This window comes from Cibotium barometz, chromosome 8, assembly GCF_041138505.1.
Source record: "Cibotium barometz isolate CiBa-2024 chromosome 8, ASM4113850v1, whole genome shotgun sequence".
NCBI classification, from domain to species: domain Eukaryota; kingdom Viridiplantae; phylum Streptophyta; class Polypodiopsida; order Cyatheales; family Cibotiaceae; genus Cibotium; species Cibotium barometz.
The window spans coordinates 8371632-8515810 of record NC_141053.1 but is presented as its reverse complement, the minus strand read 5'-3'; the positions used below and the strand labels follow the sequence as shown (position 1 = coordinate 8515810).

General features: G+C 42.2%; 1 protein-coding gene across 1 annotated transcript; it reads right to left on the bottom strand.

The window, feature by feature from the left end:
* Positions 1–55714: 55714 nt before the first annotated feature.
* ABCF3 (general control non-repressible 3) lies at positions 55715–133152 on the bottom strand. Its single transcript, XM_086801270.1, has 18 exons — positions 132812–133152; positions 130525–130752; positions 130236–130428; positions 129891–130099; positions 105737–105979; positions 105368–105496; positions 105084–105185; positions 98505–98651; positions 98328–98390; positions 73808–73854; positions 73617–73676; positions 72846–72928; positions 71461–71555; positions 69783–69869; positions 69554–69641; positions 56576–56661; positions 56370–56432; positions 55715–56273 (listed from the first exon to the last, which is right to left on the bottom strand). Exons 1-18 carry the CDS (start codon positions 133034–133036, stop codon positions 56148–56150), a joined length of 2274 nt encoding a protein of 757 aa, XP_086657396.1. The 5' UTR covers positions 133037–133152; the 3' UTR covers positions 55715–56147.
* Between the last annotated feature and the right edge of the window lie 11027 nt (positions 133153–144179).

Genomic DNA, 144179 nt, shown 5'->3' with positions numbered 1-144179 from the left:
CTTTCAGGTAGTTTTGACCGTGACCTAGTAGACTATAGATTTGGCGATCCTATCTGGAGGCTTTTGGCAAGAACATTGCCTTGGAGTGAGTGATGGATTTACTCCCTGGGGTGCACAGTAGTCAGAGCTCTCTAACCTCTCTTCTAGAATTATATCGTAGCCAAAGCCCTCCAACCTCTCCATGAAGTAGCACAGAGTGCATCATCACCCCTTCTCTAGCGAAGCGGGCTCTGCTACTATGATCTTCATTGTAATTGGCTTCACTTCAGCATACAGCAGCCTCTCTTTGCTGCTCATGGTGGCTAATCTCATACAAATCTCTCTAAGGAAAACCTATGTGTGAGGTGAAAAAAAGAAAAAGAACCAATGCCTCTATAGCCCTTCACCTCCCAAACTTGGACACAACAACATGAACAGGGGCACCACCAGCCCACCACCGGCTGGAACACTCTCTCACGGTTCACCACCCACCCACATCATAAGGACAGCTCAAAACCCCAATAAACAGATGATTATCCAGCAAAAAACATACAAAGCACCAACCATGTACAACTCAGCAATTACACCAAAAACCAGGTCTCTGGCTAGGATTTACTGCCAAGGGAATACACCCTTGCATCTGACAACCAAGCCTCTGTCTCCCGGTCTCTACAATCTCCAGAGGGCGCCCCACCAGTAACCCTTCTTCACTTCCTCTATAGTCTGGCTACTCTCTGTCCAGCTGCCACCTGCCAAGTGTCATAGGCGAGCCCCATTGTCTCCAGCCCACACATCAGCACCTCTACTGCAACTAACACACACAAAAAACCAAGGCTCTCTCTCTGGTCAGCATCCACTCTCTGCCTGCAATCGTTGACCACACAAAACCAGCTACTCCTCTCTTCAGAAGGTGCCCACACTAGCTAACCCTCAACTCAGCAGCTCCCACTCTCTGTGTGTCGTGACCAGCAGCTTCGCTAACCACCAGAGCCTTGTAGCTCGTCAGCTCCTCTCGCTCTTCACACTGCAGCTCCCTCTTTCTCTTATATCCAGCCCAAGCCACATCACCCAAGACCCACACCAGCCTATCTCTTTGCCTTTCTCCACTTCCCTGTACACAAGGCGACTACCTTCAGCATCTCCACACTCCTCCTTGTCTCTGCAGCGCCTCTGCGATTACCCTTCTCCACACGGCAACTCCTTGAGATGGCTCCCTAGCGCCTGCAGTAAAACCAGCCACTTACCTTTCACAGCGTTGGCTCTCTCACGATCACACCATGGGGCCCCATGGTCGGCGCCTGTAGCTAGCTTCTACAGTCCACTCAACCCTGCAGCTCTTCGCACCAAGGCGGCCTCTCCTCTTTTCGCGTCCCTCCAAACTCTCAACTGCACCTCAGCAAGGCCGTTTTTCTACCTAGCGGCCCTAGCTCTGGCGACCAACTTCTCCAGCCAGCTCTCTAGCTGCTTAACACGAACCCCTGGCCTCCCTTTGCTTTTACAACTATGCCCAACCACATGTTGCTCGTCACCTGCACAAGGCGGCTTCTCACCTCATCTCGCCTCTCTGCAGCAACTTCACCTAGAGCCGACCCCTCAGCCCAGTCGACCACCGTGAGGTGACCCTCTCCTTCACTACTCGCTGTAGCTTTTGCGCCTGCCGATCTTCTCTTCACGTCAGCCCTGTCTTTTCACAGGCCAGCGTCCCATTTCTACAAGGCGCCTGCTTTCGAATCTTTGCCAGCCTTCTCTTCCTCACGTTGGCGGCCTACAACACCTTCCACGTGGTCATTTGATTGTTGGCCACATAATTAGTGTATATTTTTTTATTTTTTTAAAAGCCTCAAAGCCACAAAATGATGGCCACCACCAATGCCCTCGCATCTCCTTATTTCATCTGATTCACGTGCGGCGCCCATACTTTCCTTCCAAAACAATGCTGCCCCCGGCTTAGAATCATCAGCATGATAACTTACCAAACACATCAATTCCATCGGTGCCATGCATTGCCGATCATCGCCACACGCTAAAAATGGAGTGCCATCTCTGCATCCAGAACCAGCTCCAGATTGACCAACCATCATCACATTCGGAGTTCCTGGCACACTTTCACATGCAGGCATCACATCAGCTCGTAAAAAAAACCATAAAACCACCCACTCTGTACATTTGCCAGGGCATTCAGGGCAAAGTTTATTCGTAAACCACGCAGACCATATATACATAGACCCAAAACACCTTTCAAATTTTTTACTTAACATACTTTGCCCAACCCCTAGCCTGCTGAATCATTTATGATCAGCAGAAAGCATATGACCACGTTTCCCTCCGTCAATCCTTTGAGCATCATACAATGTAACCAACACATCTCTATTCCAAGTGATCCAAGAAACTCTGTCATCTTCCACAAGCATAGTTTGCCATCCCACATCCCACAACATAATATAAGAACTTCTGGAAACAAAGCTCCTGACATACACACCATCCTGCCTCATCTCAAGCCCAAAATCACTGATATGGTCAACACCAATATTGGAGAACCAGTGAAGCAATTCCTGCTGAGGGTAATAACTGATGAAAGCTTCATCAAGAAAAACCTGCTGTGTCATAACATTTTCTTGTCCATCATCATAAGAAGGATCCCCATCAAAGTCAACCACTATAGGCAAAACAAACTCCCCTTCCAAAGGCACCATTGCCAAAGCATCCACCTCAATTCCTGTATGATCATCTTTATCAAGGCCAGTAAGCTCATCTATCACAGCATCCATAAACTCATCCATAGCATCAGCATCATTCATAGTCTTCTGGTGTTGCTCTTCCTTCATAGCATCAATTCTGCTCATGGCTTTCTTAACATTAATGCACATCTGATAATCCAGCTCCAACTCAGGCTCATCATCCTGCAGGCTTTCTATATCCCACTCATCCCACACAGGTTCATTAACCAAAGACTCTAAAGCAGACTCTTTCACATCACATGCATACCTTTGCTCATGATTCACTTGTACCTCCTCGCATTCTTCCTGTATGGCCTCTTCTTGTTGGGCAACCTCATCACCAAGCACTTCCTCATCAATAACCAGGACATCCATCTCTGCATCCTCCTCACTGGGATGAAGTGTCATCTATTCCCTCACTAGTAGTGGTGCTACTAGTCGTATCATCAACACTCAAATCAGCTTCACTTTCCTCTTCATCATGAACAGGCTTTTGATTATCCATATTAAATTGCTTTTTATCCCCTCTCCTATCATACAGAGTAATGACCCCTTTTCTCCAATCTTGAACAGCCTTCACCGCTCTCAGCCATGGCCTTCCCAAAATGATGGGGAATGCACCCATTCCTGCAGGCATAACATGACAATCCACAAGCACCTTTACATCAAAAGCTTGCAGTTCCAACTCCTTAATCATACCTAAGCATTTGACCTTCTGGTGATTGGCCACAACCGAATACGGAAACCAGACGCTTCAATAAAATTAAGACCAAGCCTCTCCACAACTGCTAATGTGATTACACAAATTTGTGCACCACCATCTATGTATGCTTCTCCCAGATTCTTCCCTTTGTACCATACATTCACCACCACAGGACATATGTCAGGCAACTCCTGAACAGATAGAACAGTCACTATCCCTTTGGCCGGCTCCTTCTCTCTCGGGTTCACAAGTCTTTTCCACTGACGCTTCAAATTGGGAGCTAACTCTATCAATTGCCCAAAAGTAATATTAGCTTTGCTTCCAGCCATATCCTCCTGTAAACTGTAGCTATCCGGCCCAACCCCCAGCGGAAAATCAGTCACCTGAAACTTCCTACGAGACTTTCTCTTCTGCTTGATCTTCACATCCCCTCTTTCCTTCATTTTACCTTTCTTCTTGCTAGGCCCTACAGCATCCTTGCTTTCCCTTTCCTGTGGCATCCGTTTCCCCAAAGGCATCACATCAGCTTCTGTTTCCTTCGTCTTCTCAAGGGTGACCACATTTATCACCTTAGTTTTACCTTTCTCCTCATTTGTCAACCCACTGGTCCCTACTTCACCTTTAATTTCAATTCCATAATCATTTGTCCTATTGGGAATCTGAGAGGGTAAGGGATACATATCACCCCCCATTCGCTGAGGTTTATCACAATCTGTACTTAGATGACTCAATTCACCACAATTCCAGCATGTAGGAATAAACCGTCTACCCCTGCCAAAACCACGGCCACTTCCATAGCCTGCTGTTTGACCTTCAACTCCTTCCTGATTATAATTTCTGCCTCGGCCACATCCACCACCTATGTTCTCCATCATCTTCAAGCTCAGATTCTTCATACAATCCACCATCTGCCTCATATCTTGTTGAAGCCTTTCATCAGAAGCTGTAACAGCTGTAGGTACCACCTGTGTCCCCTGTGGTGTGGCATTATTCACCTGAACTTCTGTCGGTTGCACTCTTTCCAGCACGGTTCTCATCTCGGTACCGCTTCTACCCTTCTCATTTCAGGCCTCACTGGCACCACTGGAACCATCCCCAGCTGGTTCATCCGTTGCAATTTCCAATCCTTTGATTTAGCAATCTCCACCGCATCCTCATAAGACCTGGGCTTCTTTAATTCAACCTTCCAGCGAATGCCTCCCTTCAATCCTGCAATAAAACAATCCTTTGATCATCCCCCAAAGCCCTGCGCACAAAGTCTCCCACAGCAAAGAGAATTTCTTCACATAATCATCAATCGGCTCCAATTCACCCTGTGTCAACCCCTGCACCTCATGCCAAACTCTATCTGGATCCTCAATCTTCTTGAACCTATTCAAAAGTGCAGTCTTCAATCCATCCTCGGTCATAGGAATGCATGGTTTAGCATCCTTTAACGACTCCTCATAAGCTCTGGACCATACCCTTGCATCTCCCTTCAAGCAGATATTCAGCAACTGCAATACCTGTGCCGGCTCATTGATGTGGTTGCTTATGCATGCAACCTCCATCCTTTCCAGAAAATCTGCTACATCTTCATTAGGCCCACCAAAAAACTCTGGATACGACATCATTTTTATCCCCAAGCTTCACTTCAAATCCCAAAAGAAACCAGAAACACGTTCCTTCAATCTCTCACTCTGGGGCATACACCCTCGTAAGAGAAATCCCTGAGCTCTCCTCAGTGGGGGCGCCAGAAGAATGTGAGGTGAAAAAAAGAAAAAGAACCAATGCCTCTATAGCCCTTCACCTCTCAAACTTGGACACAACAACACGAACGGGGGCACCGGCTGGAACACTCTCTCACGGTTCACCACCCACCCACACCATAAGGACAGCTCAAAACTCTAATAAACAGATCCAACAAAAAACATACAAAGCACCAACCATGTACAACTCAGCAATTACACCAAAAACCAGGACTCTGGCCAGGATTTACTGCCAAGGGAATACACCCTTGTGTCTGACAACCAAGCCTCTGTCTCCCGGTCTCTGCAATCTCTAGAGGGCGCCCCACCAGCAACCCTTCTTCACTTCCTCTGTAGTCTAGCTGCTACCTGCCAAGTGTCGTAGGTGAGCCCCACTGTCTCCAGCCCACACATCAGCACCTCTATCCAGCTGCTACCTGCCAAGTGTCGTAGGTGAGCCCACACATCAGCACCTCTATCCAGCTGCTCTCTATCGAGCTGCTACCTGCCAAGTGTCGTAGGTGAGCCCCACTGTCTCCAGCCCACACATCAGCACCTCTACTGCAGCCAACACACACAAAAAACCAAGGCTCTCTCTCTGGTCAGCATCCACTCTCTGCCTGCAATCGTCGACCACACAAAACCAGCTACTCCTCTCTTCAGAAGGCGCCCACACTAGCTAGCCCTCAACTCAGCAGCTCCCACTCTCTGTGTCTCGTGACCAGCAGCTTCGCCAACCACCAGAGCCTCGTCAGCTCCTCTCGCTCTTCACACTGCAGCTCCCTCTTTCTCTTATATCCAGCCCAAGCCACATCACCCAAGGCCCACACCAGCCTATCTCTTTGCCTTTCTCCACTTCCCTGTACACAAGGCGGCTACCTTCAGCATCTCCACACTCGTCGTTGTCTCTGCAGCGCCTCTGCTAGGCGATTACCCTTCTCCACACGGCAACTCCTTGAGATGGCTCCCTAGCGCCTGCAGTAAAACCAGCCACTTACCTTTCACAGCGTTGGCTCTCTCATGATCACACCATGGGGCCCCATGGTCGGCGCCTGTATAGCCAGCTTCTACAGTCCACTCAACCCTGTAGCTCTTCGCACCAAGGCGGCCTCTCCTCTTTTCGCGTCCCTCCAGACTCTCGACTGCACCTCAGCAAGGCCGTTTTTCTACCTGGCGGCCCTGGCTCTAGCGACCAACTTCTCTAGCCAGCTCTTTGGCTGCTTAACACGAACCCCTGGCCTCCCTTTGCTTTTTTACAGCTGCACCCAACCACATGTTGCTCGTCACCTGCACAAGGCGGCTTCTCACCTCGTCTCGCCTCTCTGCAGCAACTTCACCTAGAGCTGACCCCTCAGCCCAGTCGACCACCGTGAGGCGACCCTCTCCTTCACTACTCGCTGTAGCTTTTCTCTTCACGTCGGCCCTGTCTTTTCATAGGCCAGTGTCCCATTTCTACAAGGTGCCCGCTTTCGAATCTTCGCCAGCCTTCTCCTCCTCAGGTTGGCGGCCTACAACACCTTCCACGTGGTCATTTGATTGTTGGCCACGTAATTAGTGTATATTTTTTTATTTTTTTAAAAGCCTCAAAGCCACAAAATGATGGCCACCAATGCCCTCGCATCTCCTTATTTCATCTGATTCACGTGCGGCGCCCATACTTTCCTTCCAAAACAATGCTACCCTCGGCTTAGAATCATCAACATGATAACTTACCAAACACATCAATTCCATCGGTGCCATGCACTGCCGATCATTGCCACACGCTTGCTAAAAATGGAGTGCCATCTTTGCATCCAGAACCAGCTCCAGATTGACCAACCATCATCACATTCGGAGTTCCCGGCACACTTTCACATGCAGGCATCACATCAGCTCGTAAAAAAAACCATAAAACCACCCACTCTGTACATTTGCCAGGGCATTCAGGGCAAAGTTTATTCGTAAACCACGCACACCATATATACACAGACCCAAAACACCTTTCAGATTTTTTACCTGACACTATGCAGTAGTAACACGTGCTGATCGGTCTTGGGAAACCCTATAACTATTGTAGAGCATATGACCAAAAGCTACTGCGAAGATCGCACAAAACAACCCACTTCTGTAGGCATTTCTAAGGTGCTTCTCTTGTTCTCTTTCTTCATTTAGGGTTTAGGAGAGTGCTTCATCTCACTAGCAGGCGTTGCTTTGTTCTCTCTCTCTCTCTCTCTCTCTCTCTCTCTCTCTCTCTCTCTCTCTCTCTCTCTCTCTTCGTTTTGCCTCAGAAGTGCTTCCTCGGCAACAGGCATTGCTTCCCAACATTCAAACACACAGGCATTGTCAACAGCATTGCCTTTGCAAAAGCATTTGCAATTAGGCTGAGCGTAAGTAGTAGTTTTTTAGCAGCAGATCGTGATCATTGCCTTTGCTGCTTAGCACTCACAGCAGCAACAAACACAGCGTCGTCAACTGGATTTTCTTTGCAAAAGCGTTGGTAGTTTGAAAATCACCATCATAGTGCAGCATGTCATCATGCAGCATCACTCAGTGTGGAACATCATCAATCAACAAATCGCTTAGTTTACAGCTCATTTAACGCATCTCAATCATAGTGCAGCATTAAGCACGTTCAACCACCTCATTTTTGCTCTCGTGCTAGTAAGTGTGCCTTAGCAAGCGTGTCCAACTGTGCACCTTCCTAATGGCTTAGTAACGCGCCCCTTTCTAAAGGATCAGTTACGTACACACAGCAAACGTCAATTCTCTCTATGCAGCAAGCACATAATTTCAACCAGCAAGCACAGAGCGGGGCAACACTCATCAGTGTCGACACTATTCATTGTGCATAAGATTTGATTAGTTGGCTAGCAAAGAAAAAAACGCAGTGTTCGTTAAGCTTCATCGCCTCAGTCTGAGGCTCACCTTCATCTTTTTTTTTTTACACATGCAAGCCTCAAAGCCTCAATGAGGAGGGAGGAGTTCTCAAGGAGCTCTCAGCCATCCTTGCTCCTCTCAGCCATTACATTAGTAGAGCACCTTGTTGTGGAGCTAAAGCTGCAAAAGGAGGATTTGGGCCGCTTCACACACACACAAACCACTTGGTCTATTGGGGATTTATCATATGTAACAACATAGTTTTGTGTGTTGTGGGTTTCTTTTATTCTCATTTGGAGTGTGGACCATCATTTATGGTGGGATCTAGTGCATTGTGGGAAGCGTTCATACAATTTCGTGCTTTTATTAGTGTTTGTTCACGTGTATTGCTGCATTGTGGACACTTTTTTGGTATTTTTTGGGAGTTTGTACATCCACCTTGTTGTGTAAGGATCCACACATTTGATGGTGTTTGTGAGACTTGGCTATGATCATGGATTTTGATACATCATGGAGATGTTTTGGGTTATGGGCGAGATTTCCTTATGAGTTCACCAGAGGCATGACTTATGATTAGTTTCGACATGGATGGATGATGTGTAGAGATGTTGATGATGTACATGTAGATATGGATGGTACATGGCAACAAATGATGGATCATGATTGTTATTCATCAGGAGCATCCTATGAGTCATGGTGTGACAAGATGGAGTCTTTCCACACATATGTAGTGCATGTTTACACATATGGCACCATCACAGTGGTGTTCGCATGGGCCCAATACCTTCTACGACTCACCCCCAACATCAACTAGCCATCTTCTCATTGATTCTCATTTACTTAGACTAACTCATTCGTTGTATATTATGATGGGGATGATGGATGATGTTGTATTGTACACATACACATATGATGACATTGATGTATCACACACACATGCTCATGATCATAGTGATATACATGCACATGATGTCACTGACACATGCACATGATGATGATATATGTGATAGTGATGTGTGTGAGTCAGACATGATCTCAAGGGTAGAGATGGTAGTGAGCATAGTGAGCATCGAGATTTCTGAACTTATCATCTTCCCTACTGATCATGTAGATACTCTAGTTGATTGTGGTGACATTCTAGATACTCTAGTTGATTGTGGTGACATTCTAGAGGGGATAGTGTACATTTGATTAGTGATGTATCCATTAGCACACTTGAGGTTAGTGATACTCTACATACAAGTGACAGAAACACCTATGAGCATAGACCTGAGTTCCTAGTGTTAGATGCATTAGGCTATTCTTCTAGGATTTCTATTTGTGTAGATATCATTGGTATGACCACTACTCCTAGTATTCATAGCATTCCTGGCATCGTTCGTGTGGTTAAAGTTCATGTATTTGAGCAGTCAGGGATAGTGCATAAGAGTAGTGATGATTTCATTCATGTGAGACATTGTAGTAGGATTATGCATATTGATCATTTCCATAGTGGATCATATGGCATAGATCTTGAGATACTTGCATTTGATCTAGACATCTTCTTAGATCCTATATTGTTGGAGATAGATTTATCATGGGATATAGGTCACATAGGGACATCATTGATGGAGATAGACCATGTTTATGAGGATGACCTTGGGGTCCTTGGGGATGCCATAGTAGATGATGATTTAGGAGATGATACCATTAATCTTTCATGTGAGGATACCTATTCATTTTTTAGTGATGATGCTGATAATTATATTAATATCCCAAATCATCATACACACAGAGGGTTTTTCACATGAGGAGGTAGTGCATGGTTTGGCTCATGCCCACATTAGGACATTTTGGAGGCATTTGTAGGGCCTTGTAAGAAAATGGTCGATTCTTATTTTCTCTCTCTAGAATAAATCTTGAAATATTAAAACAAAGAGAATGTAAAAGTCATAAAAGTGTAGTCTCTGAGCTAGAGAGGTAAATTTTCTCCCAAGCAGCCGTCTTAAAGTTTGTTGTTGGAACCTTCTTTGAAATGATACATTCGAAACTGCAAGAATAAGGTTAGTTCAGGAGGATATTATTGCACGGAAGACAATTTGGAGGGAATTAGAACCTTCATCTCCAATTTCAAAAGACAAATACAAGCCTTCTCTCACCATAACCAATCCTATTCTTTCACTCTACATCATATAGTATACTTACTCATTCCTAGAACACTCCAATGGAGAACAACCTGTACACACTCATTCTATTGAAGAGTCCAATCATGAAAGCATTAAGAGAAAGTACCATCTGCACATTGATCTAGATAGTGCGTATGCGCCCATTTAAAAACGCAGAAGTGGACAACTATTGCTCTCATCAGATGTTAAAGATCATATGAGGTTGTCGAGGAAGCAACACATAGACCTTGGTGTGATGGCTCCATCTATCCTATTGACCCCTATACTGCTTCACATCCTCCCTTTTCTGATAAGAAAACGTGGTGCTCATAATAGATCAAGTGTGTGGAGGAGAGGGACTCACAAAATACAAGAAAAAACTCTTGCTTATTAAGTTGCTTATACATACAACTAGGCCTTGCTCTCATACAAAATGCCTCATGGCCTCACCTTTAAATAGGTGAACAAGTGGACCTCAAGTCCATTCACACTCACACCCTTCTCTCACCCTTCTACATAACCTTAGTCTCTTAATACCCCCCCTCAATACCAACTATGGAAGGATGGAATAGGTGGTATTGGACATAAGATGCCTTTATAACATTAGGCGTACAAGGCTTGAATATAGGTGTGGTTATCTAGGATTTACAAATGTGTTCCTAGAGCCTTAGAGGCTAATACATTGTTGCCATCTAAGTCTTTAATTTGTTGTCGATGAAGATGTACACCTCGATGACGGTGCACCCACTCTTTGTGTTTGCTTGGCTTCTTGTAGATGACATGGTTGAGACATACATGCCATTGCTTCCACCATATGCTTTCCACCTTGACCATTCTCACACAATGATCATGACAAGGCTGCCACCCTTGCTTAAATGGTTTGCTTTTAGATGGTCCTCCAACATGCTTTATGCTTCCTTGAATACCATATCTCCTCCATGGGTAGTGAGGTAGATTTAAATGGGGAAGGGAAAGGGAGGGTCTTACCACTTGCCTTATGCATTGGTCAAGGGCAGTGTCTACTCCACAATTACAATAGCTTTTATGCATGTTAGTTACAAGATACCCATTAGGGTTTGAAGTTACAAGCTTAATGAGTAATTTGTTGAGGTAAATACTCAAACAAATAAGGATTATCATCTTTGACTCAAGAAGGAGAGGACATGGCTCATAGTGTTGCCAATGCCTCTTACAAAAGTAATGCCAAAAAATGCTTAAAATCATGACAACCAATAAGGTAGAGCACTTAGGGATTCTATGCTCATCCTTACGACTCATCTTATACGATGAAAAATCAGAATATGCAGCGGAATGAAGTGCCTTGGGCTTGGGAAACGAGAGCATACGGCTTATGGCTTGCCTATGCCTCTTACAAACAAGGGCCTCAAGGGTAATACACATAAACATTGTAAATGAACACTTAGTGTACATGTGTTCAAGTTTAAAACCCATCAAAAATCTGAGTTTGATGATGAAAAAACCAGAATTCTTCAACCTCTTTAGCTCATGAGATGAAGATAATTGGTTCATGGTTGAACTATTCCTCTTTGGAAGAAGCGGTTGATGATGAAGACTTGAAATGTAGCACTTAATGTGTGTGCCCGGCCTCCATGTTGATGAAGAAGAGCCTCCTTAATGTAGATGACCTCCTTCTTTGATGGTTAAGACCACCTTAGTGTTGAGCAACACTTTAGTTGATGATTAATATCACCATTTGTGTGTATAAAACACAATTAGTGCTAAAAAGCACATTTTTAGTGTAAAATAACACTTATTTTGGTGATTAACTCACCATTAGTGTTTAATAACACTATGAGTGTTTAAAAACACTTTAAGATAACCTCCCTTTGCTGGATTAACAGAGTGATTAGTGTTAAACAATACAATTAGTGCTTAGAAGCACACTTTAATCACTTTGAAAGCTTAAAACTTGATGTCGGTGTTGAAGCTTGACGGGCATGAGGTTTATGGCTACCTCATATGAATGAGAACTCTTCAAGACAAGAGAAGAACTCAGAAACTAAGCATTCACACCACCATTTGAGTGATTAGAGCAAAGGATTAAGATGATTGAGCAAGAAACCAAAAAACTCAAGCTTTAATGGAAGCTTGAGGAAAAGGAAGAAAGAGGCGACTGGTTTTTCGTCGATTCCCGGCGCATGCGTGGATGGTTTGAGCTTATATTTCAGCTGTATAGTCCTCATACATTGGACTACCAAAGCCCTAAGAGCCCATCTCCAATAGTTTCTCACAGGCGCCGTATGGCTGTACGGCCAGCCTGCGCAGCAAAAAACAGCAGAAATCTCCTTCGTGGGCAATGCCGTCGCAGCGCGAGCACAAATCAAGAAATTGACAGTACGTTTAAATTCGCCTAGACCTGCTCTTCATCTTCCATGGGAGGTCGTGGAGAGATGAGCCCTCTACACGACTGTGGAAGGCCTCCAAGGGCAGTATGTTGAGCTCCACACAAAGGAGATGAGCAAAAAGTGGATAATTTTGACCTATTCTCTACACCACAAAAATTGAACTCACCTAGGCTCTAGATACCATGATAAGAAAACGTGGTGCTCATAATAGATCAAGTGTGTGGAGGAGAGGGACTCACAAAATACAAGAAAAAACTCTTGCTTATTAAGTTGCTTATACATACAACTAGGCCTTGCTCTCATACAAAATGCCTCATGGCCTCACCTTTAAATAGGTGAACAAGTGGACCTCAAGTCCATTCACACTCACACCCTTCTCTCACCCTTCTACATAACCTTAGTCTCTTAATATTTTCAAATCCCACAACTCTCTTACGTTTTGTAGGTGATGGCGCCACAGCCTTACTAGGATATTGCAAGTCAATTTCTTACATACAAGAAAGAGAAAGGCATTATTCACAACACTTAGCAAATGAGCTTCTTGGCTTGTGTGGTGAATGCAAGACACAGAATGCTAGATTGGAAAAACAAGAATGTCAAATCAATAAACTAAGAAGTGACCTCTGTAAATATAGAGAAAAAGATACAATCATTGGATGGTGCATACGGAAAAGAAAGCTCAAAAATGTCAAGAACTTGAGGCTCGGTTCTGGAGGCCTGAAGAAGAGAATCCAAGCCATAAGGTAAGATTACATTGAATGCATTCCCATTCACATGTCTTTTATGTTAGCAATTAATATTATTTTATTTGTTGGGCTTCTTTGGGATTTACATGTTCTCTATGTTAGTAATGAGTAGTGCTGTATTTGTAGGGTTGTCATAAATCCTGACAATAAAGAGAATATTAATCCCAATCTCAATACAGCAAAAAGCATCTAAAACCATTCGTGACATCAAGACTAGCACAAGAGAAATGATAAAACAGAAGAAGTTCAAGGTGGTTCAACAAGATATAGTGGATGAATTTTTAACCAACAATACAGTTTCAGTTTGCTGCGGATATTCAGTATGCCATGGATTCAAGTGGAGTCAGTCGTAAGGGTTATAGTGCCATCCAAAAGTCAATGTCATCCCTCCTTGAGGCCAAAGGCATTAAAGCAAAGCTACTTCCAACACCTACAAAAGTTTGGAGACATAGGGAGGAATTAAACATAGAACAGCTTCACTATGTTTTCACTATGTTGGGTCACTCATACCACATTGTAGGAGAGTTTAAGGGAGAAGGTGTGCCCAGCATATTCTACAATGAACACAACAATATATTCATGGACTTGGAGCTCTTGCAAAAGAGAATGGTGGAGTTCTATGATATTACATTTGAGGAGGTAGGAGGTGTACTTCAGTTTGTCATCACGCTTGATGAGTGCGAGATTATCAACAAGGAGAAAAAGACGAAAAGGGTCACAATAACACTTATGAATAGGGCTCTTTGTAATTGTAGTAGGGATGATCCAAAGTATTTTAGTGTGCAGTCCGAGATGAACATCTGGTGGCTAGTTCATTTGAGGTCAAGAAAGAGGACCATGAATCCTTGTTTTGGGTATTTCATCATACACATATCCCCAATCTCATCAAAGAACGGATGAATGCAAATAGGATTCTCCATGTAGAGAAAAGGGGGGAATTTCAAGTCCACTGGCATCTTGCGGAATACTCTCAAGTGCTTATTTAATTGTAGCAAAAGGGCCAATGCAAAGTTTCCATGCCTTTAATGCATGGACTCCACAAGGGTGATGGACTCTAAGTGGTGGAGATGACCACCCAACACACAAATTTTGGATGAGAACTTTAAACCAGTGTTTGAGATTCCTCTTTCCAATGTGCATATATGCACGCTTCATGCTTTGTGTTGTATCATAGAGAAACTGGTATATCTCCACATTGTTTTTGCTTGGAAGATCAAGAATGTAGGAGAGAGGAAAGAAGACATCAGTGCATTGGAGAAGGTGCTTTCAGAAATTGGACTACATGGAGGTAATGTCCAGATTCTGAAGGACACTAAAAAGTCATCAAATGAAAAGGAAATTCCAGTGAACCCTCCATTGGAGGTGTTAAGGCAAGAAGATTTCTTTCCAAGCCAATGAATAATCAGCAACACAAACTTACAAAGTTAGGAAAGCAATATACAACAACCTACACAAATCGAATCCAATACCAACAGTGGAAAAAGCTTCATAACGCAGTGAAAGACCATGAAGGTGCTTCAAGGAATGTCAAAGCAGATGTTTGGCGTTCAATTGTGATACTCTGTTCCAAATGTGTGAGAAAGTCAACTACTCCCAGCAAGACAAAAAGAGCTTTCAAGACAACTTACAAGCGTTCAAAAAGCTGCTTGGACTAACACCAACATTACACACAACATATGGTATGTTTCTAGCTTGCTCTTGTTTCCTAGCCATCGATACTAACTTGCATTGTATGTTTTCTTATGCAGAACATTCTCTACAACCACATGCCTTACTTTATCAACAAGTATGGAGATCCTAGCATTTGGAACACACAAGGAGGACTCAAGAAATCACACTATATGGCCCAAAATGCATATTTCAGGCACACACAACATGGTGGTGGAAAAAGTAAGTCAAACAGCCTACAAGAAGTGTTCCAATGGTTCTATAGAAGGATATTCCAAACAACTACATAAAAAAGAAACCTTGAGGTCATCCAAAATGATGTAGACACTTGGACATATGGAAAGGAAGAGATTGAAGCGTTCTGAAGCATTTACAAACTCAAATTCCATAGAAGCACAAAACAAATGGAGAGAACAAAAGATTTTTATTAATCATCGTTGACAGATAGATGTAACACATAAGTCTTTTACAATATATCTTTCCCATTCTAATGACTTTGGCAATTCCAGTGAATGTGGCTTTCGTTTATACCTTAGCAAACGGTGTTTGCCATACTCTTCTAGTTCCTCTAGGTTCTCTATGCCTAGAGACAACGCTACTGCAGCATATGTATGAAAGTAACCCCTTCAGTTGCTGGAATAACCAGGGTAGCATCCAAAAATTTCTAAGGCACTAGACTTCTCTATCAAAATAATCTTCTCATAACTCTTAGGAATAATCATTGCACCTAGGAATAGGGACAATGTCTTGAATACAAAATTTGTAACTTTCCCTTCCTGGCTCATGGCATTGTGGTAGACTATAACCTTTGTCATAGGCAATCTGCTTAGATAGTGTGAGAGAGCTGCATCTCGGCCAGAATATCGCTTTTATGCCGCTGCAAGAATTTGTCTTTGACTTCAAATGTACTCTGCAAAACAAAATAATTAAGGAAACATAAGTCTACATATCAAATTTACACACACACACACACACACACAACACATACATAAAGAGAGAGAGAGAGAGAGAGAGAGAGAGAGAGAGAGAGAGAGAGAGAGAGAGAGAGAGAGAGAACCTGAGTCTCATCTGTCTCACGAACAGTTGGTCTTAAACTTTGCAAGAAAGCAAACTTGCAGCTCCACTGACAAGTAGAACAAGGGCTAGTTCTAGCCATGCATTGAATATACATCGTGGGGAGTCTGCATTAGCCATGGGTGGTCTCTTTGATTCAGAAGAGCCTTCTTCTTATGAAGAAGCACATGAGAATGAGCATTGGGTGCAAGCTATGCAAGCTAAAATCTCTTCTATCATGAAGAACAATACTGGGATCTTGTGGAATCGCCTAAAGGCAAGCATGTCATTGGAACAAAGTGAATGTACAAAGTCAAAAGGAAGTCTGATGGTACTATTGATAGGTACAAAGCAAGACTTGTGGGCTAAAGGCTACTCCCAAAAAAAGGGAATAGATTATGAGGAGACTTTTGCTCCTACTTCGAGAATGACCACAATAAGATCAGTGATTGCATTGGCTGCACATAAAGGATGGAAAGTGCATCAATTGGACATCAAAACTGCATTCTTAAATGGGGATTTACAGGAGGAAGTATATGTCAATCAGCTCATTGGTTTTGTAGTTCCTGGTGAGGAACATAAAGTATTTAGGTTACACAAAGCATTGTATGGGTTAAAGCAAGCTCCAAGAGCTTGGTATGATAAAATACATGCTCATCTAACCAGCCAAGGTTATGTGAATAGTCCAACTGAAAGCACATTGTATGTGAAGAAAACCGGTGCCAATATTCTCATAGTCATCTTGTATGTAGATGACATGCTCATTACAGGTACTAGCAAAGCACAAATTTCAGATGTTATGCATACAGATGATGGCATTGTTATGCAGCAAACTAAGTACATAAAAAGTTTGCTAAAAAGGTTTCACATGGATGAATGTAAGCCCATTTCTACTCCAGTAGAACTAGGTGTACGACTTACCATGCATGATATTGGAGAGCCTTTTGAGGCCGGCATTTTCAGCCAGGTAGTGGAATTTCTCATTTACTTGTGTAACACGAGGCCAGACATATCTTTTGGGGTGTCTTTGTTGAGGAAATTCATGCACAGCCTAGGCACAAAGCATTGGCAAGCAGTCAAACGCATTTTTTGTTATCTTCAGGGTACCCTGGATCTTGGTTTGTTCTATCTCAGGGGGGCAACTTGCAGCTTTATGCATACGGTGATTCAGATTGGGCTGGTGATTATGATACCAGGCAATCCACTAGTGGGAATTATTTTTTTCTTGGCAGTTCATGCATATCTTGGTTGAGCAAAAAGCAACCCACTATTTTGCCACATCTACTTGTGAGGTTGAGTACAGGGCAGTCAGATTATGTATGGTTGAGGAGATTATTGGCTGATCTTCGTGAGTGTCAGCCCAACAGACACCCGCCACCATTCTCATTGATACCCAAAGTGCTATGGCCGTGGCATGAAATCTAGTATTTCATGCACGTACCAAGCACATTGAGATTCATTATCACTATTTCAGAGAGAGGTTACATGTAGGAGAGATCAGTTTATCTTACTGCCCTACACAAGATAATGTTGCAGATCTATTCACAAAGACTTTACCTCGAGAAAAGTTTGAAGCTTTCCACCACAAAGCTATGGGCTTACTCTCATACAGAGAGTGATCTGCTACCTTGTACAGGTTCACACTTCCATTGCAGGGGAGATTTGTAGGCATATGCTCACTTATGGTAGTGCTATGTGTGAACAGGGCTTAACTAAGGGCACTTTTTCCCATGTGGTTTTTCCCCTTGGATATCAAGTGTGAAAGGACACTCTACATATAATATTTTATACTTCTATATTATATGGATGTGGCACACATGCAAGGGTTGACTTGCATTTTGTGTGGCTACCACACTTTTGGCTCTCTCTCTCTCTCTCTCTCTCTCTCTCTCTCTCTCTCTCTCTCTCTCTCTCTCTCACATTTAAGTGTGAGCTTCTCCATGCTGCACCTAACCCTAATGTGCAGGTTTGTGTGTGTGAGTGTGTGAGTCCAACACCAACATCCTCTTGGGTGAAGAAAGAAGACTATATCATGTGCAATTAACGTATTGTGTGGAGATAACTATAGTTCATTGAGTTTTTGCATGTTTCAATGCGATTTGGGCGTGTTTTAAGCCCCATTTTGACTTTGCAAGTTTTTTGGCAGCCACTCTATAAAGTGTTAATTTTAACTGTATATACCCAATTTTTAGTTTGGTGCAACGTAGTAGTAGAAATTTGGTTACAAGACAGTCTGTGCTGAGAATCTAAGTATCATAGGTGTTGGCGAATGTGTGTGTATATGATTGGTTCACATACAGTGGTATATAATAGGTTTACAGTACTTAGTCATAGATTTGCTACAAGTGCATAATATTTTTTGCAAGCACTGTTTGTAAGTTGCTACAAATAAAGATGTCTGGTAGTCTATCATAAATTATGAGTGAGAAACTAGACAAGAATAACTTCTAGGCATGAAAGTTCAGGATGACCAATTTTCTTATGAGAGAAAAGGATATTGGGAGTACATCCCAGGTGATAAAAAGAAGCCGAAGATTGCTGAAGAAAATTTAACCCCTTAGCAAGTGCAAGCATTAAAGCATGGTATGAAAAAGCCAGAAAGATTATGTCTCGGTTGTCTGTAAGTGTGACACATAAATTCCTAAGGAGGCTTGGGATACTTTGGTGAAGATGTACATCGTGCACATCCAAGCTTAGAAGATACAACTAAAGCAAGAGCTACATAATGTGACTAGAGGAAAGTTGAGTGCAGTTGATTACTCGTCAGTGAAGGTTAAAGGGCTTAGAGATGCCCTTGCTTCTATTAGATCACCCAGTAGATAATGATGATGTGGTATCTGTAACCTTGAATGGTCTTGGCAAAGAATAGAGCTAGTTTTAGACATCCATTGGACTTCGAGAGAACTTTCTTGAATTGATTACTCTTCTCATCCATAAGGAGATGAATATTGGGAGAGGTTCATCCTCTAGAAATTCAAATAAGTAGGCCTTCTACTTAGATACATGTAGAGCTAAAGGGAGATCATCATTTAGAGGCCAAGGTGGAGGCCATTTTGGAAACATAAATCATGGGTAGCAACAATAACAAGATTCAAATGTACAAATAGGTGGAAGAGGCCACTCTAGAGGTGGGGAAATCCAGAGAAGATGAGGTGGTTGGCAAAGAAATTAGAGTACAAATAACATAGAGTGTCATTATTGTGGTAAACCAAGGCACATGTCAAAGGACTACTATAAAAGCTGAATGATTTTAAAAGTGGAGTTGCTGCAAGGCAGCTATGCATCATTGAGTAAATAGGGTGGTAATGAAGTGAGTAGTTGTTTGTGATGTAGCATATGCTTATTTCCACAACAGGAGATGTGTCTGTTGAGATTCAAGCTCGGTGTCAGTGTGTGCCAGCTATGCTATGTGCTGGCATGTTAGGTAGGAACATGTGTGAGACATAAATGACCACGTCCAGTTGGTCATAGTGTGTGGACATTAGCTAGGGTTAGTAGTGTGTGTACACAACACAGTGTGTGAGTTGTGTATTATGGATTATGGCTTTATGCATTGTGTGAGAAGGGAGATTGCTTCCCTCTATGGTTAGGGTTTGTAATATATATTAGGGTTTGCTCCTGTGTGTGTGTGTCTCCTCTCCCTCTACCTGTTTTTCATCATGGTATCAGAGCCTGGTGCTCTCTATTAGGGTTTATGAGTGAGTGAAAGAAGAGGGAGAAGAAGCTGTGAAGCTTAGAGCACATCGATTTTTATCAGATCTGAGAGCTTGGCCTACCAAGTAAGGTCTACTAAATACCCTTGAGCGGATTGCAGATTATTCAAGTAGAAACAAAGCAAATTAGGGTTGCCCAAAGCAAAGGAAAATTTTGGTTTTTTGGAAGCTTTCCATTGGAGCTTGGAAGCGGTGATGTATGGTGAAAATAGATGCAAATCTGGCAAAGAAACATGTATGTGACAAGGATGAATGTATTGGCAACTCATGTGCAAGCCCTACACTGATTTTGGAGCAAATATGATGCATTTGAGAGATTGAAAATCACTGGTTTTGAAGCTCTCACAAAACAGAGAAATAGAGGTCAACTTTTGATGAAATTAGAGCAAGTTTTTGGCAAAAATCAATCCATTGATGGGATGTACACATGCCTAGGAGTGTTGGGCATATAAATACAACATCAATTATCATTTTAATCAACTCAAATTCCCTCTACAACAGGCGACGTAGCCTAGTTATGCAAAAACAAAGCATTTTTTTATACATTTGCTAAGTGGAGGCTACAATTCAACTCTTGTGCTTGATAAATTCCAAAATTGCCTTAGCAATTGATTGATACATGCACCTAAGAAGGAGGCTACATGATTTTTTGGAGCAATTATGCCTTATGGAGCTGGAAATGAGCTGATTAAACAGGCTGTCTACTTCAGTGAAACAGAGTGTGATTAATCGACTAATTACTCTCTCATCTTAAACAGCTGGTCTAATTCCTTTTACATGGAGTTAGTGGACATCATTGCTAAGCTAATTAATGCCTGGTCTCTCAATTTGGACAAGGATTGAAGAAATTAGAGCAATTCTACTACTAGTTTTTTTGGTTTTTCTCAAAACAGAGAAGGAGGTTTGACAAAATTGGTATGTACACACCTTGGTTGGTGTTGATATTCAACATTGAGCTTGTTTAGGTGTCAATGAAAGTTATCCACACTTGATTGAACCACTACATTGCAATTTGGAGCCTTCGAAAGCGCATCAAAGCAGGATATCTTGGACTGCATAAACCAGTTCATTTTGGATGCATACAATTTGATCTTCTACATCAAAATTGAAGTTTGTTGACTACTTTGGAGTATCTAGAACACTCATTAGAGTGTAGTTGAGCTGAGGAAGGCTCGTTTATAGATTTGGACGTGTGTGGAAGGTGTATTTGCATTGAGCAAATATGTCGGATAATCCAGTATAAATTGTGGGTGAAAAATTAGATAGGAAGAACTTCCAGGCATGGAAGTACAGGATCAAAAGTTTTCTGAAGGGAAAAGGTTTTTGGAATCTCATTACAGGTGCTGAGTCAGAGCCGGAACTATCCCGACAACCTACACAGTAGCAAGTTATAGCTCATAAGCAATGGTCAGAAAGAGCATACAAAGTGTTGCATTATCTGTCTATATGTATTTTGGATGCTATACTCATACACATACATGATGCTGAGAATCCCAAGGATGCATGGGATACATTGGTAAAGCTATTTGATACAGACACTAGTGCTCGCAAGTCTTAGTTTTGTGACAACAGATTCATAATGTGAAACGGAATAGAAGGAGCATCCATGATTATGTACAAGAGATAAAGAAGTATGCAGATGCATTGGCAACAAAAATACCCCCATGCCTGATGATTATTTCGTAGACATTACCTTGCATGGTCTTGGCAAGGAGTATAAATCTTTTGATACATCCATCTCAGTTCAGAGTACAGGTTTACCAGATTTTGATGAGTTGGTTTCACTCTTGCTTGTTGAGGAAATCAAACTCAGTGATTCTTTTCATGATGCATCTACTAGCCATGATGATAATGGCAAAAATCAGGCTTTCTATTCACAAAGAGGATTTAGAGGCAGGGGGAGATTTGAATCACGTGGCCGTTGGTAATGGTCATGGATGGCAGGACATGTCACCACAACAGAATTTTTAGCCTACATATGGTGCTAGAGGTGGTCGTGGATATACACCTCAGAGAGGCAGAGGTAATCCTTGTGGTAGAGGACGTTGGCAAGGCTAACAAACATCTATGCAAGATGTGGAATGCCATTACTGTGGGAAATTTGGTCATATGGCACGTGATTGTTTCCGCAAACAAAATGATTTGAGAGGAGGTAGAGCATAATATGGTGGACATTATGCACAACATGGTGGAAATTATGCATCAAGTAGTAATGATGGCAGTGCAAATCACTTGTTTGCCATGAAACATGTTGTGGGATCTATGATGACAAATGCTGAAAATGATGATACTTGGTATATGGACTCTGGAGCATCAAACCATATGACTTGTCATGGCGAATGGTTTGAGCATATGAAGCCTATGGATGTGGAAGCCTATGGATGTGGAAGGCTATGTGGAGACAGGAGATGATACCCAGCATGCCATTACACATGTTGGAAGTGTACCTTTGGTTATGCACAATGGTGAAACAAAATCTATGTCAGATGTATTGTATGTGCCTTCTATTACAAAAAGTTTGGCCTCAGTTGGTCAAATGGTGGAACAGGGATTATAGGTTCATTTCAACGAGCATGGTTGCTTCGTTGAGGAATTCAAAAATGGATGTAGAGTCATTGCTAAAGGCAAGAAAGAAGGCAGGTTATTTAAGCTGGATGCTGGGATTCCTGAGTTGAAATCAGCCATGTTCTCTAAAAGCCGAAATGTGGTACAAGACATTGATATGTGGAATAAGAGGATTGGACATGTGAATATACAAAGGTTAAAGAACATGTAGACAAGAGGCATTGTTAGTGGGCTGCCTAGATTCAAGTATGATGGGAATATGCATGTTTGTGATGCCTGTCAGTTTGGAAAGTAGGCAAGGTTGCCATTTCTTAGAGAAGGCAACATGAGTAGCAGGCCACTTGAGATAATACATAGCGATGTATGGGGTCCTGCACAAAACCCATCCATTAAAGGCAATTTATATTATGTGACATTCATTGATGATTTCAGCAGAATGACTTGGATTTACTTTCTCAGAGAGAAAAGTGAAGTGTTGGGAAAATTTATGGACTTCAAAGCTTTTGCAGAGAAGCGATATGGCTCTTGGATAAAATGTTTGAGGACAGATGGAGGTGGTAAATACACCTCACATGCTTTTGAGCATTTCTTGAGAAAGCATGGCATAAGAAGGCAGTTAACTTGCAGGTATACACCTCAACAAAATGGTGTTGCTGAGAGAAAGAATAGAGTCGTTTTTGTGAAGTGGCCAGGGCGATGCTCAATGAAAAGAGCATGCCAGATTATTATTGGGCAGAAGCATGTGCCACTGCAGTGTATATACTTAATAAGACACCCACAGCACAGCAGCCATACATGGAAGTATGCCAGAGATGCGGCTTACAGGTTTTAGGAGGCTAGACATTGGACACCTCAAAGTGTTTGGGTGCATAGCTTATGTACATGTGCCTAAAGGAGGAAGTTGGATCCTAAGGTAGAAAAGTGTGTGTTTATATGCACAGGATCGTAAAGCATACAAATGTTACAATCCACAAACTAGGCAAGTGGTTATCTCACGAGATGTGGTGTTTGATGAGCTTGCTAGTTGGTACAAAGCAAAGGATGAGGGTGTCATTGATTCTCTCGAAGCTGATGTGCATGTGAACTTGCCACAAGCAAGTTCTATCTCTATGTTTGGGGCCAGCAGAGTCTGAGAGTAGCACTATACATCCATGGTCAGGACGCTTGAGGCATGAGAGTGTGAGCACTGGGAGTAGTGCTATGGATAAAGGAAAAAAGAAAGTTGAAGAAATTGGAATTACAGGTTATGAGTCGTCAAGTTTAGAGAGTTTGGATGAGGAACTTGGCATACCCGTTTTAGGCACACCTGGTGCTAGGCAGGATAGATATGTGCCACCACATGCTAGAGTGACAGGTGTTCAGAGAGTGATCCGCATGCATTGCAGAGATCCCAAAGGGTCAGATATCCAGTTGAAAGGTTGACATATCGTGATTTTGCTATGCATTATGCATATATGACTTCTTTGGTGAAGCATGTGGAACCTACATGCTATACAAAAGCTATTGGAAAGCATGGATCGGAGAAGGCAATGGATGTTGAGATGGTTTCTTTGGTTCATAATGAAACATGGGATTTGGTTGCATTACCATAGGACAAAAATGTTATGAAATGCAAGTCAGATGGTTCCATTGAACGTCATAAAAGGGTTATGCACAGACCCAAGGCTTGGACTATGATGAAACATTTAGTCCAATTGCAAAGATGGGAACAGTGAGAGCAGTCATTACTATGGCTGCAGCAAATGGTTGGGAAATGCATCAAATGGATGTGAAAAATGCATTTCTAAATGGTGATCTACAAGAAGAAGTTTATATGGCACAGCCAGAAGGATATGTACACCCAAAGTATCCCACTCATGTATGCAGATTGAAGAAGGCATTATATGGTCTGAAGCAAGCACCTCGTGCTTGGAGTGATAAGATGAGCAGATATCTAATCTCCCTTGGATTTCAGGTTTCTACAGCAGATTCTTCACTCTATGTGAAGAAAACAGATCATGGGATTGTTTTACTTGTCATCTATATCGATGACTTGATTATCACAGATGATCATGCTACAGATGTTATGCATGTCAAAAAGAAGGCATTGAGTGGGCAGTTTGACATGAAAGACTTGGGCGAATTGAGATACTTTCTTAGAATTGAAGTGATCAAAGACCATGCAGGTACATGGTTAGTGCAACGCCAATATGCATTGGATATGTTGGCAAAATATGGCATGACAGGGCGTAAGCCAATGAGTACACCTTTGGAGCAGAATGTAAAGTTGCAGGCTGATTTTGGTGAAGAGTTAGATGATCCATCTATGTACAGAAAGATGGTTGGTAGTCTCATTTACATGACTATCACATTTACATGACTATCACATGCCCGGATTTGAGTTATGCTGTGGGGCTAGTAAGCCAATTTATGCAGAGCCCCAAAAAACCTCATTTGGATGCAGTGAGACGCATTATGCGATATGTAAAGACCACTGCACATTATGGTCTTCTCTATGAGCATGGTAAAGGCTTGGATATACATGGCTACACAGATGCAGATTGGGCAGGTAGCTCGTATGATAGGAGGTCTACTAGTGGTTATGCCTTTACACTTGGAAGTGCTGTGGAGTAGCAAGAAGCAACCTACTATTACTTTATTTAGTACAGAGTCTGAATACAGGGGTGCAGCCATTACTACATATGAAGGAATATGGTTAAAAAGTCTCTTGGCAGATTTGGGTGAGCCTATTGATGGCAAAGTTGTCATTCATTGTGACAACATGAGCAGCATACAGTTGGCCAAGAATCCAGTGTTTCATGCGCGAACCAAACATATAGAGGTCCATTATCACTTTGTCAGAGAGAAAGTGTTGGATGGTACAGTGGATCTATAGTAAGACTGAAGAGCAGGTGGCTGATATCTTTACAAAGCCACTTAGCAGGGAGAAGTTTGAGTACTTCCGTACTATGTTGGGAGTACGTGGGATGAGCTTGAGGGGGAGTGTTGAGAGCTTTGATAGCCCAAGCTCATCTACATCTTCATCTATGGCAGTACATCATGAGCTTGAGAGGGGCTGTTGTTGAGATTCAAGCTCGATGTCAGCAGTGTGTGCCAGCTATGCTATGTGCTGGCATGTTAGGTAGGAACATGTGTGAGACATAAATGACCGCGTCCATCATCTGGTCATAGTGTGTGGACATTAGCTAGGGTTAGTAGTGTGTGTACACAACACATAGTGTGAGTTGTGTATTATGGATTATGGCTTTATGCATTGTGTGAGAAGGGAGATTGCTTCCCTCTATGGTTAGGGTTTATAATATATATTAGGGTTTGCTCTTGTGTGTGTGTCTCCTCTCCCTCTACCTGTTTTTCATCAATGTCAAGATCTGGAGATGTTTGGAATGTGGATTCTGGCACCTTAACCACATAACTAATCATGGTGAGTGGTTTAGAGACATATAGAAAATTAAAAAATGAGGTTATGTAGCAATAGGTAATGATACTGCACATCTAGTTGCGCATGTTGGTAAAGTGCCATTATCTATGCAGGATGGAAAAATGAAGTACTTGGTCAATATACTTCATGTTCTATATATTTTAAAGAACCTAGTTTTTGTTGGTTGGACAGATGGTTGATCAAGGTATGGAAATAAGGTTTAATACTCAAGGGTGTTTTGTGGAAGTCTTCAAAAATCAATCACTTGGTTACAAAGGGTAATAGAAATCGCAGGATGTTAACATGCATGAGATGAAATCAACCATGTTTGCACATGGGACAAGTGTCCCATGTTTGCACATGGGACAAGTGTCATGCATATATTGACATATGGCACAAGCACATTGGTCATGCAAATATACAACGAAACTGAAGTCTATGTAAGCCCATTATTATAGGTTTGCCAAAGTTTAAGGTTGATGGTATGCATAAAGTATGTGAAGCAGCCAAACATGTTTTCCTATATGAAAAGCATGTTAGTGCAAGGCCATTTGTTGTTATACATTTGGATGTATGGAGACCAACCAAGATTACAATAATTGCAAGCTACAGGTATTATGCTACATTCATTGAAAAGTGGGGGGTTTATTTTATGAAGGAGAAAAGTGAGATGTTTTCTCACTTTCAGAGATTTAGAGCCTTAGTCAAGAAGGAAAAAGGTATATAGATCAAATGTCAAAGATCACATAGTGGGGGAGAGTATTTTTCCAATGAGTTCAGTGATTTCTTGAGAAAGTAAGGAATCAAGAGATAATTTACATATAGGTACACTCTGCAATAGAATGGTGTTGCAAAAAGAAAAGGCACATTGCAGAAGTGCATGTGCCTTGATGTCTAAAAAGTATATGTCATATTATTTTTAGACTGAAGCAGTGGCAACCATTGTGTACATTAGGAACAGGACTCCTATTGTAGCTATTCATGGTATAATGCCTAAAAAGAAGCTAATAGGCATAAAACTAGATGTGTCTCACTTGAAAGTGTTTGGATGTATTATATATGTGTATGTTCCCGATAAAGTGAGAACAATGTCTCACTTGAAAGTGTTTGGATGTATTATATATGTGTATGTTCCCTGACGAAGTGAGAACAAAGCTGGATTCAAATGTAGAGAAATGCATCTTCATTGGTTATGCTTTGGAGCAAAAAGATTATAGTTGTTATAACCCTACCACCACTCATGAGATGCGAGTAAGCAGAGATGTTGTCTTTGATAAGATAAGTAGCTAACTAGTATGCATCAAAAGATGCAAATATAGCAGAAGATGCAGATATAAGAAGTAATGATGATGCCTCACATGTAGAGTAGCAATCGTAGGTGCTTAATGGACCTGGAGAGTCCTCTAATAGAGTGTTAGTCCATGGTCTAGTAGGTTGAGGACATATGTAGGTATGTACACATGTATCATGCAAAGGAAAGGAAAAGGAAGATCAACCTTTTATACGTGATTTGTCAGCAAGTCACTCATATGTGGATGGTGACTCTAGTGGCTCTAAGCAGAGCCTTAATAAGGAGCTTGGCATTCCATCAGTGGGGATACTCCTGGTGTAAGGAAGAACAAGTTGGTTTTTAGGACACCTTGCAGAGTGACCCAGTTGTATACAGGTCTACAAGGGTTAGATACCCTATTGATAGGTTGAGATATGATGGATACACAATCCATAATTATTATGCTTACATGGTCAAATAAATACAAGAGTTAGAGCTCACTTGTTTTCAACACTTGGAAATAAAAAATGGGAAGATGCCGTGAATGAGAAGTGAGGAGATAGCAACATTGGAAACAAATGCAACATGGGAGTTAAAGGCTTTGTCTAAGAAAAAGAAGGCAATTGGATGTATGTGGGTGTATAAGGTCAAGCATAACTCAAATAGATCAATGAGAAGGTATAAGGTCAAAGAAGGCAATTGGATGGACGTGGGTGTATAAGGTTAAGCACAGACCTATGCCCATTGACTCTGAGGAGACGTGTTTAGCCCAATTGCGAGATGAGGATGATAACTGTGAGAGTGGTCATTGCTATGGCTACATGAAGGGTTGTTCTTTACATCATATGGATGTAAAGAATGCTTTCTTGCATGGTGATTTGCAAGAAGAAGTATACATGATGCGGCCACTAGGTTATGAGAGCTGTCCCTTTGCTATGGCTGGTAGCAAAGGGTTGGTCTTTACATTAGTTGAATGAAAAGATTGCTTTCTTGCATGGTGATTTTGTGTGCAAGTTACATAAAGCCTTGTATGGCTTGAAGCATGCACCCAAAGCATGGTCAAACAAACTGGGAGTAGAAACTTTCAACAACATTAGCAGTGTATTAAACTACCTATAAGATGTCAATAGGGACTACACCTTATAATTTGGTCTTTTAATTGGATGTAATTCTCCCTGTGGAATTCATAATCCCAAATTTAAGAGTATCCAAACAAATGAAATAGACATGTCATGAGTTGTTCAAATAACTCATTGAGCTTAACAAACTAGATGAGGCTAGGTTACACTTTGTGTTGGACATACATGTTGCAAAAAAGAGAAGGAAAATATGGTTTTATACGAACATCAAAACCAAGAGGTTCAAAATAGGGGACCCATGTCGACATGGTCGGGTGGTGGCTAACAGGTGGTGGCTAACCCATGGGCCAGATGGAGTTATACATGGTCATTGGATCTCATAAAGGTTTTTGATATGAAAATTAAAGGTTTGGCTAGAGTAGGTAAGTTGATAACATCTTAGACTAACCATAGTTTAATATAAAGAGTCGTGGAGGGATCCTCCTATCAATCTTTATGTTGGTGATTACTTGCTTGCTTAGCCTCGGGAGCCGCTAGAGTAACTAGCCTTCATAGAGTTTATCTTATCACCATTGGATTTCACATATCCAATGCATATTTTTCACTTCATGTGAAAAAGAAAGATACAGGGATCATGCTATTAGTCATTTATGTGGATGAGTTTATTATCACTAGTGATAGTGATCTTAACATAATGCTGTTAGGAGACTTTTAAAGCAGAAGTTTGAGATGAAGGATTTGGGTGAGCTGCACTATTTCTTGGGCATAGAGGTGGTGAGATCAAGTATGGTACTTTGTTATTACAGAGAAAATATGGCTTAGACATGTTGTCCAAGTATGGTATGACATGCTGCAAGTCTATTTCAGTGCCATTGGAGAAAAACACAAAGCTTTCTATAGATATAGGTGTGGGCTTTTAGAGGACCCCACTATGTATAGGCACATAGTGGGTAGCTTGATTTACATTACCATTACTAGACCAAACTTGAGCTATGTTATTGGACTTATGAGTCATTTTATGCAGGCCCTAGGAAGCCACTCTTAGGTGTGGCTAGATAAATTATCAAGTACATAAAGTCCACAGTTGATTATGGACTTTTCTATGAGGCTGGGAGAGAGATACAACTACATGGGTACACAGATGCTGAATTAGGTTAGTAGTGTCATGAGTGACAGGAGATCTACCAATAGCTTTATGTTTTCTCTTCGGAGTGTTGTTGTGAGTTGGAGCAGTAAGAAATAACCGAGAATTTCCTTGTCGAGTATAGAGATGCTACTATGGCAACTTGTGAGAAAGCTTGGTTTTAGAAGCTACTTGGTGATACGAGTAAGCGCGTAGATAGATTTGTTGTCATTTATTATGATAACATGGGTAGCATACAGTTGGCCCAGTAACCCAGTATACCATGCTAGAACGAAGCACATTGAGAAGCATTATCATTTTGTGAGGGAGAAGGTTCTACATATACCATATCTACATCACCTGCTCAGAGTAGGTGATAGAGATGTGGTATATATCAACAAAGTCCTATGATCAAGTGGCTGACATCTTCACAAAGGCATTGGGCATAGAGAAACTCCGCTGGCTTAGGAGCTTACTTGGAGTAGTGTAATGTGTGGAGTTGAGCTTAAGGGGGTGTTAAGATATTGAGCTCAACTAGTGCTACGGACATTAATGACCCATAGCTTTCACACTTAGGCCATTACCATGGTTGATGAGATTATGTGGTTAATATGCCAGTAGTCGTGGATGGCAAGCAGCCACTTCGAAGTACTAGAGTTAGGGCATAATTATAGTGCCAGCTCATATAGTTAGGTTCACACTATGAACAGACCATAGTATATTATAGTAGGAGGGTATTTTCCCATATAGTATGTACTCTAATCTATGGTTGTACAAAAGAGAAGAAGATAGAAGATAATTTAGCCATCCATCTCTCTCTCGTGTCTTTCTCTCTCTTATGTGTGTGTTTGCTTACAAGGAACTCAAGCTCTCCCTCTTCCCTGCATTCGATTTACACATGGCCACTAGCCAATCACCAAGCCTTATCTAAAAAATTAATGGCTTTCCCACCAAGTAGCAAGTCATGATTTATTGTGGTGTGAAATGAGTAATGTTAGTTTCTTTTCTCTCCCTCTCCCTCCTCCTCTTACTTCCAGCTATTGCCCTAGCTATTGTAATTTGCCCACTTTGCATGGACCTCTCTCAATTGGAGATCAGCACGATAATGAGGTCGAAACAAGCTCTCTCTCTCCCTCTCTCTCTCTCTCTCTCTCTCTCTCTCTCTCTCGTGGGAGAAGGTGGGAATCTCTCTCTCTTTCTCTTGAATGCATATATGAAAGTTTGGAATCTCCATCTCTCTCTTGGAATGGTCACACCAATAGCCTGTTTCTCACTCTTCCTCACTTTAACTCTTTCGTACTCTTCCTCCCTTTACCTCTTTCCAACTCTTACTCCCTTTACCTTGGCCACAAGTATCTTGCATGCCTAGATCTATGAGGCACATCCTTTATCTTTCTTCCTTTTCTCTACTTCCACCTTCTCCCACTTATTTATTTTTGTTAATCGAGCATTTTTTCTCATCTTTTGGTTATTATTTATTTAGGGAGATTCTTAGGGGAGCTTCTTTCTCTACAAGAGCAATGGCAATGTCAAAAATTGAGTGTCATTATATATATTATAAATCAAATTTTCCATTCCCTTCTTCAACAAAAGAAATGACCATCTCATTGTCTTTGGCATTATCTTCTTGAATGTTTAAACTCACATGTTGAAAGGTTTGTGAAGGCATATTTTTGTAATGGAAGGTTTTTTAACTTCTTACTACTTTTGTAAATGAAAAGTTTGTCAACTTCTTACTATGTGTAAAGAAATTTTTAACTTTTAATTTATGTTGAAAACTTGAAATTTTACATGTAGAAGGTTTTTGTATTTGTTTGTAGTTTTTTTTTGTTAAAAAATATTATTTTTGTAAACACTTCATGTTAATAGTACACCCCTGAACCTCAACTTAAATACATTAATTATGGCCATGATTTGCTTTAGTAAATGAGTAGTGGTGTAGTTATGTGATGGAAGTTGTTTAAAAAAGGTTAGATTCATGACAATTTCGTTTTGAATTTGTGTGGTATCTATCCATAGATGGCATGATGTGACAAGGATGTGACTAGCATGGGAAGGTCCAAAGCTTTTTCTTGGTGCATCTATCACCTTAAAGTGGGTTGAAGGTGTCCTTAGAAGTCATGTAAGATAACCTAGGAAATGGTTTGGCCAGTGACATTAGATAAGTACACACCTAGTAAAATGAATTTGTGTATTCTAAAGTGCACCTTTAGTCCGGGAAACGGTTGGCCGATGACATTAGATAAGTACACACCTAGTCAAACGAATTTGCGTATTCTAAAGTGCACCTTCAATCGGGAAATTTGTGTATTTTGAGTTTGTTTTCCACATTTATGTATTTTGAATGTTGTTTTCATCCTTACCCCTTATATTTGGGTGTAGAGAGACCTTTTTTGATGGTGTATTAGCCAAACCATGTCCTTCTCCTCCCTAATCCTTACATCTTTACCAAGAATCCAATCATTTAATTATAATTTGCACAATTCCTATTATTGTGGTTTCCAGAGTGAATTTGCTGAGTAGCTTAAGGCACATAGTCACAAAGCTAAGGTGATGTCTTTTTGAGATTAGGAGCATTTGGTATCACCCCTTTATGTTATAGTGGATTGAGACTGATTGCATTTTTTTTGTATTGCTTTATAGCTTTTGACTGATTGAAGAAGGATATGAATTATACTTCTACTCTAGAAACAACCTTGCCCCAAGCTAATAAAATTGGCACTCAGTTAAGCTCTCTCAAAAAACATAAACCAAACACAAGAAAGCAACACACTAAATGAGCAATCAACACAATGCTAATCACAAAGAGACAGCTTCATCAAGGTATAAATCACTTTGATCAAGGCTTAAAAGAAGATATATGAAACATGTATGGAGATAATCTTAACACAAGTATCCCACACAGCTTTTCACTAAGCTTTCATTTTTAAAAAAATTGATCCCTAATCTAGTGCCAGCTAGCATGCTCTTTTGCCACCTATAGATCATATTCTAAATTTCTACCTAGCTTGTTTTAGAATTCACCTCATTTTATTATAACTCTACTATAGTAACATATAAAAAAGCAACCTAAGACTAATCTAGTGTTAACCATAGTAGTTTACTAACCTTTGTATGCACGGATGCACTTTCACATCTCATCTTTTATATCCATGATAAGACGGGGAGAGCTCGGGATGCGCGCACGTTGAAATATTTTATTTCTCTCTTGGCATCAGGAGGGATTACTTCCTTCCCTATAGGGTTGGTGCTTTTGGATCCTAAGCTAGACTTGTTAGGGTCCATATCAGGAACGGATGGCTCCATGTTTGGCCTTTCTAGATGGTGGTCTTTTACTTGCTAGTAGGCGGTTTAAAGATTCTCTAAGTCCCACTCCGTCAGTGGGTCCTTTTATGATAATGTCTCTAATTATGTCTACAAAATTGATTTGGGTGGTTATAGGGGAGTTAGGTACTCCAACTTCTTGGTCCATATAAGACTTTGAAGAATTAGGCTTCCTAGCAAATAAGGCCTTGCTCAAGCTAGCATCTTTGCTATCACTTAAATACTTAGTCACCAGGGTTGCTTAGCTCTTATGAGGTCCCAGGAACTATGAAGCATGAAATGATTCCTCCTAATAAGGTGCTATTAATTCTACGTCATTAAAGGCACTCCCTTCTAGCAGGGGTTGAGTCCAAAATACCTTCTTGATCTTATGTATGTGAAAGGCTGACACAAATGGCATGGTGGCCCTAGAAATTATGGATTCAGTTAGTTCTTTTAAGAACCCTTGACTAACACAAATGGCATGGTGGCCCTAGAAATTATGGATTTAGTTAGTTTTTTTAAGTTTTATCTCTGTTAGACTTACGAACATGCGTTCACAAGTTGAGAAAATCCATTCCCACTTGGATACATGCATGGCCAAGTGAGTTGGAAACATGTGTGTCTAGGTCATGTAGTGGGTGGACTTGTGAACGTGCATTCATCAATGCATTGGGTTTTGCAAACATGCATGGCCAAAAAATATATAAACATGCATGGGCAAGTGTCTGTTTGGATTGAGAACATATGTGTTCATGAATGAGAACATGCATTCTTGCTTTGGTACATGCGTATATAAGTGTGACAAGTCTACCACACATGTGGTTCAATTTTTAGCAATTTTTATCCTTATGGTCATTTATGAAGGGTGGTGGAAGATTGTGCCACACATGATGGTTCAATTTTTAGCAATTTTTATCCTTATGGTCATTTATGAAGGGAATATTTTTTAACCTTTCCTAAGTGAGAATATTCTGTGAATTTTCCTTGTCAAATATAGGAACGTGCATTTGTGCGCCCATTCGAGAACGTACATAGGCAAACTAAAGAGCAGTTTCCATAGTTTTGTTCAAAAAATCCAAGTTTTGCCCTCTAATTCTGGCTTAATTGTGTATGTTTTTGGGTTTTTGATTTGATAGGATGATTAAGATATTCTTAACATATCTAATGATATGCTCAATGTGTGACCTAATGGCATTTCTAAAAGGATTAATGGTGAGATTGATACTAAAATAAATAAAAACTCAACAATTTAGCAAATCTAAGAAAGAAGAGCTTGAATCAAAGGAATTGGAAAAGAGAACTTATTTATAAGCATTTACTTGTAAGTATGCATATTGAGCTTGAAGGGTTTCTCCATGCTCCATTTCACCAAGATAACCAATAAAACCAAAAAACAAACAACAAAACAAGAGCTAAAAACTACCAATAAGTGGATTTGCACTACAACTAGGCTATGTCAATACTCCAAACACAAAGTATAGCAAGGAGTCCTAAGCTAAGGTGCTTCCTCGATGCAGTGTGCAAAAGACTCTCACTGATTTGAGAACACTTGATCCTTACAAGATAGAGAAAAGAAGAGGAACCATGAAAGGGACTTACTTACTTGCACCTCTTGCCACTCTTAGGAGAGTAACCCTCTCTTGCTAGGGTCCTCAACCTTACCTCCCTTATCGTCACTTCAAAGGAGCTTTAAAAAGGGCTGGGAAGAAAATAGAGAAAGAGCTATGGAGAACTCAATCTCTACTGCAATGCCATGGTGAGTGAGAGCATGGCAGAGAAGGGAAGAGAAAGAGAGAGGGAGAAGAGAACTTACATCAACATACCATCACTCACTGACACAATCCTCAAGCATGCATGCAACAAAGGAAAGAAGGTATACAAGCAATCTTTAGTCACAAGAGCAAGAGACTCAAGCCCAATTGTAAGAATGGGATTATGTGTCCTTTCTCATTAGTCAAAATGTCCTATATACAAGACTCATATGTATAATCATGAGCTGCTAAAAGATATTTCATCGTTTCCAAGGCTACTTACTCATAAATCACAAGCATCTAGCCTTGCGTCGGCTTCCTTTGGCTTTACACAAGCTAGATTTCTATGTGTAGTGCTTGGTTAAAGATGACACTCCCAACTTGTGTGTTGGATGACTTTTTAGTATCGTAGGGGACATTAAGTAGCATATGAGGCCATTCCCCCTCTTGGTTCTAGGTCCATCCATAGACCTAGCAATGATGGGTAGTCTCAAGGGTTAGTTGGTGAGAATACTCATGTGTCAAGAGCAATATAACAAGATAGGAGTTGATGGAAAGATAGGATGTCATTGTGATGAGGTTACATATGGAGTTCTCCCAGATCGTGTGCACATGCTTTTGTTGGGAATAAACATCATAAAGCATACATAATGCATGCACTTGAAAGTTACAAGCACCCTTACTTACCTAAATGCACTATAAAAAATAAATGTTAATGCTATGCAAAAAGAGTATAAATAGAGTTATGCTTACCCCTCCAGCACAAGCAACACAAATTTGACTCTTATGTGCTGCTCATTTAGCATGCACAACATAGACTAGAGTAGACTCATGTGAATTGAAAGAATATGTACAATGTTTAAGATAAAAAATACCTAGACCATCTAGGCTATCTGCCTCATTTTTGGCTCAGATCAATGGGAAAATAACCCTAGCTAACTTGGTGGCCACTTTTGGGGTCATAATAAGGGGACCTCATATGAAGGCCTTTTTGAGCTCCTTATAAATAGCAAGTACATGGATATGTAAAGACATAAAAGTGTCAATGAAACAATTTCGCCTTTTTAGTCTAGAATTTAGTCCGAACCCTACCTTCAAAATCTTGCTAATGGCTATATGAGATCCTTCTAAGTGATAGAAGGCCATATGCACCAAATTAGGTCCTTTGTTGAGATCAACGATGAAGTTTTCATTAGACCACTAGAAGATCCTTTCACTGGATAATCCGATATTGATGATGGAAGATCCTTTCATTGGATAAGCAAGCTGAGTATGTATTCTCTAAACTCTCTATACCCCTGATTATTTATAATTAGGGAGGAGAAGGATGAGTATGTATCCCCTAAACTCCCTATACCCCCGATTGTAATTAGGGACAAGGATGAGTATGTATCCCCTAAACTCTCTATACCCCTGATTGTAATTAGGGAGAAGGATGAGCATGTATCTTCTAGAATCTCTATACCCCTAATTGTAATTAAGGGAGAAGGCTGGAAAGTTGTATAGCAACAGTTAGGATCCTACTCTATTGGAGATTGTGGAAGTCCAAGTTTCTCCCTTCTAGGGAGAAGGATGAGCATGTATCTTCTAGAATCTCTATACCCCTAATTGTAATTAAGGGAGAAGGCTGGAAAGTTGTATAGCAACAGTTAGGATCCTACTCTATTGGAGATTGTGGAAGTCCAAGTTTCTCCATCTACTTTTAAGTGCGAAGAAGGTTGGGTTTATCCTTTGTGTTGAAGCCCTACCATAAATTCATGATTAGTATGGATTTTGTAACTAGTATATGCACCACCTTAGTTAAAGACCTCAATCCTCTAAAATAATATCATACCTCCTCGTCATTACTGGTGAGGTGGATGATCGACCCTCCATCATCAGTTCTACATCTTTTGCTATTGTATTCCGAACAACTCTTACTCCCCTTGTTGGCAACATCAATAAAGCAATCTATTTCATATAAGGGAGTCAAACACCTACAATGTAAACTTCTCTCGTCCCCCAAAGTATCCAAGGAACCAACATCCAGTTGGCACATCTTGGTCCAGGCAAGACTTGCATCCTTATCCAAGCTCATTGTCATTGCCAAACAATGAACATTTGTAGTCACATGAACTTACTGGGAAAATGCCAAGATTAACAAAGCTTTGACATGAGAGTGAAGTACCAATTTTTATTTAGACTTCACTTTACCATTTGTGGACATTTCTCGATCATGTGAGCTATTAGAAATGAAAGGACTAGAAGTGGGCCTATTGACATGGTATATACCCATAACTTCTATTTGCTTAATCCATTTTCACCAGTAGAGTTTTAGGTGTCCACCTTTGAGATACTTATGGTGGGTATGTCCATTTCTTACCTCGAGTACATGTCTGTGGTTGTTGTGATTGAGAGTTTATTCAATAAAGAGTAGAAAGAGGTTGTGTATAGTTTTGGTCTCCAAACTTGGACCACTCTCACCTAGTTTGGTGGCTATTAGGATTCATATTTGAAGACCATTGTTTGTGGAGATCTTTTAGAGTCTTCCACCAACCGTGGTGTATGGCTTTCTTTAACCACCTACCATTGGGAGGCAAATGCCTATGGTTATTCAATAGGTTGTCACCATGGTTGGCAACATTTGGATGTGCTTCCTTTTTCATTAGACTCAGGAGGTGACGGCGGGTTGTGGATCGATGCTAGGGTGAAAGGTGATGGTGCTTCCAAAAGTGAACCACCTTGATCCAGGTTGTGGAAAGCCCTTGCACCATAGAAAAAGTACAAAAATAAACCAATGTCATGAGGTGAAATGGAGTGACCATAAGCTAATATTTGGGACAAATCATTGTATTGAGATTAAAATGCAATTAGCAAGATAGCATACACAATGCCTAAGTTTTTTAGCCTTGTAACCTCATCCAAGGGTAAATGCACCAAATCAGGTCCTTTGTTGAGATCAAAGTTGAAGTTTTCATTAGACCACTAGAAGATCCTTTCATCCTTCTCCCTAATTATAATCAGGGGTATAGAGATTTTAGGGGATACATACTCAGCTTCCTTATCCAATGAAAGGATCTTCCATCTCATCAATATCTTTTAGAGTCTTCCAACCTTGGTGTATGGCTTTCTTTAAGCACCCGTCGTTTGGGAGGCAAATGCCTATGGTTATCCACATCACCATGGTTAGGACCATTTGGATGTGCTTCCTTTTTCATTAGACTCAGGAGGTGAAGGGTCATGGATCGATGCTAGGGTGAAAGGTTCTTGTGCTAGAGCTTGGATGAAAGGTGATGGTGCTTTCAATAGTGAACCTTGATCTAGAAAGTTGTGGGAAAATCCCTTGCACCATAGAAAGAGTACAGAAATAAACCAATGTCATGAGGTGAAATGGAATGACCACCATAAGCTAAGATTTGGAACAAATCATTGTGTTGATTAGCAAGATAGCATACACAATGCCTAAGCTATTTAGCCTTTCACTAAAGGATGAAAATAGCCTTCTATAAGCCAAGGTATGGTATCTCTAGGCTTCAATGTACATTCCAAGAATCATATAATCAAAAGTATCAAAAGGTACAAATAAAGATCCATGGGCCCCTTTTATAGTTTAGCCCATGTCCATGCCCTACCTAAAGTTCCTGCTTTATTACAAACCATCCCTTCCCCAATGATTTTGTCCTCAAAATCTACTCAATGTATACTTGGATACATCCTCCACATCAATGGAGAGGATGGTAATGAGCTCATAATAGATTGCAAATGCATCGATCAAGTAGCCAACATTCTCCTCAATGTATACACTCCTCACATGATGACCATTGAAGTCCAATAGCAATGAGAGGAAATCTTCAAATGAACTTCTGAAAAATATGTCTGAAAAATTCCAGTATGTATACTTCCTCATGAAACCCTTGTAAATCCAAAGAAAAGCATGCCACATGGTCAAGAAAAACCCTCCATAGATAAATATTGTTGTTGCAAGTAAGAAAGTGGTTGCCATATGTAGCCTCATCCAAGGGTAAATACTTCCATTTGATGAGGAATTCTTCAATGCCTTTATTCCTCAATTCTCTTATTCTCGTCCCAACAATCCTCTCTAGCTCATATATAATCTCTCCTTTTTCATCCATGGGAGGAAGCTCCTCCATCACTTGGGGTATAGTCCCCACAAATTTTTAAAGATTGGATACATGAAATACATTATGAATTCTTGTAGAAGTGGGAAAATCAAGGTTGTAGGCCAAGTCACCAACCTTCTTGAATACCAAATTATAGCAAGGTAATCATAACTTTTTTGCCTCTCAAAAACCATTAGCTGGAAAGTTAGCGATTCTCTCACTACACTATGGTATAGCCTCCACTTTAAACCATGTAGCATCAGGTAGGTCATTTTCTATTCCAGTTGGTGCTTCACCATTAGGTACATAGATAGATGATTAGCCATGACATGTTTTTTGCTAGGCCGTACCACCACCGTGAAATCAAATTCAAGAAGAATCAACAAACCACCGAGTGATTCTTTCTGTGGAGCATAGTTTGTGGACAAGGTATAGCAAGGCTTGATCAACATAGAAAATAAATTTATTAGCTAGAAGGCAAAGTCAGTTATTCCAAGATAATTTTGATTTCTCAATGTGTGGAAATCCCAATTTTGGACACTATATATCCTAAGATGACTTCGTGTTTAACCCAAAATTGACATTTGCATGGGTTTAGAGATAGGTGAAAAAGTCTGCAGCATTCAAATACCTTTCGTAAATAGGATAAATGCTCCTTCCATGATGAATAAATGCATAAATCATCTAAGAAAGATTCAAGAAATATCTTTAGAAAATCTTTAAAGGAAGTATTAATAAGCCATTAGAATGTTCCCGGTGCATTTGTTAAGCCAAATGGCATAACTCTATAAGCATAAACTCTATGTTCTGTAACAAAAACATTTGTTAAGCCAAGTGGCATAACTCTATAAGCATAAACTCCGTATTCTGACAAAAGCAATTTTTGAGATCCTCTGGAGGAGCAATGAAAATTTGGTTATACCCTTAATACCCATCCAAGAAGCTATATGCTTCTTTACCAACTACTCGTTCAAGTATGTGTTCTGAATACAGCAAGGGGTAATGATCTCGTCTTGTTACTGCATTGACCTTTTTGATATCAACACATAGTCATAATTTTCCATTCTTTTTAGGCACAATCACAAATGGGTGTGACACCCAGTCTGAATGTTCAATTTCATAAATGCATTCACATTGATGAGCTTGTCATTACAAAGTTAGCATACGTTGGATTCATTGGATAAGGTCGCTCTTAGAGGGTTTAGCACGGTTGGTACAAGTTTAGTGGTTGGTACTATGGAGATTGTGTGCAGCACAACCTCAGCAGTTACTTCCTTCATATCATGGTAAGTCCATGCGAAGCAATCCTTATATTCCTTGAGGAGATCAATAAGTTCAGCATCCTCAATTTTGGGGTAAGGTATTTTGTCTGTAAATACTGGCTTAGGATCTTCCCCAGGTTCAGCCAAGTCTACTTCTTTTAGTTTAGTAGGACCATCATAAACTCCTTCTGCCTCACTTGTTGGTTTGTGTGTGGCATTATCAAACACTAATTTGCATTCCCCTATGGTGTATGACTTGTAATGCTCAGGTGCAAGGCACAAGTTAGGTTTTGGCTCTTGATTTTCTTCAGCTGCCAGCTATTTTCTTCACTTGCCTTAGCTATAGCTTCCGCTTCCATCTCTTTTTGGGCCAACTCTTTGTTCTTCTTCCGCCTCGCGGAACGATCAAGCTTTGGTTCATACGACATTGATTTTGGCTATCAACTCAGTGGAAGGAGGTTTGCAATACATAACTTTTTGTAATTCCTCTCCCTAGTTGTCAATAAACTTATGATGTGCATCAAGATGCACATCATAATACATTGGTGCATCAAGATGCACCAATGTATTCCAGCCATTGGATAGTCGTTGTCCTCTCTTATAGCCTTCCATGATGATTGGCTACATAGCGTTTAATGTCTCTACCATCTTTGGAGATTTTCCTTGGTGTTTTGAAGAACTTCATTGCTTTCTTTAGATTGGGAATCCGTATCAAATTCAAAATCTGTATCAAATTCAAAGCTACTCCCTAGAGTTTCTTTTGATGTTGTGAGCTCTATTTTTCTTGTGGTAACCAAGGAGCTTGTGCCACTTTCAATATTTGTTTCAGACGACTCACCACTATTGGTGCTTGAGCTTGAATCATCCCATGTGGAATCAAGTTCACTTTAACCAATCCCCGTGGCATGAGAAGGTAGAGTACATATCTTTCATAGGGACACAACCTTAGGGAACTCCTCACCATCAGGTGTAACCCATGTAGATCCTCTAGCTCCCCAGCTATCCATTATAGCCATCATACGTATCTAGTTTAGATCATCTTTGAGCTACTCAATAGCTTGTTTTTTAGCATCTTTGTAGAGTGGTTCCTTCCCTATGTTGGTCTCTTCTTTGTAAGTATAGTAGTATTGCAAAGGGGTTGAATGGATGGTCCACCACTACCCATTGGATGTACGTGACCAATCAATGAGGTCTACTCTAAGCATTGAGTCATCAAATTATAGGTAGACATGGTTTTTGGACCAATCATGGACCATTTTAGCCTCATTCATAAATGGTCTTCATAAGATCATTTCATAAGAATCAAGTTGCTTGGAAAAGTCCATCACAATGAATGTATGCCTCACTCAATGTTTCAACACCTTGATCTTATGGTTGTGTAACATTCCCATTACTTTGGTAACAGTACCATCAACCCTTAACCACAATGTCTGAGACTTCAAGCCTAGGTTTGGCCATTTTTTCCCAACATTTTTTTTCTGATGATGATTATATTGACTCCTGCACCACCATCTAGGACTCCCAGTACTATGATGCCCTTCCCTTGGTGACTAGTAGTAATGTGTTGGATTCATGTATGTCATGTCATATGTCCACCCCATTATGAGGCATCATGGCTAATGTCTCCATGTATGATATCTATGTCAACCTTGGGATTGGGCTTGGTGTGCCCATATGTATATGGATGTGATGATGTTTTATGTCATGTCTTATGATGATGTCTATGTCATGCCAACCTTTGAGCTTAGTGTGAGTGAGATAAGTTGGAAATTTATAGTTATGTTGATGTATGTTCATGGTGATGTAATCAGCTCTAGCCACCCCAATGATGTAGGCTAAGTGATATATGTATGTGTCTCCATTAGGGAGGGGGGGATGTCATGTCTATGTATGTCACATTACCTTCTTGGGATGAGACCCATTTGGGCACCAAAGGGGGGGTGTCGAAATATGGTGATCGTCATGTCTTTTTTGGGGCACATGTATGTGGAAGCAAGGTAGATGAAGCTTAATATGTCATGAAATTGGAATAGATAAAGGAAAATGTTATTAGAGGATGTGAATGAATGAATATAAAAGGGTGGTCAATGGTCAAAAAGTAGGCACATGGAAGGTGCAAGGGTGCTCAAGACATGTGAGTATTTATGAACACACAGATGGCACAAGGGTGCATGGCGCTTGTGGATGAGAGAGCTATAAATGGATGTAATAAACTCATTCTCTTAATGCAAAAATGTGAGTATGTGATTAGTCCTAATTCATATCTTGATTATCTTCATTAGTGTCAACAATATTCTCTAATTATGTCTTCTTCCATCTTCCATCCACCATAGCTCTAATTTCCTATGTTTATGCACTCATACCATCTTCAAATCCACTTCTATTAACATTTGACATAGTCCATGTGGCTTACCCCCAAGATATCTCTGAGACGAGGAATTCCAAGAACCCTTGAAATTTTATGAGTCTATGAAGCCCACACTTGAAGTCAAGGATAAAGAGCAGAACACCATGGACAATGTCGGGGACAAGGACAGGGGACTGAAGATGATGATACATCTGACAACAAGACCTGTTCAAAAAGAAGGCCCCTCATGAGGTGAAGAAGGTGGTCTTAGTGTCGTTTCCTAGGGCCCTTCACCATCAGGTGGCCCCTCTTCATCTACACCTACTTTGGGCCCCTCATCTAAAGACAAGGAGAAGGAATAAGCCTCGATGCCTTTTCCCCTTAACAAACCTTCTAACTCAGCTACACCTCTCCTCTCCTTCACTTCGAAACCTCCCAATCCTCCCTAGATATCCCCACCTATCTCTCTAGGTCCACCGTCTCACCCCCCTCATCTCCCAAGAAGCCAGCCCCACCACCAAACTCTTTTGGGAACATCCTCAATAGACTCACCAAGGCCTCCACCTCGCAAGCCGACCACCCCTTTCTCCCACCACCACAAGTCTTAGAAGAAGGTGAGATCCTCATACTTGTCGGCGAAGAGCAACAACAGATGCACCCCCGTGAGTGACCGCCCATTCAATTGGTGTGATCCTCATTGCATGATAAATATTGACTGCACCACTTAGAATATTGGACCAAAGGCAATGCTTGGACCCTACCTTGATACCAATAGGATCACTGATTGCCTCGTCGCATCAAGTTTTATTTGGAGCACAATTTCTATTAGTGGTCTTGATCTCATTGCAAGTGGGACAGGGGAGGATATAAGAAACCACATCAACACAACCTCAATTATGCATGATCTTATGGGAGAGCAACTTGTGTGGCACCACCCATATCACTCTGAAGGCTAGATGTTGGAAGTAGTACTAGTATGCCCTACGGTATCTCAAGCTAATATGATATAAATGGGCCTCAATAAAGTAGCTATCAAAGCTATGCTTGTCGATTGAGTAAGTGATTTTGGATTAGCTCTTGGGATTATAGATCGGTTTACAGTGGTTATTTGATCCTATCTAGTAGGGGATCTTTTTGAGAGTAGGAGCTCGAGAAGAATCCAAAGATACAATTTAGCTTCCCATGGATCCCTTCACCTCAACCACACCTTGTCCTCACCAAAGAATGGATACTTTACACTATATGCAAGTTCATCCAAGATTATTATGCTATGTCAGACCTAGATATGGTGGCCCCACCATTTGCTTTTTCAAGCTTATCATTGTACTTTTGTTGATGGAATTCCTCATGAAGGTCAATAGGGCATGGCTTTTAACATTAACAAGGGTCCCACACTTTGCCAAATACTCGGCTTTACTACAAGCAAGTACAATGGATGCAAGGCTTTTAAGGACACGTTCAAAACCGCCTTTTAGACTTCTACACAAAGTCTTCCATCGAACCACCCAGTACATGAAGTCTTGCTTTAGCTTCTACTGGAACTTCAGTGATTCCTACCATGCCTCCCATGGAGCTTCACTATCAATTTTGAGGACAAAACCATGATTAGGGAGGGACGTATGTTAACCACATTGACTAACATTACTCCACAGGTGGCAACTTCTTCAAGCCATATTTTTGTACCGCTTCATGTAACATTAATGATTATGAAAAATCCTCGAGATTACGACTTGTGTAACATTGAAAGATATTCAAACACCAAGCTTATGATTTGTCTAATGCCAGTGATGTACATTTAGGCTAGGAAATTAGCCTAGACTAGCTCATTAGGCCCCCAGACATTAGTTGGGCGGTCAAGCATTGTACAAATGAGTATTATATATAAGACATTTTGACTAATGTGTAATGATATGGGAAGCGCGAGTACATATATTATGTAGAACAAATAATGGGCCGCCATGGACTCAGCATAGGAGCAGCCAAGAGGGCTTAAATGAATGTGAACCCATATGGACCTTGGTATATAGGACATTTGCAATTTTGTTAATCATAATTAATAATACTAATCACATTTATAAGCTTTCAAGCTTCCATGGCCTTCTTAGCTTCTTTTTTTATATTAGGATGGTGATCTACACACCCATGCCTACTCCATGCCATGAGTAGCCAGCCCCTCTCTTGCAATGGTATTATATTAAAGCTGTGCTTTGATCTCTTTCTTTCTATGTTTGGTGTAGGAAAACCCTAATTTCTCTCCCAAAACCTATAAACCCTAATTTTGTGCAACTTTCTCTAAATTTCTTCAAGATCCATGCTCTAGCTGTGTTGAGGAGTGCTCTTGAGCAAAATGCCCTTTGATTTGCGCCACATTTATGATATTTTTAGGTTTTTCCCTTTCGTGAAATTTTTCGTGCACGTTTTTTAGCCTCCTACACAAACCCTAACTTGTCTATATGCCATAGCTTGCTTGGAGAAGGCTAAGGAGAGCATTTCTCAGCATTTTTTTTAAAAGCATATTTGGAGCTAAACAAGTCAAGCAACTTCTCCTTCAAGCAAGGGTTGGGCCGCGATGGTGATTTTCAGCACATTTAGAGCCATGAATCTATGCTGACTGCATACTAGGGTATCGGAAGCAAATGTTTCAACCATTTGGCACTTTGTGAGTGATTTAAGACCATTTAGAAGTAAGTATATACATGAGTCCTTGTGCAATATTTGTGCTATTCTTGCTTGGATGGTTGCAAACCCTAGCTATGGAAAGCTTGCATAAAGGGCTCCACAAACTTAAAAGAAATCCCAAAAGATTTGGTCATAATCTTGTCATTAGTGCTTCAAATGGACTATTTATGAGTTTCTATGCTAGAATCTTATCATTTACATGATTCTTGATGCTTTCTTGATGCACAAACTCTAGCTATGGCTTTCTTGCCTGCATTAAGCAAGCATGCATTTGCCCTAAATCTTGATCAAGCCATTACTCTTTCATGAAAAGCCTAAAGTCCATGAAGCATTGATGCCCTTTCCATACCATTGGTAATTGATTGATGCCATTGGGCTCATTCATAGCTATTTGGGAAGTATTAAATATATCATCACTTGGATGCATACATGGTTTGTGATGTGAAATCTTACCATCCTCACACATGATGGTAGAGATTGATGCTATTGAGAACCATTTTGAGATGCTTATGAGCATGTATGCTCACATTTGAAGCTCATTTGAAGACTTTTGATGAAATTATGCTCATGTATGTCATGGTCTGGACATGGTTTTGGTGTTGTGTTGTTGATGTGATTGGATTGGAGAAGCTACACATTACATGGGGTCATGTTATGGATATGATGATGAGGCATGAGTATATGCCACATGTTGTAAAAATCATGAGTCATGCTTGACTTGTAAGTGGCTTTGTTCCATCTATTTGAAGCTTTTTACGTATCACCTCACCTTGTACTACCTGACATTTCAAAATTCAAAGAATATATAAATGTATGTGAGAGTACCCTTGGCATTGGAGGAAGGGAGAGCATGTTTTGAACTTTTCTTGCGGTGTGATTGCTTTGGGAAAGTAGTAATAAGGAGAGGGATTAGGTACCCACTTGTGAATACTTGGCCTCCACCTTTTCCTTAGACATAAACTTGGTAAGGGGGTGAGAAGGCTAGGTTGGGAAATCAAAAAAGCATTAAAGTGCTTCATCAACTCGGCATCAACTTCTATTGATTGCATTCAGGCAATGGGGCCCAGGTGATTCGACTCATTAGTACAAGCCATGAGAATATATGCCATTGACATGGTTTGATATGCAATGGATGTGGTAAAATTTGACTATTGATGGGATGTATTGTATTATGCATTGGATAGTTGAGATTTGGTACAATATGCAAGATATTGCCAATTTTTTGTCAAGATCCATGAATGGCTGCCTACGAGCTAAACCCTAAATTCAGTCACAAGGGATTTAGTGGTCAAATAAGGGCAATACATCATTGTGAAGTACTCACTACATGCTTCCAATAGAGCTAAAGAGTTCATTGATCTCACATCAGAAGAGCAAATTAGAATTTTATAAAATCACAAAACCCTAATTTAGTATGGACCCGTTCAAGATCTTATCTCAAGGTGAATACATGGCTTCAAAGTACTTCTCTAGGGCTTTCATTTGAACTAAAATGCAACCGATTCCCGACATCATTTACTAGGTCAACCCTAGGTAACTAGTTGACTTTGCCAAAAAAAAAGTCAAAATAGAATATACTTAGCCTTTGATTGAAGCAAAATGGTTTGAAAGGTAGTTAGTACTAAACATTAGCTTTCCAACAAGCCAAAAAGAGGAAAAAATCATCTCAATATTTTAGGTTTTAGGGCCAAAACTTGATTTTTTAGTAGTTTAGTGTATAAACCCTAAAATACAGAATATTAGGGCACCTCCAATTTCTTTTCTTTTTTTGTATTTTCTTAGTTGATAGTATGCACTTAGAGCTTTCCATAGAACCAAGAATTTCCAAATTCTAATAAGTTTTGTGCATTCTTCTACACTCCATTTCCATTTTTAACTTGACATGCCTAAAGGGTGACCACCCAAATAAGCTTTGGTACTTTAAGACTTGAAGGACATGGAGAATGTGGATCATATGGACATGATTGAGGAAGAAGATACTAATCCCAAGGTTGTGAGCTCTAATGCAAATGCAAATCAATAGGCATGTCATGTACAAGGAGGTACAACTTACGTTAATGTTGAAAATCCACAAAGCCATGATGGTGAGTCAAATGCAAATGCAATGCCCGCTATGACAAGTGATATGCCTCAAATGATGATGTTAATGAGAGGAATGATGGAGACCATCATGAGGCCAATGGTGGATGAGATCAAAGGTCTTCACCTTGGAACTAATCCTTGGTGGAAAAAGATTCACATGACTTGGGTGGACATCCTAGTAGATCAAACAATGTTGATGGTTCAAGGCAAGCTAAAGGCATTGTGTTGGTGACATGGATGAAGTTGCATTTAGCTAGGAGAATAACCCAAACTTGCACTCTTGTCTTGGAGCCATGCGCAACTCAATGTATGCTTCCACACCTAATGATGGAAAGGGAAAAGTTCATGCATATCAATCTTCTCAAAATGATGCTTATGTACCCACAAAGGCCATAGTCATCAAGGTTTTTCTTCAAGATTCCATGGGTATGAAGATCATTATGATATATTTGAGGATGACAATGCTCATGTGGATCATCATGTGGATCGAGGAGAATTCAAAGGAGTTAAGGGCAAAATTGTGCTTACCAAATTAAACTAATGAAGCCACTACTAATGAATACTTTGAGGAATGGATTAACAGATGGACTTTTACTTTGAGATGAATCCCTCAAAGTGAAGGGCCAAGGTTTATTATTCTACACTATACTTGGAAGCATATGCTCATGCATGTGGTGGAGGTATCTTCAATCACAAGATTATGACATTACAACGTGGGATTCTTTCAAGGGCGATATGAAGGATGCATTCACTTCTAAGTTACATAAAGATAAGTTGGTTTGTGAGTGGGGTGATCTTCAGCAAACGTATTCTAATGTGAAGGAGTACCTACACCCACAAGTTCCTCAAGCTTTACTTCATGTGAAAGGATTTAGTAAAGAGTTCAAAATTGTGAAGTATACAAAAGGCTTGAAGAAGACTATTGGAGCGGATGTCAAAGCTCAATGGTGGCTGATTACTCTCAAGGAGGCTATAATTTTAGCCAAGATCTATGAAGAGAAATATGCAAATGCATTGTCAAATAAATGGCCAGATTTTGGCTCAAATGTTTCTGTAAGGTAGGCAAAAGATACTCACACTACTCTAAATATGCTCAAGTTTCCTATCGTGTATGATAGTGGTGGGAAACAAAATTTCAAGTTTGGCAACAGTTCTCATAAGCCTTCATCACAAGGGGATGGAAAGCCTTACAATGTGGCTAACAAAAGTAGGTTAGTGAAGAAGGACCACATTAATGAATCGAGAAGTAAAGGTCTATGCTATAAGTGTGGTGAGAAGTGGAATTAGGAGCATGCCAAATCATACACTAGTCTTGTAATTGACCCACTAAAGTGGCTCAAGGTCTCATTTAGGTTAACAAAAGTAGGAATAGGTAACCATATTGAAACTTAGCAAGTAGCACATAGATGAGCTTCCCTAATAGAGTGCATCGTATGCGAATTTTGTTTTACCCAAAAAAAGTAAAATTTTAAAACTAAGACTTTACTAAAAATACTAAAAAGCCACAAAAGTGGCTAAAATATTCAGCAACACACTCTAATCAGAGGGCCAAAAAATGTTGTCAGCTTTGATTCTATCATCATTTTAAGTGAATACATACATTGTGTACATGTTGATACATTTTTCATGGGATCTTTGGCATATGTAAAAATTATTTGATTGGGTTTTAATAAGATATACAAACATTTAGCGCTACTACTTGGTAGGTTCCACCTAGTTTATGACTATTGGAAAATAGTATTTTCGCTTCATTCTTTGCAGCTCTATTTTTTTTTCAACTCTATATGTGTTAAGAAGAGTTTTCTAAGAGGATTTTGTTTGAAACTCAATAACTTAAGATATTTGATTTTTTAAAACCTTCCAAAAGCCACTTTTTTTACAAGACTAGTGTTAACATGATATTCTCGGAAAAGGTGGATGAGGAGAACGATAAAGATGTAGAATCATTTGATGAGTATGTGGATGCCAATAATGACATAGAGCCGGATGGTGAGTTTTACGTAGGCCTTGTGATTATGATGATGGTTTACCCGATACTTTGTGTGCTATAGATTCATGCACACATGATGCTACTCTATGCTCAATCTCCTATGAAGCCTATGCTAGATGCAAGGGGGCAAATTCCTTGAGGCTCAAGTCTATGGTCAATTAGAGTGGCATTCATGTTGGCGGATAGTGGTAGTACCCATAGTTTTGTAACAAGCAATCATTGTGCAATCTTAAATTATATTATCAACAATACATATAGTTCAAGTGCCAAATGGGGATGCTATGGATGATACAATGGTTTCCAATAATGTGGATGTGTTGCTCTCAATGGATTACACTTGTAAAGCAAACTTGCTGGTATTGGACATAGGGCCAATTGACATTGTTTCAGATGCAATCTTTTCAAGCTTTGATGAACAAAGTACTTCAACCATTCCCCTTCAAGTTTGTATTGGTCTTCTTCAATGATATATTAGTGTATATAGCAAGAGTGAAGAGAAGCACTTGGTTCATGTGTACAAGGTTTTGGATGCATTGACAGCCAACCATTTGTATGCCAAAGAAAGAAGTTGAGTACCTTAGTCATATTGTAGGCAAAGATGGCATAAGGGTGGATCCCAATAAGGTGGAATGTGTAAAGAATTGGCTTACTCCCACCAACATCACTCAATTGAGGGGATTCTTGGGTCTATCATCCTTCTATATCGGAGGTTTATTAAGAACATAGCGGCTCCATTGGGAGATAAGTTGAAGAAGATCATTCACAAATAGACTTCTATACTATCTGAAGATCTTCTTGGGTCCATAAGAGCATTGAAGAGCTAAAAAAGATGCTTATCTTGGTGTGTCTTAGATTTTTGCAAGTCTTTCACTACTATAAGAGTAGATGGATGTGGAAGAGGCTTTGGTGCCATGTTGTATCAAGATCATGGGATCGTATTTAAATCTTGTAAGCTTAATGACAAAGAGATGGAGTTGCATGTTTATGACCAAGAGATGATTGTAATTTTGCATGCAATTAAGAAATGGCATCACTATCTCTATGGAAGCAAGTTCTTCATGATGAGAAGTGATCATAGGATACTCGAATACTTCTTATCGCAACCCAGTCTCTCACCTAAGCAAAGAAGGTGGTTGTCTATCCTTCAAATTTATGATTTTGAGATCACTTATAAAAAGGAGAAAGATAATGTGGTGGTGGACTCGCTTTCAATAATGTGGCCATATATTATTGGCCATCACAAAATTTCACAAGGATTGGATTGATGACATCATCCAAGAGAAATACATGCTTAATAAAGAGGCATCACAAATGGTATAGAAACTACAACATGGTACTTGTGGTGATTTACCTCGTTTTTGGTTTCATAATAGATTCCTATACCATAAGGAGAGGGTGTATCTTGTACCTCATTCAGCTTTCAACCAAAAGGTTATGGATGAGGTGCATTCTTATCCCATGGCAGGGCATTTAGGTTTATTCAAAGCCCATGATGCCATAACGAAGAACTTTCATTGGAATGTTCAATGTGGAGAGATGTGAATGAATATGTCTCCAAATGTATGCCATGTCAACTCAGTAAGGATCCCACAAAAAACTTGATGATTTACTTCAGTCCTTATCTATTCAGGATGGTAAGTGGATGCATATTATAATTATTGGCAATTATCACAGATAGATCAACCATGGAGCTATCGAGGGTGAAATCTCTCCATGGTTGTTGTAGAGTGTGAAGAAGAGAGAAGAGAAAGCTTGAGCACACAAAAGAGAGCAAATTGGAAATAACAAAAGGTGCTTATATTATGAATAAGATGAATTGAACCACCGAGTACAATACACTTTCATAGGGACCAAAGCTTGAGCACACAAAAGCTTGAGCACACAAAAGAGAGCAAATTGGAAATAACAAAAGGTGCTTATATTATGAATAAAATGAATTGAACCACCGAGTACAATACACTTTCATAGGGACCAAACCCTATCTTTTGAGTTTAACTAAGAGGTAGTTCACACCAAGTTGGCTATAGACATAATGAACCATATGTCCATATCCCCAATGTCACATGATATTTTGGTGTATTATTATTTTGGTGTATTATTTCAATACCTCCCACAAAAAAAATATCCATAGCTACTACGATGTCAATGCTAGCTCTAGTTATTGTTTACATTGCTATTTATGATGACCATCCAAGTGCCTACTCATGGTGGTTTACAATGCTAGTCAATGATGATAGATGCTAGACATCTAGTTATTATATTTCACTTAGGATAAAGGAGTGAGCACACGTGGGCTGGTCTAGGAAGCCACCTATGCCTTTTATAACGTCAAGGCTATAAAACAAATTATCCTGAAAAGTCCAAAAGATTTAAAATTTGGGGGACGACTTGGGCAGAGAACCCTTGACTTAACATAAAATAGAATTTAAAAATAAAGGGAGAATACCCCCTTGATGACCAATATGTTGATGAAGATGTTCTAGATGTAGCTCGCAATGTCAATGTAGCTCTTGAGCTTCTTTATATTAATGTAGATCTTGATGTAGATGTAGCCCTTGGTCTTCTTCATCCTTGATTTCATTGTGCAATGAAATCCATGTACGCAAAGATGGACCATATTCTCTATGTATTCATAAAGCTTGACATGATGATGATGATGCATATCCCTTTCAGTAATGCTCACCAACTACAAAAGTTCTTGGTGATCTACAAAAAATGTGAAGTGATTAGCAAGGTTGGAATTTCTTTACTACATAAGCCATTATCAAAGCTTCCCTCTTATTTCATGAATTATTATACTTGGAACAATTAATTTACCTTGAGGAGATATATATTTGATATCCCAAGCTATGCTCCTTAGGTTGAGTAAGTATACATCTAATGGGAAATTTAGATACATCAATAGGCATGTGGGATTGCCCCCCCTAGTTAGACAGACTAAAAATAATTACATTGACCAACTCCCTTTTTAATTTGTTGAAATACTCTTCACACTTCTTGATGCATACAAATTCCGTGAGTAATACATACATTGGTCTTACTATTATTGTAAATCCCAAGATGAATCTACAGTAATAGTCCACACAACCCATTTAACTTCTTTGAAATCTAAGGCGGTAGTAAGTGAAAACTTTAGTCTTTGCCTAATGTGTTTTAAGGCCATGTGTTGAAACCACATGTCCAAGGACCACTTTACGTGTGACAACTTGAGGGGATTAACAGAATTTTTATATTATATGTGAATTGATCCAACACCTATTTGATCTTTTCTACATTCTTTGACCATTTAAAATGTATGCAAATATAGTTAAGAGGCTTTCTCAATTTCTTCTTGCATAGTAAAAAAGGTATCACTTTGTATGAATAAATCCCCCACTCTTTTGTGAAAGATGTCTATTGCTACTGTTCAAAGTTGATGAGCATTGTACCCACTAATAACCCATCCAAAAACCTATACACCTTAGAACTTGTAACCGTTTCTTATCAATCTTTGTTAATAGAATCAGATAAGTGTCCTTATTTAAGCCTTGCAACTTTTTCAAGTTGAAGGCTGACATAGATACACAAATTTTTGCTATTTTTGGCACAATCATAATTAGTGACCCTGAATTAATGTGCTCAATGTCATGGATGAAACCTACATCCTTCTACTTTTAAATGTTCTCTTTAGATATTTTGACATAATTTGAATTAGTGTTGTATAGACACAATGAGCTGCTAGCTTTACATCTACTATCACCAAGGTTAAGTACTACTTTGCTACCTTTTGGTGGAACTCTCTTCATATCCTTAGAGCTCTAGGTAAAGTAATTTTTGTACTCTATTACTAAGGCTTAAATAGTAGTCTTGTTTTAAAAAAAGATAACTTTTTTTCCATTGGCATGTACCATCAACTCAAGATGTATATACATTTTGTGTAGTTTTCTTTAAAGGCAAGGATATTGTAATAGTTTATACTATCTTTATAAAAAGTATAAATTTTCTAGGTACATGATTCTTTTTTCCAAAACTTTTACCATGTGTCAATTCTCTAAGAAAATATGACTGATTAATGCTACTAAGCGTACTTAAGTAGTTTGTGAGATTTTGAAGTTATTTTGCTTTTTAATTCTTTAATTTGCAAGATCACCATAGATAGTATCCTTGGCATCTTCATTTTTCCTTTTGGCTCTTAAAAGGGATATTGTGATACTACATCTAGAAACATTTTTAAAATGTAAGAACTATGTGTTCCATATTGTAGATAACTAGAGAGAGAGAGAGAGAGAGAGAGAGAGAGAGAGAGAGAGAGAGAGAGCAAAAAATAAAAAAAGAAAAAGGGGAAGGGAGGGAGACATAGATATTTCAAAAAGTGGGGGATAAGGGGCAAGGACAAGTGGTCCCACCTGGTACAAGTACTCCCACTTTCAAGTTGGCACATCTATAAAGTTTCTTATTCTTCTTTGGCATAATGACAAAATGGGGATATCCAATTAGTATGCTCTTTCTCATAGATAAATCTATATATCTTGGAGCTTCCACATTTTCTCATTAACCATTTCAGGATACTTTACATTAGTCTTGTATGGACCATGAAAGCTACAAGCTTTGCATCTACCACCAGTAGGTATTATATGCAATCCTATATTTCTTGTGCTTACTCTCAACCTTCCAAGTACTTGGTGTGATGTGGTGAAGCTTTATTGCACTCTTCTTTTCAAAAGGAGTTTTTTCACCTCCTTTTCTCTTCATTCTTTATTGCTACTAGTTGTGCTAGGAGATCTTGGTTAGCTACTACTTCTTTACTAGAAAAGAATCCTTATCCATGCTGAAGGATTTGAAACTGCTATTTTCAAAATGTGAGTTGGCCAAAATGAGAGAAGGGTAGAAGGGGAGGGAGATGGATGAGGTGGAAGATACTGAAAATTGATCTAGTATTTCCTTTTGTGGGTGGAGGGGAGTATGTTTTCTTTATATTTGCTTAAAACTTAGAAATTGCTTTCGCGAAAAGTTATTTGTAGCATTGGTGAGTGTGAGTGGATGAAGTAAACTAGATAAAAGGTGAAGTTAATAATTTAAGCATCTCACGTGTCCAAACACTAAGGTTTCCTCATAGGAGGATATTTTACTAGCATTGGTGATATATTTATGCATATTATTTTTGAGACCATGTTTCTCGTCTTTCAATGTGTAGTAGTTACACAAACTGGGGTTTCCCTCAAGTTAGATGAATAGTACCAAATAAAACCATCCTAAAAGATAGAGAAGGTTATACTGTTCAGAATTTTTCACGTTACCTTATTGCCAATTAGTATACCTCATATAACCATCCAACTACACATCCTCCCAAGAGGTGATCGCAAAATTAAAAAAGCATTAATAAAATTGACACACTTCATACGGTAATCCATTGATAAAAACTAAATCGAAGGGCTACGTCTCTCGATGAAGCAAAATTAACCATAACTTTACATTCTTCTTCCTATATGAATAATAGAGGTGTTTTCGAAATATTAATATTCTTATTTCATAATTTCATGTAGAATATGGAGTATCATGAAGTCATGCAATCTCGAGAATCTCATCCCTACTAAGACACCAACTGCAAAAACCTTTGTGGCTTTTATACTCTCGTCCCATTATGAATACTCAAAAATCCATTTCGAAGAGCTATGAAACTTCACTAACCTTTCTTGACTAGAGGACCCAAGGAATGGATTTTGATTTGGTTAGAATAGATTACCTCCAAATACATCGCCTCTCTAAGAATCTCTCTATCTTGACTGATTTCCCAACTACTTGCACATGAGTACATTTATTTATACATCGCATTGACTAAAATGTGTCCTTTGAGATGAAATTTATACTTAGTATTCCCCTCGTATATAAATTCCACACTACTTGTAAATGCACATAACTCTCCCTACTGTAAGAAGAAAATGTATATGAAGTGAAGATAAGGCTCTATGCCTATATGGAGAAAACAAGAGATAATTCTTTATGACAGTTCTCTCTCACAATAGGTGAAGAATGAAGAGGAAGCTCATACAAGAAAACCTTTTGCAATGTTATGAAGAGAAAAATTATAACATTTAATACTGTTATTTTTTTTAAAATTCTCCTAAGTTTATATCATGACACCTTTCCAAATTTGAACAATAATAACTAACTTTACGTGTACACAAGTGATGCCATACATGCATGAAACTATAGATTGCATCATCTTGATTTATTGAGTTTCGTATTATTATTTATATTTTTAATCAATTAAAAATTTTAATTAATTAACACCATTGATGTAAATACAATTCTTTAAGTTAGATAATAGAGATGACTAAAACTAGTTTAAAAAAATTTTGATACATTTAATTTTAGGTGTACGCAATTTATTAACTGATTTTATGCAATGCACGTTATTTATTTTATTTTATACGTTCATATTCATTTATACCATATATATAAGTAACTGGACATATAAAAGCTTACTTATAAACAATAAATTTCATTAGAAAGGTTAATACATATTTACATAATTAACGGTTAACACTTATTTTGAGTAGATAAATATAAAGCAAAGCTATTTTTGCTTGAAATCGACATATTTATAAAAAAGAAGCTATTTTGAACTCCGCAAGCTATTTCAAGTAAATATAATAAAAAATATACCAAGAGAAAACGTGTGCTCACTCATGTAGGGACAAATTGTACTCAATCTTGTGTTGTATGCGAATTTTATACAATGCCATGTTAATTCTTATTTTGTAATTTATTTACATTCTGTCATGAACACAACTCATACCATCCCCAACTCCTCATTCGTGTAAGTTTTTCAAGTTGAATTTATCATAAGAAAGCTTGCTTTTCCACCATCCTAATGTTAGTTTAGCAACAAAGCTCATTAATCTCAACGTGATTGCTTTTCACCCGGTCCTAATGTAAGTTTAGCAAGAAAGGAATTTATCACAAGGAAAATTGCTTCCTAATGTAAGTTTGGGTGGTTAATCTCAACGTGATTGTATATCATTCTCCTGCAGACAAGAAGAAGAAAATAAAAAGGAGGGTGCTACGCAACGCATATATACAGACCAGAAAAATTGAAACCTCCAATATAATATCAAGGGGATAGGAACATGCCCTCAAATAAAATCCTATATGAGGCGCGCACACACACACACACACACACACACCTCAAGTGTGTCCTAGAAGTCATGCCTCTCCTCATATAAAGGTAACACCATATATATTAACACACACGATAGAATGTCTTTCCTCCGTCCGGTCCATTCATGTGTGTTGTGTGTGACTGGAGAACCTCAAATATCGTTTCTGCGCCCAGGTACCACCAGCACATGACAATGATCCACCTTCTCTTAAGGTGGTGCAGTGCTATATACAATGTTGATGATGGCTGTAATAAAAATGATTCTGGAAGTCTGACCAACCAATTCCACCTACTTTCCCCTGGATGCCAAAAGAAGCTGTCTGTGCATGAAAGCCCTTAGAATAATAATCAACCGAGGTCCTCTACTGCAAGGCTTTCAGTGATTTCTTGTAGTCATTAAAGGTTCCATGAAAAGGTGTAGCTTTTCCTTCAGATATTACCCATAACTCGTCAACACTCCCAGATATGAGATGTTCGTCATGGCTTACCTGTGAAAATATGAGATACAAGCAAATAAAGTTTTGTTTGTCCATTTCACTGTCCATAATTTTTGAACTCCCCAACAGGACCACACACAAACATACCATCAGAACTCCTCCCTGGAAAAGCACGAGCCCCTGTATAAGAGCCTCAACAGCATCCAAATCCTACACACCCAAAAACTTGATCACTTCAATTTTCCCATCTGCTGCTATGCAAATCAAAGTTACAATTGTCTGGAGGATCTAACTCATTGGACCAAATGTGAACATTCCACTGTTTGAGACTCAAGTAATGATTAGATCCTCACCAAATGATTGGATGGCTCATCAAGGAGAAGTATATGAGGCTTATTAAAGGTGATTTTTGCGAAGGCAACACGACTCTTCTGACCGCCTGAAAATCCACAACTCAACTCTGTGACTACCCAGATGATATTCATTCTAAACAGGCAAATATCAGACGAGCAACACAACATATTTTAGGGTAAAAACAGGGTGTGTGTAATAGCACGAACACAAGATATGTATTGTTAGCAAGTCCAGAAGAGCTACCAACCCATGACAAATAGTTATAACAGCCTTGGGTTCCATTTCATGGAGGAAGAAGGCTAAGGCCACCCAATGGAGTTTACTGAGACTTAAGTCCAGTACATACATCAAACCACAGGGCTAGAAGTGTTGGCACCTTGGGTGACATGATGAAAACATAGGAAAACGAAACCTAGGTGCATCCTTCTCCACTGGCTAGGTTGAAGTATTAAAGTAGCTCTGTTGGGAAACAGGTTTTCCACTTGGCACTCATGTATCACTTCTGAACCTGCAAACGGATTGTGGCACTTTGTAACTGCACTCTCACCCAGTAATAATTACCAATAAATAGATTCACTGTAGAGTGTTCAGCTGAGCTACGCAACAGCTCCCGTAGTACTCATGAGCCTGCAAGCTGATCATGACAGTCCCTGATTGAAACCTCTTATTAACGCTAACTGTCCTTGATAATTACAGAGCTCCTAGGATCATAACATGGATTGTCCCAGTAAACTTTAGTTTAGCTCAAGATACCACAGATAATTATGAAACTCCTAGGATCATAACATGAATTGTCCGAGTAAACATTAGACTAAGCTCAAGATATCACACATAATTGTGCACAGCAAAACAAGGTAGGTTCAGAACTCTTGCACTTTCTCGAAAGATAATAAAGAGAAGATACTCATTGCCAAAATGCACAGCACCATTCGGAATTAACCGTAAGGAAAAGAACCTTCATTTTAAACATAATGCTAGCCACAATAGCTCAAGGAGATACACCTTGCATTCTAAAATCCTATTGAAGTACGAAGTTTGAAGTCTAAAACCAGTAGGGAATGTTCTATAAAACACAGTATCTCTGTGTTGAACACAGGATTGAGTCTGAGTACTGTATGGAACTATCATCCCTGGTGCCCAAATCTTGCATCTCCTACCTTAACAAAGAATGAGAAGGGTGACGTGGACAATGATGGTATCGCATGGCTTGGCTCTTGCTGCCAAGTGATTCTTAAGGATCAATTGACTTATTCTGTGTCGCTTTCTGTGTTAAGCCTAATAGATGCTATCATGATGCCAAATTCCTCGTGTGCACAACACATTTTTGTAACAGAGACTACAGCTTGAGGTTGCTAGTGCTATTGGTTAGCCTATAACTCTTTTGGGTGATCTTCTTTGACCACTCACTTCTGATTGCACTATGGCTGATAGTGAGGTGGGGATGGCTTGCCTTAATGTGGAGAGAGAGAGAGAGAGAGAGAGAGAGAGAGAGAGATGATGCCCAAGCCTATGCAACCAGTACAAAGTCTAGACCATGAGAAGCCTGTTCAATCTAAATAAAAGAAAAGTTATAAAATAGGACAAACTCTACTACAAAGTCGCGTGATCTCTTCACATCAATCCATGTTTGCATCAGTGTGAAACTGGTCCATAACCTTTTTGAGGTTCTGAACTCTCAAATGAGAGCTCCTTCCTCTGCGCCTGCCAATCGTGCTGCTCTCACTTTCGTTAACTCTACACTCTTATCTGCCTCAGTTGGAATAGTGTAAGCTCCTGCCATCACAATTGGGTGCCATTTCAAGGCCTATGAATCACTCTCCACTTTTCTTTGGATTGTACGATATGAGAGAATCCTTTATTCCTCCCCATGATGGCATCTACAGCACTCACATCCCGGGGTGTGGTGTATTGTGGGTTTGAATTCCAATTTCAGGTTCCCAATTGCAGCTTGAACCATTGCTCACCTAGCCCCTTCTCTAACTTGAAGCACCAATACCTTCCTATGATTGTGTTCCTTAAGCTTTGTGAGGACAACTCCCTTACTGATTGTGATGATGTGTTCCTGCCACAAATCCCTAATTTCTCAAGGTATACAGTGCATGTTAGACCTGGGCATGCGTATGGATCATATCAGAAGTGCTTATATGGAGTCCAAAGGTATGGATATCGGCCCTTTTGTAGGCTAGATGATACCATGCTGCCTATGTGGATTCCAGCCATGTACACATGGTGTACTGAGATGGCACAAGAAAGCAGTTGGGTGATTCTCCAAGTTCTCAAGTGCAGCATATGCATACTTGTGCATGTTTTGACCTTTCTTTTTATCTGTGTGACATTGTTTTGTTGTCTAGACAATCCATGGTATTTCTGCTTGTGATTGTCCATGGGATCAGGGATGCCTCAACACCCCGTGGATGCATGTGCACTACCTATTTGGGGTCTTATGGGTTTCGAATGTGGTAACTGCCCACAAAACTTAATTTACATCTTTTGGTATTTTACTACTAAAGTTTATGGTTGATAGGTTCATATATCATTAGAAGGGGCCGGACAACTTATAGAATGTTCACACCGTTTGGTCCAGTTTTTAATACACGTGGACAATTTATGGCAATGGGACCTGAACAAGTGGACACTAGGCATCGTGGACGCCTGGAATTGTGCATGTAGCACATCTAGACACTCCAAAATTGACGAGTTGTTAAAATTAGAGGTTATGTGCTGCTTTTGGTACTACTGGACTGGGCACCTGTGAGGAGAGTATAGAGCTGGTTGACCATCTCTGGTGCCAGATTTGAGCAACCTGGTGCTCTTCCTGTGTGGGTGGACTTCATACAAGCACTCCCCATGGCTGGTTGACTTCTTTGCAGGCTGCAGATTTTGGTTTACAAGTATTAAGGGCTGTGAACAGGTGTCTGAAGGTTGTTTTGACCTGGCTGTACAGCTCTAGGGCCACCTCCAAGACATTGGGAATATGCAACCGCCTGTTACATTGGTACCACAGCACACTTTTCTCCTTAGTTAGGAAATGATTCCGGGCTTAGAATCTTGTGGACCCAAACCGGCGAGGCCACTAGCACCTATGGCACGAGTTGTTTCTTCTTCATCAAGCTCAACAGGAGGTGGAGCCCCCTCTTCCACTCCTTCCAAAGCTTCTCATGTAGGGCCCTCTACGGTTCCTTCTCATGCTCTCATACCATCAGGCAGGCGAGCCCTGCAGCTACATGGCATCCAGGTATGAAGGCACAGGTAGATGCAACTATTGCTCGTTTCTTTTATAGTTGTGGCATATCTTTCAATGCCGCAAGATCTTCTTATTACAAGGAGATTGTTTAGGAGATCGCAAGGTTTGTTCCCACTTATGAGCCACAAAGCTTTGAGGCTTTGAGGACCAAGCTTTTGCAGGATGAGAAAGCATCCATTGAGCTAGCATTGGGGACTATTCGGGAGGGGTGGCAGAAGCATGGGGTCACTCTCATTGGAGATGGTTCGAGCGACACAAGGTATCACACGGTACACCATACAGGGCATCATTGCATACTCACGGGTAAGTCATACTTTGTGAGTTCCATTGACCAACTCTAAGGGAGGGAAGACTGCAGAGAGACTTGCTGTTATTTGGAGTGAGGCCACTAAGTATGTTGGGGCCTCAAATGTCTTGCAATTTATTGGAGATGGGGAAATGCCAAAAGGGCACCAAGAGCAATCATTGAGGCACGCTATTCCCACATTTGTTTTAAACCATGCATCGCCCATTGTCTTAACAATCTCTTGAAGGACATCGCGAAATTGCCTTACTACTTGCCTATCATTGAGATGGGGAGAGAGGTGGGGACTTCATGGAGGAGGGCTTCATTGCCTTTGGGTCTCACAGTGACGACGACTCAGTTGGTAGTCACAGAGCAGAGGGAAATGCAATTGATGCGGATTCTGCCGATGCCACATATGGAGACCTATCATTCCCATGATTGATCATTGTACTATGTAGTTTTGATTTATCATGTATCATCGATTCATTTTATCGTTTTAACCTCTTGCTTTAAGCTTTGACTCGTCACTCTTGATTGCAGATCATCTATAAATTGACATTGATCATTGATCATTGATCATTGATCATTGATCATTGATGTAATTTGTAATCTCATTTTTGCAAAGGCCTCGGCCTACGAGTCAAGACTTTAAACTTGAAAGTTACAACTCCATTTTCGAGTTATTATGTTTTGTACATCTATAATTTCAATGTATTTTGATTTTTTTAAAAATTCAAAAGTGAAGATATGACATGGCGTTCCTTCGTTCTCCCCATCTGTCACGTAGCTTGTAACAGCACGTGGGAGCTCGACCAGATGCGAAGTCTATATGCCAGAGCACGGACGGCGGGTGCATCCGGGGTCTAGGAGCGAAGGCGCCCAGGTCGGAGCACTTGGGCGGCCGACGGGCAAGCTTATGGGAGGGCAGGCCCCTATAAGTGCCCTGGAGTGTGGTGTTATCCACATTCTCCTCTATGGCTGGGTGGTGACTAGAGCTCTTGGCCCTCTTTGGCTATGGTGGCGATTACGGCGATGTAACATTCGTATCAGAGCATGGTTGGATCGACCGCTCACTTCTCCGAGCATGACCGAGCTTCAGAAGAGAGAAGGATAATCTCAATTTTTATTTTGTTTTTTTCAATGGTTATCAATCTTTCTCATTTTTCCTACTGTACAGCACTGTGAAGATATGGTAGAAGCCTGTGCGATTGTGCCATAGAAGTTGAATGTGTGTGTAGCATGAGGAGAAAATTGTTGAGCACTGCATGCTACAAGGTATATAAGGCAGCATGGGGCTGTTGGCAAGGCACACAGGCGCTGTAGAGTGAAGGCTGGCTGTGAAAAAAAAGCGCAGTCATGGCCACTTGGATGAATCACAGTGTGACTTAACCAGAAAGCTTTGATGAAATCAAAGCAGTCGCCATAGACAAAAACCTTCACAGCCAGTGTGGAGAAATATTTGATTCAATAGCCCTTTTCTATTTGGTTTTACCATACCACAGGCCTTCTTAAGGATTATACGCTTTGGCTCTGCTGAAATTGCAGCTCCAAGGTTGCTCAACATGCAAGTTGTGGTCACTGGAAGAGGGAAGAATTTGCTGCCAAGCTATTCCTTTCCAGCAGAAATAGCACAGAGAGAAGATGGAAGTTAGCCATTCGGCTGTGCACCCAGTGGACGTCCCCCACAGCCGCCAGCCAGAGTTAGGATGAAGGATTACCAGGGAATGTGGAGCTTGGCCGCTCTCTCAGCCCCTTTGACGGGCTGCTATGTGCAGGTTGCAGTAGACGAGATGGCTGCAGTAGACCATGAGAGAGACTCCTTTGCTGCTGCTGCGCGCTGCCTTGAGCTCAAGCGCAAGGAAAAGGGGGGCGGCAGCATTCGTTGCAGAGCACGCAGTCACCAACAACCACCAACAAGATCCCTTCAGTAGAAGGCTGTCCAGCATGGGAGGGGAAGGCCGCTGGCTGCATGAACATTAGCCGCCTCCTCCTAGAGCAACCAGCTGGGGGAGAAGAGAAACCTCTTGCCTTTTTTAGTTTTCTTGATTATTGCTCCCTTATATGGAGCTAAGTTTGTACGGCACGAGGGGGGGGGGTGTACTTAGCCAAAGTATGGCTGTTTTGTTCGATAACTAATAGAAGGATCTATTTCTCAAAAAAAAAAAGAACTCGAAATTTAAAAAAATAATTAATTAGGGATTTTACAAAAAAAGTACTCAAAATAAGAGCATCATGACTTGAGGTCCGTGAAGTCAAGAGTATTGAGTCATTCCCAGACCCACCAATATGTGCGAATTCAAACTTAAATCTCACTTAGCCAAAGCCTTCCGGCAGCACCACTTGACAACCCCATGGTCATCGGCTGCCAAAGGCATATGGCACCCATCAACCTTGGGCCTGACGCTATCCTCTCTGAAAGGATCCTCGATAACGCAAAATCATCTTGGTGGCTTGACTTGCTCAACATCGTCATCGCGAACCGACTCCTCGTCAGTACTGTTGGATGACTTCATGGAAGACTTCACAGAATTATGGCCCACTAACTCCATACATCTATACATCTGCTAACTTGAAGAAAAGCAGTGGCAAAAAGGTAACGGGTTACGGGACAGAAAGAAATGAAAGGTTAGGAGATAAGCTTTTAGGGTGGATGAGAGGGATACGACAAGGTTTTTCGCGGATGTAGAGCAAGAACGTGCAGATGGGGCACGTAGAGCTTGCACAAAACTGTAGATAGGAGCCAGCAAGAAGGGAGAGGGTGAATTTATAAGAGAAGTTAGATAGAAATGCAAGCTTGCTTTAGTTGTGTGTTTTCCGAAAAGCTGGGGTTTTAAAAGAACCCCCTCCTACTATAGTACAAAAAAGCATGCCTTAACTTTTTTTGTTACTCCACAATTTCCTTTTTTAAATTCCACGCCTCTTTTTAGCGCCTTGCTTCCTCACGGCCTCCCCATCTTTGACATGCGCTGCCCTTACTTGAACGGCCAACTGCCCGTGCTCCCAAATCTCTGCCCGCGGTGCTGTGCACCCTGACCACACCGCCCAGCCAGCCATGCGCTTCAGTCCATGCCCCCAAGCCCATTGCCTGGCCTGCTGTGCTCCTTGCACAAGCTGCCCACGCAGTATACAGGCCAACCATGGCCAGCTTTGAGCTTTCCCTAGGAACAAAGCACGTGGTAGCGTAGCCACCACTCCCAAGCTCTCGCTTCTGCCCCCCCTCTTCTCATGGTTAACTCGCATAAATATCAAAGAAACGCTTTTCAGCCCTGAGCCGCAATGGTGTTTCTCGTAGCAATGCTTTTTTCCCCTCATCAGCTGATTGCTTTCACGCGTACAAGCCCATGCCTCCATCGTCCAATTATCCTCTTCACATGGCCTCAGTTATCAGCACATAGCTGCTCATGATGCTGAAATCGTGTTGCAAGTTCCAATAAAGCTGCGAATGCGGTAAGAGCAGCCTTCTTTGCATTTGGAATGAGAGGGCAAAAGTTGATGCCGTGGCCTTTCTCTCCAATGAGATGGGCACAAACTCCATTCTTCTCACTGCAACAATAGCGGCATGTCCACTTCCTTGCTCCTCCCTTGCTGGAAGATTTGCAGCAGCTATCAATCTCCTCCCACCAATTCCAGGCCATGTTGCTTGGAGACAGATAGTGACGAGTGCTGAAGCTTTACTATATAGTGTAGGAGGCTAGGCCCGCTCTCACATGTTCATAGACAAGTTTAATGGCCTTTCCACAATTGGCAAATGAAGATAAAGTTTCATTTGATGAAGAAACATGTGGGGTTTGGTGAACAGCACTACAATTGCAACCGCTTCCTCCAATGTTGATGCTCCGATGCTGACCAGTGAAGAACATCCCAAAACACAACAAGATCTATTTAGGGCAGAGAGGGCATGGGCATATACTATCATTGTTCTTGGCTTGAGTGATGATTATTTGCATCACATTTCTAATCTAGAATCAGTGACCAAAGCTTGGGAAAAACTTGATTTGCTCTTAAGTGCTAGTGCTAATAACTCAAAGCTCTTTGAAAATCACCTTCTTTGAGTTGCAATTGAAGATAGGAGAATCTCTTGCTGCACATGTCAACAAAATAAAGAGTCTCATAACTCCAACTAGCTGCAGTTAAGTCTCCGGTATTTGAAGATGATGCCATGGAAGTGCTTCTCAAAAGCATGCCTAAGGAGTATGACAATTTGGTGACCACCTTAAGAACATTCCTAACCCTAACTTGAAGGGAATCATTAGCTCTTTTAAAGGACGAATAGGTGCATGTACTTCATTGAAGAAATCAAACAAACTATCACATCATTGAGTTGTGTACTCCACTCTCTCTCTAAGAGCTTTGTTCTCTTTATTCTCTCTCTCTTTTTCAACACACACTCCTATGTCATGAAGACCGGATGTCCTATTGGGATTTAGCTCTTGCATGAGAATTGAATTGACAGTAAGCAATTGACGTGAATTAACCAGAAGAAGAGAAGTATGTGTCCCGAAGGGCCTAGGGTTAGGGGGAGGGATGGTGGACTAACCCATGTTAGGGTTAGGGCTTAGCTGGGGTGTGGAGAACTAGAAGGTTCACACATGGGCTAAGGATGCTGGCAGGATGAGGTCTACATTTGCTAAGAGCTTATAATTGCCTAGGGCTCATAATGGCTAAAAGCTCATAAATAAAGCATGAAAGCTTATAAATAAAGAAAGGGTGATTAATAGCCACCTTATTGCTATACAAGTGACCTTGGGAACACAAGTTATGCTACCTAGCGCCATTGCCACCGCCGCCGTCCATCACCGCCCAGAATAAAAAATTCTAGGCAACAAGAGCTACATAGTACTTGAGAAATTCAACGAGGCCAACTTCCCAACATGCGAGATCAAGATTGATGAGAGATAATGATTGGATCGTTACCAATAGAATAGATGTAAAACCAAGCGAAGGATCTGAGAAGATTTGCACCTCGAATGATAAAAATCACAAAGCCATGGCACTGATTGGACTCGGGTTGTCTAACAACCTAATTCATCATGTGGACTTCAACAAGAGCTCAAAAGAGTATGGGACAAGTTAGAGAACTTGTTTGGCAATAAAACCATTCGCTCCAATGAGATTTATAATTGAGAAGCAAATAAAAACCAGATGCTTCATGTCAGGCCAAAAATCATCCTCTTGTCACGTGGTGAAACAAAATTGCCCCAATGTTGCCTTTAAAGTAGGCCAATATGCCCACTCTGGGGTTGCCACAATCTGCTTCATTGCCGGTCTCTGGCTATAGAAACGACGAAGCATAAGAAAGTTATAAGCAAAGCAAGTCTCACAGTATTTGAGAAGCTCTATCTTTGCAAACTTTCAAAACAATCTAAGGAGAATTGTGGCTGCAAACTCGCCTTTGAACTCGGGACATATACTTACTTCATAGGGGCGTCTATTGGTCGCAGAGGTTAACTGACTAGCATAAGCTATGTCTTATTAAGAACCATAGAAGCTAAAGTACGCGTATTTTATCTAAAGTATTGTATGTCACATTTTTTTGAATAAAAAATGTGACCCTTTGTAGTCTTTTAAAAAAAACGATTTGAGAAGGTCTGCATGTGCCATGTGGCTAGGAGTTCGTGTGGCGGCTAGCCGTTGACTTCTCAGTGCACAATCGAGTGAAGCTCCCCACCTCTCTCTCTCTCTCTCTCTCTCTCTCTCTCTCTCTCTCTTCTCCTCCTCTACTTTTCCCCTTCCATTCTCCTCCTCTTTCGTCAATTCCAATTCAGATTTCTCTAATTCCCCCAAAATCCCTGAATTTCAAAATTTTTTGAAATTGGGCCAAATTTCCCAAATTTCCTACCCCCAATTCGTCAATTTTCTGAAATTGGCCCAATTTTCCCAATTGTCCCCAATTTCCCCAAATTTCCTAAATTTTTCCAATTTTTTCGATTTTCCCCAATTTCTTAAGTTCCCCCAATTGTCCCTAATTTCTTTATTTCTCCCAATTTCTCCAATTTTTTATTTTCCCCCACTTCCTCCTAATTTTTCAATTTTTCCCAATTGCCCCAAATTTCCCCCAATTCCTTTCATCATGGGAAGAAAGAAATTCCTTGGCTTTCTTTCTTCCCTGGCTAGAAGGAGGTGATTGAAAACAACGAGGGAAACAAGGTCATTAATTGCAAGCATTGCAACAATGTATACACAGGGATTGCACCAAGAGTGAAAGCCCATCTTCTCAACATTCCCGGACAAGGTGTTCCTTGTTTCATGGCGGATATTCCAGATGATGTAATCTTGAGAATGGGTGGTGATCCAACTATCATCTGTGCTACAAAGAGAGCCCACATTGAGGTAGAGGCGGCGCCACCTTCCATTGGAGATTCCTCCCCAACCTCGCCCCAAGACGAAACTCCATTGGTTGCTACTTCTTCTCGGGCTCATGTCACAACTCATCCACAGAGTGCTTATGGAGGTAATGTTACACATGCATGTCAATCTCCAAGCATTCCAAATGTGTCAAATAGGCCACTACACCAAAGTTGGAGTAAGCTCAAGCATGAAAATGCTAGACGAAGAGTGAGGCAATATTTCTTTGAGTGTAATGTGGCATTTGACCACGCACGAAAGCCTGCCCTCTTGACTATGATGAGTGCCGTGACACATGCAGGGCCCTCTTTTAAGCCTCCATCCTGTGAGACTCTTCGCACTAAGGAGTTGAAGGCGGAGGTAGAAGAGATTGAGAAGGAGCTGGCTCCAATTCGGGCTGCATGGGTGAGGTATGGAGGCACCATACTATGTGATGGATGGTCAGACACCAAACGGCGACCTCTTATCAACATCCTCGTGTCTTGTTGCATAGGCACTACTTTCTTGACTAGCATTGATGGTTCCGCCGCAGAAACTCATACAACTCAATACATTTATGAGCAACTGAAGGCGGTAATTGAGGAGGTGGGAAGCGAGGGAAGCGAAAATGTAGTCACAGTCATCATAGAAAATGCAAGCAATTACAAGGCTGCAGGTACCCTTGTGGAGAGGGATTACCCACACATTTGTTGGGTGCCTTGTGCATCACACTCTCTTGACCTACTCAGAGAATAGAGGATGTGGAAAAGATTGGATGGGTGGCTAAGATAGTCAAGAAGGCAAAGTTTATGGTCAATTTTGTATGTAGAAAGCAACGAGCTCTTGGGATTTTTAGGGCAAATTGTGAGACAAAGCTAGCCAAGCCTTCAAGCACTCGCTTTGCCTACCTCTTCATAATGCTACAAAAGTTAGTGAAATGTCGGCGTGGTTTACGCCGCATGATTACAAATGACACGTGGATTGCATGGGATGGCAGCCGGACTCCAAAAGGAAAGAAGCTTGAGGACATCATTTATGAGGCTGTGTTTTGGCATGATGCTGAGAGCATTGTCGGATTTATGGAGCCTTTGATTGCTGCACTGTGGCTTAGTGACTCAGAGGGGTGCACCATGGGTATCATCTACGAGTTAATGGACAAGGTGGGTGCCGCCTTTGACGCATGCAACCTCTTCAACGATAATAGGTATGTTTTATGCTTGTAGCTATGGAGTTTGTAAATTGTAGTATCTATTTTCAATTTTTATGTGCCATTCATGAGAAATTTACATGCAAGGCCCATGGGCTGCTATACAAAGCTCTATTTTTACTTTAAGCCTTGAATTTTGTTAGGATGGATGCAATCAAGAAGATATGGCAAAGAAGATGGGATTGGTTTCATCGCCCTGATGTTGTCGCCCACATCTTGCATCCGCTTTGGAGGCAAGATAGTCAAAGACATGACCGTGCGCTCAATGGAGGATGGAGAGAATAGGCTACTAGAGTAGGCTACTAGAGTGGAGCCAAATCTTGTGACGCAAGATCTTCTTGAGACTCGGCTTTTACGGTTTCAAAATAGACATGATGTAGACTTTGGCTCAACACGAGCGAGTCTTCGAGATGCACATGTGAAGCCCATCAGTTGGTAGGAAAAGTACGGTGGAGATTGTGCTGAGCTCAGCACATTGCCTTAAGGGTTTTCTCACAAGATTGTTTATCTCGTGCTTGTGAGAGAAATTGGAGTTTGTTTGCAGCCATACACACCAAAAAAAGAAAACGTTTATCTCCTGCACACCTGAAACGCCTAGTGTTTGTGAATTCTAATCTATGGCTCCTTTGAAAGAGGGAACATACAAAATCCATAAATTAGATTGACCCTGATTTCTTCAAGGTTGAGATTCGTATGGAAGAATTGGTGCACCCTACAAATGAAAACGATGAAGTGTGGGCTTTTCTTGCAGCAGAGAGACACAACTTGAACACGAGACTAGGTTGCGGACCAGCACCATAGTCGGAGGCAGAGGCAGAGGCAGAGGATCAACACCAAAGCCAGAGCTTGAGCCAGCGCTAGCTAGCAATTGGAGTGTCAGTGAGGAGGATGAGCATGACCATGGAGAACATGATGATAGCTCAAACTCTGAGGAGTGAAGCCCAAGACTCTGAGGCTCGAGCATCTTTCCAGCTTTTCTAGTCTTAACTCATTTTGTTTTTGGATTTCAAATCTGAATATTTCTCATATTTTGTAATTTCTCAAGAGTTTCTTTTATAGCTCTATCATTTATGTCAATTGAATTAGAGGTTTGGTATTTTAATTCTTGAATGTCAAATCGTGATTCCTGAGACCTGATTATAATTCATGATTTATGAACCATGGATCATGCTTGCTCGAAATCAATGGTGTTACATGTTTAGTGTAATTCTAAGCTTTTTTACTTTGTCATTCAATTTTTCAAATGTCCATTCACAATTTTAATTTTATTGCACTATAGTCTTATGCTGCATGCAATGTGCATAAATACAATTATCAATGTTTACATGACTTCTCTTTGAGGATTGAAGTTCTAAAATCTTTAGTACTATTTTGGCCCTTAGAAGTCAAGATATACTTATCTATGATTTTAATATTTATCATCTATGATCTACTTGACAAGACCATACCCCTAGGCCCTTAAAAATATATTTTAGAAAAATGACGTATTATATTTCAGTCTGTCGTAAAAGACGTCCAGTACACGTATTATGCTTCGACATATTATACATCCCGTTCCATACCTGGCTTCTATGTTAAGAACATCCACCTGGGCAAGAAAACTCCCAGATACATATACTTGATTTTTCCCAATAAGTAGATCCTTCTGTAATGGCAACTTGGGTGCCTGCCCTGATGCGGCAAGGTATCCCACCTGAAGAAAGTACAATTGTGGCCACAAAGCAGCCTGGATGGCAATCGGATGGCAGCGGGGATTTGAACTTGGGACCTCCTCCTTCCGAGTTACAAACCCACACCACTAGGCTACTCGCCCATTGGCTCCCAGATATATATACTTACTCAAGAACTGATGACACTAGAAGACATCCAGTGGAAACCTCTTAATGAATCAAGAAGCAGCATAAGTTATAACCAACCTGAAAGAGTGTACATAGGCTGAAGAGCCATGTTTCCCGTAATCCCAAAAGACCCCAAGTGAGCCCTTAGCTTCTGCTCCATAACTCCCTACAAGTACATTTCAATAATACAACTCTATAAAAAGAAAATAGACTAAACCACACTGAAATCATACAAGAATCCTCGAACTTCTTATGAACTAACTTTCTTGCTTTCAATTTTCTTCGCTTGAGAAAAATCTTTACTTACCGGGAAGCAACGCATCATGTAAAGAAGAGGTGTGGACGAAAGGTCAAGGCCATCAACATGATGCTGACTAAACACTGCCATGCGGACCTGGAAGGAAAAGGGCCAATTAGATTATGAATGTAATCTAACACCTCAGATCAAATTTTCAATATAATATTTGCAAAACCATTAATGAAAGCATGAAAAAGAGAAGATTAAACTATATAAAAACTTTAATGTGTCTAAGCTTCCAAATAGATTTTAAATTAACTACTTCCCTTTTTAAACTGTCAAGTTGCATGTTGCTTGCTTTCTGGATGAGATAGCATCTATAAAAATCGCTAGTGTGAAAATCCCATACATGCATCCCAAACCAAAAGCAGTAGAAAAACAATCGTTTTCCTAAACAAGTACTTAATTAATTATTTGGCTTCAAACAACAATAATTTCCATGGATATGGCATGTTCTGTGAGTGTCGCCTTCCATCTTTCTGGCAAACAACAAATCCCAGCACTGCCTTCAGCTTTGTCTAGATTTTAATGAGGTGCAAAGCAGTGTATTCAGCCATGCACATCAGTAGTTGTCACAACCCATGCATTATAAACTTGACCTTTCTCTTAAACACAACCAATGCCACTCTTGAACTCCAAAAACATCCAGACCAGCCATGCGAATCCACTTTTGGCAAGTCACACTGGCAAAAAAGTCATACTCGGGGTACCATTCTTTCAAATATTTGCCAGTTAAGGCAGTGGACAAGCTGTGGGACAAGCCCCACCAGTGAGCCACTCAGCCAGTTTGAGTGAACAGCTTGGACGGTTGCTAAAAGTACCATGCCTCAGAGATAAAACACAATCTTTGATGTTCAAGAAAGCCGATATCCCTGAGCCCGAACCAAGAAAGCTTAAAAGTTTCCTCCCCCAAAGCAAAGAAACTCCATACTGATGTCAATGCAGCAGCATGCACGTCTCTGAAATCATGCACTATGCACTTCAAATACGAGAATATTGATGATAGTGACTATTTCTAATTAATGTTCACAAGCCCACAAAAGTTTCCGAGAGGTCAAGAATGGATTGACAATGACACCCACTCACCCCCACCCCCCAAACAGTTTCATATGAAGCGGCCCAGCTCTATACTCCAGGGGTCAAAGATGCACACCCTAGACCAAACATGCACACTCACAAGGATAATGCCAGCTGGCAACAATTGCCCACCATCCACTAGCTCACAGAGGTGTACAAGGCAAAAAGCGTAGAGCATGGAAAGGCCTCCCACTCCTGCTGCATGGATGCGCAGAGTTCAGAGGTTGCAGAACTTCAAACCAGGGTCCCCAGATAGAAAAGCAGACAGTCTACCAGATTGCCCGAAGCTATCATTCGCAGGTAAAATATGTCCAAAACAGCCTCCTAGATTCATCAAGCTACGCTTGGACTGTGCTCGAGGAAGCAGACAAAAAAAAAAAACTCACCATCCACAATCAGTGTGTTATAAAGGCCACTAGTCCACCAACTAGCAAAACCCCTTCACTTTCTAATCAAGAACTTCATTAGTAAAGAGCATCTAAAACAATCTAGTAAACAAATGAAAGTAGGCCTTGATAGTGTCACATTACTTGATATCACATATATAAGCAACTCTGAAATTTTTACCACCATATTTTTCAATTGCAAAGACAACAAAGCATCCCCACACCTTTGCAGATCTGAAGACAGTCCCTGAACTAGGCTCTAGCTCTCCTGAGATAAGTTTCAACAATGTTGACTTTCCAATCCCATTTGGCCCAACCACTGCAAAATATCACATTAGCAACCTTAATTCAGAACTACTCCCACAAACTTCAAGCATGTGATAATGGCTACATTGATTGCAATTAAATTGCAAACTTGCTGTTCCTCAAAATTATCACCCCCGACTGGCCTTGGCCCAAGATCCTCCCGTAGTTACCGATTTTTCACCGCCCATAGGCGATGCTGCCGAGGAAGCACCAAGTGGGGTTTTGAACCCAGGACCTCTTGGTCCAAGGCAAACACCTTCACCGCTTCAGCTGTCACCTCATTAGCAACTTTTACCCTTCTTTTGCAAATCCATTTCAATAAAGACTAAGAATGTAAGGAGAAGACTGTTGAAAACGTGTAGTATAGCTACAATATAACCTTTTGAGCTTACAAACTTTCCACGTCTGCATTTACACATGAAAATCCTAAAATACCTCAAACAAAATGAGAAACTTTGCCAGGTTGTAAGCTATAGAGGGAGGTGAAAGAAAACAAACCACTTAGGCAATGAAAACTCTGAAGAAAATAGGAATGCCTCCATTTTACAGACATATTAAGACAAAAAGATCAATAGACGGCATGAAAATTTCACGTAACCGTACACACCCAATCAGCAGCAGCTCCTAGTGAAGGACCAAGCAGTGCTATGAAAAGACCCACCCAGGTCAATGAGCCAACTTATTGACTTTCCAAAGAAAAAAAGGTACCTTGGGAAGCTTCCACGAATTAAACATCGTTCTATAGGGATAAAAATACATAGAAAATAAGCAGCAGGTCAAAGTAAGCTACATAAAGATAGGACCTCACATTAAGAGTAATCATGCCTTGTTAAACAAAAGTTGAAGGGCAGCCATGTAATCTAGTTACTCCGGGGTGACCCCTAGCATCTTCTGCCTCATGTTTGTTTACATTTTCCTCCATCGTCTGCATTGCAGACTTCAAGGCCAACCTAAGTCCGCCAATCAAAAGCAGACCCCATTTTGCAAACATTTTTTTCATCGAAGATTTATGGCAGAGACTCTCGAGCAGCTTCCGTCCCCAGAATTATTAGAACACTTCAACCTTGTATCCCATTTCTCTACTTTCTTCATAATCGTCAAATGGAACAGGCACCACAACATTCTCCCATTACCATGACTCCTATTGCACACCATTACTCTTAAAATTATATTGTGACTCCATGTCCGATGTTCTAGCTCTATAGAAGAGCTTTGTATTTTGGTGTCTTATTGTTGGCTTGTGTGTGAATGTTGATAAGGTCAATTCATAATGCTTCCAGAAATAGAGTATTGTGTGACTTACTTGCCAGGCGGCTGTCAAGATCTATACCAAAGTTCAGATTCTTGAACAAAAGCGTGCCACCAGGGTACCCAAAAGAGGCATCACTGGAGAGCAGGAAACAATAGACAACTTAAAAAGCATTAGTATGTCAAGAAGGTACTTCCAAAGTCATCAGAAAATCACAAGAATTAAACAACTACACTAGAAAACTTCTGGTCAGCTAAACACTTGGACAAAAGTCTTATCATCATCTTCTGCCTGCCCATAAGATTTATTAAGACACTAAAACTGTTCCTCCACTGCGCAAGAGATTAATTAAGACACCAAAACTGTTCCCTCCAAGTTCCCAAGTTAAAATCTACAAGTCTCATTTGTAATCTTTGCATGCGATAGTAAAAAGAAAATGGAAACAACGTACTCCCAGTGTGGCTTCAATACATGGTCAATGTGCTCATAATAAACCTCACTAAAGAACCAATAGAACAAAAAGTACCCCTGTAAACTACTTACTGGCAAAGGTCTGTTCATCTATTATACCAGCTCAGGTTCTTCTTGTGTAATTGTGAATTTTTGAAGGCATTACAACCTTAAATAGCCACACACATATGGTATTCTCATAAACATAGCTCAGCCTGTCTCTGAATACTTAGTTGTTTCCAAAAAGCACCAAAATGGTTCAAACCCTGTGGGCCATAGCCCGAGTAACAATCTGGCCTGCGGACACGCAGGTTCAGCATTCGAACCTGGCATCTAAAGAGAATAATTAATCTCTTAAAAAACAGGAGTGAAAACCTGAAGCTTATGATCGGCGCACTTGGTCTATCTTCAGGAGTAGGAAATTCAAATTTGTAACTGCAGAGGATCCAAAATTAAATAACACAATTCAAAAGTAGGTACAAGTCAATCAAGGGCATGAAACTAGATACTGTATACTTGATAAAAGACAACATACAAATAAACATGAAATTGAAAAAAATACTTACTCTGGATCATTGACTATAGCATCCACATGCCCCACTCGATCTAAAGCCTGAGGCACACAATATAGATTTAGACATCAACACTGAACAATGCCACTAATGACCGAAGGGATGGAAATAAACCATCCGACTTCTGTGTGGGGCCTTAGCAAGAGGAACTTAAAGCCCACCTAACACTAAAAATTAGACAATGTCAGGCCTTCATCTCACACTTTTCAAATTTTTCCACACTCTCCTGGACCTGCCTCGCATCTGGTTATATGTTTTACTCAACATCCTTGATTCATTCATTTTATAGCATCATGCAAAGTTTAAAAAGAAAACGGCTGCCACTAGATTTATTTCCTTAATCTTAAGTTTTCTTGAATTGAAGTGTGTCAGAGACCTGAAATGCAAGTGTATCAACAGACATCGGAAAAAAAAAAAGCAGCCTGGACCTGCCTCACATCTGGTTATATGTTTTACTCAACATCCTTGATTCATTCATTTTATAGCATCATGGAAAGTTTAAAAAGAGAATGTCTGCCATTATATTTATTTCCTTGATCTTCAGGTGTCTTGAATTGAAGTGTGTCTACCTGGAATGCAAGTGTATCTACAGAAATGGAAAGAACAGAGAAAGACTACACTATATTTACATTGTCTGCAACATTGGCTCAAGAAAAACCCTAATCTCTAATATAGCATAATCTCCCTGACAACCCAAGTTGTCATGAGAACCTCTGTCTGCAACCAAACACTGAGCTTGTTAATACCCAAGCACCCTGAACCAGGCTCTTCAGCCCGCTGCCTGTGCAGGACTTCCACCCCCACATGGCTCTCTCCAGCAGCCATCCCTGACAGGCTGCCTGCCTAGAGGCAGGAGTGTGACAATGCCAAATCAGCAGAAGTTATTCCAATTTATCCAACCACTCTACAGGCCTGCCTTCATATTTTCCGAAGTATTATTTGAAAAAAAAGACCAATATTTTTTCTAAGCAACAAAAACCTTTCCAGGTCTTTTCTCCCCCCATGGTGAAAAGAAACAGTTATATCAAACGTCTTCAAAACCCAATGGGTCTATGAGATCAACAGTAATACAAGAGTTCCATGTGATACTGAGGCTTGAGACATGGAAAAAGACTACCGAGACTGAAAGTAGTGATTGCTATGTCCACTCCGGTCAGTTAGGACAGTCAAGCCACTAAAGTTGGCAAAACAGTGGCCGAGCTGTGGGCTCCTAGATGACCACAATGGCTCCGGCATGAAGTAAGAGTCTCAAATATGCCTGCGTCCTGATTTTCATCAGTCCCAAGTGTTTCGACAAGGGAGGCAAGATGATGAGCTGTCCACAGACTCAACGGGTGGCTCACACAACCAATCACAGTCCTTTGGGGCAAGAGCCACTATATCCTTTAGAGACATTCAATGTTTGTGCTTGTGGGTAAAGGTCGAACTATGGATGGACAATTCTTGACCACACTTTGAATGTTCCTGTGACAGCAGCTGGAGACTTAACTCTAGTGAGACCAGTAGTAGCAGGCAATAGCCTGTGCGCAGCCCGTCCAGGAAGGGACCCATGATGTTCCATTAAGAGCGACTCTCTGAGCATAGGTTAGCATGCACCTAACACTGGTAGCAGACAGTAAACACTTGTCATATTGTCCAGCCAGGGTTGTGGAGTCCCAACGACTTCAATCAGTTTTTACACATCCAGGTAAAGCATAGACCACCGTAGTCAAGCAAGCATTTTAGAACTTTAAAAAATCCTCCTACTAAGATGGTTCAACAAGAAGAGGTTCAAAACTCAGAAATAGGTCTCTCACAAACCTCACACTCCAGGCAGTTCCGAACAGGGTTACAAACGTAAAGGCAACTTTAGGTTTAAGAAGCTTCGCAGAATAAAAATCAAACCCAAGAGAATACAATCCCAAGAAAGAGAAGGAAACCCACCAAGGTCTCCAGACTCTCCAAGATGGCAAGTGTTTCATTTGTGGACAGAAGGACCATATAAGAGAAAGTTGTACGCAAGCAAAGAAAGCACCCAAGGCAGCTCATGTGACTAAAGTAAAAGGTAACCCTAAAATTTCTTCCATTTATACTGGAGTTCTAGATCATATTGCATGCATGGTATGTAATATCAACATGTCAGTCTTCGGTCACACAATGAAATCTCTTCCATTTATACTGGAGTTCTAGATCATATTGCATGCATGGTATGTAATATCAACATGTCGGTCTTCGGTCACAATGATCTTATACGGATATATGGATCGGTATTGAGGAAGACTTTGCACATCCTTTTTGACTCTAGTAGTATTCACAACTTTGTTGATGCCAAACTTGTGCAGAAGTTGAGAGTGGAGACGCAACCAAGTGATCATGTTCACAGTGTAAATCTAGCAGCGAGGCATGGACAGGTTTAGGACCGGCGGTTTTGCAAGTTGCTGATCTCAGATTTTGCCGCGGCTGAATTGCCTCATGGTTTTCCGCCCAATAGGTTGGTCAATCATAAGATCGATTTTCTTCCAGGGTCTCAGCCTATAAGTATGCACCTTACCATTGTCGCCTGTGCGCAGTTTTGCGAAGTGGCCGTTTGCGACTGTTTTCGACCGTTTGGATGCCCATTTTGCATGTTTTGGGCCTTATCATATATGATATATCATATATCATATGTCATGGCCCATATGCTATGTAGTACAGCCTCTACTATATAAGGCTCAAGCCTTCAAGCTTTAAGGCTTATGCTCTCAAGCCTTTGAGCTCTAGAGACTAGAGTCTTATTCTAAGCTTTCAAGCTTCAAACCTTCAAGCTCTCTAGCTTCTCTCTCTCTCTCTCTCTCTCTCTCTCTCTCTCTCTCAAGCCTCCCTCTCTATCCTCTATTCCTCTATCTTCAAGGCTCCATAATCCATTGACCAAGCATTAGTTCCGCCCTCCTCCCCCTCTCTCAAGCCGCTCCTCTCTTCATCAGTCACAATGACGAGAGATGAATGAAGCTTTCATATTGCATGCCATCCATGTCTTACAAGCCACCAGAAGATCAAAATGCTATAGGTGGACTTGCAAATATTGTGGCAAGCCTTATGTGAGCAGCCTCACTAGTCGGGAGCACATTGCAAAGGTGGGAGGCAAGTGGCACCATGCAAGGAAGTGCCTCAAAACATCGCCAATGCGATGTTTAGAGCCATTAGGGGTGTCAACCACCCGAGTAGGAACTCAAGTGCCCATGATGAGGTCATTTTCCCGCCGCGAGATACTTCCTCTCCCGCCACTTCCGCCTCCACAAAGAGGACAGAATCCGACCAAGGCACGAGACAATCTACTTTAGCTAAAGCTACCAGGGGTTCCATGGGTCCCTTATCACATCTTCAAGAATGTCAACGTCAAGCGGAGATAGAGATTGCACACACCGTTATTCAGTGCAATCTCTCCTTTAATGTGCTCAAGGTGAAGCAATGCAAGACAATGGTGAAAGTCATTGCAAATGTGGGCCCCACACATGATGGGATGGACCGGCATCTCATACCATGACATGAGCACCAAACGACTTGACAAAGAGAGGGAGAGAATTGATAATTCTCTAGTACCCATGCGAGCAGGATGCCAAGAAGAGGGAATCATCGACTTACTTGTGTCTTCCCCTCTAGGCACATACTTTGTATGAGCGGTGGATTCCGAGAAGAAGGGAAGGAAGACAACAAGTAACTTCATATATCGCCATATCAAGCAAGCCATCATTGAGGTGAGAATCCTAAGATATGCCATACTTTTTTTCTCTTGAAAGTATGATTACATTACTTATTTAAATGTTTTAGCATGTATGATATATATATATATATATATATATATATATATATATATATATATATATATATATATATATATATATATATATATATATTATATATATATATATATACACCTAGATGAATCCAAGAACATGCACAAATTCACCTTTTAGGAACGTGCATGTTATATACTCATGGTAGTCAACCCACAAGACTATATAACTATCAACTCCATTATGCATAGTATGGACTAGATACTACGACATCCCCACTAATGTCATTAGTGCCCAATAGTGGGTGTAGAACTCTGTATCAAGATATGCTCTCACACATGCACTCCACATACACACACACTTTTTTTTTTGGTAATATCCAGTGCAGTATATTTATATGCTCATAAATTTACATGATGGGAGGTCTCCGAAATGGAGAGTATCCCAAAGATCAGAAACATAAAAAGAAAACCTCTATGCAAGAAGCATCCATATCACCCTCATGGCAGGCATCATACAAGGATTGCCGCAATGAGGCTCGGAAAGATTCATATGACTTGTGAATCTCCCGACCCAAGTATGCCAAATTATGCTCACTCCAGATTGTCCAAAGAGCCTAATATCTCACCCAAGAGAGAAATAGTGAGTATTGAGACAAAGACCTCATAAATCTGCCGAAGAGCCAAAAATGTTTCCCAAATCTGTGACTCGGGAAACGAAGCCGAAGATAATCTGAAATTCTCCTGAGGAGGATCCTAGAACACGGGCAGTGCCAAAGCAAATGAAGAACAGTCTCTGAAGGAGCCTGACATCTTAAACATGTGGATGGTGCAATGCGACGTTTAGCAAGTGTGACCCCCACTGACAATGTGCCTATCATACATCTCCAAAGAAAAAGTCTTTGTTTCAATGGCATTTTACACTTCCATAACATCCCGAGATTCTTCCGCCACCATGAGAGGGGCTTCCTTATATGCCACAGAGAATTAGCATGTTGCTGAATCCATGGAGCAGGCTGAAGAAGCCTGTAAGCTTTGATGGAGGTTAAGGCGGGAAGAGGCACAGGATGAGTGCATGTAGCAGAGGGTTGCAATTGCCAATCCGTAAGCCTGTCTGTGTCAGCCACAGGAGGAACATGTAGAAAAGGATGTAATAAATCAACAATTTTCTTCCATATAGACCTGTGATGCATTCCCAATGCATAGGAAGCAGTGGCCTGAGGAAAAGATAAGACATAGCCCTGATTATCTACCACATCATGTATGTATCTAATTCCCAATTTCATGAGATTATATGCCCGAACAGGTTCCTGTAAAGCGAGTGGAATGTCAAAGATGGCACTCCAATGATACTTTCTTTCCTCATTGAGTTTGTCCCCGAGCAATTATCAGGAGCCCATTTGACCTTAGAAAGTACTTGTTTCCAGTCAAGTATCAGAGCAATAGAGAAAGGACAGCCAGGTATCTTCCCTACAAATCTCCCAATGACAACCTCCCAATGATCAGTAATCCAATGACCATAAGCACAAGTCCTCATGTTGACACACATGGATGCTAGCATACAAGTCCATGGCTGTTGTTGGTGGAAAAAAGTATGTAGCATAGTCGCCTTCCTTGCAAGTACATGATATCTTATATTGAGGACATCAAGTCCACCATGCATCCTAGGAGAGCACACCATTTCCATCTTCATCAATCTCAATGTTTTCACAGCAGTTTTTGTCCTCCATAACATCGCCATAGCTTGAGACATAAAGGTTGAAATATCCCTGGAGGACCAATGCAGCAAAGGCAAATAGAACTGGACATAGGACATTACAATGGACTGTACTATTCTGAGCCTGACATGAAGAGGCCAAGTAGAAATCTTCCAGTATTCCAGTTTATGTTGAAGTCTTTGGAAGATCCATTTTAGCTGCTGCTTCCTGGTGATATGCCATCCTATGGGATATCCCAAATGCCTGACTACATCTTTGGAATGCACCACCTGACCCGGCCAAAGAATAGAATGCCAGTATTGTTTCAGGGGAAGTAATTTAGATTTGTCAAAATTGACATGCAATCCCGCTGCCAAGCCATACAATGAAAGAGTGGTCATAAGCATTTGAACTTCCCGGGAAGAATTCTGTGGCATAAAGAAGGAATCATCAGCATATGCTTGTGCCAGAAAAGATGCAGCCCCAGGGATTTTAAGACTAGTCATCTGTCCTGTGTTTGTAAGATGATCAAGATACATTAAAAGGGGATGGGTCGCAATGGCATAGAAGAGAGCACTAAGAGGACAGCGCTGTCTAACTGATCGATCCAATGTCCATGACCGAGACAGATGACCCCCAAGAATGCACTGAGAAGTAGAGCCAGAATAAAGCCAGTAAACTGCATTTGCCATCTTGGGACCAAAGCCCAACTTAGTCATGATTTGAGAGATAAAATCCCATTGAACAGTGTCAAATGCCTTAGCAATATCCACCTGCAATATAAGCACATCTTGATGCGAATACTTAGCATATTCAATTGCAGTCAAGGCATTGGATATATTGTCATGGATTTGTCTTGGCGGCACAAACCCATACTGATGAGGATGAAGTCCCACATCTAGTATCCTATGAAGCCTATGCACAATCATTTTGGTAATGAGTTTGTAAACTACAGGGATCAAAGTAATAGGCCTCCAATCTGACATATGGTCACACACATGTTTTTTGGGCACAAGTTTGACTATGCCATGCTTCCAAGAGTGCGGCAACTGATTTTCTTGCCAGGCAACATTGATCATTTGCAAGAGGACTTCTTTCAAATCATCCCAAAAAGAAATATAAAATTCCACCGTAAGGCCATCCCAGCCAGGGGACTTATATTTGCTGAGGTGGAACAATGCATTATCAAGTTCTGTGTCAGTAAAAGGTCTCTCCAAGGTAAGAGCATCATCCATTTCCACTATTCCAGAAACATATTGGAGAAATTCAGTCCTAGCAAAAGTCATTTGATTTGATGGGGAACTAGGAGCGGAGAATAATTTCTGGAAATAATTCTGGCATTCATCTTGGAGATCAGAGAAAGAGTGCGTCCAAGAGCCATCCAGCTTCCTTACCCTTAGGCATGACTTTTTCTTTCGAGTAGCATGCAAGCCTTGAAAAAAGGCTTTTGATGAGCATCCCTTATCCATGAGGGGCTTCATTCTTGCCCTAATCTGCCATTTGTGCAATTTTCTCTGATCATTAACAGTCATTTAAACTGAGCAAGTGAAAGGGAATCCTTTTCTGAATTAGAGAGAGACCTTAACTGAGAAAATTCAGTCAATTGTTGTGCTGTCCTTTTTGCCCATTTAACCTCATTCCTCCATTCAGTCATATGCCAGTTGCCATACTCCCTAATGACATTCTGCATACGAGAGACAAAGCTGTCCCAAGCATAATTCATGTCCTCCTGGGCATGCAAAGGCAAGGGATGAATTGCAAGTCTGATCATTTGCTGGAAATAGTGATGTCGGAAATAAGCTTGATTAACATGCAATAATCTACTGGGGAGGGGTGGCAAATCATCCAGAGGCATGCCAAGCTGCAAATTCATCCACAATGGGGCATGATCTGACAAGCCCAATGAGAAATCTATAAGGAGATGAGGGCTAAAATCTGCAAATTGTTGAGGGTAAAACAAATACCATCTGTCAAGCCTTGCCCAGTATGGCGCACACACACACACACACACACACACACACACACACGAGCATATATTCACACAAAGCCCTTCATACTGAGTTTCTGTCAAACCTCCGGAGATGCAGGGCAAACTAAGCCATAATGAAGCCTAGCACTAAGGGAAGTAGCAAATAGAAAGAATTAGTACAACAAATAAGAAGTTGATAGGGCAAATGCATCGCTAAAGATAGAAAGAATAAGCACAATATCAACTAGCCGCAACTCGGACGAAAACTTCACAATGTGAAATCTGCATGTCCGCTAATACGGCTTAATTATATACCTAGATGAATCCAGGAACATGCCCAAATTCACCTTTTAGGAACGTGCATGTTATATACTCGTGGTAGTCAACCCACAAGACTATATAACTATCAACTCCATTATGCATAGTATGGACTAGATACTATGACATTCCCACTAACGTCATCAGTGCCCAATAGTGGGTGTAGAACTCTGTATCAATATATGCTCTCACACACGCACTCCACACACACACACACACATAAGAGCATATATTCACACAAAGCCCTTCGTACTGAGTTTTTGTCAAACCTCCAGAGATGCAAGGCAGACTCAGCCATAATGAAGCCTAGCACTAAGGGAAGTAGCAAATAGAAAGAATTAGTTCAAATAGAAAGAATTAGTTCAGCAAATAAGTAGTTGATAGGGCAAATGCACCGCTGAAGATAGAAAGAATAAGCACAATATCAACTGGCCGCAACTCGGACGAAAACTTCACAATGTGAAATCTGCAAGTACGCTAATACGGCTTAATTATATACCTAGATGAATCCAAGAACATGCTCAAATTCACCTTTTAGCGCAAGTAGTAGTAGTAAGTCATACAATGCGAGGCGCTCTAGGCGCAGGTAGTAGTAAGTACAAAAAGTGGTGTACAAAAAATAGAGGCTAGAGGATTGGGGCTGGAATCTAGATTGAGGAGGCTAGATGGAGAAGTGATCATTATCAAAATCAGAGCTCTCGCTAGGATCATCTCCATCAGAAGAGTGCCCATCGGAGCGCTTGCGGAAGCTACCTTTGCTAAGGACGTTGCCCTCGTTATCAAACTCAGGCTCTCTAATGTCCTATGACAAGGCAATCAGAGTGTCATCATTTGCAGGAGCGGAGAAAGAACTACAGAAACCTCGTCATGTGTAGGTTTGCATTGTGCTACTCGACCCGGGATGAAAGGTGCATCCGCGAGTGCCTACTAGCACTCCTCTGCTATACTAGGCCGAGTTGTTGCACGCCCACGACGAGTATGAGAAACTTGTCGATCAATCTCCGCAAAGAGCTCCGCATACAATCTCTTTGTGGGTTTTATGCTGTGTATGCACCCAGAGGAGTGCTAGTGATCATCAGTAGATTACTGGGGCACTTTTTACTTCAGTTAGTGGAGGTTTTTTCCCCCAGTTTAGCTTAGTTTCACTTATATGCAGTTTATAGGTGTTTTGGTCCACCCAGCACATTTTATGGCCGGACATGTGAACACATCTCTTTAGGTCACTTATTATGTGGCTATTGTACTTCACATTTTAATCAGCTGAATACAAAGAAGTCGTGTTCTCTCTCTGTTGCTCTCCACGCCTATTTGCAGCATCTCCAAACCCTAACCCTAACACTCCTTTAGCCTTCATTTGGTATCAGAGCAGTGTTGGCCTGCCATTGCCCAGCTTGTACACAGCCGCCTTCTGTTATTGTCCGTACTGCACTATCCGTACATCTGCCCGTACACTATGCGCCGTCTACAGTACCCGTACACTGTTCGCCTGCAGCTGCCGTACCTGTTCGCCGCCGTCAGTAGGAGTCGTGCATTCCGTACAACCCGTACAGTCAGCGCCGACTGCATCTGTCAGCGCACGTACCTGTCTTACTGCAAGCGCAACCGTACTGTACCTGCCTTACCGCAAGCGCAGCTGTACTGCAACTTCAGAACCTGTCAGGCGCCGCCTTCCTTTCGTACCAGTCAGCGCCGCCTTGTCAGTACCTGCACAGTACCTGCACACAGTAAACATCTGCGGTCGCCTTCAGTTTTGTAAAGTACAAGTCGACTGTACCTGCACAGTACAATCAACTGTACGTGTTCTTTTGGTGGACTGTACCTGCATATGTACCACAACCTGCACAGTCAACTTGTGGTAAGCATTAAAAACTTTGTTTTTGGGCAATACTATTTTCTCTGTGAAAATCTACAGGCACTACAAGCAGACTTTCTAGCAAAGAAGTCTACAGGTTTTTTGCACAGTTTTGGGTGCAGTAAATTTGGGCATTTTTGGGGCATTTTGGCATTGTGTACGCCATTTGCTGCTCTACTCAGTCATTGGTGCATTGAGCTGCACATTTAGAGGATTGAGAGTGCAAGCATATTTGGGTGAACTATATTCAGTGGAGTACAGTTGTTTTCAGGGTTCTTGCTATTGGGTTTTTTGAAACACAGGTACAACATTGTGCGTAGGCATAATGGCAAATCAACAGAAAAGTGATGTATTCACGTATTTGTCTAAGGAAGACAAATTAGACGGCATGAACTACTCCTTGTGGAGTTTTATGCTGAAAAATGTGCTTGTGGCAAAAGGTCTTTGGGATTTTGTTAGTGGTGATGAACCACGTCCAGGTCCATTGGCTCCAGAGACTCCTCCCCAAGGGGGTGCTCGTGGACGAGGACAACAGGTACAGGCTCCAGGGCAGCCATTGCCTGTTCAAAGAACAAATGCTCAAAAGACATGGGATGCCAAGGATGCACAAGCTTTGTCACTCATTGCATTGTCAGTACAGAGGTCTATTATACCTCATATTCGTTCAGCTGGCTCTTCACAGAATGCATGGGTGACTTTGGAGCAGATGTATGCTGCTCGTAATGAAGCTAGAATCTTATTTTTGAAAAGAGAGCTGGAAAATCAGAAAATGAAAGGAGATGATATGTCTAGCCACTTAAACAAGCTGTAGGATTTGAGAGAGCAACTCATCAATGTGGATGAGATTATTCCTGAGACATAGCTTGTGTCCACCATCTTGCACTCTTTGCCAAGATCTTACTTGGCTTTTCATACCTCTTTGAACCTCAGCATGAGGAATGCTGTTGAACCCCTCAAGTATCACGAACTTGTTGCTCTCTTGCTACAAGAAGAGCAAATGAGGAAGAATATGAATATGAACACAAATGCTGAACAAGCATTTACTACAGGTCAAAAGGGGAAAGGAAAAACTCAGCCAAAGAGTTCAAATCAGAATTCAGGTGATGGTGGTTCTTCACAGGATACCAAGAAAGGTGATGGACAGCCCAAGAAGAAGGGCAAATCTCATTACTGTAAGAAGCCAAGTCACTACATCACTGAATGTAGGAAGAGGATTGCCAAAGAGAAGGCAAAGGAAGCTAGGATGTCTGTTAATGATGCTTCTAAAGCTCCTCCAGAGACTGCTTCTTTTGTTGAGGACAGGGATTACTGTTTTTATACATGCAGCTATGATGCCTCTTGGTCTTCACAGGCACTCAGTATGACAGAGCATGCATGTACTTGGTATTTTGATAGTGGTGCCTCAAAGCATATCACATCTCGCAGGGATTTGTTTAGTCATGTTGGCCCTGCCCCTGTTGGCAAAACTGTTCAATGTGCCACCAATGCTTCATATCCAGTTCGTGGCATTGGGGAGATTCAGCTCACAGCCATTGATGGCTCCATTCTCCACCTTACAGATGCCTTATATGTACCAGGGATAAAGAAGAATTTGTTGTCCATTTCTTCTTTAGCACATTGTGGTATGCAAGTCCACTTTGATGATGATAAATGCATGGTCAGAGACAAAGCTAATGCCTTGACCTTGATGCTTACTGGTACGTTATGTCATGAACTTTATCAGTTGGATGCATTTCAGCCAGTGGATCAGTCTGCTTATAATGCATTCACTCTTACTCCAGCTATGGTTGATGCGGAGTTATGGGATGCTCGCATGGGGCATGTAAATTTTGGTAGTCTTATGCTTATGCAGCGACATAACATGTTTACAGATCTACCTCTCATGGAGAAGCCTCCAGATCACATTTGTGAAGGATGTATTTTGGGAAAAATGCATAGGTTTTCCTTCCCACGTGATCAGGCTCTAAGAGCAACTGCAAAGTTGCAGCTTATACACAGTGATCTTTGTGGTCCCATGCAGACGAAGTCATTAGGTGGTTGCTTCTATTTTGCAACATTTATTGATGACTTCTCTCGTATATGCTGGGTCTATCCTTTGACACAGAAATCACAGGTATATGATGCATTTTTGGCCTTTGTAGCACTTGCTGAGACAGAGTCAGGATGCAAGGTCAAGACTCTCCGCCGTTCTAACCGAGGGGGGGAATATATGTCACACATGCTGAATTCCTTTCTTGGGAGTAGAGGTATAAAACATCAGTATACTACTCCTTACACTCCACAGCAGAATGGGGTTGCAAAAAGGAAGAATCGGTCACTCATGGAGATGGCCAGATGTATGCTAAAGGCAAAAAGACTACCACATATCTTTTGGGTGGAAGCTGTCATGTGTGCTTGTCATATTTTCAATCGATGTCCCACAAAGACATTGGTTTCCATTACTCCTTTTGAGGCTTGGCATGGCCGCAAGCCTTCTGTATCGCATTTTTGTATCTTTGGGTGTCTTGCATATGCACACATACCCAAAGAGTTGAAGAGGAAGCTGGATGATAAAGCCACAAAATGCATTTTTGTTGGGTATAGCCGTGAGAGCAAGGGCTACCGGTTATATGACCCACTATCCAGGAAGATATTCACTAGTCGGGATGGGATTCTTGTCACATGCACTCTGCACTCAGTGCATGGTGACAAGATGGCTCATCATCAGAAGTGCAACATTTGTACAGTTTTAGAACCCAGTAGGATGATACTTGTCGTACGCCGTGACCCCATTGTACATCCTCAGTCCATGATAAGTCAGGCACGAGCTACGTAGGTCATTCCTCAGCCTTAGTGGGTCAGTCAGTCAGTCAAGTCCCTTAACCCACTTGGAGAGAATCATTCATGCATGTAGAGTCAGTAGAAGCCTTAGGGTTTGCATCAGAAAGCACTCTGCATCTTGCATAATATGCATTCATATGCCTGTGCATCATTTAGAACATCCCCAAAGCCTTAGGGAATTTATTGGGATTTATCTGGTATTTTTCCCATATTTATTAGTATTTATTTATCATTATTTGCATTATTGGGCATTTATAAATATTAACTTTATTAAATGACCAACCTCCAGTTAGTATAAATAGGCTTGCCTAGAGCCTCTTTTGCTCATTCAGTCTTCATTGTGCTAAGAGCTCTCCTCTCTCTTGCTTTCAGCCTAAGACTAATCCAGCCCTAGTGCCCATAAGCTTTCTTCTCCAGCCCCTTGAGATCCATAGCTTCAGCCCAGCCCTAGGTGCCTGTCCTCAGCCTCTTTCAGCCCTGAATTCAGCATCAGTTCATGCCCCAGATTCAGCCCACAGTTCATCATAGTTTAACGCCAGCAATCAGCCTTCATACCTGCGTTTTGGTGCAGCCGTACAGCAGTTCATCTGCGTTTTGCTCCAGCCGTACAGCAGCAGACCTACAGTCCTCTGTTGCTCATGCGTTTCAGTCCACAGCCCTCTCTAGACACCTGCGTTTCTGTCCACAGCAGATTCCAGCCCTGAAGCAACAGTCTACAGCAGTTTCCAGCCTTGAAACAGTTGTTTGCATCAGTGTCCAGCCTTCTATGCATCATCAACACATTCAGCAGTCATCTGGTGAAGGTAACTCAGCATTCATATGTGTTTTCAGCATTCTAACACTGTGTAGAACAGTCCACCTTCTTCTTCTTTGAGCCTCAGGTGTGCAGCCCTTCCTCATGCCCTTGGGAGGAGTGCATAGGCTCGAGATCAAGTCATCGAGGTGTTTCTACAGCAGTGTACAGATCAGCCATACTCCGATCCTCCGAGATCTTGCGTTTGGCTTATCTACAGTCCAAAGTCATTCTCTCTAAAGTAATAAAGCAAATACTATCTCGTTATCGGGATAGGGGGCCCTTCAGTGGGTAATTCGGGACCCAATCTGGTGTACAGTGTTCATATCTCTCTCTCATCTCTTTAAAGTTTGAAGTAAATGAAATGGATTGCTAAACTCACGAAACTCAGGATACAGAAGACGGTGTGAGCATATTGTGTGACAGGATCAACCAATACAAAGACTTCCGCTGCATATCACATTGGTATCAGATTCAGATAGTCCACACACACTGTATCCTAGCGTGGGGGCATCCTCGGATGGTTAGATTGCGTTCCGGCACGACCACCGACTTCAGCATCATGTCTACAGGAGAGAGTACTCATCAGCCGGAATACGTCTCCTCCGAAGAAGACCTCGTTCTTCCGCCTACAGCAGACACCATAGCTCTTCTTAGAGCTCAGAACCAGCTACTCATGGAGCGTCTCCAACTCTTGGAGGCAGTAGCAGCACGTCCTTCTACACCTCCAGCAGCACCCGACTACATCTCCCTCTTCTTTCATATGGAACAACAAAGGAGAGAGGACGAGGCCCGAAGGAGAAGAGAAAAAGAAGAAAGACGGGACTATGAGGAAGCCCAACGCAGGATCGACAAAGACCGGCGTCAGCCTGAACTCACCGCTCGGGAACACCAACGTGAGCTTGATCGAGAACGTATGTTACTCGAACACCAACGGGAAAAGGAGGCCATACACTTGAGGTCTCAACAGCTCTCCTCAGTCTCCCCAGTCATAGGTGTCACCAGCCAGCATCCCGCAGCAGCATCAACCATCATCATTCACAGTCAACCGAATTTCAGCAAGTATGATGGTAAGTATGATCATTCTTCAGTTAATCAATTTATTCACCACTTTAATGCTCATTTTCCATTAGCTTAGATAACAGACCCACAAGACAAAGTCCACTTAGCAGCTCCCCATCTCACTGGTGAGGCAGTCACTTGGTGGCAGCATTGGTCTAGTATTCATACTGACCAGGCCACAGGTGTCACAGCCTTTGACTGGGACATCTTTGTCCATGACCTGAAGACCAGATTTCTCCCGCCCCAGTACATGACCGGTCTGAAAGACGAGTTCTATGGACTCAGACAGAACGGATCCCCAGTGCTTCAGTTTTCCGGTAAGGTTATTACTTTAGCACAGCAGTTAGGGTTATCTGAGCAGGCCAAGATGGAGCAATTCATTCGTGGATTGGACTCCAACATTCGGTTCACAGTTCGTAACTTTGAACCAAGTACATATGACCGGGCTCTGACTCTCGCTCAGAATGAAGAAATGAAGCTCAACGGGGGCAAGCCCAAGCAGACATCTCAGTCCAGTACCAAACCCCAGCAGAGCAGCAATCAGCTGCACAGACAGGGAACGGTAACGCATCTTATAAAGATGCTAAGAAGGACAGCAGTACTAGCTCCAGTTCAGGGGGTAAGAAGGATAAAGAACCTAAGAAAACCCCTGATGAAAAGGCTAAAGCAGGCATTACTGGAGGTTATCTTCCTCCAGAGGAGCAAAAGAAGTACCAGTCAAAAAATAGATGTTTTTTCTGTCATATTATAGGGCATGGTAAGAAGGATTGCCACAAATGGCAAGCGGCACAAGCTGCCAAAGCTCCTTCTGCCACAGTTGCCACAGCTTCCCCAGCTCCTCCAGCCCCGCCTACTACCTCAAATGCAGTTCAACTTTTACCTTCCATGCATCCTATGCCATTCGTGGTATTTGATGCTAAGCAGGAGGGTGAGAGCGATGCTGCTCAGAAGAGCCTTATCCGAGCTTATGGCTCTGCCCAGGGCCGACAGTTTGTAGTCCTTTTCGATATGGGTAGTTCTCAAGACGCCATCTCTCCCCAGTTGGCTAATAAATTGAACTGCACTTTAGTCCCATATCATCTGGATGTGGACGGGTTTACACCTGGTCTTCACACCCACATTTCCCAAAAGGCACAGCAGTTTGCCTTTGAAGTTCAGAAGGCCTCATTTCAACGAGATTTCATCGTCTCCCCTCTGTTAGGGTGTGACATGATCTTAGGAATTCAGTGGTTCCGTCAGTATGAGCCTATTCCCGATTGGGGACAGGACACTTTTACTATTTGTAAAGGTTTTCCTGAGCCTGTCATGATTCGGGGGGATAGAAGCATTCTTGGCATCCCATTGATTTCACATCTCCAGGCCAGACGAGCTATCCGCAAGGGAGCAGAAGGAGCACTCCTTTATGTTCGTGCTCAAACAGCCCCTCCCTCATTAGTAGCATCCATTACATCTTGAGTCCCTCAGTTATCAGACCTCCTATCCAGACACCAAGAAATTATGCTTAGGGACGATCTCCCGCCCAGTCTCCCACCCTCTCGCCTTGAGGACCATCACATTGATTTAGTCCCTGGATCAGACCCTCCTAGCAGGTTTCCCTATCGTCTTTCCAAGACTTTAGAGGGCGAGTTGGAAAAGCAGTTATCTGAGCTTCTCCGAGCCGGATTCATTCGGCCTTCTTCCTCCCCATTTACTGCACCTATCGTATTTGTCCAAAAGAAGGACACGTCTGCACGCCTTTGTGTAGACTACAGGGCATTAAACAAACTCACTATCAAGAACAAGTTTCCTATGCCCAAGATAGAGTACATTTTGGAGCGTTTAGACGGTGCTAAATTTTTCACTAAGATCGACCTCAAGAGTGGTTACCATCAGGTCCGCATTTTTGAAGCTGACATTCCAAAAACAGCTTTCAGGACAGAGCGTGGTCACTACGAGTTCGTAGTCATGCCTTTTGGGCTTACAAATGCACCCGCAACGTTCAATAAGATGATGTCTAGGATTTTCGCAATCCACATTGGGAAGTGTGTTTTCATATTCCTTGATGACATACTAGTCTTCTCAGCCACTGCGGAGCCGCATGAGAAAGATGTGGAGAAAGTCTTGCAACTTTTGCGAGATAATCAGCTCTACATAAATGCCAAAAAGTCTATCTTTGGTGTTAAGGAAGTTCAGTATTTGGGCTACATCATCGGTTCCGATGGGATTAGACTGGACCCCTCAAAGGTTCAAGAGATCTTAGATTGGGATATTCGTAAGACCGCGCAAGAAATCCGTTCATTCGTAGGTCTTTGTCACGCCTATAGCACACATGTCCATCAGTTTTCCAACCTTGCAGCACCTCTGACCGACTTGCTCAAGGGGGTGAAGACTCGCAAGCAGAAAGTCTCAGTTACAGGTAAGGCACTTGATGCATTCCGTGCACTCCAGAAAGCTGCCTCAGAAGCACCTGTATTAAAGTTAGCATCATGGGACGAACCTTTCGAGGTCATCACCGATGCCAGCAATGTAGCCATAGGTGCAGTCCTCCAGCAGGACAATAGACCCGTGGCTTATTACAGCAGAAAGTTGGATGTCGCCGAAAAGAATTATTCGGTATATGACAAAGAGCTTTTGGGTGTGATCACAGCGCTCAAACATTGGAAGCCTTTTCTTTACGGACAGGCTTTCACAGTGAAAACAGACCACCAAGCACTTAAGTGGCTTCAGACTATGCCAAGTGCCCAATGGAGTGATCGACAGGCCAAGTGGAGTCAAATCTTCCAACAGTTTGGAGGTATGATTGAATACATCCCTGGTAAGCATAACCCAGTAGCAGATGCTCTTAGTCGAAAGTCCAGCATCCAGGCAGTCCAAGAAGCTACCATTCTCGAAATCACGGGGAAGGACTTGGATAGTATGAAAGACCAATATGTCGACTCCCCTGAGTTTGGTACTCAGTATAGTTTGGCCCTCACTTCTGAGCCTGGCCACTATTCAGTACAGAACGGTTGGTTGTTCTACAAGAACCGTCTCTGTGTTACTCGAGAAAAGCGTTCCGCTCTTCTCCACGATGCCCATGACTCCTTAGTTGGAGGACATAGGGGTATCAACAGTACCCTCGAGAAATTAGAACGGTCCTTTTATTGGCCAAAGATGAGGCGTGATGTCTATGCACATGTACAAGCCTGTAAGATTTGTCAAAAAGTCAAGGTTCCCCATTCAAAGAAGGCAGGTTTACTTCAACCTTTGCCTATCCCCGACGGACCTTTTATCGACATATCTATGGACTTTGTAGGGCCTCTACCAGCATCCACTGGATCCCGTAACACTCAGTGTTTTACCATTGTGGATCGCTTTAGCAAGTTCTGCATGCTCATCCCATGCAAGCATACGGCCACAACCGAGGACGTAGCCCGTCTGTTTCTCAAGCATTGGTATCCAGTTTGTGGTTTGCCTAGCACCATAACATCAGACAGAGATTCCAAGTTTACCTCGCATTTCTGGAGGGCATTATTTGAAAACTTTGGAACTAAGTTGCAGTTGTCTAGTGCATTCCATCCCCACACAGATGGCCAGACAGAAATTTATAATCAGTTGGCCTTTGATGTCCTCTAGTCATACTGTCATGACCAGCAGTCCAAATGGGAGCACTATCTTCCGTTGGTCCAAGCTATCTTGAACGACACGCATTCATCCAGTGTCCGACGGACTCCATATGAAGCAGCCTTTGGTCGCCGTTTTTCTTCTCTTTTGACGAGAATGGTGTCTCCATCTTTAGAGACTAATAAAACCACGGAAGCATTTTCCGAGATCATTGAGTCAGTCAAGGACCGCTTGACCAAAGCTCAGGAAGCATATAGCAGACAGGCAAATAAATCCAGACGAGATGTCCACTTCAAGGAAGGGGATTGGGTCTATTTGCGTATCATGAAGCAGAGATTGAAACAAGTGGGCAAACGTTGTCCCAAGCTTTCATTCCGAAGTTTTGGCCCTTTTCCAATAGTTAAGAAGATAAGTGATGTCTCAATGAAGTTAAAGTTGCCTGCCAGTTGGACAATGCATGATGTTTTCCATGTTTCTTGGCTAGAACCATATGTTGGTCCAGAAGTGTTTGATGTTTCAGATGAACAGCAACCAGAAGTGGTAGACGAGGCAGAAGTTATTGAGCCTGAACAGATCCTTCTTCATCGATGGAAGCATGGTTCCGGTCGACGGATTCGTCAGTTCTATACGAAGTTCCGAGATCGAGGCACCCACGAAGCCGTATGGCTCGACGAGGAGTTCTTCCAGGAGTACCCCCAGTTATTGGCGGACTACTTGGAAGCCATGAACCTGCCGCCAAGCTAATCAGGAGGGAATATCACATGCACTCTGCACTCAGTGCATGGTGACAAGATGGCTCATCATCAGAAGTGCAACATTTGTACAGTTTTAGAACCCAGTAGGATGATATTTGTCGTACGCCGTGACCCCATTGTACATCCTCAGTCCATGATAAGTCAGGCACGAGCTACGTAGGTCATTCCTCAGCCTTAGTGGGTCAGTCAGTCAGTCAAGTCCCTTAACCCACTTGGAGAGAATCATTCATGCATGTAGAGTCAGTAGACGCCTTAGGGTTTGCATCAGAAAGCACTCTGCATCTTGCATAATATGCATTCATATGCCTGTGCATCATTTAGAACATCCCCAAAGCCTTAGGGAATTTATTGGGATTTATCTGGTATTTTTCCCATATTTATTAGTATTTATTTATCATTATTTGCATTATTGGGCATTTATAAATATTAACTTTATTAAATGACCAACCTCCAGTTAGTATAAATAGGCTTGCCTAGAGCCTCTTTTGCTCATTCAGTCTTCATTGTGCTAAGAGCTCTCCTCTCTCTTGCTTTCAGCCTAAGACTAATCCAGCCCTAGTGCCCATAAGCTTTCTTCTCCAGCCCCTTGAGATCCATAGCTTCAGCCCAGCCCTAGGTGCCTGTCCTCAGCCTCTTTCAGCCCTGAATTCAGCATCAGTTCATGCCCCAGATTCAGCCCACAGTTCATCATAGTTTAACGCCAGCAATCAGCCTTCATACCTGCGTTTTGGTGCAGCCGTACAGCAGTTCATCTGCGTTTTGCTCCAGCCGTACAGCAGCAGACCTACAGTCCTCTGTTGCTCATGCGTTTCAGTCCACAGCCCTCTCTAGACACCTGCGTTTCTGTCCACAGCAGATTCCAGCCCTGAAGCAACAGTCTACAGCAGTTTCCAGCCTTGAAACAGTTGTTTGCATCAGTGTCCAGCCTTCTATGCATCATCAACACATTCAGCAGTCATCTGGTGAAGGTAACTCAGCATTCATATGTGTTTTCAGCATTCTAACACTGTGTAGAACAGTCCACCTTCTTCTTCTTTGAGCCTCAGGTGTGCAGCCCTTCCTCATGCCCTTGGGGAGGAGTGCATAGGCTCGAGATCAAGTCATCGAGGTGTTTCTACAGCAGTGTACAGATCAGCCATACTCCGATCCTCCGAGATCTTGCGTTTGGCTTATCTACAGTCCAAAGTCATTCTCTCTAAAGTAATAAAGCAAATACTATCTCGTTATCGGGATAGGGGGCCCTTCAGTGGGTAATTCTGGACCCAATCTGGTGTACAGTGTTCATATCTCTCTCTCATCTCTTTAAAGTTTGAAGTAAATGAAATGGATTGCTAAACTCACGAAACTCAGGATACAGAAGACGGTGTGAGCATATTGTGTGACAGGATCAACCAATACAAAGACTTCCGCTGCATATCACATTGGTATCAGATTCAGATAGTCCACACACACTGTATCCTAGCGTGGGGGCATCCTCGGATGGTTAGATTGCGTTCCGGCACGACCACCGACTTCAGCATCATGTCTACAGGAGAGAGTACTCATCAGCCGGAATACGTCTCCTCCGAAGAAGACCTCGTTCTTCCGCCTACAGCAGACACCATAGCTCTTCTTAGAGCTCAGAACCAGCTACTCATGGAGCGTCTCCAACTCTTGGAGGCAGTAGCAGCACGTCCTTCTACACCTCCAGCAGCACCCGACTACATCTCCCTCTTCTTTCATATGGAACAACAAAGGAGAGAGGACGAGGCCCGAAGGAGAAGAGAAAAAGAAGAAAGACGGGACTATGAGGAAGCCCAACGCAGGATCGACAAAGACCGGCGTCAGCCTGAACTCACCGCTCGGGAACACCAACGTGAGCTTGATCGAGAACGTATGTTACTCGAACACCAACGGGAAAAGGAGGCCATACACTTGAGGTCTCAACAGCTCTCCTCAGTCTCCCCAGTCATAGGTGTCACCAGCCAGCATCCCGCAACAGCATCAACCATCATCATTCGCAGTCAACCGAATTTCAGCAAGTATGATGGTAAGTATGATCATTCTTCAGTTAATCAATTTATTCATCACTTTAATGCTCATTTTCCATTAGCTAAGATAACAGACCCACAAGACAAAGTCCACTTAGCAGCTCCCCATCTCACTGGTGAGGCAGTCACTTGGTGGCAGCATTGGTCTAGTATTCATACTGACCAGGCCACAGGTGTCACAGCCTTTGACTGGGACATCTTTGTCCATGACCTGAAGACCAGATTTCTCCCGCCCCAGTACATGACCGGTCTGAAAGACGAGTTCTATGGACTCAGACAGAACGGATCCCCAGTGCTTCAGTTTTCCGGTAAGGTTATTACTTTAGCACAGCAGTTAGGGTTATCTGAGCAGGCCAAGATGGAGCAATTCATTCGTGGATTGGACTCCAACATTCGGTTCACAGTTCGTAACTTTGAACCAAGTACATATGACCGGGCTCTGACTCTCGCTCAGAATGAAGAAATGAAGCTCAACGGGGGCAAGCCCAAGCAGACATCTCAGTCCAGTACCAAACCCCAGCAGCAGCAATCAGCTGCACAGACAGGGAACGGTAATGCATCTTATAAAGATGCTAAGGACAGCAGTACTAGCTCCAGTTCAGGGGGTAAGAAGGATAAAGAACCTAAGAAAACCCCTGATGAAAAGGCTAAAGCAGGCATTACTGGAGGTTATCTTCCTCCAGAGGAGCAAAAGAAGTACCAGTCAGAAAATAGATGTTTTTTCTGTCATATTATAGGGCATGGTAAGAAGGATTACCACAAATGGCAAGCGGCACAAGCTCCCAAAGCTCCTTCTGCCACAGTTGCCGCACGAGATAATGTGCATTGGAACAAAGCCATGCGGGATGAGCTTGATTCTATTAAAAGGAATCAAACATGGGATTTGGTTGATCTGCCCAAAGGCAAGAAAGCAATTGGTACTAAATGGGTCTATAAGTTGAAAAGACATCCAGATGGATCCATTGACAGGTACAAAGCCCGTCTAGTTGCAAAGGGCTATGCACAGAAGAAGGGCATTGATTATGAGGAGACATTTGCTCCTACATCCCGTATGTCGACACTTAGGTGTGTCATTGCATTGGCTGCACATCGTGGTTGGGTTGTTCACCAGTTGGACATAAAGACTGCATTCCTACATGGGGACCTCGAGGAGGAAGTTTATGTATTTCAGCCCATGGTTTTTGCAGAACATGGTCATGAGGGGAAAGTATGCAGGCTGAAAAAGGCTTTGTATGGTTTGAAACAAGCTCCACGAGCTTGGTATGCAAAAATAGATGCTTTCCTACTCACAGGGATTTGTGAACAGTCCATCAGAAGCCACTCTGTATGTAAAGAAAGAAGAGACAGATCTGCTGGTCATCAGTCTTTATGTGGATGATCTCTTGCTCATGGGATCAAATGATGACAAAATTGCAGCTTTTAAAGAGATACTGCAACAAACATTTGACATGTCTGACTTGGGGCTTGTACACTACTATTTGGGCATACAGTTTGTGCAGGATAACAAAGGCATTGGGTTGTTGCAATCACGGTATGTTGCTAAACTTCTGGAGAAGTTTAAATTTCAGGATTGCAAGCCTATTAGTACTCCTATGGAGCATGGGATGAAACTGTCACTACAAGATGACAGTATTTCCTTTGATGCCACTACATATCCTCAGGCTGTTGGGTGCCTTATTTACTTGTGTAATACAAGGCCAGATATTCAGTATGCAGTCTCTCAGTTGAGCAGATTCATGCACAGCCCGCGGTTGTCACATTGGCAAGCTGTGAAGCGTGTATTCCGTTATTTGCAGGGTACCTTGTCTCTTGGATTGCTTTATCCTGAGGGGGGTGACATGCAGTTATACGCTTACAGTGATTCAGATTGGGCTGGTGATTTTGATACCAGACATTCCACTAGTGGAAATTGTTTCTTTCTTGGCTCTTCATGCATTTCTTGGCTAAGCAAGAAACAGACCACAGTGGCCACTTCGTCTTGTGAGGCAGAGTACAGAGCAGCCTACACTACTACTGATGAGTGTGTGGCTGTATGACTGATATGGATATTTTAGTGGAGGAGCCTACACCTATCTATACTGATAGTCAGAGTGCCATTGCTGTGGCCAGGAATCCTGTGTTTCATGCTTGCACGAAACACATTGAGATTCACTATCATTTTGTTCGGGAGAGACTCCAGGCAGGAGATATCAGTCTGATCTACTGTCCTACAGATCAGAATGTGGCAAACATCTTCACCAAGGCATTACCACGTCCGAAATTCGAAGCATTCCGCACTGCTTTGAATTTGTTTCCTTTTGGTGGATGATGTACAGTGATCACATATCACTCCAAGGGGGGTTTGTTGGGTTTTATGCTGTGTATGCACCCAGAGGAGTGCTAGTGATCATCAGTAGATTATTGGGGCACTTTTTACTTCAGTTAGTGAAGGTTTTTTCCCCCAGTTTAGCTTAGTTTCACTTATATGCAGATTATAGGTGTTTTGGTCCACCCGGCACATTTTATGGCCGGACATGTGAACACATCTCTTTAGGTCACTTATTATGTGGCTATTGTACTTCACATTTTAATCAGCTGAATACAAAGAAGTCGTGTTCTCTCTGTTGCTCTCCACGCCTGTTTGCAGCATCTCCAAACCCTAACCCTAACACTCCTTTAGCCTTCAAATCTCTCCTCCTCCTCGTCTACCTCCTTGTGGACACTCTTGAGAGAGTCACTTGTGAGCTTGAACTCATCCACATTGACCTACAAGCGATAATGCACATTCACACACAGTTATTATCAAATAAAACTCAAAAAGCGAGTTTTAACTTTCAAGTGGTCATTAGTTGTAACTTATAAGCTATACCTCTCTAGCTGAGTCCATCTTGTGCATGCCATGCAGCATGCGCAAGTTAGTGCGGCAATACACTATGATTCATCTATGTATGTTTTCAACTTGTTTTAATGGAATTTCGGTTTGTCTCATGTGACAGCTTGTTTTCTCTTTGAAATTGAAAATACCGAAGTTTGAAGTATTTTCTTAAAAGATCGTATTTTACCGTACTACGATAAGAAAAAAATATATATTGTACCGTATTTTTCCGTACGGTATCGTATCGTACGAGCCGTACAGTATCGTACCTGACAACTATGGTAGCAGGATAGAGGAGATCTGGGAGAGTTTGGATTTTTGCTTAGGCTCAACTGCAAGAGCCTTGGATGCAAGCCTTCGAGAGATCAGCCTTTGTGTACATGCCCGGAAACGCCTCAAGATTGGCTTTCCACTGGGTCTGGTATCGCATATACTTGCCTGGAAACGCCTGGTCTTATATGGTTTCATGAACGGAAATTGCTCATGCCAATGCTGCATTGCATAGCATCTTTATGTGCTTGCCTGCAAATGAAATTGCATGCTGTTTTCATGCTTGCATGAACTGGACTAAAAAGTTTTACAATAGTTCCATTAGGTAGCCGGATCATGCACAAAAAAGATTATATTAATGTCTGCAAAAACCCAAAGGTCTATGAGACCAAAAAATGATGCATTGTTGAGAGAGAGAGAGAGCATTGTTGAGAGAGAGAGAGAGAGAGAGAGAGAGAGAAGGGGGGGAGGGAGAGGGAGAGGGAGAGGGAGAGGGGGGGAGGGGAGGAAAAGCTACGAACTACAATTTTCTTACTTTTCGCTAATTTTTTCAAGCGGTACCTGAGCCTCACCCCCCCCCCCTAAAAAATAGAATTTAAAAGAAAAACATGCACAAACTAACAGAGCTTTTAAACATAATGCTTATTTTCACTATTAAAATAGGCATGTATTTGATTTTATAGAAATCATTATTTGCTTTTTTTCAAGAAAAGGTTAAGTAATGAGGCTCATTAATTTGCTAGTACTCACAAAATGAATACCTTAATTCTTGATTGAACGAGTGAAGCTCTCTTAGCATTGTAGCGAAATTTGTCAATGAACGCCTAACAAAATGTAGAAAACAGATAAATCCTTGTTTTTATGGTTCAACTTCGATATAAAACAAACATAGCAAGAAAGAATAGTAAAGATTGCCTAAGAACGTGATTGTAATGAACCTGCATGTGTGCTCTTGTCCTTTCATTTGCCTCAATAGCCTTTTGTTGATTGCGAATACGCTCTGACCTTGTTCTTTCAAAAGTGTCATAATCACCTTTGTAAGTCAACAGCTTTTGTCCATGCAAATGTATTATGTCTGTAACTACCTGCCAAAGGGCACACAAAACATAGCAAGAAGAAAGATTGTTCATGTGTACCCATCGGAGAATTTAGAAGATAAGCAATTGTCTACTTTGAGACAAAATAATCCCATGTATTTACATCACCCAGACCACGTATGCGTTGCATCAAGAACGAAACCAAAGTGACCAGGTCTCATGCATAAGTATTAATAGATTGATATCATTATCATTTGGGCTGCTAGCATACCAAATGAGAATGTACCCTAGAGGCTAGCAGTAAAACGTTATGCTCTCACCTTTAGAGTTATGGATTCCACTTCAACAGGCATCATTGCTTGGGTGCATGAAGAGATGGAATTTTTTTTCCCAAAATAGATGTTAAACAGAATTGCGAAATTGGGAATGCTACAGGACAGTACTGCTTTAGCTTTTTTCTTAATCAAAGGAAGACCTGCCATACAGCAGCTCTTGAATATCGACAGCACGTAGCCAGTGACTTGTAATTTGACCACTAGCTTTCTTGATAATCTTCCAGATTTACATGAGTATGCTGTCATACATGGACAATGCATGAACTAATCACAGAAGAACTCCCACTTTATATGCAGCAAGTAGTTTACCCTCCAAGCTAATATTCAGATAAACTGTGCACCAACCCTCGTTAGTGTTTCTAAAAGTAAAAATGCTACTAGGCTGGCTGCAGATGGCTGCCTATCAAATGCTGCAACGCAGCTGCATCAGCCCTCTTGTAGCTATTCCTACCCTAGACCATGTTATCATTCAATGTCGTCGCATGTAAGGTTCTCATCATAAGAGAAAACCATTTGAGAAGCTAAGAATGGATCCCCAGTTCACAAAATGGAGCCAGACAGATAGCCAATCGCAGAACAGGGCAAATGGGCAAGAGGGGCACATGATGAGGAACATGAGATGGGTCTTACAGTCAAGTTCTGGACCAAATTGGAACTTCAAAAGATTTAGTAATAACTTCCAATTGTGTCAAAAAGAGTATTAGGTGTCACGTTATGTTCACGACGTGCACGCTCCTCTGAGCTCCCCTCCGACCTGCTCGTCGTCTGCACAACCCCCAACCCCCGCACTGCAACTCACCCCTTCCGCCACTGTTGCCCCCCCCCCCTCGCCAGCCTTGCCCTCCTCCCCTTTTTACTTCGCTGCCCTGCTTCCCTTCTCCCTACGTCTGCCCCGCCCCCCCTGCCTCGTCTTTCTGCTGCCCCCCGTCCCCCTCTCACCTCTGCACCTCCCCCCTTTCCCCCTTTTCCGCCTCCCCCCTCCCTTTTTTGTCTCTCCACTCTCCCGACTTCAGTCCATGTCTGTTCCCCTTTTCTCTCTCCTCTCCCTCTTCCCACAAGTTGATTTGTCAGGATCTTCGGGGCATTCTTCATCTCGGCAAGTCTCGGTATTTTCTCATCTTCACCCCCAAGAGGACTTCATGGCAGCTGCTCCGTCATCCCCGACCGTGGCCGCCGTTTCTTGCTTATCCTTTTCCAAAGCAGACCTTCAGATCCTCGCCACGACTTGTAGCATTACAGTCCTCCACCCCGGTTTGCAAAATTGTTGGTAGCCGCCCTGCGCGCGGACAACTCAGAGATCTTTTACAGGGCAGCCTCATTGGTGCCCCTCTTTTAAACGTGCGTGAACACATTAGCTTATAAATATTAAAGTAAGGATTGGGAACAGGTAGCTTAATTCTAGATTAAGCTAAGTGAAAAAGAGGTTGATAAATGAAGAGGCAATTGCCAATTTAAGTGAATGGGTCGCCACTAAGGTAAGTGAGGGTTGAAATAGATGGAAAGGCCGACAATTGTTGTGAAATTAAGCTATGGATAGCAATAAATCTAAGGTTGATGAAGCAGAGTGACATGTTATATCTATCCCATGCCTTCGGGGAGACCCCAACCTTCAACGAGTAGAGTATTCAGGCCTTCCAAGCTAATGTTTCATTTGTAGGCAGATGGGCCATCTAGCAAGAGCTTGCCCTCGGTGTCCAGCTAGGATAACCACCCCCCCCTCCCCCCACAGGGCGGTATCCCGTTCAAATCCTCACCAAGGGGTAGAGACTCGAGAGAGAGGCAAATTCTCAAGCAACGGAGCACCAAGTTCCGGCCACGTGGACGACACAGCTTCCGAAGAGTGGTGGACGGTTTGCCTAAGTCCGGCCATCAACCGACCACCAGGGCTCAGCACCGTCGATGTGCGCGCTAGGCTGGCAGAGCCCAGGAGGATTCTGTACTGTCAGAGAATCGTTTTGCGCATTTATCACAGCACCCACCTGTTCATTACAGGCCCCCTCCAATCACTGAGCAGGCCCCTCCGGCCCCTCTGATTTGGCGACCAAACCCTCATCGAGAGCTTATCCCTAACTCTCAGTGCCCAGTGAGGCCAGTAGACCCCATTGAGCCCCCGGTGAGCCTCTCCCAAAAGCCTTCCTCTCCGATGGATCTCTCCCAGCACCCCTCTCCGGCCCCTCCCCCTCCGCCTCCTCCCCCACCCCCTCCTCCTCCTCCTCCGCCTCCTCCTCCATCCTCGCCCCCATCTGTACCCACAACGGTTCCTTCGGCCCCATCCTCCGCATCGAAGCCCGCACCCCCCCCTTCCGCCTCTCCAGAGCACTCCCCTCGCCCCCCAGCAGCCCCCGACTGAGAGCGGAGGCAGCTGGCGAGTTCCGTTCGCCGCTTGATTCACCATTTCTCTAAGCCGGTTGAGATGACCATCGCCACCTCCTCGGTGAGGACTCTCCAGCTAGAGTCCCCAGGATTTTAGGGTAGCCTTTGGATTATAGCTTCTTCCAATGTCTTGTGGCGGAAGGGACAGATATGTTTGAGGAGACAATAGCACCTATTGGGATATGTGTGGTTTTTCACCACTCCAAACCCCCTCTACACCAGGGAATGGCACAATGATCTTCTCTTTCCCTTTGAGTAGAGCCCCAAGGACGGAGTGGGACTCAAAGTCAGTGATTGCCGCCATCCAAGGTCAGGCAGTTGGGCTCTCTCATCATCTTCACGGTCTTCGCATCACCAACGTACTCACCCATCTATGGCCATAGGCTAGGATGGAGCTTAGAGGCTCAGGCCACAGAGACCAGGACGGGGAGATGGTGGCCTCCAACTTGGAGGTGCTGCTTTTTGTGTTCGTGTGTACTTCTCTCGCAGTACCTCTTCCCCTTCTTACATGTACCTCCATTGTGATCGATGGAGTCCAGAGTATGCATACTCTCGCACTCACATAGAGTGGCTTCACATGGAAGACAGGATCCGTGCCGACTTGGTGCGCCTTCGTTTCCAAGACGGATTGTGATTATTCCCCGTCTAACCCCTCGCCCAAGACTCTTCGGGTGGAGGGCAATTCCGCTAGTTCCACCTCACACAGAGATTGATATGCGGATAGTCTCATGGAACATACAGGGTTTAGGAGAGCCTCAATGCTTTCAGACACGAGGCGTCCTTCAAGGAGAGCTTTAGAGAGCCATAGTGGGGAGACCTATCGACATTTTTTCCCGCCAGGAGTATCACCTCTCTGAGGGGCACACCCGCCGATGCGGGAAGATTTTACAAGGTAGGAGTCATACTTTCTGGTCTCCATCCTTCGGCCCTTCATGGACGCAGGGAGGCATTTGTATTTCTGTCAGTGAGAAACTTTTGCTGACAGTGAGACAAGCTCAGGAGTTATAGTTCCCTAGTGAGCACAGTGGGTTACCATTTTGATTGGAGAGGATAGCGTTGGCTTCCTCAATGTTTATGCCCCAAACGACGCTACAGGTACAGTCCTCTTTTGCATCACAATCTGGCAAGCCCTTCCCCATGCCAACTTTTGGTGCATGGGTGATGACTTCAACATGATAAAGGCAACATAGGACAAACTTGGAGGAGGCATCGCCACAACCTCAGAAGCACAATACTCTGCCTGGGAGGAGATGATACTAGTACTTAGGGGACAGGACCCTTGGCATCTTCCAGAGTTTGGACGCAGCCCTGGGAGCCTTAGCTTCTTGAGATCGAATAGGAGGAGCACTGGCCCCGATCTCTCTAGACTTGATAGGTTTTACGTTGATGAGTGGGCTTGCAACCGTGGGAGCATAATTGGTATCTTGGCAAGCACTACTTTTTCAAATCATGCCCAAGTTATTTTGTCCCTAGGGGACCCCTAAAGGCATGACAAGCATGAGAGCTCTAGGATTTAGGACCCAAATATCTACAACAAGATATAGCAGATATGGGAGGGATTGAACTTTACCTTAAGCCATGTTGCGTGCACATTGGATGTTGGCCTAGGGGAGATCAGCGGTTTCTTGCACGAGGCAGCCCAGAGCAGATTGGAGGGATTTCGGGAGCAAGAGACGAGTCCAAGAAGGGGTCTGGCCTCTTAACAGCTTCACGAGAGTTCCCCAGATAGCCCACGGATTGACAATCAGCTTGCTGCCGCCTGCACGGAGATTAGATCCATTGAGGAGAGGAGGGTGGACTAAAGATACCATGCCAGAGCTTCATTCTGGACTCAAGCCGGTGACAGAGTCACAGGGGATTACTTTGAGATAGCCAACCCTCACAGAAGGAGAGATGGTATTCATAGGTTGCGAGGCCAGGAGGGAGCTATTGTTTCTGATCCCCCCCATGTGAGAGCCATAGCCACATATTTCTTCCGATCTCTTCTCACAAGTGCCCCAGGCAGTTGTCCCTGGAGACCCACAGAGTAGCCTCACTAGGATACGGGGTAGGGACAGACTTGGCCTTGACATCGACTCTTCCATCCCCTTGGGGCGGCTAGAGCCGATCCCGTACCCTCCCCCCCTGCAATGGTTGGGACTGATCACTAGGCATGACATACCTTTGGCCATGGCACTCAAGAGCACTCCACCTTACTCACATTCTCTATTGGACCATAGGCAGACTTGAGAAAGCAAAGCTCCCTTTGGAGGATTTCAATGGATGCACCTTGCAGAGGATGAGGATAATTGGTTTCCATGAGCATGCGTGACACATAGACCCTCCACCGGCCACGGTGACCAAAGAGAGATTCTGATGGTTATGGATTTGGGAAGGTCGCCCTCTCATGCAACTCCAGTGGGACCACCTAGGGGAGTGGACATGCCATGATCCTATGACAGTGAGGAGGCTCCCAACGCCCCTTTCTTTGCTTACACTGCACAGCTCAGCTGTAGGATTCAGATGCCCAAGATCAAGGGCACTCCAGAAGCAACAGGGCACTGGCAATCTGAAGGCCTCCCTCCTCAGTCTCTCTCTGATTTCTGGAAGAGGCTGTGGGTGAGTTTTCGGCTGCAAAAGTTCACTCACTTTCTGTGGCAGCTGGCACATCAGAGCCTAGTGGTTGGCACTTGGCTAGCCATAAGAGGTAGGCCAGCAGTCTATTCAAGGTGTGGCCATCTTTAGGAGTCCCAGCGTCATTGCCTTTGGGATAGGCTCAACAGGTTTGGCAGCAGATGCTCCGCATTTTCACAGACCAGACCCCCTCCCGCACAGTTACTTGGGACAGTTGCTTGGGCCACCAAGGCCAAGCCAAGGCCACCATGGCATATGAGGAGGGTGGGGAACTTGCCTTGCAAGTCTCTCATCTCCCTATTCCTGCAATACCAGTTCCAACGCCCTCCACTAATCATTGGACTCCTGGTTCCAGCTAGAGATGGGAGAGTTTTCGCAGTATTTCTCCATGGCACATTTGGAGAGCTCGTTGTAGCAAGGCCATCAAGTGCACCCTCGTCCCACCAGCGGAGTCCATCCCAAACATCTGGCTCTATATCATTCATACCCTCCGTAGACAGAGTGGGGGAAACTTCAGGGTGGCTCCCACCACATGCAGAAGCGCCACAAGGCCTTCCTGAGGATTTGGCGTCACAGTCCCTTTCTCACTAACAGTGGTGGTGAGCCCACTTGGCACGACAGACCTGTGTGGCTGCCCACCCACCCCCCCCCCCCCCAAACAAAATGTACGAGATAGCCTTCTCCTCCCAGAGTGGCCAGCCGGGGGAGACGAGCATCCTTCCCTCTTCGGTTTTCTTGATTCTCACTCCCCTCTATGGAGCTGAGTTTGTACTTAGCCATTATGGCTGTTTTGCTCGGTAACTAATAGAAGGATCTCTTTTCCCGAAAAAAATAAGCATATCTTGCCTTGGTCATAGATGGAATGAACTAGAAAGTTTCTCTAGCCTTGTATTTTAAGAATTGAGACATGAAAAAGTATCAGAAATTTAATACTTTAGCAGTGAATGTTTACGCTTTAAAATTTTGTTTGCTCAAGATTTATAATGCACTTTCAGAGGCAGCCAAGGACTTACAGGAGTATCTGTGTCATTATCAAGTCAACCAACTCTTTCAATAAAACCATCCCATTAATTCTAGCTGAAAGAATGGCATGGCCCGCGTGCATAACTAGGTATACAATCTCCAAATCTAAAGCAGAACAAACAAAACAAGTATCTACCGTGTTCAAAAATTCTCTTGCATGTGACACCACGATAAGAGTCTTTGGCCACTTCACCAGATAGGATTCCAGCCACAATACAGCATGAAGATCCAGATGATTCTGCACAAAATGTTAAAGACATTTGTGCTTCATGAACAGCATGTAAATGAAAAATATGCCAAGCCTTATAATCCAGCTGAAACCATCAGAATGCAGCCTTACAAGTGCCGTGGCATAGCATTAGTTTAAAATGATCTACCTTTCAACAAAGCCTGAAAAATACAAGATTTCTGAAATCTTACAGTTGGTTCATCCAGTAGCAACAAATCAGGCTCAATAAACAGGGCCCGTGCGAGGGCCACTCTCATACGCCATCCTCCTGAAAATGTCTTTGTTGGACGATGTTGCATATCTGATGTAAAACTAAGGCCCTTCAAAAATAAAAGCCATGTCGAATTCGGAACGAATCAGCCTCAGAAAGGAAAATCTAACCTAAAAGTTTTCTTGTTCTGAACCCAGTAAATTCAACACCACTCATGATTTCCCAGGATAACAAAAGGTAAGGAAGCTTTCATCTTTTAAAACAAGCTTTCAAAACAAGGACAAGTTGTAATATGGATCACTAGCCTAGCTTATTGCCATGCTAACAATATTCATGAAGGATATCTTACTGCAAGGATGGAGGCTGCCCGAGCTTCGGCGGAATATGCATCAATCTGTTCCAGTCTCTTGTAAATATCCCCCAACCTTTGGGAAACAGAATCCTTATCATGTTCCATACTTTTTTGTTCTAGGACCCCAAATGTTGTCCCGTTGCTATTTTTGAAGCTCTGTTGTAATGCAGACACTCCATTTGACTTGATGGTATTATGATTAAAAGTTCCAGATGTAGAAACAGCTGAGTTGCCATCCCTCTGAAGCCAAAAAAAAAATGCAATACAAGAAACTTCCACCATAAGTAAACATAGCAGGGATTTTAATTATTCTCAAGAGTTGCATTATTAAACATCCTTCTAAAAAACGGAGACATCTGCGCTCTGATAGACTACAATCCTTGGAGAGGTAAAGAATACAATGGAGCAAAACAAGAGGAAGGGGAGGGGCTGAGGAAGGGAGTAGCCACAGTCAAGGCCCGTAGTGCCAAATAACTCCATCGTCCATCGTCCCTGGCTCTGCGTGGGCAGGACGGCGGTTCAGCGCTGCTACATCTGGTCCGAGACGCCTACCAAACGTTGCACGCCACTACAGAGCATGTCGATGGGGTTCATCCAATGCCTCCACCGGCGGAGTGACGGTGGTCTCCCCGTAGAGAAGTGCTCAACCCACTTCCAGGCGATAGTCCCCCAAGTGATAGTCTTGGAGGTACTGCGAGTCACAGTGAAGAGGCATAGGATCTGCCACCTAACTTCTTTTGCTTTCAGACAATGTCAATAGCTCTCCTGAGGATCCCAACAGCAGGCCGGGCAGCCAGTAATCGCAAGCCACCGCGAGGCTCCTGTGGGCTACCAACAAAAGAGGCCCCTGTGGGTAACCAATCAATGTTACAATGTGATCGTCCTCGGTCCGAAGCTATCCCAAAGCCTGCTCTAAAAATCGGGAAGGAAGGGAAAGAGAGGCCATGGGCGCGCGTGTTGTCAATCTTATGCAGCTGGATATGCTGGCCCACTCCAGCCGAGTACTCCAAAAAGAGTGCTTTGGTGGGGCTGTGGGATCCCTCCAATGCCACTTGGCTCCCACCAGAGCCGCCAATGACCGATTCTCCCAAAGCCACACATGCCACAAGGGATCGTCTGCAGCCTCGAGAGGGGAGGGGTAGACAGGCCATCAGTGGTCATAAAGGCCGACTGTCCTCATTTGCTGCTTGGGTGGCAATCCCCTCCAGCAGGAGACGGCCCGTTGGCCGTGACTGCCCACCATGAAGGGAAAGGGGGACAACCCTCTCTGATGCCGATGATCGCCAAGGGGATGTCATGCTTGAATAAAAACGCCACTTAGGTCACGGGACGGGATGATGCAAGAGAGGTCTGCCACTCCAAAGAAATGGCTAAGTTGATGCTGGGGATACTGTTCCCCATGCTTCTAAGGCCTACCAGTAGCTCTCCTGTATGGGAGGAGGCAACTTCATGCACTGGGTCCACGTGTAACTTGGTTGAACACAAAGCTATTCAATACACTTGAATACACCAAGATTTAATGGACAACATGCTCCATACAAGAAGTAATTTGCTGAATTAACAAGAGACGTACAATGAGCCGGAACAGCCGGTCCCTCCCTCAAATAAAGTATTTTGATCTTGGGAGAATCAAGTACATAGTGTCATGGGCATTTCTGACCAGATTTCCATACCAATGCATATGAATACAGTATTGCAAACAATGTGGTTGTCGGTGTAGGCTTACAACTCACACTACCCTCTCATGTGCCCATGTTCCATACCATCTGCTCTCTATTGTTTCACCAACAAATGGTAGCAACAATCTACAAGAGAGCAAGTAGGAAAAGAGAACACCACAGAGGGTATGTAATCATGGAGTCTAGTTCCTCCCTCCTGCTACTTGCTTCCATATTTAAGGATCCTACTTGCTTCCATATTTAAGGATCAAAGCTTACCAATTGCAAGTAGAGTTGATGACAGCAGAAGTATTCACGATGGAAGCATTTGGAGTGTTGAAATCTTCGATTTGTTGCGATCCTTCGCAACAAAAGTCTTCAAGAGGATGAAGGAAACCCTAGGAAAGCTTCCCCTATGGTTCAACTTGAGAAAAAAAGACTAGGATTTTTAGTAAAAAGACCAAAAATTACAGCAAAAATAAGAGCTGTTTTGCTGAATTTCAATCATTGGGAGTGTATGGGAGTGTGAATACCGACGTCCCCTTACCCGGAACTACACATTGGTCAAGCAAGCATGAAAACAGCATGCAATTTCAATTGCAAGCAAGCACATAAAGATGCTATGCAATGCAGCATTGGTATGGACAATCCCCGTTCATGAGACCATACCAAAATAGACGTGCTCTAGGCAAGTACACGAGGTACCAGACCCAATGAAACACCAATCCACCAAGCATTTCCGAGCATCTACACAGAGGTACAAGTCCCAACAGAAAGCCAAGTCCACAGTATCACATGAGTGGCATCAATCCCCGGCATATACAACTACCATGGACACCAGTCCAATGTACATACATGATGAGAAAGCACGAGTGGAGCAATTGGGTGGCCAAATGGTGACATCTCCCCTGGCTTCTAAACAGTTGTCCGCAACTGAAAAGCATCCAAATATGTCTGAAGCACATGTCGGCAATCTCTGAAGTACTCTTCATCTACCCATTTAGCATCAATGGAAAGATAGTTCTTAAACTTCACAAGGTAACGCCTGACAACTTTGCCTGCAGCAAGCTTGCTGTCATGTGCATCATAGATGCCATGGACATTCTCAGGACTAGATCCAAAAGAGGCAGCCAGATAAAGAGAAGAACCAGAATTTAGGAACCTCAGGTGTAGCATCTGTGGTTGACTTGGAGCAGGACAAACTGGGATCATGGAGGGGTGATGCAGTCGGCTGGCTGCCAGGAAGTACTGTCGGCTAACATCAGCAGTGCCAGAAGTGTGTCGGCTGTCTGCAGGACAGGAGGTGTCGGCTGTCCATAGACATGGTCGGCTGAACCAGCAAATATGGGCAGCAACAACAGGCGCAAGGAGGAGGACCAATTTATAAGCATTTAAAGCATTATGACTGGCCGACCAACAGTCGGCCAGTTCCCCATGAATTTCAAGGGGCTATAAATAGCCCAAGTGCTCATTGTTTTATTCATTCACTCCCTCTAGGGGTTTGAGTCATTAGGGGTCCCATAGGGGACCGATTTTTGGTGTGTTACCACCTTTTATGTAAGGCAGCCCATGGCTGCAGATTTAGGTACCTTTTTGTACCATAGAATATACTGAATTCTCTAGCACCTCTCTCTCTCTCTACTCTCTCTCTATACCTGCGTTTTTGCATCAGATGGTTCTCAAGAGTGTTTAGGGCTGAAAGAAGACTCCCAGAGCTTCCGCGTGTAACACTTGCGTTCCTTGTGATACGCAATCTGCTCCGGCTGCAAGATCTCCTCAAGCTCATCCATTTCTGGTGGATCCTCAATGACCGTTTCACCGGGCTCCGGCCCTATATACGTGTGAAGGAGACTCACATGAAAAGCATTGTGTATGTGCCAATGACTAGGTAATGCTAATCTGAAAGCCACTTCATTGATCTTCTCGATCACTTGAAAAGGCCCATAGTACCTGGTTGCAAGCTTAGGATATGCACCCTCTTGTTTTCTAAAATTTCAGCAATACCCAATCATTCTCTTTAACATCCAATTGACTTCTATGCTTGTCAGCAACCTTTTTATGCTTGTCTTGTGACCTTGCAATGGCTGTCCGCACCTGAGCAAAAGTAATATCGAAGTCTCTTACATACTCATCAATTGCAGATATCTCATCCTTTGTATGAAGGATGGGTAGCAAAACCACCTTACCATAAACAATCTCAAACGGGGCCTTTCCCGTAGATGCATGCACCGTGTTGTTGTATGCAAATTCCACAAGCAGTAAGTACTTCTCCCAAGAAGACTTCTGATCCGCCACATAGCATTTCAAGAGATCCAACACGGTTGAATTTGCAACCTCACTTTGCCCATCCGTTTGAGGGTGATAAGCTGATGAGAAGTCCAATTTGGTGCCCATATTATCAAATAAGACCTGCCAAAAGAGACTTCTTGTCTTGGGATCTCTATCCCCCACAATGAACTTCGGCATTCCATGATGCTTGAACACTTATGCAAGATATATTTTAACCATATGCTCAGCTTTGATGGTCTTTTTGACCGACAAGAAGTTAGCTTGCTTGCTAAACTTGTCCACAATTGTCCAAATTGCATCATTATCCTGTTGGGTCCGTGGTAATTCAATAATGAAATCCATTGTAATGCTTTCCCATGGCTGCGTGGGAATAGGCAATGGCTGAAGCAAACCTGGTGCCTTTTGCCTATCAAATTTCACCTTTTGATAGGTGATACATGCACGTACATGTGCCTCTATGTCCTTCCACATATCTGGCCAAAAGAAATACCACTCAATCATGTGCGTAGTAGGCATTATGCCTCTATGATCAGCATATGGAGGAGCATGGTACTCATCCAAAACCTTTTGCCTCATGTCAGACACCACACATAGGCAAATTATCTTTCATGAGATAACCCTCTTTGATCACATATGAGGCATGTGCATGACCAGCCGTCAAATCAGCCCAAATAGCGACAAAATCAGCATCCATATGATACAAATCACGCATGGCAGACGAGTCTCCATGAGAGGCAATCGAGATAGCTCCTACGTACGGCTTTCGTGACAATGCATCTGCCACTACATTCTTCTTCTCTGGGGTGTGCAAGATCTGAAAATGAAACATAGAGAAGAAATTGGCCATCCTCATGCTTCTCTGACAACTAAGTTTGGGTAAGAAAATACCTCAAACTCCACATTGAAATCAGCCCCAAGAAGGTAATGTTTCCATATAGTGAGTGCATGAATTACAGCCAAGAGCTCTTTCTCATAAATGCCAAGAGATAGCTCTACATCATGCAATCTACGGCTCTCATAAGCCACGGAATGTCCCTCTTGATTTAGAACAGCTCCTATGCAATTTCCAGATGCATCACATTCCACACTAAAAGGCTTTTGCAAATCCGGAATGATCAACACTAGACCATGAGTAGTTGCATCTTTCAATTTGAGGAATGCATCCCTCTCTACATTAGTCGATTTGAATGTGGCCTTCTTCTTTGTCAAATCATGCAAAGGAGAAGCAATCCATGCAAAGTACCGAATGAACCTACGGTAGTAAGGACATAATCCAAGAAAACTGTGGATCTCATGCACCGAACTCAATTCGGGCCAATTCCGAATTGCATCAATCTTTGCAACATTCATCCGCACTCCATCTTTGGACACAATATGCCCAAGATAGTGTATCTCTGACAAGAAGAAGTCACTCTTCTTTGCATTTATGAAGAGTTTATGCCTACGGAGTTCTTCGAAAACAATGGCCAAATGAGCTCTATGCTCTTCTTCGATCTTTGCAAAGACTAGGATGTCATTAAAGAAGACACCTGTAAATTTCCTGTATCGACGGAATATGCGATCCATCATTCTATTGAATGTAGCCGGGACATTCGTAAGACCAAAAGGCATAACAAGATACTTATAAAGCCCAAATGCAGTCCTGAAAGCAGTTTTGTGTACATCCTCAAGCACTACACGCACTTGATGATACCCACTCTTGAGAGCAATTTGACTAAAGTATGCCGATCCATCCAACTTGCCAAGGATGTCGTCTATGCGTGGAATCGAAAACCGATTCTTGATGGTAAGCTTATTCAAAGCTCTATAATCCACACACATACGAAAGGATCCATCCTTCTCTTGAACCAAGAGGACGGGTGAACAACATGGGGAAGAGCTTGGCTAAACCAAACCCTTCTCAAGAAGCTCATTCACTTGCTTCATGATCTCTTTCTGGGATGCACTTACACGATAGGCTGGCCTATTAGGTGGTGAGCTACCCGGCACAAGATCAATGCGATGATCTTCCGGTCGTACAAGTGGCAACTCATTTGGTAAGTCATCAACAAAACAATCATTGTACTCTTGCAAGAATTTCAACCTATCATTACTAAGAGTGTTTACATATACATTATTTTCCTCAACATGATCCCGTACGAAAATCAAGTACGCAAAAACACTCTTTTCATTACTTTCTTAACTTGTACATGAGATAAAAGGGGAATGGTATCACCCTCTTCACCAACATCAATTACATGCTCTCGGCCTTTATGCCTGAAGGTGATCCTGTTGGTCTTGTAAGCCTTGCACGGATCAATACATCACAGCCATTCAAAGACGCCACAAGAAAATCCTCATGATCCACATAGCCTTGAATGTGTATGTGCAACTTCCCAATAATAGGCATGACCTGCACTTCTCTACCAGCAAAGACAACCCCTGCTTCAATTTGAGGACCCATGTCCTCAACTTCAATACCCAAAGCAAGTGCCATCTGTGTAGACATGAAGTTCTCACTTGCACAATCATCAAACATGAACAAAGCGGGCTGATCCTTAAGCTGTCCCCAAACTTTACATACAACCATGTCTTTGCTATCATGTGAAGTGTTTCCCTGCACATCCGGAACCATATGCACATTAGGCTTTGATGCATTTGCACTATCACGCTTCTTCTTGTTTGGGCATGCCTTTGTAATACGCTCGGTGCTACCACAAGTAAAGCATTTCCTCTCGCTTTTATATTGCTTTTTCTGCTCCGGAGTGAGACCATAGTCTCTCAGTTTGAAGGGACGCTTCTTGGTAGTGCTATTTTCAGCCTTTGGACCATTTTTATCTTGGTTTTGGTCCTTTTTAACTGGCTGTCCATATTTTGCAAGTTTTCGACAGCCCTCTCTTTGCCTTGAAATGAGAGTTTAGCCTTATTGGATCGACTCAATTTGAGTTCCAATTGCTCGATGGCAAGGATACATTTGTAGTCCTGCTTTGTACACGAGTTGCAATCCCGATTAAACCTTCTCTTCCTTTTCGCCTCAGTGATATGCATAAATGGAGACACCTCCAAAAGCACTTTCCAAAACTTTTGTACATACGCATTCACTGATTCCCCCTCATTTTGCTTCTCACCCAATCCCACTTCATTGTTATCTCATTCAATGCATTGGGAGGCAAGAATTAAGCATAGAACCTCTCCTTGAACTCTTCCCATGAGCTAACAAGATTCGGTGAGAGCTTCTCCGTGAGCCACCAATGAGCAATAGTACCTTTCATAAACATGCTTACATGCCGGATCACGGATTTCTGAGTGAAATCTTCAGCACTGAAAGCAATATCAAACTCGGCAATAAAAGCAAGTGCCTTTGATGCATCATATTCCCCATGATATGGGTCAAACTTCACAGATTTATCTCCGGCCTTGAAGTCACGAGACTTTGATGCATGTGTCTGCATCTCAACATGTTTTCCCGCATGTTTGTCCATTGGGACAACCCCTGTGATGACTGGCATCATTTTAGGAGCAAAAGGTGATGCATAAGGCATAGATACATGTGCCTTATAAGCATGAGGCATGGCTGACCCCTCAACATGCATTGATACATTTTCAACCATAGCTTCTCCCTCATCACGAGCACACTCAAAGGTATGAGTGGCATGAGAGATACACGGAATACATGCACCAACAGAAAATTACAGCCCACGTTGCATATGTTGTCCATGTACATTTTCAGCCGACAATGGTTTTTCACACACATTTTGACCATTGCCATAAACATTGTGTCCTTCACGGGCTACATAAGGTATTCCTGCATGGCGTGAAGTCGCCGATTATTCCTCTCCCATAGGATAGAGATTCATCCTCTTAGACATTAGTTCTTGTTCGGGCACCTGTGGGGATTCCAAGACATGTGGAATGGTTTGCCTTTTCTGCATAGGCATCCCCGGTGCGAGCCAAGTATGCACGTGCTGCATCCCTCGGTTGCATGTGCAACTCTTGAGCAATCATTGCCATTGCCATTGCATGATCCATATAAGATTCAGCTTTCTTAGCTTTCAAACGGTCATGTACCAATGGATCCTCGCGGCGGTAGAGATTCAATTCTTCTTGTTGTGAATGGAGGAGAGCCTGCATACGAGTAAGTTCAACCATCAAGACTATAGACTCTTCTTCTTACATCTTCTCTTTGCCACGAGATGACTGTCCCACATATTCATGTTCCCTATTGTGCACCACTTGAGTTTGCTTATCCTGTAAAGCATTGGAGGCATGCATTTCATTGTCCCTCCCTTTTGTGTTAGCATCTCCAACACTCATTGTATGGCTGTCCATAATGTTCTAAGTGTAGAGATAGTTAGTGTTCACGATGATCGTCTCTCACAATAGAAGTGAAAGAGAACCGTATGCTCTAATACCAATGTAACTTGGTTGAACACAACGCTAATCAATACACTTAAATACACTAAGATTTGATGGACATATGCTCAATACAAGAAGTAATTTGCTGAATTGACAAGAGACACTGTCATGACCCTGTGAAATTGGTACAACACAAGTGTGGGCATGGTGGTGAGTGAGCAAGATAAACAGTTAATTGTTCATACTTGGGAAATGCGTGCTCAAGGCTTCCCTATTGCATTGTCTTGGTTGATTAGAGGAGACAGCAGTGTGTTGCTTTTGTGGGACACAAATCTGTGTGTGTATCCTCTATGCTAAGAGTTCTTGAGGGTTGCCAGATTGGACATGCAAGTTTCTTTTCCTTGACTGGCTTTGTTGTACTCAGTTAAGCTTTTCCATTGAAATTGAATAAAGAAGTACCGAAAGGGGCGCCAAGCTTTGGGGCCAACAGGTGACGTTCTCCTTTTTGTTTTAGAGCACTCTAGCTCTTGTTTATTTGTTTAATTGTCTAGACTACAATTGGATAGGTGACTGCTAGTCTACAGCACTTTGGTTTCCACCAGAGACCAGTTTCAAGGTTCCGTTGCCGGGACCCATCATCAACTTTCTTAAGGGGGTGAGCTCGTGGTTGTCTCGAGGAAAGCCATTGCTGAAAATTTCAGCAGGATGTCAAACACAAAAGATGACTAATTTTATGATGATGAGGAAGAGCAAGAAACCTCTCCTAAGAGATATAAATCCGAGGATATACTTGCAGGAGAACAGGCTGCAAAAGATGCACGTTATGAGGATGTAACGCAGCCAGAAGATATGCCAAGTTAAGAGGAAGATGATGCCCCGTTTAAAGCTCATTTGGCAGGTGCAGTGGATGTGTTTATGCAGCTCACACAAAGTGAGAAGTTTGCTGAATTTATGAGAGCCCCTTCTGAACCTAAGAAGAAGAAGACGAAAGAGCGTTCTAGGAACCCACCTCAGGGCAATAGTGGTGCCTTCCCATAGGATTCTGCTTTTGGACCGTTTCCCAACATGCAGAACACTTTTGGTGCAAACCCACAGAGTTCCTTTTTCGGACAGCCACCTATTCCACAACAGTCTATGCATCCAGGCTATTTTGGCGGTGGTTCCGTGTTCCAATCAATGACTGGGGGATACCCTCAGGGAGGCATGGGAATGCACGGGAATTTTGGAGCTAATTTTCAGCCTGGTATGCAAGGGAATATGTATGGTGGTATGCAGCCCGGAATGCAAGGAAACATGTATGGGGGCATGCAACCCGGTATGCATAGTGGTATGTTTGGAAACATGGGGGGATCAACAGGAATGCATGGTATGCCAGGTGTGGGAATTGGTAATATTGACTCTATGATGGGCATGAATGCTAGGGGTAGCAATCTTGTGAAGCCACTTCCTTACGATAATCTAACACCTATGGGTAAGGCAAAGGATTATAAGGAAGGGGAAGCTGCAGTGAAATTTGACACGTTTAGCGGGACCAAAGACAAGCTAAAGGCACTTACCTTTTTACAACAGTTTGATGCTGCTTTTTCTGGTGGAAATTCCACGGAATCCTCTAAGGTGAGAAAAGCTACGACTTGTCTCATCTCAAGGGCAATGCATTGCAGTGGTGATCCACTCTTCTTTTGCAAGGCATAGCACCATCTACTTGGATACAGTTTAAACAAGTGTTCTCTTCCATGTGGCTCACATCTACTTTTGAGGTGGATGTAATGACAGCATGGCACAAGTTGGATGCATCGAAGTGTGAAAATCTTGAGGATTATAATAAGAAGTTTTGGGAAGCTTTACTCCCAATTACTTCTTATCGTGCAGTGCCTTTGTCTGAGCAGGTTGAGAAGTATTGTTGTGGGCTGCCCAAGGAAGTATGTGACTATTGCATAAAGACTCGAGTAACAACATTGTCACAGATGATAGAGAATGCTATGACGGCAAATGCGTTACTCACTGGAGTCTCATCTGGATTTAAAGGAAGTAAAAGCACAAGCAAGAAATCTGAAAAGTCAAGGCATGCTTCGCGTGACGCAAAAGAGTCTATAGAGAAGCGGTATAAGAAGTTACCCATGCCCAAGAGAACTCCTGAGGAGAGACACGCTTTGATGGATGCTAGGAAGTGCTTTTCTGTACTGAGGAGGGACATCTGTCTTTTCATTGTCCCAAGCATAAGTCCCAAAAGGACTCTGACACTAAAGGGAAGTCCAAGTCTAAGAAACCAAAGCCTTCTGCAGGGTTAGTTCCTGATCTTGTTGGGGAACAGCCAGGTGGTGAAGAGACTGAGTTGTGTAGGGCATGGGGCAAAGTGAGAGATCAGAATGCCTTGATTTTCTTTGAAACAAGTGCTAGAGCCAACTTTATTTCACCGGATTTGGCTGGCAGATTGGGGATCCGCGCAGAAGAGATGGGGCCTTTGTATGAGGCTAATATGGCTTGTCCTCGGTATGCAGAACCCGTCACCCCTATTATTGGGAAACTGAGGCTTCATGTGCAGGGTTATGTGGACAGTGAGGAGTTCTTTATCATGCGGAAAAATACGAGGAGTGAGGAAAAATGAGAAAACACCTACAAAGGGCGGGCACACCCACAACAGAGGCCCTGGTGTCTGGTAAAGACAGGAGATGACTTCTAACAGATGGGGACTCGACTCACTCCAACCATCTCTACCAACATCTAACATATGTAGACCCCAACTACTACACCCAGATTCACTTCCACCATGATGGGGGCTCGACTCATTCCAACCATCTCTAGCGACATCTAACATATGTAGACCCCAATCTCCCACTAGCTGACCTCACCTCTCAGCTCACCACAATCTTACACACCTCTGCCATAGCTGCATTTCCATCCACCAACCAATCTACCGCCAGGCCCCCCCACCGGCACCATGCCCTAGAACGATTGGTATGACGAGAAATGCCGCACAACACGTGAGCGTCTCTTACGCGAGGTTGCAACTGGCCAAATCCGAGAGCGAGATGCTCAAAGGATTAACCAATACACAACCAAATGTAAGAAACGAGCACATGTTAAAGGCCAATACAAGAACTTATACCAATCTCTCAAAGGTGTGAACTGTACTGAGGGCTAGAAGAAAATCCGAGAGAAAGAACCACACCCACACCCATCACATCTCCTTCCATATGGCACACATATGCACAATCCCTCACCACTGTCATATCCACCTTCTTCACATCCGACATGGTAACCCTAGCCATCCGGAGACTCAAAAACGGTAGATCACGGGACCATGAGGGCCTCTTGCCAGAGCACATCTCCCATGTTGGGGAGGCCCTGGCACCCCTCCTAGCCCATATCCCATGGACCCCAACAACTATAGGACTATTATAATTGGCCACACACTGGCTAAACTTTATGGGTCAATTCTTGAGTTTGAGCTCAACACACTAGCAAGCAGAGACACATGGGCACGGAGCATCACGGCAGGGAGGCTTCCACACGTCATTCTCTACTTTGGATCACATCTTCACCCTCCGAGCCATCATAGAGAGGCCAGACCACGACACCAACGGGTTTACTGGTGCTTTGTGGATTTCCGCAAAGCATTTGATCCAGTGTGTGAGGACTTCTCCGTCTATTAGTGATTTAAGACGATTAAAATACTTAACACTGAAGAGTAAGATGCTTAGAACGGAAAGCTATGTGTTGTTGCATTAAGATACAAGGCCTTTTTTAATAAGGCCTAAAGAGGTACAAATGAAGAGGCACATCCCTGATGAAAGGATTCACGTGACTCTTGAATGAATAGTTATGTCCTTAGAACGTAGAGATGTGTCCTTTAATCAATAGATGTGTCCATTTGAAGCGACGTGTCCTTTGGTGATGACCCATGTGATAGGGTGTGACCCTTCACTAGTATCCTTTCAATGACTAAGAGTATCGTGACATTCCCTCCCACTTAAAATAAGATCCAAGGTTATAGAAGTAATTGTTGTTGACGAAAGAACTCTTGAAGTAATTCTAGGTATCGTTGTAGATCTTTACCACTTTGCCAAGTTGAATCTGCATCATCCAAATCTTTCCATTGTACCAAGAATTCTGTAATAATCTTATGTCGAGTTTCTTTCTGTCGTACATCAAGAATCTTTTCTGCAATCAAGATCATATGCTCATCTTCAATATCTAGAACATAATCAGGAACGTTTGGAATAGGAGAATCTCCTTGTACAAACTTCTTGATCCATGCTATGTGAAAAGTCAAATGAATCTTTCCCCATGAAGGTGGTAACTCCAACTTATAACTCAAAGGAGAATTTTTCTTAATAATCCAAAAAGGACCATAGTAACGTGGTCGTAACTTTGGAAAAACTGATTTCACTATTTTATATCGATGAGCCACGAACAAAAGAAACATATTGAATGAGTGCAAAAAGCGGAAGCAAATAAGCACTAGAGTGTGCTGAGTAGAAAGTGCAAGAGTGAGAGAGAGAGAGAGAGATAGAGATGGAGCAATGATGCTGAATATACTGAAGTGATACAGTCCCAAGCAAGAGACAACAAGTGTCTCATAAGAGCAAAAGAAAGACTAGGCAAGATGGAAAAGTGAGAGGCCAACCCACCTATTTATAGGTAAGAGGGCTGGCCGACTGGACATGATAAACTGGCCGACTGGGGAAAATACATCCAAGCTGGGAAAAATCCCAGAAAAATATATAAAAAAGGGATGGCCAGCCCACAATCAAGGGCCATGAAAAGGGACCAAAAGAGACCAAATATGGGCAGAAACTGGGGATGAATGTGCTAACACCCCCTCTCAACACCAGATGTTGAACATACTCCGAGAAGCTGAAGATGAGGAGCCAAGGAAGCCTGAGAAACTGGCTTGGTGAACAAATCTGCAGCATTCCCCACTGAAGGACAATGCTCCAAACGCAAATCTCCGCAAGAACTTGTTCACGAACATAGTGATACTATATTTCAATGTGTTTCGTACGAGCATGAAACACAAGGTTTTTGGCGATGGCGATGCAACTCTGATTGTCACACCAAAGAAGAGTAGATCCGGTAGGAGGACAACCAAGTTCCTCCAATAATCTCCGCAACAAAATCGCTTCACATGCAACATAACAAACCGCGTCGAGGAGACAAAACTGGAGGGAGTTCCGCAGAAAACAAATCCAAATGTGGGGCAAAGAAGGGTTGAGCCAAATATACCACCTTGGAATTCAGGTCAGGCATCGTCTCCTGTGTAGAAAAAACCATTAAGAGTGTCGAAGAACAACCGGCTTTTCGAACCCACCGCTTCCCCTATAATGCGGACAAGGTTGGTGTGGAGGATTGATCACGAACACCTTGGAGATCGATGTCCATACCACCTTTGACAAACTGTAAAGTGTGGCTACGAAAATCGATGAGAGGATCATACTGATATATCATATAGCCATTCTTGACCCAAGATCATATCGTATCGGGACAAAGGCATAACCTCAAAATCCATCTTATCACAATATTGGTGAATGCAAAAGGAAAGTCGAGGAGCCATTGTGTTGCATTTAAATCCCGATCCGTTTGCCAACTCAATCTCATAAGTGTGGATACTGCGAGTGGTACTCACCATCAATCATTGCATCATCACTATGGCCACAAAATTGTAAGAACATCCGTTGTGAATTAGAATAGTACTGGAACAACCAGAAATTAAGCCACTTAGTGTCAACACTTGAGTGGACACACAAGCTAGAATCGTAGAGGCAGACTGTGTTTTAGCCACCGAGGTAATGATGCAAGCTTGTGCATGCTGGGATATAACCATAACACGCTTGCCTTTAAGACTGAACACGAGACTTGTCTTCCGAGGTGGAAGGTTCCACGTTGGAGTTCTGCCAACTACTGGGACGTTTAGAGCACTTGAACCTAATAATATAGAACATAATAATGTGGATGCTCTAGATGAAAGCAGGCTGAATTTTCTTCGTGGGTTTAGTGATTGCTTTGCAGAGTCTTTACTGGCTAGCATGCCACCCCCAAGACCTGAGGATCATATCATTAATCTCATACCTAGCAATTCTCCTCGCAATAGGCCGGCTTACAGAGTTAGTGCTAGCCACCAAAAGAGATCATGACACAAGTGAATGAGCTCTAAGAAAAGAGTCTTATTCGGCCTAGTTCATCTCCGTATTCCTCTCCTCTTTTCCTTACTCAAAAGAAGGATGGTTCTTGTGTTGATTGCAAGGCTCTTAACAAAATAACCATTAAGAACCGTTTTCATATTCCTCGCATTGATGATATCTTGGATCGTTTGCAAGGAGCTTCATGCTTTAGCAGGATAGACTTGAAGAGTGGATATTATCAAGTCAAAGTTGCACCTCAAGATGTGCATAAGACTGTTTTTTGTACTTAATTTGGACTTTATGAGTATTTGGTCATGCCTTTTGGTCTTACCAATGCTCCAGCTACATTTAACAGGCTTATGGATCGCATCTTCCGAGAACACCGCAGATTTACTGGCACATTTTTTTATGATACTTTGGTGTTCTCTCGAAATGAGCAAGAGCATATCAAACATCTGACCATTGTGTTTGAAGAATTAAGGAAACACCAACTCTTCATAAATGCTAAGAAGAGTGAGTTTTTCCTTTCTAAGATCCATTACTTGGGTCACATTGTTTCTAAAGATGGAGTACGTATGGATCTAAAGAAAGTTCAGGCTATAATAAATTAGCCTCAACCCAAGAATGTACATGAGGTACGAAGTTTTCTTGGCTTATGCTCATATTACAGGACATTCATACAGCATTTTGCTCATAAGGCATCGTCCTTGCATGCTTTAACTAAAAAGAAGGCAACATTCATTTGGGAAAAAGCAGAGTACAATGCTTTTATCACACTCAAGAATGCCATTGCAACAGGGCCCGTGCTCATTGTGCCTGACATACATAAGCGTTTCTCAATTGAATGTGATGCATCGGGAGAATGTATTGGAGCCGTCTTCAATCAAGAGGGACATGTAGTAGCCTATGAGGGCAGGATTTTTGCAAGGTGCCGAGAAGCATATGGGTGTTGATGAACAAGAACTCATGGCTGTAATTCATGCTCTTAAGGTGTGGAAATGCTACCTTTTAGAAGCTAAATTTACAATAAAGACAGATCATCAAAGTTTGAGATTCTTTCTTACTCAAACAAAGCTTTCAAAGAAGCATATACGGATGGCCAACTTTTGTCATGTGCATCATAGATGCCATGGACATTCTCAGGGCAAGATCCAGAAGAGGCAGCCAGATAAAGAGCAGAACCAGGATGATAGAGCACACAGCAGTCTTGGCAGTGTAGACTGAAGCAAGGCTTGGAGAAGAACCAAAAGAGGCTGTCGGCTGCGAGAAAGGCCTGCCGGCTGCATGAAGGAGGGCGCAGTGCCAGAAGTGTGTCGGCTGCAAGCGCTACAGGATGTGTGGATTTGAATCCAGTTGGGCAGCAGCATGCGCATCATGAACCAGGAGTAGATCCAGTCGGCTGCACTAAAAGGAGCCTTAAATGCATTCAGATCTGGCCGACCAGCAGTCGGCCAGTTCCTACATTGTCCAAGGGACCTATAAATAGGCCCAAGTGCTCACCATTGAACTCATTGAGTCATTAGGGGTCCCATAGGGGACTGTTTTAGTGTATTCCACCTTTTCCAGAAGGCAGCCTAGGGCTGCAGACACCTTTTTGTACTATAGCAATATACTGAATTTCCAGCCACATCTCTCTCTCTCTCTCTCTCTACTCTCTCTCTATATCTGCGTTTTCTGCATCAGAAGGTTTCCAAGAGTGTTTAGGGCTGAAAGAAGACTCCCAGAGCTTCCGCGCGTTACATTGGTATCAGAGCATCAAGCTCAGCAAAGCTAAACACTGATTCAGTCCCATATGATGGTGTGCAGGTCCAAGGTACAGGAAAGTACACGGATGCGAAGCCCAAGGCAAGGAGCACATAATCGGGAAGAACTCCCGGGAGGTTTGTTGGTGGTGTTCCACAGTGCCAGATGGGGATGGCAGTTCCGTGAGCCAAATAGGTTCTCATGCAACGGTCCCAAGGGAGGTTGATCCTCCAAGGGTGATGTGAGAGTGCCAGACTCAGTTCCAGGAATGAAGACCAAGACGGTGTTCAGAGTCAGGCCAGGAACGGATTGTGGACTAGAGGAAAACAGATACATAGATCTTCGTCAAAGACAGAGTGGTTTGGAGAACAGGCCGGGTTTTCAGAGAAAAAGGGTTGCCACGGATGGATGATGACAGAGGGACTTCGGGACAGGATTGGGATGATGACAGTCATCCAAGAGCAGGTTGGAATCCCGTTATCAAGTTTAACAGAGGGGGATGTCATGTGCATCATAGATGCCATGGACATTCTCAAGGCTAGATCCAGAAGAGGCAGCCAGATAAAGAGCAGAACCAGGATGAGAGAGCATAGAGCAATCTTGGCAGTGTAGACTGAAGCAAGGCTTGGAGAAGAACCAAAAGAGGCTGTCGGCTGCATGAAGGAGGGCGCAGTGCTAGAAGTGTGTCGGCTGCAAGCGCTACAGGATGTGTGGATTTGAATCCAGTCGGGCAGCAGCATGCGCATCATGAACCGGAGTAGATCCAGTCGGCTGCGCTAAAAGGAGCCTTAAATGCATTCAGATCTGGCCGACCAACAGTCGGCCAGTTCCTACATTGTCCAAGGGACCTATAAATAGGCCCAAGTGCTCACCATTGAACTCATTCACTCCCTCTAGGAGTTTGAGTCATTAGGGGTCCCATAGGGGACTGTTTTGGTGTATTCCACCTTTTCTAGAAGGCAGCCTAGGGCTGCAGACACCTTTTTGTACTATAGCAATATACTGAATTTCCAACCACATCTCTCTCTCAAACTTTTTCTCACACATCTTTAAGCATCATGGAATGCCTAAGTCCATTGTCGGCGACAGAGATCCCAGGACTACTAGCATGTTTTGGAGGGCTCTTTTTGATAATATGGGCACAAAACTTAGGTTCTCGTCAACTTTTCACCCTGAGATGGATGGACAGAGTGAAACTGCAAATTCAGCCATACTTGACTTGCTTAAATGCTCTATTGCCGAGTAAAAGAGCATGTGGGAGAAATTTTTACCATTGGTAGCATTTGCCTATACCTGTAACCATTTAGTCCCTCACCCGTCTCGACCAGTGTTATGGGATCTTTCCACAAAAGAAAGCGGGAGCATTAACCGGCAACCTGAAAGATGGCATCTCGACAAAAGTGGCATGGGATTTTCATCATTAAAGTGATAAGTTAGTGTTGTCATACACTACTAGCAAAGGGGTGGACTTATTATTATTTGGGCATGGCCCAAAAAGTCAATAAAAGCCAGGCGCCCACCTTTTATGAGGTATTTTTATAGTCTGGACACTAAAGATGGCAAGTTTGGTCATTTATAGAGTGATTGGCTATATAAAGCACAAATTTGGATATTTTTATGAAAGAAGGCCACTTTTAGCTAAGGGGAAAGCAAGCACATGCTGGAAATAGAGGAGGTCGACTCTATGAAAAGGGGAAGAAGGGATGTGCATAAGGATTGGGAGGAGAGGACAGCTCGCGATTCTCTGGATTTGTTGGCTGTACAGGACCTTCAGTTTGCAGACGACACTTCCTCTTTTCTCCCAGCAGTCATACAGGGACCCATAGGCAGGCAGCCTCTTTATCTGCAGGCATGCAGTCCTCTCCCTCTTCTATTCTTGCGAGACATGCGGGACACCCAGTCAGGGTGCTAACCACAGAGGATATTGAGGAGATCCGCCAGCGTCCGATGCGGCACATCTTATGAGATGGAGGCACCTCCATAGTGTACCCCCCCATCCCACATGATATTGTATCCCCTCACTGTACTCCACTCACCTCCATAGCGTACTCCCCCCCTCCTCACTATATTCACACCCTATAAGGGTTTCTGTTTACCTTCCAGTTCCAATTTCATTTTCTAGGTGCCAGTAGTATCATCTTTATTTTTTCATTTTCTGGTTTTTTATCCAGACATTGTATCAGATCCACCATGACGTAACTTTTTGGTCTCATACGTCATTATGGCCTTTTGAAGACGTTAATATAACATTTCATTTCTCTCTCTCTCTCTCTCTCTCTCTCTCTCTCTCTCTCTCTCTCTCGGCAATCATACGCGGGCCCACAGTCGGGCAGCCTCTTTATCTACAGGCAGGTAGCCTCTTTTCTCTACAATCGGCAGCCTTTCTTCCGGTTGCGCTGGTCATACAGTAAACTGCCCTGCTTTTTTTTTCTCTTCTGCAAGCCTTACACAGGGTACAGCAGCTTCTTCCCCCCTTCCTGTACAGGCCGTACAGAGGAGCAGCAGTCATACAGCACTCCAGTCCATCCATACCCTGGTTGTACAGAAAGTACAGCAGCGGTTTAGCATACCTTTTCTTGGGTGCATGCCGTACAGGAGCTGAGAACAGCCCGTGTGCAGCAGCCGTACAACGGTACAGTTCAGGAACACGTGTGGAACCCACGGACTGGTTTGGGGCCTGTTTTTAGGGGGCTTCTCTTTGTAGACTGCTTCTCAGCCTTTTGGGAGCTGAGTTGTTTCTCTAAAGTATTGGTGGAAAGATCTGGTGTTGTTCACACCCAGACCTTGGTTTGGTTGTAAACCTTTTATTCATCAGAATAAAGCAATTCCTACGGGGAGCCAGCCGTTCCGGCTCAGTGCAATGTTTTAATATTGTTTATGGTTATTTTCCGCTATGTTTTCATATCTTTGCTATCATCTAAAGTGTATGTTCATTGTTCCGGGTTCCCGTCCAGTTTCAACAACAGTATCGTACACTCCTCTACACGCAAAGCACCATTTGAGATTATGTATGGCAAAGTAGTCTTGCCTCCCATTTTGCGTACAAAAGATGAAATCTTTGCAGCAGATGAATATGTACGTGATTTGCAGGATGCTTTTGCCAAAGTATGGACAGCCATTCAAAAGTCCCAAGAAAAACATAAAAACGCTAGTGATAAGCATAAACTTCACATGGATCTTAACGAAGGAGATTGGGTATTGCTGAAATTTGATAAGGCCAGACTTCCTAAAAGACTTGGCAAGGAGGGTGCTTCTCCTAAGCTTGCCAATAGGTACTATGGCCCTTTCAAAATTACCCAAAAGATTGATGAAGTTGCATTCAGATTGGCTCTCCAAGATCATTGGAAGATTCATAATGCTTTTCATATGAGCCTACATCGAAAGTATTTGGGACCAGAGCCCAGTGAACCTATGGAGGAGGACCCTCCTAAAAAGTTGAGGAAATGGAAGAGATTCTCCAACCTGAGCAAATCCTTTTTCATAAAGAAAAGAGGCTCCCTCAAGGCCGTTTGCAGCAACACTATCTAGTCAAGTTTCGCAACTATCCCACTATGGATACGAAATGGTTGAATGAACAAACATTGAAAAATTTTCCTCAAATTTTGGATGCCTACTTGGAAGCTTTTGAGTTGCGGTCAACTGATTAGAAGAGAGGGGAGATGTCACCATTTGGCTCCCTAGACAGCAAGGTATCCTCAAATAAATGCAAAGATAGATTCTCATTGGATCTTTCTACGCATTTGGACACCAGTTTGACTAGTGAATCACCCTCGGGATGTCCAGTTTCTGAGCTTTGCTGATATGATCGGTAGCCCTATAGGCTATGACATGGACTGATATTTCTAGAGAGATGAGAGCTTTGCTGATATGATCAGGAGCACGTCTGGTAGTGCTAGTGTGACTAGTAGGCTTGGAGGTGTGACCAGTATGACTAGGAACACTGAAGCTTGGGGTCATCTAGTATGACTAGAGATACATGGCTTGAGAACGGGAGATTTCCAATGTATATTTGCATATGCACTTCATTTTCTATATGTGCGACGATAAAAGATTTACTAGATACATCACTTGTTTTCGTGTCCTGCATGCTTGCCTATGTTCGGTCTCGTGGTGCTGGGGACGCCCAGATCTACTGTCACTATTTGGCCACCCAATTGTTCCACCCGTGCTTTCTTATCATGTATATACATTGGACTTGTGTCCATGGCAATTGTATATACCGGGGATTGATGCCACTCATGTGATACTGTGGACTTGGCTTTCCGTTGGGACTTGTGCCTTCGTGTACATGCCCAAAAATGCTTGGTGGAATGTTCCATTGGGTCTGGTACCTCGTGTACTTACCTGGAGCACGTCTATTTTGGTATAGTCTCATACCAATGCTGCATTGCATAGCATCTTTATGTACATGCTTGCAATTGAAATTGCATATTGTTTTCATACTTGCTTGACCAATGTGTAGTTCCGGGTAAGGGGACGCCCGCCCGCAAACCGTGCGTGTGAAACTGTCTGCTGACATGGTTATGTGGCATGTGACAGGTGGTAAGTATTCTTAAGTTTTGGGCGACCAAAACTCACTTATAAATTATAACCAGCTCGGTGTTCACACACACTGATGTCCCGAGGTGGACATAACCCAATGTCTACCGCCCAAACATTATCCCCTTTGTACAAAGGGAGTAACCAGCCATGTGTCCACTCTAGCTTGCTCCACAAAGCACCTGCCTGCCACCTACACTGGACAACTCACTACCTCACTCCTCCTCTCTCTAGAGATGGGCGCCTCCTTCATGAGGGCTGTTGGACTGCACTTTCTCCTTCCCAACTCCATTTCCAAGCTTGCTAAGGTGTTTCTCAAGCTTCCATGAATGTTTCCAGATGCTAATCACTCTCCTACACACTCCCAATGACTGAAATTCAGCAAAACAGCTCTCTTAATTGCTGTAATTTTTGGTCTTTTTGCTGAAAACCCTAATTTCAGCCCTCCTTTCTCAAGTTGAATCATAGAGGAAGCTTTCCCAAGGTTCCCTTCATCCTTTTGAAGACTTTTGTTGCGAAAAAATGCAACAAATCGAACATCTCTTCACTCCAAGGACTTCCATCGCGAAGACTTTCATTGTCATCGACTCTACTTGCAAATGGTAAGCTTTAATGCTTAAATATGGAAGCAAGTAGCAGGAGGGAGGAACCGGATTACAAGATCACATACCCTGTGTAGTGTTCTCTTGTCCTACGTACTCTCTTGCATATTGTTGCTACCATGTGTTGGTGGAACAATAGAGAGGAGATGGTAGGGAACATGGGCACTTGAGAGGGTAGTGTGGATTGCAAGTCTACATCGACAACCGCTTGTTTGCAATATTATATTCATATGCATTGGTATGGAAATCTAGTCAGAAATGCCCATAACACTATGTACTTGATTCTCCCAAGATCAATATACTTTATTTGAGGGAGGGGTCGGCCGTTCCGGCTCATTGTGTGTCTCTTGTCAATTCAGCAATTTCTTGTATTTGGACAAGTGTCCATCAAATCTTAGTGTATTTAAGTGTATTGATTGGCATTGTGTTCAACCAAGTCACATTGGTATCAGAGCATACAGTTCTCTTTCACTTCTATCGTGAGAGACAATCACCGTGAACACTAGCTATCTCTACACTTAGAACATTATGGACAGCCATACAATGAATGTTGGAGATGCTAATACAAGAGGCAGGGACAATGAAATGCATGCCTCCGATGCTTTACAGGATGAGCAAACTCATGTGGTGCACGATAGGGAACATGAATATGTGGGACAGCCGTCCCGTGGCAAAGAGAAGATGCAGGAAGAAGAGTCCATAGTCTTGAGGACTGAACTTACTCGTATGCAAGCTCTTCTCCATGCACAACAAGAAGAATTGAATCTCTACCGCCGCGAGGATTCATTGGTACATGACCGTTTGAAGGCCAAGAAAGCTGAATCTTATATGGATCATGCAATGGCAATGATTGCTCAAGAGTTGCACATGCAACCGAGAGATGCAACACGTGCATACTTGGCTCATACCGAGGATGCCTATGCAAAAAAGACAACCATCCCACATGTCTTGGAATCCCCACAGGTGCCCGAATAAGAACTTATGTCTAAGAGGATGAATCTCCATGCTATGGGAGAGGAACAATCAGTGACTTCACGCCATGTAGGAATCCCTTATGTAGCCCGTGAAGGATACAATGTTTATGGCAGTGGTCAAAATGTATGTCAAATGCCATTGCCGGCTGAAAACGTGCATGCACAACACATGCAACATGGGTTGCAATTTTCTGTTGGTGCAAGTATTCCGCGTATCTCTCATGCCACTCATGCCTTGGAGTGTGCTCGTGAGGGAGACGCTATGGTTGAAAATGTATCAATGCAAGCCATGCCTCATGCTTGCAGGACACATGTATCTATGCCTTATGCATCACCTTTTGGTCCTAAAATGATGCCAATCACAGGGGCTGTCCCAATGGACAAACATGGGGAAAAACAAGTTGAGATGCAGGCAAATGCATCAAAGTCTCGTGACTTCAAAGCCGGAGACAAATCTGTGATGTTTGATACATATCATGGAGAATATGATGCATCAAAGGCACTTGCTTTTATTGCCAAGTTTGATATTGCTTTCCGTGATGAGGATTTCACTCAGAAATCCATGATCCGGCATGTAAGCATGTTCATGAAAGGCACTGCTGCCCATTGGTGGCTCACGGAGAAGCTCTCACCGAATCCTGTTAGATCATGGAAAGAGTTCAAGGAGAGGTTCTATGCTCAATTCTTGCCTCCCAATGCATTGAATAAGATAACAATGAAGTGGGATTGGGTGAAGCAAAACGAGGGAGAATCGGTAAATGCATATGTACAAAAGTTTTGGAAAGTGCTTTTGGAGGTGTCTCCATTTATGCATGTCACTGAGACGGAAAGGAAGAGAAGGTTTCAATCGGGATTGCAACCCGTGTACAAAGCGGGACTACAAATGTATCCTAGTTATACCTTACCCTATTGTTTGCCCCTCGATCAAGGCCTCGTGCGGAACGCCGATAAGGTGTGTACATCGCTCGTTAAAAATGGTACGCATGATTGCGCCCGTCCCTGTCAGATCCGGTTGTCCGGACGGTGCAGCGGCTATATCTTGGGCGATGCGCACTCTTTTGGGAAGTGTGTCTGCAGAAAGAACTCTCATACGTTTGCTCTTCACCTTCTGCTAGTTCCATGTTGCGTCCAACGGTTGTAGACGGCGTAGATATGAAATTTTCAGATGCACAATCATCAAACATGAACAAAGTGGACTAATCCTTGAGCTTTTCCCAAGCTTTACATACAATCCTGTCTTTGCTATCATGTGAAGTGTTGCCTTGCACATGGAACTATATGCACATTAGGCTTTGATGCATTTGCATTATCATGCACACAGATAGCAACTGCTTTGGGTATTGAAGTGGAGGACATGGGTACTCAAATTGAAGCAAAGGCTGCCTTTGTTGGTAGAGAAGTGCAAGTCATGCCTATTGTTGGCAAGTTGCGCATACACATTCAAAGCTATGTGGATCATGAGGATTTTCTTGTGCACACCCACAACAGAGACCCTGGTGAAAATATACAGACAGGAGATGACTGCTAACAGATGGGGGTTTCAAGTGATTTATACATGTGATCTTTAAATGGCTCCTATTGCACGCTTTTGGTCCTTGAGGTCCATATGGTATGTGTATTGTTAAAATGAGCGTGTCACCATTTGGCCACCGCATGACCTCTTGTAGGAGTGTCGTGACAGTCATGAAGGATCTTGCTCCTAATCTCAACACTATCTAGCACACAAACCCTATCATTTCGGACAACTTTTGGACCTTCACTGAAACTTCTCAATCTAAAATAATGTCCCTAGAAACAAGTGTATGAACAACAACCAAAAGCATTGATGGCTACAACCAAGTGCAAAACCAACCCTTCTCATAAATCCAAATGATCAAAAAAACATCAACCTGCTGAGCAAGAAGATGAGATTCCTCTTCCATGAGTTGTTTCCTTTCTATATCAGCATTGAGTACACATTGAAGCACTGTTGTGTCATCCCCTACCACCTCCTGTTCAACGTGTAAAATCTGGCAGTTCTTGGGTATGCCATCAATTGCATGCATAGCCATGTGCTTCAAAAAGGTTGTTTTACCTGTTCCATTTCTCCCTAAGAGACCTGTAAACTTTCCACACAAATAAGTTACCACTCAACATTGGTTAAATGTGACAACAAAGTTAAGTTATGTTCCCAAAAACAAACTAGGCCTCTAATTAACTATCTGACCATCAAAAAGAGGAAATAGAAAGCTCACCATAATGCCTGCCATAAGCAAGGGTAACGGAGGCTTCTGAAACAAGATCCCGCCCACCAACAGAAATACTGAAGTTGTCCATTCGGATATCCTTAGGAGCGGTCCCTTCATCCCTGTTCCAGTGGTTAACCACTGCAGCAGGCATGTTTGCTTCCAAAGCCTCAACAGCAGCCAAATGTGCTTCATACTGAGCCTGCAGTTAATGTATGTTAGAAAGCATGAAAGACATCCATATACTATCAAACCATATGTCATTACTCTAGCAAAAAGTCCCGATAAAAAGACTTGCCTGCCTTTGACGATCGTCTTTTCTTTTCTTGCGCTCAATCTTTGCCTTGTCCCTCTCAGACAGATAAAATGGAACATCTTCAACCTGATCAACTTTGACAGACGGCTCCTCCTGATGCAACCCATCCGACATCCGCACCGGTGTGGCTAGACTCCGAAAACCTTCTTTGTAGGCTACTCTTTCAGCACTCCCACGAGAGCCTATCTTATCTGCAAGCTTGCTACACATCTAGACAAGAAGAAACTCTTAGCAAAGGAGCATAGCACTAGTTATCATGTTTAGGCAGTCAGCAAAGAATTAACATAAAATTCTTTACTCCCACTACACGCCGCTTGGCTAATCTTATTCAATACCACAAGATCATGCATAATCATATGGTCAGTATCGCATACATTGTCTTCTTCATCATCGCTTTCTTTTCCCCTAGCATCGAGTGCTACGTAAAAAGCAGTGGGAGCAAACAAAGAAGCTGGGCGGGCAAATCAACACCAACAATCAAAAAGCATCCAAGAAGACCGTATGGCATGACCTTGCTCGTTAAATTTTATGTGCTCTACAGTACCATTTGCAATCAACTTGCCGATTCTGTCCCATGAAAACAAAGATAGAGCCATGAGCAAGGACATTTATTATGGCTGGCCTAACAAAAAGGGCTGGGCTTACGTGTTGTTTGCAAGCCAAATGGCAGCTTCCAGTTGCAAGACTTCATTGGTAACATGGGGCCAAACCTGCAAAAACAGGTATTTGATGTACTCTACACTGTGATGGCTCTTGCACACTTTATATGTATTCTGCTTGGCAACAGTCCTCGAGGGATGTGATGGGAAAGTCACACGATGAAGCAGAAGAGCATTAAAGAGCTCATCTATCATAAGCTTTCTTTAACTTGCATGGTCAGCCTGGGTGAACGCTTGTCAGACAGGGGGCCGGCCTAAAGGCAGCTGCGAGACCGCGGGAGGATAGTGCTGCTCACCGAGCCTGATTGTGTTGCCCATCATGCCAAGTGGATGTGTGTATTGCAGGCCTAAGCAATCACAGATGTTAGTGGCCTGATGCATGCCACATCTTTATTTTGTGTTATTGGATCAATAGGTCCTCCTCTGATTCTGTGTGGCACCACAAGCCCTCCTCCATCTAGCTCCACGATCACCTCCACTAAAGGGGAAATCTCTTTCACCCACTAGCACGCCTCCCCCAAAATGTTGTCTCTCTGATGGGTTGGGTGTCTTAATGCTTCTTAAGTTCTTAATGATATTTCATCAAGGCACTAGACTTCCAAACATGCAACTCCACATCATGATGACAAAGGAGTACAACTCTAAAATGGATACCAGGTGCACTACAACCACAAAAGATGTGTCTAAAAGATGATGATATGAGGCACACTTTCTAAAAATTGGGTGCCTACTATCTTGAACCCATTGAGCTTTTTGTTTACTATGTTTCACAAATTGATCTAGTTTTCTGCTAAGCACCAAACCCAACTATGCTTCCACTCTATGGTCGACCACCCCCATCAATGCTTCAGCCTTCGACTTATGACCATCAATGATGGTAACGCTCACCACATATAATCTATAAAATACAAGCAATTAGGTGGATGAGACTATCAAAAGAGTTTGTCTTTTTTTACTATTTATGTAATTTCTATCCCCCATGTTTTCTAGGGGAAATGGGTCACATTGACCCACTGAGGTGAGCTCACCTATCGGTGGGTGTTGTCTTTTTGTCATGTTTCATTTACACTCCATGCATGTCCTACCTTATAATTTATAACCTTGTTTCAGAAGAAAATTATCGTGACTATCACAATCTTTGCTGGCCTATTTGCCCATAAACCTTACAGCGTTTTCCCACGCCCAGGTTAACCTGGATCATGAGGGAATCACGAAACTTAGCCAGCAATTTCTCAACTGTGCCAATTTTGGCATAGTTGGAGTTTTCCACTAAGACTTACGCCATCTGCATCATCCTGACGTGATTCTCCTTCGTGGAATGTAAAACACTAGCATGCCTTTATTGCTTGTGCAACTTGCACGGCCTGTTAGTCGTAGATCTTAAGACTGCCTGCGTCATACCTAACTTAGAAAGCAAGCACACAAAGGTAATAAAATGTGGGGCTTAGCTCATTGATGATCCTCTTGAAATGTCATGAGAAGAGAAACACTAGATTAAAAATGCTTTCTATCAATATGATATCCTGATTATAACGTGTGAAAATACCGCTCAGAAAATGCATATGTGCATGAAGAAAAGAACTGTTGTGACGGATTTACAATAAGCTAACCTGCAGGGCTTCGGTCGCGTCGTCCACACACCCTGAGCCCACTAGCAGCTCACCTAGGGCTTCGTAGGCACCCGCTCCTTTCCACCCGAACTCGAAGGTCTCGTCTTTCAACACATCTACGATGTAGTCGACAATGGTGGAATCCACGTCCAGGGCACGCTGCCCCAACACCTCCCGAATCGCCACCTCCACACCCTCCTGCTGCCCGTGCGCTGCCGGAGACATGTCGCCGCCTCCTGACAGCGGAATGCAAACAAGTCTATTTTGGGCGACGAATAGATCAAGCGGCAGCGGAGTGCTTAGTGAACAGCTCGAATAAAAGGGCAAAAAATAATTGAGAAAAAAAGAACTTGATTGTTATGTTTTTATAAGCGAGTCTTGAAAAAAAATAGGTGGAAAATGTTTTCTTTTTTCTTTCCCCTCTCTCTCTCTCTCGCACACACACCTCTCAACTTAAACATTTTAACCCCCCACCCTACACGAAAGCTTGGTACAAGCGCTTAAAGTAGGCCTTCTGAGGGGGATAGTTAGCTCGTTAAGCTTGAAGGCAATGGATTCATAGTCAATGGAGACTTCATGTTGTAAGAGGAGGTTAGCAAACATGTGCTTGAGGGACAGTACTGGATAATTGTTGAGGTAATGATCGTTAATTGAAGAAGGAACCCAACTCACCTTGGCGCTTTACCTTGATGAAGGTGTTCCGATGTGTGGAGGACTAGCTCTAGCTGAGGTAAATATCATAAAAATATTTTAGATGGGGACATCTGCAAATCATTCAACTTACAAGGTCAACATTCGCCTAGTATGACCCACAGAAAAACGCTTCATCCAAGTCACATACAATAAGCTCACACACCCAATTCATCGCAATTTGCAAGCAAACAAAACCCCAATTGCAATTAGTTCAAAAGGAGTTTGCCTATTGGGGCAGCCTCCCATTTACTTGGGTGTAATGTCTTTGATAACATGACAAGTGGTTGTGTCCACAAACTATCTTGCAAATAAAAGATGCGAAACCTTGTTGGATCTCTTTTACAACAATTTGAGTTGGCCTATCTTACAAATAAAAAATGTTAAACCTTGTTGAATCTCTTTTACAACAATTTGAGTTGGTCTAACTCATCAACTTTAGGTAGGCTCAATGAGATCCCCCAATTTAATGTCTTTATAACTCATGTGATCACTTTTCCCTCGTTTAGATGTGGCAAGCCAATAGTAGTAGCAGTTCTCCCTCTTTTAGAGCCATTTTCACCTCTTCTACACCACATTGATTAATTGTATAGTCAACAATTTCCCTCAACCTTTACAAAATTAAGGTATCAAGTAAATCCACCTATTCAAATAATCCTTCATTTATTTCAATAAAGGATAACCTCAAAAATTAACCAAAACCATGGAAAACCCAAAAAGATAAGATTTTATCCACATTGTCAAAAATAGGAAACAAAACACCTAAGATTTTAAAATCACTTGAAACTAGAAACAAGTGTTTCCTTGTTGGTATCCACGGGATCTAGAGCTCAAGCTATGGAGGGTGGTCGATTTTTGTGATGTGAGTGCAAGAGAAATGGGGATTCAAGGAGAGAGAGGAAGCTCAATCCATGACAGTGGTGAAGAGGGAGAGAGAGAGAGAGAGAGAGAGAGAGAAAGGAGAGAGATAGAGAGAGGTGATAGATCGCAAGAGAGAGAGAGAGAGATTGCAAATCATATAACAATGATTGTACATGGTGGACTTATTGTTGTGATATCGAGCCTCAACTAGTGCTGCGAACATTGATGACCCGCCTAGGTGATAGCTTCTGCACTTATGCCACTAGCATGGGTGGTGAGATTATGGTTGATATACTGCCAATGGGGATGACATGCTATGTGACAGCCACTTTAGAGTACTAGGGTTATGGCATAGTTATAGCGCCACTCGTATAGTTGAGTTCACACTATGGATCGGCCATTATATGTTATTGTAGGAGAGTACTTTCCCTTATAATATGTACTCTTGTCTTTTGAGTTCTATAGTTGTAGAGAAGAGAAGAAGATAGAAGAAAATTCAGCCATCCATCTCTCTCTTGTGTCTTGCTATCTTGTGTGTGTGTGTGTGTGTGTGTGTGTGTGTGTGTGTGTGCTTGCAAGGAAGTGATATATGAGTAAGAATCATCATCTCTTTTCCTTCTTATTTAGGTATGACACCCCCGAGAGCTACACATCTTCGATTGAGGTGCTGTCTTTGCAAATGTGGAGGTGCCTTTAAGGTGCGCAAGACTTTGTTTGTACTGAATCTTATGGCTAGAATCACATTTCAAGCGTGTTTCAGTCTCCTCTCGGTCATTGCAAGGTGTTTTGGGGCACTTCCGGGACATTCTAGTTTAGAACCGTCTTTGTTCGAAACCTAGTTATTACAGTGCAATGTGCATTTTGAGAGTGCAGATAGTGTTTGTACATGTATTATTGATCTTGGATACATGTACTCTGGTCATATCTGGCGACATATAGGTTATGTTGAAGTATAGAAATCATAGAAGATACTGTTGTGTTATAGGTTGGTTGCATACAGAAATTATCTATTTGTAGATTTCTAGTTTGTACAGCAGGCAAACATATTTAATAGACTTAATCAAATTGTTAGTGAGAAGCTGGAAAAGAACAACTTCCATGCTTGGAAGTTTAGAATGACAAATTTCCTGATGGTGGGTAAAAGATTTTGAGACTATGTCACTTTAAAAAACAGAATGAATTAAAAGTGGAAAGTTGTAGTAAGGCAACTATGCATCATCTAGTAAATAGGGTGGTGATGACAAAAGTGAGAATTTGTTTGTAATGTAGTAGCATATGCTCAATTCCACAACATGAGATGTGTCAAGATCTAAAGATATATAGTATGTGGATTCTAGTGCCTCTAACCACATGACCAGTCATTAGTAAGTGGTTTAAAGACATGTAAAAAATGAAAAAACCAAGTTATGTAGAAATAGGTGATAATACTGCGCATCCCATTGCACATGTTGGTAAAGTGCCATTGTCTATGTAGGATGGCGAAATGAAGTATGTGGTAGATGTACTTCATGTTTCAAATATTATAAAGAACCTAGTCTCTATTGGACATATGGTTGAGCAAGGTCTGTAGTGAGGTTTAATCCTGAAGGATATTTTGTGGAAGACTTCAAAAATCAATGTTGTTTGGTTGTAAAGGGTAACAGAAATGGCAAGATGTTTACTTTGGATGTGAACATACCGGAGGTAAAGGCATCCATGGTTGATAATAGAACAGGTGTCATTGTAGATATTGACATATGGCACAAGCGCATTGATCATGTGAATATAAAGTGCCTAAAGTCTATGCAAGCTCAAAATATTGTTGCAGGTTTGCCAAAGTTTAAGGTTGATGGTATGCATAAAGTATGTGAAGCATGCCAACTTGGTAAACATGTCAAACATGATTTCCCACATGAAAAGCATGTTAGTGTAAGGCCATTACATGATATACATTCAAATGTATAGGGACCGACCAAGGCTGCAATAATTGTAGGTTGTAGGTATTATGTTACATTCATTGATGTCACACTAGGAAAGTGTGGGTTTATTTCATGAAGGAGAAAAGTGAGGTGTTTACTCACTTTCAAAGATTTAAAGTCTTGGTTGACAAGGAAAAAGGCATACAAATAAAATGCCTGAGATCAGATGGTGGAGGATAGTATTTCTCTAATGAGTTTAGTGATTTCTTGAGAAAGTAGAGAATTAAGAGACAATTTAAATGCAGGTACACTCCACAACAGAAAGGTGTTGTAGAAAGAAAAAATAGGCACATTATAGAAGTGGCACATGCTTGATGTCTGAAAAGAATATGCCACATAATTTTTGGGCAAAAGTAGAAACAACTACTATGTACATTATGAACAGGACCCCCACTGCAACAACTGGTTATTGTATAACGCCTAAACAGAAGTTTATAGGTATAAAACCGGATGTGTCTCATTTGCAAGTGTTTGGATGTATTGCATATGTGTATGTTTCCAAACGAAGTGAGAATAAAGTTGGATCCAAAGGAAGAGAAATGTATCTTCATTGGTTATGCTTTGGAGTAGAAAGGTTATAGATGTTATAACCCTACCATTCGTGAGATGCAAGTAAGCAGAGATGTTGTCTTTAATGAGATGAGTAGTTGGTATGCACCATTGAAGGCAATAGAAGATGTAGATGTAAGAAGAGTAGTTGGTATGCACCATTGAAGGCAATAGAAGATGTAGATGTAAGAAGTATTGATGTTTCACCACATGTAGAGCAGCAATCACAGGTGCTTAGTGGACTTGAAGAGTCCTCTTACAATGGATGTAGTGTTAGTCCATGGTCAATCAGGTTGATGGATATAGATACACATGTATCATGCAAAGGGAAGGAAAAGGTAAATCAGCCCTTTGTGCTTGATCTATCACAATAGGTCACTCATATGTGGATGGTGACTCTAGTGGCTCTAAGTAGAGCCTTGATGAGGAGCTTGGCATTATATATGTGGCTACTCCTAGTGTAAGGAGAACCAGGGCTATTTTGAGGACACCTGGCAGTGATCCAGGTGTATGCAGGTCTACAAGGGTTAGGTACCCTGTTGGCCAGGTTAAGATATATAACCCATCATCATTCTTACATGGTTAAGGCAATATAGGAGTTGGAGCCCACTTATTTTGATCAGGCAATTGGAAATAAAAAATGGGAAGATCCCATGAATGAAGAGATGGCAGCATTGGATGTAAATGCAACATGGGAGTTAGTGCCTTTACTTAAGTAAAAGAAGGTAATTGGATGTAAATGGCTGTATAAGGTCAAGCATAATGTAAATGGTTTAGTGGAGTAGGTATAAGGCGAGATTAGCTTCCAAGGGCTATGCGCAGATCTATGGCATTCACTATAAGGAGACATTCAGATAAATTACGAGAATGGTAACCATCATAGTTGTCATTGCTATGGCTGCAGAGCAAAGGGTTGGTCTTTACATTCGATGGATGAAAATAATGCCTTCTCACATGATGATTTACAAGAAGAAGTATACATGATGTAGCCACCAGGTTATGAGAGCAATGCACACTCAAATTTTACGTGCAGGTTACGCAAAGCCCTATATGGCTTTTAGAAGGCACCCAGAGCATAGTCAAATAAGATCGAGGAGTATCTTGTTACATTGGATTTCATATATCCAATGCAGGATTTTCACTTTATGTGAAAAAGACAGATAAAGGGATCATGCTATCAGTTATTTATGTGGATGACTTGATTATCACTGGTGATAGTGATGCTGACATACATGATATCATGTCAGGAGGCTTTTGAAGCTGAAGTTTGAGATGAAGGATTTGGGTGAGCTACGTATTTCTTGGGGATAGAGGTGGTAAGATCATGTCATGGAGTTTTGTTATTACAAAGGCAGTATGGCTTGGACATGTTGTCCAAGTACGGTATGATATAGGCTGTAAGCCTATTTCAGTGCCATTAGAGTAGCACACAAAGTTTTACATAGATATAGGTGAGCTTTTGGAGGACCCCACTACATAGATATAGGTGAGCTTTTGGAGGACCCCACTACATACAGGCGCATAGTGGGTAGCTTGATCTACACGACCATTACTAGGCTAGACTTGAGCTATGTTGTTGTTGGACTTGTGGGTTAGTTTATGTAGGCCCCTAGGAAGCCACACTTAGACGTGGCTAGACGGATTCTCAAGTACATAAAGTCCACATGTAATTATGGACTTTTATATGAGGCTGGTACAGAGATACAGCTACATGGGTATACAAATACAGATTAGGTTGGTAGTGTCGTAGACAGGAAGTCTACCAGTGGCTTTATGTTAGTGCTGTTGTGACTTGGAGCAATAAGAAACAATCAATAATTTTTTTATCGAGTACATAGGCAAAATATAGGGATGTTGCTATGGCAACTTATAAGGTAGCTTGGTTTCACAACCTATTTAGTGATATGGGTGAGCCCATGGATATGGTAGTTGTCATTTATTGTGACAACATGAGTAGTATACAGTTGGCTAGCAACCCAATATACCATGCTAGAATGCACATTGAGGAGCATTATTACTTTGTGAGGGAGAAGGTTATAGCAGGTGATGTAAATATGGTATATGTTAGCATAGAGGATCAGGTGGTTGACATCTTCATGAAGGCATTGGGAACATAGAAGGTCCACAGGATTAGGGGTTTACTTGGAGTACAGTATGTGGGGTTAAGCTCAAGGAGGAGTGTTGAGATATCGAGCTCAACTAATGTTGTGAACATTGATGACCTACCTAGGTGATAGCTTCTGCACCCACTAACATGGTTGGTGAGATTATGGTTGATATGCTGCCAATGGATGCAAGCTGTGTGATAGCCACTTTGGAGTACTAGAGTTATGGCATAATTATAGCACCAGCTCATATAATTGAGTTCACACTATGGACTGACTATTATATGTTATCGTGGAGACTACTTTCCCTTCTGGTATGTACTCTTATCTTTTTAGTTGTATGGTTGTAGAGAAGAGAAGAAGATAGAAGAAAATTGAGCCATCCATCTCTCTCTTGTGTCTTTCTCTCTTTTGTGTTTGTGTGCTTGCTTGCAAGGAACTCAAGCTCTCCCTCTCCCCCGCATTCTCTTTACTTATTATCATGATAAGTCCACCATGTACAATGCTTGATATAGGCACCAAGGCCATCTTATGTTCTCTTAGGTGTGTGTTCACACACCACTGGACACCTACTAAACTTTAAAATATCGATATCATTTAAGAGAGAGAGAGAGATGATGATTTGGGCTTTTAGACTACAATCATGAACACAATGATGCCAATACCTAAAACTCTTAGTCAAGCCTGATACAAGAGCTTAACCATACATATTGGCTACATCAGTCTATTCATAGACAACCCCCCTCGGCTCTAAGTAGAAATAAAGTAAGATAAAAAGGATCGGAGGCTTTTATAGAAAACAAGGCTTACAAAAAGACGTCCAAAATATTCATATTTTAAGGGACTTCTTGAGTAGAGAACCCATGACTAATAGCTGGAAATAAATAATTTTTAGAAGTATAGAAAGTTTGGTGGTGTCTTGATAAAGATATATCCTTTTCCATTAGCATTGCCACACTTGGAATATCTTTTTAGGCTCAAGGGCCAAGGCAAAGAACCTGTGTATGCATAAATTGGGAGTAGCAAAGGGAAAACCTTAATTTTGGTTGATGCAGCTTCAATTTAATGCTAAAGTCTTAAAGTTCAAAAAACCGCAAAATCCTTATGGGCACTGGATCCCCAATTTGATGAATTTCTCCACATTGGAGAAAAGCCCCAAATTTCTCAAGTTGCACAAGCTTTAATTACTAATTTCTCATTCAATCTGTGAAATCCCCAAATATCAACGCAAAAACGTGAAAAAATAGCTCTTACAATATTCACCTCATATGTGAAAAACCCCAAAACTTTGAATATGTAGACACCTCGGAGGTGTGCAGCATAGCACAGAGGCGTACTGGTTGGAGCTGAAGAAGAGTAGAGGGTGGCTTAGACAGACTAAGGCGGGCTGGAGTTTTAATGTAAGATTAAAAAAAGAGAGAACACGTCAATGAGGATGTGAGGAAAAAATACAAGTGGTGGTGATGAGCATCCATGATGAGAACGATAGGATTAAAAACATAGTCATGGATATAAATGCATAGACTGCAACTATGATGGTGAGATCTCGGGCAAGCAACAACAACATACAGATAAGCGCACAAATGGGTAAAAGATGGTTGATCAGCATGCAAATCCTAAAACGTAGCCACAAACCCTAAAATAGAGAAATAAAAAGTATGGCATGAAGTATATGAACTTACTTTAATACCATATTGGTATATCCAAAGGATTGGGAGGTCAAACTATGGAGGATTGAAAATTTCCATGATGTGAATGTAGGAGAGATAAGGGTTCAAGGAGAGAGAGGAAGTTGAATCTATGACAATGGTAAAGAGAGAGAGAGAGAGAGAGAGAGAGAGAGAGAGAGAGATTGCACATCACAACAATGATTGTATTATGATAACACTTTCACCATGTACAAGGCCTTATCTTATGTTTTCTTAATAAGAGGGTGTTCACATCTAAAGTTTTCACACACCATTGGACACTTACTAGACTCCGAAATATCCAACATTCCCCCCCCCCCTCTCTCTCTCTCTCTCTCTCTCTCTCTCTCTCTCTCGTGGGGGAAGGCTTTTAAACAATCCATTGGGAAGCATGATGGTCTATCTATATCTCCACATAATCTTTTTGGGAGGGAGGGGTCTATGTAACCTATTAGGATGAAGGGGTCAAGCTGTGGGAAGATCGGAGCAACAACATCAAGAAAGGGGGGGTGAGATGTCAAGTTGTTGAGATGAAGGCCAAAGGGTGACATTATGTGAAGGAGACACATCGCTTTGACCTCCCTAAAGTTCACACCTTTTGAACTTAGAAAAACATATGTGTTAAATACTACCTATAGTAATAAGCAATATATAATACACATAAGTTTGTGTGTATTATCTCCCACTTATTAATAGTTTGTGTGATAATACACATATTACAGTTTGTGTGTATTATCTCCCACTTAAATTCTCTTACATTTTTATTATTGGTACAATATCTTTCTTATTACAACTCATGGGTTAGAGGGATGTGCCTAACGATCAATGTAGTTTTGGCTCTTCGAACATAACGTTTTTACCAAAGAAACTTGACACCAATGGCACAAAATGAAGATATCATAGGCATCCAAACTTTCAATCAAAGTTGATTAGCATGTTTGGTATCTAAGGCCATTGGATCCCAATAATAGAGACTATAAGGATTGTGTGTTTATACTCTTTATTCACACTCTTTTAAAGAAAATCATAAGGTTTTTCTCTATACTTAAAAAACAAGCATGTGTTGGTTCACTTCGATATGCTACTTCACTCTGCCAATGTGTCACTCACAATAGTGCTCAACAATAAGGCTTCACTCTCTCATTGTCTCACACTCGCAAGCAAGCAATTGCGAGAATGAGAGCATTAAAACATACAAGTAAGAACTATCTCGAGGTCACCCTCTCTTTCACACACACATGCACGCGCGTGCGAGTTTGCTAATATGTAAAATCCATCACAATGACTCAACATGGTGCATGCATAGACAAGAACCCTTGACTCTCTCACTTTGACCCTCTCACTCTCTTACACTCACAGCAGTTTGCAAGCATAAAAGTGACAACACACAACCAAGGACTCTCTAGAGCTCACCCTCTTTATGCGTGCGCGCGCACACACACACACACACATGAGGTTGCCAAGAGCTCCTTTGCATTATATGTAATGACTCAAAAGCTACTTATATATACTAGGCCATGATTGAGTTCACACTTGGTCCAACATTCTCTTTAAGGACCAAAGATGACTTGGTTTTATAATTACATGTCATAACAAATCAATGTACCTAGCTTAAGCTGATTTTCCCACCCCTTATCATATTGAATTACATACATGATAGTTACAAAAATTGAGGTCAAAAAATCAATGTACCTAGCTTAAGCAAATTTCCCCACACCTTATCATATTGAATTACATACGTGATAGATGGTTACAAAAATTGAGGTCTAAAAATTATTGGAATTAGGGTTAGGGTTGTAACAATGCACACACATAAGATAGAGAAGCTTGAGAGCACACAAACTCACTAGATTAGAATGAACAAATATGTGCTAGATACAAAAGATAAGTATACACCCCAAAATGAGTAGATAAGAGAGTGTACATACACATGGGGAAAAAAACCTCATAGTGAGGGAAAAAGTGCCCCGGTGGTCCTAAGTGTGTTCACACGTTACTACCATATAATGCTATAAATCCCCCCTGGGAGTGATGATGGGAACATGTACAGGGTATGGCCGATCAATCCTGAAAAGGCAATAAGCCCAAAGCTTTACGAAAAGCTTTGAACTTTTCATGAGGAAGAGCCTTCATGGTGAATAAATCTGCCATGTTGTCGTGTAGGCACATAGATTAAGCTGATCTCTGCTGTAGAGGACTACTCTTTCCCTAACATAGTGGTAATGCACCCAATGTGCTTAGTGCGAGCATGAAACATTGGGTTCCTCGCAACTGCTAATGCGCTCTGGCTGTTAGTGAAAATCGTAGTGCTAGTAGACGACTGTCCAACACCCAAATTAGCCATAAGACGTCTAAGCTACACACACTCAACTGTAGCTACTATAAAAGCTGCCCTATACTCAACTTCACAGGTGGAAGTGGCCACTGTAGGCTGCTTCTTGCTGAGCCATGATATACATGAATCAGCAAGGTGACAGCAAAACCCAATAGTGGACACTCGTGTGTCATAACATTAAGCCTAATCTGAATCACTAAAAGCATGTAGCTGTGACTCACCCCCTTTTGGATAAAACAATCCAAAATACTGAGTGCCTTATAAATATCAAAAAACCCGCTTAACAACCTGCCAATGCTTCGTACTTAGGCTATGCATAAATCTGCTCAACTATGAAACTGCATACTGTATATTTGGCCTCGTGTTGCATACATAAAGAAGGGATCCAACAGTTTGCTAATACAAACTAGCATCAAAAGAGTCTCCTACATCTTGAAGACTAAGTAAAGTACATGTCTCCATAGGTGTAGCCACACAGGTTTACAGTCTTCAAGATTAAACCTCTTCAATAACTTCTGTATATATTTAAACTATAGCATAACAATTCCATCATTGCGCTACATAAATTGAATCCCCAAATAGTAATGCAACGGACCCAAATCTGACATCTCAAACGATGACTGTGCAAATCAACCTTAAAGGTTGAAATCTGATCTATATCGGGTCCCGTGATGAGCAGCATGTCATCAACGTATAGAACAATGACAAAAAATGTGTCCCTAATCCTCTTCACATATAGGGTACTCTCTGTTGGACTGTTGCAAAAATCATTTGCAACCAAGTATACATGAATCTTCTCATACCATGCTCTAGGATCCTGCTTAAGGCTACAAAGAGCCTTTTTTAACTTGTATACTTTAGACTCTTCTCCTTTCACACAACAAAACCAGGAGGTTGCAATACATACACCTCCTCATGTAAATCACCATTCAAGAATGCAGTCTTAATGTCCAATTGATGTACATTCCACCCATGATGTGCTGCTAAAGCAATGAGACTCCTAATGGTAGTCATATGAGATATGGGTCCAAAGGTCTCATCATAATCAATGCCCTTTTGCTAGGCATACCCCTAACAAGTCTGGCCTTGTAGCGATCAATGCTACCATCTGTTTTGCGTTTTAACTTGTAAAGCCACTTAGTACCAATGCCCTTCTTGCCATGAGGTAGATCTGTCAAATAC

What these genes read in the sequence shown, in the direction of transcription:
- ABCF3 (XM_086801270.1), bottom strand. Translation starts at nt 133,036, where the DNA reads ATGTCTCCGGCAGCGCACGGGCAGCAGGAGGGTGTGGAGGTGGCGATT. An exon ending in GGGCAGCCTCCATCCTTGCA is followed by an intron (nt 105,497 to 105,736) that starts GTAAGATATCCT and finishes TTATTTTTGAAG; the next exon opens with GGCCTTAGTTTTACATCAGA. An exon ending in TCTTGACAGCCGCCTGGCAA is followed by an intron (nt 71,556 to 72,845) that starts GTAAGTCACACA and finishes GATATTTTGCAG; the next exon opens with TGGTTGGGCCAAATGGGATT.